General features: G+C 45.9%; 4 protein-coding genes, 1 long non-coding RNA gene and 1 pseudogene across 12 annotated transcripts; 4 read left to right on the top strand and 2 right to left on the bottom strand.

Annotated features, from left to right (window-relative positions):
• LOC111524795 overlaps positions 1–15,657 on the top strand; it is a 52,508-nt pseudogene extending 36,851 nt beyond the window's left edge.
• Positions 15,658–26,808: 11,151 nt separating this feature from the next.
• On the bottom strand, positions 26,809–53,235 carry STRA8 (stimulated by retinoic acid 8). The gene is made up of 9 exons (XM_023190100.2): positions 53,182–53,235; positions 44,551–44,748; positions 42,521–42,596; positions 41,966–42,050; positions 40,082–40,108; positions 38,710–38,995; positions 33,584–33,657; positions 30,252–30,363; positions 26,809–27,054 (listed from the first exon to the last, which is right to left on the bottom strand). The coding sequence occupies exons 2-9, from the start codon at positions 44,740–44,742 to the stop codon at positions 26,980–26,982; spliced, it is 927 nt and encodes a 308-aa protein (XP_023045868.2). The 5' UTR covers positions 44,743–44,748; positions 53,182–53,235; the 3' UTR covers positions 26,809–26,979.
• A 19,975-nt stretch (positions 53,236–73,210) lies between these two features.
• Positions 73,211–104,015, top strand: WDR91 (WD repeat domain 91). Its single transcript, XM_023190072.2, has 15 exons — positions 73,211–73,394; positions 75,024–75,203; positions 75,781–75,988; positions 77,893–77,975; positions 78,984–79,114; positions 80,631–80,796; positions 87,377–87,535; positions 89,184–89,377; positions 90,442–90,592; positions 91,846–91,940; positions 92,119–92,287; positions 96,165–96,273; positions 97,058–97,170; positions 98,465–98,662; positions 101,515–104,015. Exons 1-15 carry the CDS (start codon positions 73,272–73,274, stop codon positions 101,677–101,679), a joined length of 2,244 nt encoding a protein of 747 aa, XP_023045840.1. The 5' UTR covers positions 73,211–73,271; the 3' UTR covers positions 101,680–104,015.
• Positions 104,016–113,829: 9,814 nt separating this feature from the next.
• Positions 113,830–118,847, top strand: CYREN (cell cycle regulator of NHEJ). Of its 8 annotated transcripts, none has more exons than XM_023190082.3 (4): positions 113,830–113,973; positions 115,570–115,661; positions 116,811–116,886; positions 117,748–118,847. In XM_023190082.3, the coding sequence occupies exons 3-4, from the start codon at positions 116,839–116,841 to the stop codon at positions 118,030–118,032; spliced, it is 333 nt and encodes a 110-aa protein (XP_023045850.1). In that variant the 5' UTR covers positions 113,830–113,973; positions 115,570–115,661; positions 116,811–116,838; the 3' UTR covers positions 118,033–118,847. The 8 variants fall into 8 exon arrangements, with proteins under 8 accessions (XP_023045850.1, XP_023045847.1, XP_023045853.1 ...); XM_023190079.3 differs by having other exon boundaries at positions 115,570–115,844; XM_023190085.2 differs by lacking the exon at positions 113,830–113,973 and adding an exon at positions 114,300–114,392.
• On the bottom strand, positions 118,731–137,598 carry TMEM140 (transmembrane protein 140). The gene is made up of 2 exons (XM_023190078.3): positions 137,345–137,598; positions 118,731–120,214 (listed from the first exon to the last, which is right to left on the bottom strand). Exon 2 carries the CDS (start codon positions 120,188–120,190, stop codon positions 119,663–119,665), a length of 528 nt encoding a protein of 175 aa, XP_023045846.1. The 5' UTR covers positions 120,191–120,214; positions 137,345–137,598; the 3' UTR covers positions 118,731–119,662.
• On the top strand, positions 120,057–124,827 carry LOC111524782. Its single transcript, XR_002725869.3, has 2 exons — positions 120,057–120,774; positions 122,177–124,827. It is a non-coding gene; the product is annotated as an uncharacterized LOC111524782 (long non-coding RNA).
• Positions 137,599–142,241: the final 4,643 nt, after the last annotated feature.

Raw genomic sequence — 142,241 nt, 5'->3', positions numbered from 1 at the left:
TTGTCAGATATCACCACTTCCATGATTTTCATTTCATTGAGTATCATGCACATCTTCATCTAAGATAAAAGTTCAAGCAACAGACCATGTCCTAATGTGCCAGCATCACGTTAGGAATTGGCTTCATTCACAACGGTCCCTCCTCCTTGCCTATCCAGCTCAGCCAAGTGTACTCTGGGCCCAGTTTTATCAAGACAATAACATTAAATGTGTTCCAGTTTGGTAGAATCAACTCTGATGCCATCATCTCTCATCTAAGACTGAAGACATATCTAAAAATATTGCTAAGAAATAATTTTACTAGCAACTTATTTTAAAGATAAAGGGCAAAAGTAGCATCATTTGGTACAGCAGTATTTCTGGTGACTCCAGTTCCTTCTGCTACCATCTTTTTTTCCCCCACTGGGATCCCTAAGTCCATTCCCTTGCTCCTATTAAAGGAGGAGTATTGGATTCCTTCTCTGTTGTCCTTCAAATAGTGAGCAGCAAAAGTAACACTGTTAAACCTACTTCATGTGTCCTTCCCAAGATACTTTCAAATGACTTAATAAGTATATTGTAACTGGGTCCTCTCCACTGGGTAGGGTGCCTCTTGAAAATACCAGATTTTTCAATACAGCTGATAAATGCCTTCAGGGTTCCAACAAGTGAAATTAAATTAATTTATATTATTCCTACTTTAGGGAACACAATCAAATCCCTAGTCCTGGAAAGGTTTCCTTATCTCTCCATTTCTTAACCTATGCCCTAGACAATGGTCCACTGTTGACTTGCTCTCGTGCTCCTCCTACCCTGGAAAGCCAGGCCTCTGTGCCTTTGTCACCAACATTTTGTTGCTTGAAGCACACATTCCAATTTTTTCAAAATTGTGCTGCTTTGTAGAAGTAATATGAAATATGAAGAGGTCGTTTGATATTGTATTTCTTGGTCTGCTCTTGCCCTGTTCATACTTTGAAAAGTGATCCTTGAGCTGTTGATGTGTAAGTTGATATCATGTTGGTGGATGATCTGGGCTGCCAGTCTTTTTATAGTACTCTGGGTCAGATCTTTAGTTGCAGAATAGGCAAAGCTCAAACCAGAAACATTGTCAATACCAGTTTTTAAAAAGTCTTTAAATTTCCCTTGCTCTGTGATATGTCCAGGATAGGCAGCCTGCCAGCTCTGTGATGGGCCATAAACCCTCAAAGTGTATTTCCCCACCAAAGGCACAGGAGCCCATTGCTGTTAACAATCTGGATCATCCTGCGTGACACAAATGGCAACAGATGGAGGTGGGGATTATGTTGTTTGTGAGCATGTGTGTGCATGGCTTGTGGCCCAAGGTGTCATCTTGTGGACTCTAGTGACTACTTTCAAAGATATACTTCCCTCCTTTCTTTTTTTGAGATGGAGTCTTGTTCTGTCTCCCAGGCTGGAGTGCAGTGGCTCGATCTCGGCTCACTGCAATCTCTGCCTCCTGGGTTCACGCCATTCTTCTGCCTCAGCCTCCTGAGTAGCTGGGACTAGAGGCGCCCACCACCACGCCTGCCTAATTTTTTGTATTTTTTAGTAGAGACCGGGTTTCACCTTGTTAGCCAGGATGGTCTTGATCTCCTGACTGCGTGATCCACCCGCCTTGGCCTCCCAAAGTGCTGGGATTACAGGCCACTGCACCCAGCTACTTCCCTCCTCTTTTTAAGACTAAGGGGCATCAACATGAACAATCAGTCTCTAAAATTTAAACATGAAGTCCTGTCCCATGAAAGGGAAGAAATATAAATAGCGTTTTCTGTGATTCACTTGCCAGATCAATTAGTTTATTGACTGTGGCCCAGGAATCTATATAATTACGTGTGGTATAATTGCTGGTAGGATTTACATGTGCACAGTTACCACATCACACATACCTTGGTCCATTGGCCTGACTTAGACTTGCCGTACTTCTATCAGGGGTCTTCTGTTGGCTGGACAGAATGTTGCATTCTTCTAGTTCAATCTTTCCCAGTTAATTGAGTTCCACCTTCAGAAAGATGCCAACTAGTGCTTTTGAATTCAAAGATTTATACAATGGGGCCCAAGTCTCTGTTGCTGGATTTAGATTATACTGTGAGGTTATGGCTGCCCTAGGAGATGGGGACTAAATCACTTGCTTGTGGATCTTGTGTATCCTTCCTGGGTAATTGTTTTTCCTGAATATAACTGTTTCCCTGCAATCAATACATTTTGTTTATCAGGCTGGCCCTCATTTGAATGTCTTTCTGACATCCCTCAAGACACAACTGACATCTCTGATCTCAGACTTATTTGCTTATTCATTAGTGGTCTAATCCCAAACAGTGCCCAGTGGTGGACTGCTTGGTAATGGTCTTTCAAAGGGAGAGTGGTTGAGTAGCTGCCTTGGGCTACATCTGCACCAAAAGCCCCATGGCAGTGCTGGACACCTGTGTTTTGCAGGGTCAGTCCTCACTCAGCGTAGACTCCATCACCAACACTTCCCGTAGCTCAGGAGCACTACGCCTGTGAGAATGCAATAGACTAATCTGAGCCCTAACTTGTGAATTTCAGCTAGAACCTTCTGTTACTCTTCGCTACTTTCAACAACAGCCTTTTTGCATATGCCTGTACTCTGACATATAGTCCAAAAGTACACCCAGATGTAAGCAGACTCAATCACCCCATCAAATTTCTGTCCTTCTTTTTATCTCAGGGTGGACCTGGCTTTAACAAGGCATTTCAAGCTTTAAAGAACTGTTCCATGTAGCTCCAGACCAAGATATACTTAAGGCCTTTACTTGTCAAGCTGGTGGGACCTGGAGTTTTGCCAGGTCAGTTGTCCAATCCCACAGTGGTATGTGCTGCACTACCTTTTCCAAATCAGGAAGTTCTTCAGTGAAGTCTATTCATATCGTATCATCAATAGAATGAATCATAGCACACATGCGGCTTGTGAGTTTGTGGGGTTTCTTGTTTTTGTTGCTTTTTGCTATCCCCCGGGGAGCCTATACTTGGCTTTGGTAAATTCAAATTAAAACTGAGCATCTGCTCTGCTAGATTCCAGGGCAGGGTTTCCCTACACTCAGCCCCGCTGAGAACTACGATTCCTTATGTAAGAATCTGTTGCCTTCCTACTTCCCAAGAAATAAGATCTGACAAATGAATTCATCTTTACTCTTAGTTAAGCCCTTCTGCTGCTCAAATCCTTCCTGTGTTTTAATGCAATGTCTGCCTCTATCACTGCAATGGAACAACTAAAAATACTTCAGTATGGCCGAGTGTGTTGGCTCATGCCTGTAATCCCAGCACTTTGGGAGGCTAAGGCGGGCAGATCACCAGAGGTCAGGAGTTTGAGATCAGCCTGGCCAACATGATGAAACCCATCTACACTAAAATACAAAAATTAGCCAGGTGTGGTGGCACATAGCTACTTGGGAGTCCCAGCTACTCGGGAGTCCCAGCTACTCGGGAGGCTGAGATATAAGAATCACTTGAACCCGAGAGGCCAAGTTTTCAGTGAGCTGAGATTGTGCCATTGCACTCCAGCCTGGGCAACAGAGCAAGACTGTCCAAAAATGCAAAAACAAAAAACATCAGTGCATTTAGAAGCAGTTGCCTTGTGTTTTGAGGATAGTGGACAATAGTTATGGAGAAGAATGTTCCTGGGGCCTGAACAGTATCAGTAGTGAGAGTGGATGTTTAGGGATTTGGGTCATGCCCTGCCAGCACTGAGGACTAGATTCCAAGTGACAGAGCATTCTTATTTTCTTTAATACATTTGTTGTTTACTTTTGTGCTTGTGATATGTAGAGTCCTCTAAAGCAGGAATTTGCAAGATATGGCTCTTGGACCAAATCCTGGCTGTGACCTGTTTTTTTATTTTTATGGCCCATGAACTAAGAATGTTTTTAAAGGTTGTTTTACAAAAAGATCGTGCATCAGAAACTATATGTGGCCTATAAATTCTAAAATATTTACTATCTGGCCTTTTATGGAAAAAGTCTGCCAATTGTTGCTCTGAAACACAGGGCCCAGGTGTAAGGGAGCCATCTTCACCCACACTGCCCCCAAATGTCCAACACAGTAAGCCACAAACCTAGGGTCTTATCTGTGGTATTTTAGCTCCCTCTGCTGGGCCAATGTTTTTCACCAGTGCTGTAAACACGAGAAAGTTCTTGCTAATTTCAACTTCATGTTATTAATTGATGATTGATTGGTTTCATTTACCGAGTCAGCCTATTAGAAGGGAAGACAGATTCCCATGTTTCACTAAGTTATACTGATCCACACACATCTCAAGACTTGAAACCACTGACGGTCAGCTGACCAATTGTACAACACGATACTAGCCACAGATGAAAGTGTCAGCAATATGGAACCAATAGGAACATCATTACTCATTTGGGATACAAGAAGTAGTGGAGAGGGAAAAGTGAATGATGATTCTGTTTTGCGGGAACGGTGGTTGTACTAAAAGTGGAAAACCGTGGGCAGATACGGCAAATCCAGTTTTCAACACCTTAGACCAATTTAAACGTCATTCTCCAGTATCATGGTAGTTTGAGCTAATGTAGAACCCACAAATATTACCAACACCTGAAAATGCTGGATGAACTGTTATTAAATCCAGAATCAAGTTCAAAACCAAAGGGAAAACATTACTTTCTAGAAACAAAGATGGGAATTATAGCCAGGATCATGGGGCTTATGATGGTTGGGTAAAGAATCAGACCCAGATATACCACCAAAGGCTAGGAGCTTGGGTTGTAATGATCAACTGGGATCTGGAAGGGCACCCGCTTCAGTGAACGGGTGAAATAATAATCCCACCATCCCCGGGAATAAACAAGGAAAGTTTTATTCTTCCTAGAGATCAGTGGGAAGTGTTAGAATATGGAGTTGCATGAAAAATGAGGACTCCAACTCTACAACGTGTGAACACATATGGGTGTGGTGGAAAGATGTGCCAGCTCAGAAATTAAAGCTAAAACTGGTCCTGTCAATAAAATACCTGTGGTTCTCACAGAAGAAAATGTACAATTATTCTTTAGGGATATTTTGACATTCTAAAGCACATAAGATACGGGGGAAAAAACAATTCCGCTGAAGATGAGTTCACAGACATAAATTTTATCATTTCACACAAGGTAATAATGTATTATGAGAGAGAATCAGCAGAATCAAGAGCTAATAGAACAATTTAAAAGATGATATTAAATCAATATGTTTAAAATAATTAAAAAGGGTCAAGAAGCAATAGAAACCATAATCTAGAAGATAAAATGAAACAAGAACAAGGAAATTTGAACAGAGTACCGAACAGAAGTTTAGTAATAAAATCAAATAAAGTCACTGCAATTTAAAAATGCATTTAATGATTTAAACAGCATTTAGACACAGCTAAAGATATATTCATGAACTGAAAGATTATCTAAGGAAATAATCCAGAATGCAGCCCTGAGAGGTAAAAAGATGGGAAATGTGAAAAAGAGGATGGGAAATATGAAACGGAAGTTAAGAAATGTGAAGCCAGACTGAGAAGTCCAGCTTGTTTCTAGTAGGAATTCCTGAAGGTGATAATGAGAAAATGGAAAAGTGATAGTATTAGAAGAGATATAATGACTAATAACATTTTAGAACAGACGAAAAATATGAATATTCAGATTTAAAAAGCACATGTAGTCTCAAGTGTAATAAACAATTAAATCTACAATTAGATATATCATAATGAAACTGTAATACAAATACAAAGAGAAAAATTTTAAAAGTAGTAAGAAAGAAAAAAATACCTACAAAAGAATAGCAGTTGGACATTTAGCAGCCTTCTCACTACCAACAGTAAAGTCTGGAAGACAATGGAATATTTTCAAAATGCTAAGAGAAAATATTATCATCCTAGAATTCTATCCCACTGTAGAATCCCACATCAGGCAACACTGATAGCAAAATAAAGACATTTTCAGGTAAACAAAGACTAAGAGTTTATCAGTCACAGACCCTTATTGAAATAATTATTAAAAGCTAAACTTCAGGAAAAAGGAAATGGAATCTTGAATGAAAGAGTGGTGGAAAAGAAGCTATAAGTGAGCAGAGGAGCATACGGGTAGAAAACATAGGTGGATTAGTCAGCTTGGGGTGCCACAACAAAACACTATAGCTGAGTGCAGTGCCTGTATATGTCTATAGTCGCAGCTACTTCGTAGGCTAAAATTGGAAGATTGCTTGAGTCCAGGAGTTTGAGACCAGCCTGGGCAACATAGTGAGACCCTGCCTTTACAAAACAAAAACAAAAACCAACCATAGACTGGGTGGTTTGAACAACTGAAATTTATTTTTTCATAGTACTGGAGGCTGGAAGTCTGAGATCTGGATGCCAGCATGGTCAGCTTCTGAGGGGTGCTCCTTTCCTGGCTTGCAGATGGCCACCTTCTAGCTGTGTCCTCACAAAGACTTTCCTTGGTGCATGCAGAGAGAGAGAGGAGAGAAGAGACAGAAAAATCTCTGTATAAGGGTACTAAGCCCATCAAAGGGGCTTTTCCCTTATGTATTAGTTTGTTTTCATGCTGCCAATAAAGACATACACAAGACTGGGTAATTTATAAAGAAAAAGAAGTTTAATGGACTCACACAATTCCAGGTGGCTGGGGAAGCCTCAGAATCATGGCAGAAGGCAAAAGGCACATCTTACATGGCGGCAGACAAGACAGAATGAGAGCTAAGTGAAAAGGGAAACTGCTTATAAAATCATCAGATCTTGTGAGACTTATTTACTACCATGAGAACAGTATGGGGGAAACTACCCAATGATTCAGTTCTCCCACTGGGTCCCTACCACAACATGTGAGAATTATAGGAGCTAAAATTCAAGATGAGATTTGGGTGGGGACACAGTCAAACCATATCACCTTATGACCGCATTTAAACCTAGTTTCTTCCCAAAGCCTCCATCTTCAAACACCATCATATGAATTTTGAGGGAACATAAACATTTACTTCACAGTACTAGGTAAATCTAAATAAGCACTAATTGTAGGAAAATGGAATAAAAACAATAATGAGCAATGGCAGTAGAAACAAAACAAATATTTGACAACAACAGCAGAATGGTGGTAGAAGTTCAAGTTTTCTAAGGTCGTTGTACTATCTGATGGGAGACTGACATTTTATTTACCCGTGGACATTGTTAAGTGAAGAATTCACGTTAAAAAGTTGTGAGCAACTTCTAAAAGAATAAAATAACAAATCAAACATCCAAACAAGTAAAATAAAAAGGGGAAATAAAGCAAACTTAATCCACAGATAAGTTGGCAAATTGCAGCCCAGGAGCCAGATCTGGCCCATCACCTCCTTTAGAGCAGACAGCCCACGACTAAGCATGGTTTTACATTTTAAGTGGTTAAAAAAATCAAAAGAAGAACATTTCATGACACATCAGCATTATCTGAAATTCAAATGTCAGTGTCTATAAGCGAAGTTTTATTGGAACACAGCTACACTCATTTCTTCACATCTTGTCTGGAAAAGTGACAGCTCCCGTATGGGCATAAAGCCGAAAATATTCACTTTTTTGGTCCTTTACAGAAAAAGTTTGCATAGTCGGACATGGTGGCTTAGGCCTATAATCCCAACACTTTGGGAGGCTGAAGCAGGCAGATCATGAGGCCAGGAGCTCAAGACCACTCTGACCAACATAGTGAAACCCTGTCTGTACTAAAAATACAAAAAAATTAGCCAGGCGTGGTGGCACGCACCTGTAATCCCAGCTACTCAGGGGGCTGAGGCAGGAGAATCTCCTGAACCCAGTGAGGTGGAGGTTGCAGTGAGCTGAGATCGTGCCACTGCACTTCAGCATGGGCGATAGAGTGAGATTCCGTCAAAACAAAACAAAACAAAACACCCAAAAACCAAAAACATAAAGTTTGCCTACCTCTGCAATAGAAACTAGGAAAACAGAAAAATGCTGCAGCAAGATGTTCAATCACGACCAAGTGTGCTAGTGTTGGGAGTCATCAACATCATCATCATTGTGACTACAATCAAGAATTAATTTTGAAGCCTGTTTCCTGAAAAGCTTTGTTAAGCGAAAAAGTCCAACACACAGTTGGAAATACAGACTGGAGAGAGGAGTGAAATCAGAGCTGTCCTCTCAGTTCTTTTGGGGTCTAGCTTTGCCCCTGCACTGTCTAGGAACCACCTAGGGGTCACAATATTTCACCATGGGCTGCAGCATCCCGGACTGTTATGGTGACCTGGGCCGCGCTGAGGGGCTGCACATCCCGGACCGTTACAGTGGCCTGGGCTGCGCTGAAGCCCACAGTCCTGAACACTTCTCCCCTTAAGTTGCAAGGTGCTGTCATGGTCACTTCCTGTGTCCAGATGCTGGTGGGCTTCTCAGGCCTCATTAGCTTTCTCGTGGGTTTCATTGGCCCCTTGGCCATTGCTCCAACTATCTCCCAGGTGGCCCTGCCCCTCTTCGATTCCACAGGCAATAATGCCAGGATCCATTGGGGGATTTCTGCCATGTAAGTGCTCCCTGGGGAGGGAGTGCCATGTACATTCTCTTTGGTGGAGAATCACCCAGAAAGAATAATGGAGGTCCTGGATATTGGTAAACTCTTGTGGTTTACAAAGACTTTCATGAATTTTGTCAAACCTTAAAAAGCATCAAAGTTGTTATCTATAATTCATCATCACTGCTCATTATTATTATCCTATTTGTATTCACAATGAGGCGGAGGTTTCAGTGAGCCAAGATTGCACCACTGCACTCCAGCCTGGGCAACAAGAACAAAACTCCATCACAAAAAAAAAAAAAAAAAAGAAAAAGAAAAGAAAGGAAAACAGATTCACAGGTGTTGGGAAAAGCTGAGGGTTGGGAGAAGCTGAGGCAGGGCTTGCATGTCTGACATAATGTAAAAGACTCTTGGAACATGTCCAGGGTTCAGGGTCTAAAACCCCTTGTGGCCTTTGGAACACCAAGCTCTGTGCTAAAGGGTGGAAGGCTACCCTGACGCACCATAATCTAAGCCCAGGGCATAAAATCCCTCATGGCTTGGATAGAATCCAGGGCTCATGGCTCTGGAATGTGTCTAGACTCCCTGGCTCCTTGCTCTCCCAGGATCAATTGTATCTTGAGTTAAAAGAACCTGCTTTCCATTATCTCAAGTAGTAGAGCAAATGCTAAATGATCACAGCTGTAAATCATGTGCTTAATGCAACGTGCCCTTTTGACCTCCACATTCTCACCACCCGTTTCTCTGTTGGATTACCAATAAATAGCACGGGCTTCCAGAGCTCGGGTCCTTTGCAGCTTCCACAATCGCAATGGCCCCCTGGTCCCACTTTTCTCTCTCAGACTGTCTTTTCTCAGTCCTTTGACTCCACCAGACTTTGTTGCCCCCACGACTTGGTGTTGGGTCTGGTCACCCCAACAACAGGTTTGGGGAGAAGGCCATGGGCCTCTGTAAGAGGCTATGATTTTGTCTTCCACATCTGGCCTTCTTTGCCTGTGGCAATTCCACAGGCAGAAATTCAATACCGGCCTTGGCAGAGCTCTTCGGTGGCTTTCTGAAGTGTAGTGGGGAGTTTCATTACCTCTGACCCAGCCCCGTATCTGAGCTCCAACCCTGAATATTCACGTGTGTCCTGACCAGCCCTGTTTGATGTCCCAAAGGCACCTCACCCTCAGTGGCCTCTGTGAAGCTCAGCCCATGCCCTCATCCTGGGTTCTCCTGTGATCCTTGTCTTACTGGGCCCACCCAGTCACCCATGTTATCCATAGCTTCTTGCTGTCCCACACCCTCACCAGCGGGTTCTATTTTCTCAACACTCCCACTTCCTTCCTCTCCTCTTTTCTCCATTTCCAGGCCCATGGCTTCATCATGGCACTTGGATGCACAATGACCTCTTACATTCTCTGTTTCCAGGATCTTGCCCATGTCATTCTACCACATGGCTACCCAAAGATCTTTCTAGAACCTAGTTCTGATGAGATTAGTCTCTGCTTAAAATCTCTTCATGGCTCTCCATTTTTCACAGGAAAGCTCCATAAGATCAGCAGGAATTCTTCAGGATGAAACTTTCTAAGGTGACACAGAAACGATAGTGTCTAATCACATTGCTTTCCACATATCTCAGTGGACCTCTGCAGTTCCCAGCACAAGTCTTGTGAGCTTTGGAACAATAGAGACCCTCCCTACTGCCCACACTCCACCTTGCATTTTCTTTTTTCTTTTCTTCTTCTTCTTCTTCTTCTTTTTTTTTTTTTTTTTTTTTTTTTTGAGATGTTGCCCAGACTGGAGTGCAGTGGCGCAATCCTGGCTCGCTGCAACCTCCACCTCCCAGATTCAAGTGATTCTCCTGCCTCAGCCTCCTGAGTAGCTGGGATTACAGGCGTCTGCCACCAAGCCTGGATAATTTTTGTATTTTTAGTAGAGACCGGGTTTCACCATGTTGTCCAGGCTGGTCTTGAACTCCTGACCTCAGGTGATCCACCCACCTCGGCCTCCCAAAGTGCTGGGATTACAGGCGTGAGCCACCATGCCCCCCTTGCATTTTCATATAGCTCCATCAGTGGTTCTGATGTGCAGCCTGGTGGCATCGTGTCTTTCTAGCATCAGATCTGCCCACCTCTGTCCTCCTGCATGGCTCTGGCACACAGCTATAGGTGGTATCTGTGAGCAAATAGCTGAGCCAGCATCTACCCAAAAAGCAGATTCTATATTCTTGACACCATGGACTCTTTGATATTTGTCCAAGATTTCAAAGCCTTTGGCACAGGTGAGGGGAACGTTTCTCCACAGGAGGACCACTGAACCACACCAAAACATAGCTGGAAAGGAACAAATCAGTATAAAGCAGCAAATATTTTCTTTTCTGCTAAAGGGAGTGCATTTCATGCAGAACATAAAACTATATTCAATATACAGAACAAACATTTATTTGATGTATTATCTTTAAAATAAGGCCCTTAAAAGAGAGGAAAGAAAGATACATGGACACAGCAGTCTACAAATCAATTAGAAGGCTTAGATTAACCCTGAAAGAGGCACCGGTGCAAAGACCACTTTATTTATGGACTCACACCTCCCCCTCGTGGCCTTTTAAGGTATTGCTTTGTGTTGCATCTTTGCAACGATGAGCTCTGGCCACTTGGTTCTCCACGTGAGTCGGGGGACTTGAGGCCCAAGGCCAGAGATCTCCTGCCACTTCTCTGGGGTACCACGGCTCCCTGCCCAACAGTCAGTTCTGAGGCCATGATAAGTGGACTACATGATAAGTGGAATTGGTGGGTGACTGCAATCTTTATGAGACCATCAGCAGATCCAAAGGGCGGTGGTTGATCCTCACAAATTGTTTCCATAGTTAATTGTTAAGATTATAAACAAAACAAAATGTTCTTTTGATGTGGTAAGAATTTTTTTTCTTTTTTTAATTTGAGATGGAGTCTCACTTTTGTGCCGCATGGAGTGCGGCAGCGCTTTCTCGGCTCACTGCAACCTCTGCCTCCCAGGTTGACGCAATTCTCCCGCCTCAGCCTCCGAGTAATTTTTGTATTTTTGGTAGAGATGGGGTTTCACCGTGTTGGCCAGGCTGGTCTTGAACTCCTGAGCTCAGGCAATCTGCCTGCCTTGGCCTCCCAAAGTGCTGGGATTACAGGCGTGAGTCACCTTGCCCAGCTTAGAGTTCTTTTTTTTTTTTAATTTAATTGCCATAAAAGACATATAATATAAAATTTACCATCATAACCTTTTTAAAATGTACAGCTCAGTACTGTCAAGTATGTTCATGTTGTTGTACAACAGATCTCCAGAACTTTTTCATCTTACAAAATTGAAACTGTATTAGAATGTCTCTGCAGGGCTCCCCAACTCCTATGCTGCAGAGCGGTACTGGTCTGTGGCCTGTTAGAAACTGGACTGCACAGCAGAAGGTGAGCCATGGGTAAGTGAGCATGACCGCCTGAGCTCCACCTCCTGTCGGATCAGCAGCAGCATTTGATTCTCATAGGAGCGTGAACCCTTTTGTGAACTGCACATGCAAGGGGTCTAGGTCACACGCTCCTTATGAGAATCTAATGTCTGATGATCTGAGGTGGAACAGTTTCATCCTGAAACCATCCCCCACCCCAACCGGTCTGTAGAAAAATTGTCTTCCCTCCAAAAAGGTTGGGGACCACTGTTTTAAATGCTGGGAGTAGACACGAATGAGAAACAGATTCAAGAACTATCTAAATCATCTACTGTGGCCGGGCACTGTATGGCTTACACCTGTAATCCCAGCACTTTGGGAGGCTGAGGCAGGAGGATTGCTTGAGGCTGAGCTCAGTTCAAGACCAGCATGGGACCTTATCTCTACAATTTTTTTTTAATTAGCCAGGAATGGTGGCACATGCCTATAGTCCCAGCTACTCAGGAGGCTTAGGCAGGAGGATCACTTGAGCACTGGAGGTGGAGACTGCAGTGAGCCATGATCATGCCTCTGCACTCCAGCCTGGATGACAGAGTGAGACCTTGCCTTAAAAAAAAAAAAAAATCGTCCATTAACAATAGAGTCATGATAAGATTTTCAAACAAGAACATTTGCAAACAGCCCTGACTTTGGAGAATGATACCAAGTGCCTCAAAGTCAGGAGTCTTTTTTTTAAGACTTAAATTTTTTAGAGCCACTGCACTCCAGCCTGGGCAACAGAGTGGGACTCCATCTCAAAATAAATAAATAAATAATAATAATGAAACATTTTACAGAGGGAGCTTTAGAAATGTAAATCTCATTATGTCACTACCTTGCTTAAAACCCCTCTACCGAGGGTTTCTCTCATCTTTGGATCTTTTATTTTTAATACACATAACATAAAATTTACCATCTTAACCATGTCTGAGTGTACAGTTGGGAAGTGTTACGTACATGTACATTGTTATGCAACCATCATCACCATATATCTTGTAAACTCTTTTCATCTTGAAAAATGAAAACTCTGTCCCCATTAAACAACAACTTCCCATTTCTCCCTCCCCTGGCTTCTAGCAACCACCATTCTCCTTTTGGTGAATGTGACTACTCCGGGTACCTCATATGAGTAGAACCATAAAGGATTTGTCTTTCTGTGATGGGTTCATTTCACTTAGCATAATGTGTTCAAGGTTCATCCATGCTGTAATGTGTACCAGAATTTCCTTCTTTTTTCTAGGCTGAATAATACTCCACGGTAGGAATATGCCACGTTTTGCTTATGCCTTCCCTTTGGATTTTAGTCTGACTCCTTTCCATGGCCCCCAAGACCCTGCAGGACATCCCGTCTCCTCCCTCTCTCCCTGTGTCACTGAGCCCCAGGTACAATGATTTTCCTTTTGCTCTCAAACCACCCAAGCTCCTCCTACCACAGCGTCTGCATTTGCTGTTTCCTCTCTAGAATTCTCTTCTAACTTATCTTCATGTCCATGACTCCTTCTCTTCCTTTGGGTCTCAGCCAAGCTCTCACCTCCTGAGCAGACCTTTTCTGACCGCCCTCCAAAGAGCCTCCCATCCCAGCCACCCTCTGCCCTGTGACTTCATTGTGGAGGACCGATTGCTATCAGAAATTGTGTTCCTTCTTTATTAGCCTGCCTGTTTGCTAACTGTCTCTTCCGAAGATAATAGTAGCTCCGTTGACAAAGTCACAGGCAACATGGATATGGAATATATGTGGTGTAAATCAAGCACCCTGTCGGTGAACTCATAATGCTGTTTACAAAACCCGGGGGGCTGGGTGCAGTGGCTCATGCCTGTAATCGCAGCACTTTGGGAGGCTAAGGTGGGCTGATCACGTGAGACCAGGAGTTCAAGACCAGCCTGGCCAACATGGTGAAACCGCATCTCTACTAAAAATACAAAAATTTGCCAGGCATAGTGGCACGTGACTGTAATCCCAGGTACTCGGAAGGCTGAGGCATGAGTATCCCTTGAACCTGGGAAGTGGAGGTTGCAGTGAGCCAAGATGGCACCACTGCACTCCAGCCTGGGTGACAGATCAAGACTCTATCTCCAGAAAAGAAAAGAGAAACAAACAAAAAAAAACCTCAGGGTACTAATTACCAGGCTGGACACAGGAGAATTGGTGTTATGTAAGTGTGACTACCCTGTGGCCTTGGGCCCCTTACTCCCTCTCTTTGGGCTTTGATTTTCTCTTCTGTAAAATAAGAGGTTTGAACAAGGCACCCTCCAGGTTTCCTTCCTGCCTTGGCCCTCTAGGATATATTAAAGGTGTGCATATCAGGTGCTATGTGGCCACAGGAGTGTTGTAGTCAAGGTGCGGCTGTAGGAGGTAAAATGAGCGAGATTCCTATCTTTGGGGAATAGATCTGGTGGGGAAATAGAAACACGTGATCTGACTGGACAACAGCATGAGCCACCCACAGAGATGTAGCATCATACAAGAGAACTTTACACCTCTGTCCCTTGCAAAAAACCTCTGCCCTTTATTGAGCGCCGACTATACTCAGTGCTTACTATTGTTGTAAGCACTTCACCTACAGGATGTGACTTAGCTCTGTGAAGTAGGTGTTACTAATCCTCTGTGGCTCACATGGAGGCTGACATTCAGAGAGATTAGGTAACGTGCCCAAAGTCACAGAGCTAGTTAGAGGCGGAGCTGGGATCGGCTTTCAAACCTCCATTCTGAAGCGCTGGGCCACTCTCCCTTGGTGAGCGATCCCTCGCCTTGCTGTCCAGGCTTCCTAGGGGAGAAGCATCAGAGCCAGGGCTTGAAGACATGAGAGCAGCAGAGTGGTGAGGTGAGAGCACAGGCTGGGTGCCCAGCTCACACCTTCATCCTTTCCCAAGCCCCATTTGGGAGCAGAGGGAGTGGTGTGGGATGAGGTGATGCTGCTCCTGCAGTGGACAGAGGCCTCAGGGGCACCTGGCCTGGCTGGTGCTCCTCACGCTCTGTCCCTGGCTGCTGCTGGTGGGGAGCCGGGCAGTGATTGTCACCGTGGGCTGTGTGCTGCTCCTGATGGGCGCGTTTGGGGAGATCGGGGCTGCGTTTGCCACCACCCCACCCCCGTGATCAGAGGCATGTCCCTGGTCGTATTTGGGGTCATCACCGCTGTGGGGATCTCCAATCTGCAGGTGAAGTGAGCGAGGTGCTCTTGGGACGCCAGCAGCAGCGCCTCTCCTGAGAGGAGCCAGTGGGATTGAGATGGATGGGATGAGGCTGGGGCAGAGGAGGAGGAGAAGGGAGTCCTGGGTCCCAGAAACCACATTGGCCCCTAAATGGAGCAAAGAAACAGCCAGAAGCATCCAGACCTCTGCAAACCAGCGGCGAAGGTGCTGACCGCCCTGCCTGCCTCTGGGTCCTGTCTCCCGCAGTACGTGGACATGAACTCTTCCAGGAACCTCTGTGCCTTTGGCTTCTCCATCTACTGTGGGCTCACTATTCCCAACTGGGTGAGCAAGCACCCCGAGATGCTCTAGACAGGCGACGGTTCCCTGCCCTCTGGACTGTCTCTGCTCCAGGGGCAGAGCCCGCATGGCCCCCGGGCCCCATGGATGTGTCGCTTTGTCTCCACTCCAGGGATTCTCCAGCCGCACCAGGTCGCTCAGGTGCTGCTGACCATGGGCATGTTCGTCGGTGGATTTCTGGGTTTTCTCCTGGACAACGCCATCCCCGGTAGAACTCGCCTCGTCCCTGAGGTCGGGGCAGAGTAGGGCAGGCCTGAGGTAGGGCAGGGGTAAACATGGGGCCGCTGGCTCTAAGGCGACGGGACCAGTTCTCTTCTTCTATAAAGAGGCAGAGGGTCCTGCTGGCCTCTCCATCCCCTCCCTCTCTGGGCCCGCCCCACCAGGCTGGTGTTTGGGAGCAGTGAGGGGTACCCCCACTCCTCCTGCCCCTCTATATCCCTGACGCTCCAGCCTCATCCAGCTCAGGGAACCGTGGCCCAGTGTTGTCTACCCAAGCAGGAGGAAAGCTGAATACATAGCCAGCAGTCCTCTGTGGTGTCACCACACACTGCTGTCCCCTGCTCTGTCCACACATGCCTCCTAGCCCCACCTTCCCACTGCTCTTCAGCCTCCCTTTCAGGAGTTGTGGGGTGGGGACTGAAGAGCCCTTCTAGGTAGGAAAGCGGGTACCGGGCCAAGGACCTAAGTCCAGGTGTAGCAGGACTGGACCTGGCCTGCTCAGACCCCAGACTACTTGTCTACCAGAGTAGACTGCAGGCTGCTGGGAAGTTGAGCTCACCGCTGCTTTGGGCTTCTCCAGAATCTTCCATTGTTTCTCTAGGGGACTTAATCTGGATTTCTTTTTCTTTTTTTTTTTTGTTCTTTTTTTTTTTTTTTTTTTTGGAGACAGGGTCTCACTCTGTCACCCAGGCTGGAGTGCAGTGATATGATCACAGCTCACTGCAGCCTTAGCCTACTGGGCTCACTGACTAATTTTTGATGGACTCTGGGTCCTACTAGCAAGAAAAAATAGCCATGCCCTCCTTCAACACCTCCTCTCCCACCAAGAACTCTCTCCTTGCTTGGCCAAACCCTCTCCTCGGGGGGAAAGATGGGGAGACACGTTGCTGTAGGGATGGGGGAAGGGGGAACATCTGTGATTATTCCAGGAGCCCCTTCTAGCAGGGGCTCCTCTGCCCTCCATACTGGCCACCCATCACTGCTTGGCACTGGGTAGGGGGAGTCAGTCCCTGTAACCTACTTTCCAAGGCTTGGTGATTTTCCGTCTCCCATCAGAATGGGCGGGAAGGGTTTGTGTGCTCAGAGAGGGCCAAGTGTGTGTATTCTTGTGTGTTAGCAGTGGGGGCCCTAAGTGGGTCTAAAAGCTACGCATCCCTGCTCTCAGGGAGGGAACACATCAGGAGTGCCGACCCCATGGAGATGGGTGTGTATGGGGAGGCAGGGCTGTGAAGGGCACAGATGCTCTTACCATGGTCTCAGACTTCTTCCTTTCCCTCCCAGAGCTCCTTCAATAAAACCTTCAAGCAGCCTTTCATGCCACAGGTTTCTTTTAATCTTGAGTGACCTTGGAAATGGGAGGGGTCACCAGGTGGGGAGGAGGGGCTTATGACCTGGCTTTGGGATATAGCTATGGAAGCATTTCTCCAGGTGGGAAAGTCAATTGGTGGGATTTCTTAAGGGAGGCGTCCTGAGACTGTGAGCCAGAACTGGGAACGTGCAGTGAGATCCACCTGACCGCAGATTCCCTTCAGTTCTGCAGTGTGGTGGTAACAGGAGCTAATGGGGAGGAATTGACAGGGAAGAGGGAGATGACTTCAGCGTGTGCAGTTTCAAGCACACACATGCAGGGATGTTTATTCCGACCCTCTGTGTTGGGTGATGGGTTCAGAGTGGCCAACCCTGAAGACCAGTCCTGGGGTGCATTGGACCAATGCCCTGATGTCCCCACCACTGAATGTCAGGCACCTCAGTGAGAAGGGCAGACGTTCCCTGTCTCCTGGGACAATTCTAGTTGCCGTCCCTCCAGAGACAGGGGACCCAGGAGGAAGGAGGAGTGTCACTGAGCATGCAGAATTTCAGTCTTTAAGGGGATGGGGAAGTGAAGTAGGGGAAGGAGTGTAATACAGCTGAATTCTAGAATCCAATGGACCAGAGTGATAATAATACTTCTAAGAACAATCCTGAATGATGCCCATTGAGTGAATTTGCCCAGCCAGTCCTGATCCTGGAATATTACAGGAGTAGTCGTGCCTATGTGCTTGGGAGTTGAGTGAGAAGTAAATAAAGGGAAACAGGAGCATGACAGATAATATCCCCAAAGTTGATCCAGGCCAACAATACCTTTAAAAGCTTCTGACTCACAGATGAATCCTAAAGGGAAGGGAGGATCTTGCAGGTCCTTGAAGCCTGGCATCCCTGTGACCTGGCAGGCTCTTGTAGAGTGCTGTGCCTGTGGCACCCCCAGCTCTGCCCCATCAGGAGATGGTCACAGCCTCTAAATTCTCTGCTAAGCCACACATGAGATCTCTGTGTAATTAGTCAGGGTCCTTTTGGCTGCAAATGAGAAAAGTTTAACTAAAAAAATGGGAAGTGGGTGGGATTTATTGGTTCTTGCAGCGGGGAAGGAAGGAAACTGGGAGAGCTAGAAGAACCAGGGCCTAAAGGATGAGAACCCAGGCTTCTCTCTGTGTCTCTCTCCACCTCCCTTTGCTGCTTCTCCTTGCCTGCTGACCTCATCCCTTTCCTGCTGCAGCTGAGGATGATGCCCTCCTAGCCTTCCACTGTCATTGCAAAGGCAGAAGAAAATCACAGCCTTTCACTGGCTCTACCAGAAACATCCCAGGGAGGACAATGGTAGGTCAGAGTATCCTATGCAAAGAAGTTTTGTAAGTGCTGGGCTTGAAGACTTTATCTTTCCTGTCCCTGTCATCATTTCCTATGGCTGCTGTAACAAATGACCACAAACTGCGTGTCTTGAAAGAATACAAATGTATACATTCCTGGAAGAAATGCAGCTCAGAGGTCTAAAGTGAGTCTTACAGGGACAACACCAAGGTGTGGGCAGGGCTGCTTCCTCCTGGAGGTTCCAGGGGACAATCCATTTTCCAGCCTTTTCCAGTGTCTAGAGTCTAGAAGGGGCCTGCATTCCTTGGCTTGTGGTCCCTTCCCCATTTTAAAAGCACAATATTCCCACCTCTGCTTCCCTTGTCCCATCTTCTGTTTCCTTTGACCTGTGTCCCTCCCTTTTATAAGGACACTTTGATTACATTTAGAACCCATGCAGTTAATTTAGGATAATCACCCCATTTCAAGATCCTTAATGTAGTTATTAATACATCTGCAAAAGTCCCTTGGCCATAGAAGGGACTTTTGCCATAGAAGGTGACGTTCACGGGTTTTGGTGTTTAGGACATAAATATCTCTGGGGGCCATTATTCAGCCTACTGCAGTCCTTAATTAAAAATCTTATACAGGGCCAGATGCTGTGGCTCACACCTGTAATCTCAGGACTTTGGGAGGCCATGGCAGGAGAATTGCTTGAGCTCACGAGTTGGAGAGCAGCCCTGCCAACCTAGCAAGACCTCATCTCTACAAAGAATACAAAAATTGGCCGGGCATAGTGGTGTGTACTTGTACTCCCAGCTACTCAGGACACTGAGGCAGGAGGATCACTTGAGCCTGGGAGGTCCAGGCTGCAGTGAGCCATGGTCACACCACTGCACTCCAGCCTGGGTGACAGAGCAAGACCTTGCTCAAAAAAAAAAAAAAATCCTATACAGTAGCCTCCCCTTATCCTTGGTTTCTCATTCCCTGGTTTAAGTTACCTGCAGTCAACTGAGATCCAAAAATATTAAATAGAAAATGCCAGAAATAAATAATATGTAAGTTTTAAATTGAGTGGCCTGATGAAATCTCTCACTACCCTGCTCTTTCCCACCCAAGGCTTGAATCATTCCTTGGTCTAGCTTCTCTACATTGTGGAGGATACCCGCCCCCCTTAGTAGCTGTCTTGGTGATCAGATTGACTATCGAGGCATTGCAGTGCTTGTCCTCAGGTAACCCTTACTTAAAAATATTATGATATTGTTATAATTGTTGCATTTTATTATTAGGTATTTTGTTATTAGGGATGCCTAATTCATAAACTTTGTCATAGGTATGTATGTACAGGAAAAAACATAGTCCATATAGGGGTTTGGTACGATCCTTGATCTCCGGCATCTGCTAGGGGTCTTGGAATGTAGTTCCCAAGGATAAGGGGGAACTACTGTATTGGTTACAGCCTTAGTCTGTTTGGGCTGCTATAACAAAATACAGTAAAAACTGAGTGGCTTATAAACAACAGAAATGTATTTCTTATGGTTCTGAGGCTGTGAAGTCCAAGATCAAGGAAGACACTGAGAGATCTGGTGAGAGTCTGCTTCTTCACAGATTGGCACCTTCTCATTGTAACCTCACAAGGTGAGGGAGAGGGGGATCTCTCTGGGGCCTTGATTGTAAGGCCAGTAATTCCATTCACGTGGACTCTGCCCATGACCTAATCACCTCTCAAAGACCCCCACCTCCTAATACCGTCACAGTTAGGATTTTAACATACAAAATTTTGGGTGGACACAAATATTCAGATCATAGCATTTCCTTTATAGTATGGCAACTCTTCCTTAAGAAAACAAGGCTGAAGATTTTCTGCTCTTTGGGAAATTGATGGGCATAGAGATCGAAGCCTGGTTACATGGTCACTTTCACACTTTTATTCATTTATTTATTTTTTTAATAGAGAAATGGGGTCTTGCTATGTTGCCCAGGCTGGTCTCCAACTCCTGGGTTCAAGCTGCCCTCCTTCCCCTCCTAAAGTATTGGGATTACAGGCGTGAACCACCGTGCTCAGCCTTCAGAAAAAAATTTTTTTTTTTTAATTTTAGCTTCACACTTTTAAACACACTGCCCAGAGTCCACAGTATTCTTGCTTTTATGGAAGATTAGTTGATGAAAAGTCATGTATTTTTTTTTTTCACTGCTTGCTAGTGAAGTTTCTAAACAAATTCTGCTCTTTTGAAGCAGTTTTTCTTCCCTAATATATTTTATGTTGATTATATAATGTATCCAATTTGTTCCTAGGAGACATTTTGCAGTCTTATCCCATGGAAAAATTGACAATTATTTTTATGTAATCTGTGATAAGCCATTCCTCTACACATTTTTTCTTTTTGTTATCTAGTTAGATAACATACTTATGTGAAATGTAACCTTTGCAAAACTCTACTGGAAGCTGATTAACAAAACTAGTACTTTACTTCAGGATAGTGAAGAATGGGGAAGAACTTTAATTCCAGATCCTACAGGACATCTCTACTGTGCTTTTCCTTTGAACCTCACACCACTGGATTTTCTACCTATGCACCTGTTTGTTGTTGGCATCTACAGACGACCCTCCTTCTCTGAGGATGTTAGTGTGTTGGTCACAGTTCTTGTCTCCAGAATTACTGTCTTCATAATTGAGGGCTTCATCTCCACAGAGCTCATCCTTCCCACACCTTGGCCTCTAGTTCCTTGAGCTCCATGATCTGGCCCTTTTGATAGCGGCAGGAGGCAAATTCCTAGACAGACAGGGGCAGGTCCCTGGGGAAGCCCGACCTTCAAACCAAAGACAGTTTAAAGCCTGAAAACTGGGCCTTCAGTTCCAGGTAGAGTCTATGAGCCAGAGTGAGAACTTCCTTGTTTAAGCCTGAAAACTGGGCTGCCAGTTCTAGGTAGAGTCCACAACCTGGAGTGAGAACTTCCTTGTTACTTTTTTTTTTTTTGAGACAGAGTCTTGCTCTGTCGTCCAGGCTGGAGTGCAGTGGCGTGATCTCGGCTCACTGCAATCTCCACCTCCTGGAGTCAAGCGATTCTCCCCTCAGCCTCCCAAGTAGCTGGAACTACAGGTGCATGCCACCATGCCCAGCTAATTTTTGTATTTTTAGTAGAGACAGGGTTTCACTATGTTGACCAGGTTGGTCTCAAACTCCTGACCTCAGGTGATCCGCCTGCCTCAGCCTCCCAAAGTGCTGGGATTACAGGCATGAGCCACCATGCCTAGCCCCTCCTTACCTTTTAGTCAATCAAATGGTGCTTTTCCAAGGCCCATCTATACACCAATCAGCACACATTCCCCCATTCTGAGCGCATTCTGAGCCCAGATTCAGCCGTGCATTGGGACTACCTGCTTTTAGGTAGGGGCTACCACTTTTGGTCCTCTCTCCTGCAAGAGCTGTGCTGTCACTCCATAAAACTCTTCTCTGCCTTGCTCACTCTCTGGTTGTCCACATAAACCTATTTTTCTTGGACACGGAACAAGAACCCAGAGCCCACCAGAGGACTGGTGTGAAAGGAGCTGTAGCACTATATCCATCCCACCTCCACTGGTACTGGGCGGCTGCCCCACGTGACAGGAAGTGGTGGTGCGGCCAGGCCGGCAGCCCAGGAGCCATGGGCTGGAGTGGGGCACTGGGACTGAGTGAGCTGTAACATGAACAAGCTGAAACACGTTCCTGGCCGGCCTGCCGAGCTGTGGGCAGTGACATGCTCATCTGCCAGACTACAAGAGAAGAGCTGTGACCCTTCTGGGGGCCCATACCTTGGGGGTCCGCAAGCCAGAGCTGTGACCTGCTATACACCCTCTTGGGGTGCCACCGTTGCCGGCGTCTTTGTTTTCAGGCACCATGGTGTTCCCCTCGCTGGGTGCCCAAGGTGGAAGCCATTTGCGGCGTGCCTGGTCCAGCCACAGCCTCACATGGTTCCGGCCCCTGGAGCTACCCACCCCTCCGCAGCAGCTGGCACACCTGGCTCTGTGGTGTGGCTGGACCCCGTGCTTGCTCACACACCTCCCACTACTCCGCACCTGGCTCACTCATGGCGGGCACAGGATCTAGGCCAGTAGTGCAAGCTGAGGACAGCCTGCCGGGCTGAGTAGGCAGAGCCAGCCCAGCAGTTGCCAGCAAAACTTGGTCAGAGGCACCACTGGTCACAGAATTTTCTGGCTGGTGAAGTGGCACTGAAAGAATCCTATGTGACTTTGCTCATCTCAGTTATTCATTCTGTGGCCACATCTCAGACCAACCTTTGGGGTTCCCAGCAGCTGTGCCTGCAATCCTCAGTTTCAAGCAGTTGTCTGACCACCACCTCCTAGTTTTCCAGCTCACTACTTCTAGTCCCCCAAGTCCAATAACTCTTTAATCAGCCGGGATCTAAATCTACCATCCTTCCACCTTCCTCTGGTCCCCTCTTTCCTCCTTGAGCAGCCTCAACGCCACAGTCAGTCATAATAACCACCTTCTCGCATTTGTAATGCCCTTGTTCTGCTCTCTTCTTTACACTCCTGGCGAAAACTTAACACTGAGGAGAAATAATTCTTCACTCCGCACTTGCACTCGTGCAACTGAACATCTCTGGGGAAAACACACACACTTGAACTCTGTGGTTGTAGATTCAGACCCTGAACTTTACGTGGCCCTCCGTGCTGCCTGGCAGGCAAGAAACCTTCCCCAAGCACACTGCTCTTCTAAAACTCTCTCCACCTCTGCCTTTATTTTTTTTAATTTTTTAACTTTTTTTTTGAGACTGAGCCTCACTGTCACTCAGGTTGGAGTGTAGTAGTGCGATTACAGATCACTGCAGCCTTGACCTCTGGGCTCAAGGGATCCTCCTGCCTCAGCCTCCTATGTAGCTGGGGCTACAGGCACGTGCCATCATACTCGGCTAATTTTTTAAAATACTTTGTGGAGACAGAGTCTCATCATGTTGCCCAGGCTGGTCTTGAACTGCTGGGCTCAAGCAATCGTCCGGCCTTGGCTTCCCAAAGTGCTAGGATTACAGACATGAGCCACCATACCCAGCCTCAGCTTCTTATTTCAGAGAAATCTGTAAAGTAATCAGATGAGAAACTGTGCAAACACCTGCATGTCTCCACTCCCAGCTTTGGTGCCCCTGCCCTTGGCTCTCCCTCCTGTTGGGTGAATGAGCTGCCTGGCTCCTCCCTGAAGCTGGTTCCTCCCCCTTGTACTCCAGAGCTCGTTCCCTGATTCCTACTCAAGGGTTTCACTGCGGCAACTCTCCTGTCTTGCATCAAGTTTTCTCTTTCTTTCAGTAACGCATGTCAGCATATATGCCTGCTGTTATTTCTGCTATCTTAAAAAAAGACTTTTTTCTTAAAAAAAGATTTTTGTGAGTGTGTAGCATGGTAGGCTTAAAGTAACAGGGTCCTGCCCATCTAACATGCTGTAATAAATGTGCTAGGAGTTGAGGACCTGCGCTTAGCTGCTCCAGGAGTCCTGGATGCCTCTCACACCAGTCAAGAGTAGGCCCATCCTCCTTCCTGCTGCTTCTCTACCCACCAAAGTCCTTCAAATCCTGTCTGATTCTGCCGTTTGTTCCTTTTCCTTCGGTTGACAGCTCCAGGACTTCAGAATGTTCCCTATGTTCTCACCAAACAGCTGCCAGGCAGCCAGGCTCGCTTTTCCAAGTGGGCTTTCCTGTACTTTATGTTCATATCATGCTGTCCCCAGGCAGCCAAAGCAGGATGAACAGCAGGAGAAGAGCGCCAGGCCCTCTCCTGGAACAGCCTCTCGGTCTTCCCTCAGCTGTCCTTTTTTTTTTGTCGGAACACGTGGTTTCAGAGCTTCAGGGACAAGGCAGCTTTGAGAGAAACATATGCAAGAAGGGACAGATTTCTGACATTTCCATAAAAGCACAAAGGCTTGTTTTGTTCAGAATCAAGGTTGGAGAAGTAGCTGGTGGGTAAGAAGTAATTGACGAGATGGGCATGGGGTAATTAGCTTGATTCATAGCATGAGGTGGAACTGACTTACCCAAACTAGATGTCAGCTCAGCCCAGCCACCACCCGCCCACACCATCTGTGCTCAATAAGCATTTATCTGTTGGAGCTTTTTCTGCACATTCCAAGGTCGCTGTCAGAATCTGAATCTCCCGTTCTGACGATGCAGTGCCTAGAGCCAAGGCCTCGCAGCTTCCCTCCTTCACCGCCAATCTTGCTTCTTCCCGCCTCCACTTGACCTCTGTGGTCCCCCTCCCAGCCACCACCTAGAGGTGATGCACGTGGCCGGCAGAGTGAACTCCATTCCTACATCCTAATTCTTTAGCGGCAGAGCTTTTTTGTGACCTTATCCTTAAAACAACAAAATTGCTCTGCATTCATTAACTTACTGGGGATAAAAAGACAGAGTTAGAGGTGAGGCGATCTGAGATTCTTCTATTAAATGGTTTGGGGCTTCAGTTACATCATTATTTCTTCATCTGTCAAATGGCAGTAATAACAGAGGCCCAAGCTCCATAGGGAGCTGTTATAACAACAACATAAAAATCCCCAAGGGCTACCTGTGATGTTGGTTTCATGTGTCAAGCTGGCCAAGCTATAGTATCCAGTTATCTAATCAGGCACTTCTTTAGGGGGTGTTGTGAAGGCATTTTATAGATGTGGTTTAACATCAACAACCAGTTCACTTTAAATTAAGAAGACTGCCCTTGGTGATGTGATTGGAGCTCGCCATCAATTAGCTGAAGGCTGTGAGAACAGAGCTGAGGTTTCTGGGAGGAGAAATTGTTTCAAGACCACAGTGCCAACTCCAGCCTGAGTTTCCAGCCTCCTTGGAAGTCCTGTAGATTTCAGACGTACAGTTCCCACAAACAGATAAACCAATTTCTTAAAATAAACCTCTGTGTCTCTATATCCTATTGGTGCTGTTTTTCTGCAGAACTCTGACTGCTACAGTGCTGACTGATAGATGTAGGAAGGTACCTTCCTGATACAGTCCTTGGTAGGGAGGAAGGGAGATCGAGAACCACGTGAAGATAGTTTTATGCAATAAATCCATCCCAGGCTATGCCAATACCCAAGGCTGCAGGAGAGAAGCAGAGGGCTGTTGGGCTCACAACCCAGCACAAGGTTTTGGGGGACACCTCCACATCCTGCTGAGGTCCTCTCTGACTAGGGGCTTCTGGCAGGTACGAATCAAGGAATGAAGTTGCAGCCTCGGACTAAATAGGATCAGGGTGGAGCTTGGTACAAAGAGGGAGGGGCTGGCTAGCACTGGCACACATTGCTTGAGGACCTATTATGTGCAAGGCCCCTCTGTAAAGCTGCATTTCTTCTTTCCCACACAACTGGCTTGGTGAGCCACTGGGGGTGGCCAGCCCCGGCTCCTGCAATCCTCTCTTTCCAGCAGGATTTCAGGCTGCCCCTGAGCACAAAGGCCCTTCCTGCCCAACTCCTGGAGAGCCTCCATCTGCCCACTCAGTGCGGTGATTTGTAAGTTGTAAAGGGCTGGCGAAGCTCCTATCCCTGCGCACCCCTGAGGGAGGTCCTTGAGTGTGGGCTCATGCATCTCAGGACCGCTTTGGAGTCACACAGGACTGGGTCTGGGTCCTAAGTCTTAGCCTGCTTTTCAGGCTCTTGCTAGGAGATAACACAGGCCAAGCCTTTGGGAGGGCTTCAGTGGAGGGGAGGGGCTGTTATGATGCCTTGAAAACTGTAAAGCGCCATGCAAGCCCATTCTCCCGGCACACCCTGAATTAGTCGGGGTTCTCCAGAGAAACAGAACCAAAAGATGTGCATGTATGTAGATACAGAGAGAGAGGTGAAATAGTTATTTTAAGGAAGGGACCCATGCAGTTGTGGAGGTACAAGTCTCAAATCTGCAACGCCGGCAAGCAGGCTGGGAAGAGCCGCAGTTCAAGTCCAAAGTCGGACTGCTGGCAGGATTCCCTCTTTCTCCCGGGACGTCAGTCTCTTTTGATTTGGGCCTTCAACCAATAGGAAGCATTCTGAGGATCATCTGCTTTACTGGAAGTCTCCTGACTTACATGTTAATTTCATTAACATTACCTTCACAGAAACATCTAAAATAATGTTTGGCCAAATTCCTGGGTACCACAGACTAGCCAGGTTGACACATAAAATTCACCCTCACCCCCAGTGTCCAAGCCCAGGGAAATGTATGCATCCTTTGCCCGGAAGCCTCACCAGAAAGACCTCAGAACCCGGGACCTCACTGTAGCTCCTGTTCAGCTGACTTTATTACCAGGTGCAGCAGATGAATCTGGTTCCACCCAGCTGTCCTGCAGCACAGGGTTGAGGTCAGCACTTCCCCTGGCTCTCAGAGGGTGCAGGATAAGCAGATGGGCTCTGGAACACTCTAGAACACATCAGGGCAATGCCCTGTGCCCAGGACATGCTGAAAGTACCTGGGATTATGTCACCTCCAAGGACAGATCCTGCCTGTCCTCCTTGAAAGGCCCGTGGCCTGGGCCCCAGCTGTACTTTGTACCTCCTTAATAGGAGCACAATAGCAGCAGGCCAGCCCTTTGTGCCAAATAGCCCTAAAAGACCAACATGAGGCAATGCTTCTCTTATACTTTATAATAATCAGAAACTAAAATCATCAAAATTCTTCTGGAACAACCCACTCCAAAGAGTCCTGGAGGCCAAGGCAGGTGCAACCTTAGCTGCCCGCATTCAACCTTGGGAACTGCCCACCTCATTGAGTCCCTCCCCTCCCAGCCCCTCTTCTGCATTACAAATCTTCATCATCAAAGGTCTCTGTGCACTGCAACATGATCATCTCGTCGTCAACAGGAAAGGATTCTTCCTGCAAGACACATAGTGGAAGAGGTTCACTTTTTATCTGTGGGTCTCAGGCCCCAGGCAGATAGGAAGGCTCCTGCATCTCTGGTGTGTCCAGCCCCCAGACTCTATCCTATGTCTCTTCAGCTGCATTTTCACCTCCAGCTTGGGCCAGGAAGCAAAGGCTCTAAAGGGGGAAGGTCCCATTTCAATTTCACTCAACTCAGCACTCTATGACCTCCAGAAAGGACAGAGCAGAACTGGCTTCTTTTTTATCCTGGGGATTTCCAGGGCCCCACAAGAGAGACAGAGGACCTCATAAGGCTTTATCCAAATGCTTACCAATAGAAGGTGGTACACTGCGCCACAGCGCTCCCACCAATGGAACACCATGCAGCTCGTTTCCAACAATAATGAGATAGTGCTCTATCTGTGGGATACGCTATTTACAAAGGGCAAAGTGCAAAGCAATGTGTATCGTAGGCTACTACTATTTGTGTTTGAAAGAATATATAATATCTGTAGAATATCTTTGGATGAGTGTACAAGAAACTGGTCACTGCAGTTGCCTCTGGGGGAGGGTATGGGGTAGGAAGCAAGGAAGAGAGAGAGAGAGACTAAGTAAGTGTCCATTGTATATCTTTTGGTAACTTGTAAATTTTATGCCATGTACATGAGTTACCTATTAGGATTTTTTTTTTTTTTTTTTTAAGCAGCAGTACTGTGGCTGGTCATGGTGGCTCAATCCCTGTAATCCCAGCACTTTGGGAGGCCAAGGCAGGAGGATCACCTGAGGTTAAGAGTTTGAGACCAGCCTGGCCAATGTGGCGAAATCCTGTCTCTGCTAAAAATACAAAATAATTAGTTGGGCGTGGTGGTGTGCACCTGTAATCCCAGCTACTCGGGAGGCCATGGCACAAGAATCTCTTGAACCTGGGAGGCAGAGGTTGCAGTGAGCCAAGATCACACCATGATTGCATGCCAGCCTGAGTAAAAAAAAAGCAGCAGCAGTGTTTGCTTAGCAAGGGTTTCTCAGTCCCTAAAGGGACACTGTAAACAGTGATCCCAGCCAACCCCTCAGGACTCTCCATGACTTCTTCCTCTAAAAATACGTTCCTGAGGTTTTGCTCCTTCTATCTCTCTCCATCCCAGCAGAAAATGATGCCTGTAACTTGTCGGCCCTGCAGTTCGGGGTTGATCCCCGTGGACCCAGGTGGCATCTCTGACCGCAGTCAACCATCTAATGAATGTGGGACCTGGTCCCAAGGGTGACATTCTGATAGTGGGGACAACCTCCACAAACGGAGCCTCTCCTGCCCTACAGAAGCAGTTCCCATTCACCATGCTCTCCTGATAGGGGCAGGGAAATAGGGATCCAGAGTTTCAGGGAGGTACGACCACAGCCTCCAGGCAAATCATGTGGGCCCCTTGTTCAGTGGGAAGACAATGGCAGAGGTTGAGAGGAGAATGAAACTTTTCTGTTTACACCAGAGTCTATCAAAGCCTGAGTCCTCCTGCCCCAGAGCCACTTGGACAGCTCATTCAAAATGCAGATTTCTGGGCCCCGCTCTTGCAACACTGAGGCATCGGGAATCTAGGAGTGCTGAAGTTTGGCATCTTTGCTTTGTTTTGTTGTTGTTGTTGTTTTGAGAGAGTCTCACTCTGTTGCCCAGGCTGGAGTACAGTAGCGTGATCTCAGGTCACTGTAACCTCTGCCTTGTAGGCTAAACGATCCTCCAAACTCAGCCTCCTGAGTAGCTGGGACTACAGGCATGCACCACCACACCGAGCTAATTTTTGTATTTTTTGTAGTGATGAGGTTTCGTCACATTGTCCAGACTGGTCTTGAAATCCTGAACTCAAGTGATCTGCCCACCTCAGCCTCCCACAGTGCTGGGATTCCAGGTGTGAGCCACCACGCCCAGCCACACCTTTGCTTTGTATGGACGCTAGAATCCCTGTTTGTTATCTTTTCTGCCACATGTGGAGAAGGAGGGAAAGCAAAGATTGTCCTTTTGTCTATTCTCAAAGTCTTGATAAAATGGGCTAATTTAACTGTATCTGAGAGAAAGAGGGGACAACGGGTCCAGGGGACAGTCACCCAAGGATTGGTGGGAAGGGGAGAGCAGACTGCAGGGGAGGGCTCCATGTGAGGATTTGCCGTGGTCCCAGCAGAGGGAAATGAAGACTGAGTTGGAAAAGGGCAAGTTATACCTTAGTCTATTGAACAAGGGTCCTGACTATTTTTAAACAAACATTTGCTATTATTATAACTTACCTTTTAAATAAGCAGTTGTATTATTGCTAAATTAGTGAAGAAAAATCCATGGCTATGAATCTGAAAGGACCTGTCCCCTTGGTGGCTCAGGCATAATCCCCCTTCCCTGACAAAAGCTTCCAGGAATGGCCCTCCTAACCAAGAGTCCCGCTACTCATAGCACTAAGTGGAACAATTTGGAAGCAGACATTACTATCCTTCAAAAGCTGGCAGCAAATATTACTGAAGATGATGAAAATTGTAGAAGGTGATGCAATAGCTCAGTGTTTTGGGAAGGTGTCAAGGGTTCACACAACATTTATGAATGCCTGTTGAGAGTCAGGCCCCTGGGATAGGGTTCCTGCTTCAAAGGGCTCCAGTCCAGGTCTGCCTTAGAACAGTTGTTCCCAACCTCTATGGAACCAGGGACCAGTTTCATGGAAGACAATTTTTCCACAGACCTGGGAGGCGAGGGTAGTTTCAGGATGGAACCGTTCCACCTCATATCATCAGGCATTAGTTAGATTCTCATAAGGAGAGAGCAACCTAGACCCCTTGCATGAGCAGTTCATAATAGGGTCTGCACTCCTATGAGAATCTAATGCCACCGCTGATCTGACAGGAGGCAGAGCTCAGGTGGTCAGGCTTACCCTCTGCTGTGCATCTCTGTTCCTAGCAGGCCATGGATCTGTACTGGTCTGTGGTCTAGGGATTTGGGACCCCTGCCTTAGAGGACACCTCTCTGTCTTTCCTGTTTCCCTGGCTATCTTCCATTCATTCTACAGGATGCATCAGGCTGAAGGTGACCATCCATGGAGCAAGCTAGAGAGAATGAAGGAGTGTCCCTGCCCAGTGGCCCTTTATGGTATGATTGGGGTGAGGTCTGGTGAGGGCTGCCCTTAAGAGCCCTTTTTGCTATTTAAGCGAGGTGGCTGGAGGTACCATGGCCCTCTACTCTGTCTTACCTGCTTTACTTGAGTGTTTGCACAGCTAAGGCCTTTAAAAAAGTCGATGATCTGCATATAGAGCTGAAACTTCTCCTCTGGGTTTTCTGGGTTGCAGCTGGCAAGCATTGAACTGACAATAGAAAGGAAGAAGAGACAACAAATATTCAGGATCCTGATCTTTCAACTCTGCTGCCCCCTCCCCTGAAAGATTTGGGTTACAGTGTGAACCAAGCACTTGTAAATCCTCAGACAGCCCAGACCTCTCCTTGAAAGGTCTGTGTTACCTCTGCTCACATATCATGTCTGGAATCCCCTGGAAAATCGAGACTGTGGCGAGACTGACTCCTGTGCCCTAATTTAGTGTTCTGAGCTGTGGCTGCTGGAACAAGGGAACAAGAGTTCCTGTATCCCTCAGTCAATCTTCTGCAGAATGCCCCCACGGTTCTGGTTGCTGAGGCAGCTCCAGAGCACACTGCATGTCTTGAGTTCAGTTCGCTGAGTTGCCACTGCTCAGCAGGTCTAACGTGGAACTCAAGCCCTGGTGCAGAAACGAGGCCTGTTGTGCAGGTTCTTTTCCTCCTGCCTGTCTGGGACAAGGGGAGAAGCCCTGTGTGACTCAGGCTTATGTCACCATAAGCAGCACAATTTGGAAGCAGACATTAAAATCCTTCAAAAGCTAACGGCAACTGTTATTGCGGGGCCTCAGAAGATGATGAGATAGCTCAGCCTTTAGGAAAGGTGGCAGGGGCTCACGCAACATTTAGGAATGCCCGCTAAGAGGCAGGCCCTGCAATGTGGACCCTGCTTCAAAGGGCTCCTTGGAGCACAGAGGCTGTGTATCTGCAGGACAGCTGGCACTCACTCATTGTGAGTCAGTAGGCAGCCCTCACTTCCTCCCAGGATGAGGCTCCGCAGTCAGCTGAGGAACCCTCTGGCAGCAACCCCAGAGTTTTCTAGGGTAAGTGGAATATTTTTAATAGATTGTTTTTCTGTTCCATCAGCAGTGCAGGGAGTTCTGAATATTGCTTGGCGAGGACAGGCTGGCAGCTTCTCGATGGCTGTCTTTGCAGCCCAAGCTCAGCACAGAAACAGGAATGTCTCTTCCAGCCAATTGCAGCAAAATGAAACTCAACTCACAGGTGAGAAGCGCTTGAGTCACTCTGTAAGGTCGATTTGGAGAGGACAAAGCCCTCCTCTGACAACCCCACTTCTCCCCAAGTCCATCTAGGCCTGGATGGAACAGGGAGAATGGAGGGAAAATGCTGATGTGTGGCCTGCCTGAAGCTCTGCCGAAAGGCCAGCTGGGTTACAGGGGACAGCTGTGGCCCCACAGCCTCACAGGCACCCATAGGCCAGGCTCCCCTTGAGAGGACAATGGAGATATTCATTGGGATCACAAGGATATGTCACTGTCACTCCCAAAGCAGAAAAATGAAGCATCCAGGATTCTTTTTAGCCATGACAACAGCACAGGTATCTGAAGAACCTGTGCCTTTAGGCCCTAAGACCACAGGTTTTTCAAGCAAAGCAGCAAGGGAATTTCAGTCCTAAATGATTTCTCGCTCAGAAAACACTCCTTCGGGACATGGTTAGTCGAGCTGCTTCTTGTTTTAAAATCTTTTCACATCCTATTTTGTGTCTTCCCACTTCATGGGGTCAGCTATCCTTTTCTCCTCTCCTTCCATATCCATTTCCATCAGCACCATGGAAAGCAGCAACCTGCTTTTGCAGAACTCAGACAGTCCCCTAAACTCAGGGCCCAGGCCTGTTTGCATGTTGGCCCTTATTCTCTATGCCCCAGAGCCCCCTCCCGCCTTCTCCTTCCAGGTCAGCTGGGAGAACTTGCCCACAAGCTGCCCTGGGTGCTACAGACTGATTGTTCTTCCAAAATTCATATGCTGAAGCCTAACCCCCAAGGTGATGGTGTTAGGAGGTGGGGGACTCTGGGAGATCATAGATTAGGGCATGAAGGTGGGCCCCTCATGATGGGATTAGTGCCCTTATAAAACAGGCCCCAGAGCCAGGCATTGTGGCTCACACCTGTAATCCTAGCATTCTGGGAGCCGAGGTGGGTGGATCATCTGAGGTCAGGGGTTCGAGACCAGCCTGGTCAACACGGCAAAACCCTGTCTCTGCTAAAAATACAAAAATTAGCCAAGCATAGTGGCATGCACCTGTAATCCCAGCTGCTGGGGACGCTGAGGCAGGAGAATCACTTAAACCTGGGAGGTGGAGGTTGCAGTGAGCCAAGATCGCACCACTGCACTCCAACCTGGGTGACAGAGTGAGACTCTGTCTTAAAAAAAAAAAAAATTAATAAAAAGAAATAGGTTCCAGAGAGATTTCTTGCCCCTTCACCATGTGAAGTTTTATCCGGAAGGTGCCCTCTGTGAAAAAACGAGGCTCTGACTCTGCTAACACCTTGATCATAGACTCCCCAGCCTCCAGAACCGTGAGAAATACATTTCTTTTGTTTATAAGCCATCCAGTCTATGGCATTTAGTATATAATGGACTTAAGGCAGGGATATAGCAGCCCTCAGCAGAGGTTAGCAGGACTAACACACACTGGGAATAGGGTGCAAAGTGAACAGATGACTTTTCACAACCTACAGCTGATAACCTGGTGTGTCCCAGCCCTGCACCAGGATAGAAGAATTTTCTACTCTAAAGACACCACAGATAATGTCATCCCCAGGTTTATGACACAATCCTAGAACCAGCTCACTTCCAATCACAGAAAAAAAGTGGATCCCCAAGAATGCCCACTGAATTAGGCTCCGGATCTGGTTGGGCTCTGTGTCCCCACCCAAATCTCCTGTCGAATTATAATCCCCACATGTTGAAGGAGGGGCCTGGTGGGGGTGGTGATTGAATCATGAGGGTGGATGTGCCCCTTGCTGTTCTCATGACAGGTCTCACAAGATCTGGTTGTTTGAAAAGTGTGTAGCACTTCCCCCTTCACACTCTCTCCTGTTGCCACGTGAGGATTTACAGGTTTCCCCTTTGCCTTCCACCATGATTGTAAGTTTCCTGAGGCCTCCCCAGGCAGGCCTCTTTTATAGCTTGTGGAAGGTGAGTCACTTAAACCTCTTTTCTTTATAAATTACCCAGTCTCGGGTAGTTCTTTGTAGCAGTGTGAGAATGGACTAATACAACCCCCATCTAGGGGCTGCAGAGGAGAGGCTCCTGAACACCCCAGCAGGGGTGTGTGCATGCACACACACACACCCCTCTCTCTCTGACTTACCACATTCGTGCACATGCAAACTCACACAAACACACCTGCACACACACAATCTCACATCCGCCCACACACGGGCACATGCTATCTCATACCCTCTTCCTCACCTGGAGCTAGATGTACTTGGAACCTCACTTTTGTCCAGGAAGTTTGCCACATCAAAGGCATCCTCAAAAAGGATCTGAAAGAAAGCACAACACTTCATGTGTGGGAAATAACTTGACAATTTCACGCTTGCTCTGGGCTGCCGGGGAGCGATGAGTGGAAAGGCTCTGTCTTTACACCACACCCCAGAGGGCATGCATGTCAGAGTGGGGGCCCACACCCAGGGGCTCTGCTTGGTGTTCTTCCTAGGGGGTGAATGCTAGACTCTAGAGTGCCCAGGACAAACTGCCAAGCCTGGAGGTGGCTGTGAGGGACAGGAAGAAATGGGGATTGTAACTCCTCTTGCCAAAGAAGGTGGGAGCTCAGGTGTGAGATGCAATTACCAAAGCCTCAGTTTACCACTGAGAAAAAGCTCTTCAAAACCTCCAAGGTGGACAGATTATTGGAGCCCAGGGTCCTCAGTCTAGCAGTCTCATGCCAGGGCAGCTGAATCCAGAGGGTCAGGAAGGCTCTGGGTTAGGCTGCAGGCAGGCCAACTCTCAGGCCTGCCCCTTGCTAGCTGTGTGACCTGGGACAAGTTACCTCATCTCACAAATCCTCCTCTATAAAATGGGAGTCACATCAGTGTCTACTCACAGGGCTATTCCAATAATTAAGTAAGATAATGTATGTGAAGTATCTGGTTACATTTGAACATTACCTACTTTATAACAGATATACCTGACACACAATTGAACATTACCTGCTTTATAAGAGACACATATGTTCATTGTGGAAATTTTGGAAAATAGAAACAGATCAAGAAAATAAGAATTACTGAGAAACAATTCCACCCAGATGTTCATTGTTGACACATTGATCTAATTCTCTCCAGTCACTTCCCCCAGGTCTATAATATATATTTCCAATTTGGAATCTTGCTATTTAGACAGTTTTTCATCCTGCTTCCCCCAATGTGTTAGAGAATATTAAATATGTTACAGAAATATGATTTACACTTATTTGACTGCCAGATTTAGCAAATACAAATACGGGATGCTTAGTTACATTTTGAATTTCTGATAAAGAATGAATAATTTTTAGTATAAGAATGCTCCAAATTGTGCATGGGGCGTTTTTGTATTAAAAATTTAACTGAACCTTTGGGAGGCCAAGACAGGCGGATCACGAGGTCAGGAGATAGAGACCATCCTGGCTAACACAGTGAAACCCCGTTTCTACTAAAAAAAATACAAAAAACTAGCCAGGCACGGTGGCGGGCGCCTGTAGTCCCAGCTACTCGGGAGGCAGAGGCAGGAGAATGGCGTAAACCCGGGAGGCAGAGCTTGCAGCGAGCCGAGATCCGGCCACTGCACTCCAGCCTGGGCGACAGAGCGAGACTCCGTCTCAAAAAAAAAAAAAAAAAATTTAACTGGGCATGCTTTACTTTAACTGGCATCCCCTTTACACTGGCAGGTTCTACCAGGGTCTCTCCTCTCCTCTCCCCTCCCTGCAACACACAGCTCTTTCAAGAGGATTGATGTTTGCCCTTTCTTTCAATTTGCTTCCTGGAAGTGAATCCCTTGGGACTCTGGCCCCTCTCTTAGTTTTCCAAACATTTTCTCTAGTCCTTCTACGTGATATCTCTGTGGTCATTTCGAAGAAGATCTGGAAAAGGGCCACAGAAAGACCTGTGATCCAGTGTCCATCAGCTCTGAAGCCCATCAGCTCCATGTTGCTCCCTGGCAGGCCTGAAACAGGGACCGAGAACTGAAATTCCTGTCCTTAAGCAATCAGCCCACCAGAGTTGCAGGCCACACATTGTGCTCACCTGTGCAAATCTCCCTCACAAGCCAGCCTGAGAGGGGACCCCACACCAGCCTCCACAGCCTTTCCAGAGTGCCACTACACTCACAGGGCAGCTCCTCTCTGAACTGAAATGGAGCAGTCCAGGGCCGCCCGGGCCCATCTGACCCCGCTGCTGTCCTCTAACACAACAGTTGTGCAGCAGAACCTCTCCAGGTGGACTAGGGGCTGCAGTGGTGTCACTGCACAGCAGGAGTAACTGTGGCTTTGTCCCTGCCTCGGGCATGGGAGTTCTCTGTTCTGCCTACCTTATCGCCCAGCCCTGGCCTGGCCTAAACCTGGGCACAGCAGTGCAGGCAGAGCCCTGCTTCTGGCCACAGCTGAGGGAATCTGCTGCCAGCTTCCCTTCATACCCAAAAAACCTCAGCCCATAGGCCTCCCTGAAAAACCCAGAAAAGCTGTTTCCATGATTTGGAGACATTAGATTCTGGTTGTTTTCTCTTTGGATGTGTTGGCATGCTGGCACAGTCAAGTTTGACAGAATGGCTCAGGCATTTGGTAGATACTGTCACGCATCACTTACTGATGGGGATAAGTTCTGAGAAATGTGTCCTTAGGCAACTTTGTCATGTGAACATCACAGAGTGTACTTATGCAAACCTAGATTGCATGTATATATATATATATATACACACATATAAATATATATATATACACACACATATAAATATATATATATATATATATATATATATTTTTTTTTTTTTTTTTGAGATGGTGCTTTACTCTTGTCACCCAGGCTGGAGTGCAATGGTGCGATCTCGGCTCACTGCAACCTCCACCTCCCAGGTTCAAGTGATTCTCCTGCCTCAGCCTCCTAAGTAGCTGGGATTACAGGTGCTCGCTACCATGCCCAGCTAATTTTTGTATTTTTAGTAAAGATGGTGTTTCACCATATTGGCCAGGCTGGTCTCGAACTCCTGACCTCAGATGATCCACCCACCTCGGCCTCCCAAAGTGCTGGAATTACAGACTAGAGTCACCGCACCCAGCCCATATATATATATTTCATATGGAAAACCAAAAATCCAAGTTCCATTACTGAAGATCGATTATTTCCCCTACTTGATCTGCAATGCCAATATCAAGTGCCGTATATCAGGTTTCCATATGTGCTCCATTATCATCTTATGGGACCACCATTGTATATGTGGTCTGTTGTTGCCCAAAACATCTTTACGTAGCCCATGACTGTCTTTTCCTTTCATCTTCTTCATGTGAGACTCCAGGGCTTGGCACTTTGGGGGTGTAAACACATCTGTTTGGCTGCCCTTTCATACATGCCTTGGGTACCAGGTTCTAATCATCTGGCTCTCTTGAGCCATCACGGAACAGAATACATCATGGTGGACCCAACATCAGAGGAAAACCAGATCAGAAGCCACAGTCTGGTGGACCCATGCTTGGGGGTTGGGGAAAGGACCAAGGCAGTAGCTGGTAGGCCACTGAACATCTGCACCGGCGTTCCCTCCAATAGGATCCACTGCACCAGCCACCAGGGAAGCTTGTTAAAAACGCAGATCCTGAGGCCCCACCCTCAGCGGCTCTGATTCAGTGGGTCTGGGATAGCAGCCTGGCACCTGACTTTTTTTTTTTTCTTTTTTGAGATAGAGTCTTGCTCTGTTGCCCAGGCTGGAGTGCAGTGACACGATCATAGCTCACTGCAGCCTTGACCTCCTGGGCTCAAAGGATCCTCCTGCCTCAGCCTCCTGAATAGCTAGGACTACAGGTGTACACCACCACACCTCTCTACTTTTTAAAATTTTTGGTAGAGACACAGTCTCACTGTGTTGCCCAGGCTGGTCTCAAACTCCTGGGCTCAAGCAATGCTCCCACCTTGCTCGGCCTCCCTAAGTGCTGGGATTACAGGCGTGAGCCACCGCGCCTGGCCAGGCACCCTACGTTTAAAAAAATTCCACAGATGATTCAGCTGAGAAGCATCAGGGGAGATAATGGAGGGTTGACCATCAACAGGTGACCAAAGGGCAGAGTGGTGTGAAAAAATGTGTAATGAGAGAGAGAAACAGTCACTGAAGTGGGAGCTGGGTGTTCTGGGCAAGTCACCCTGCTGGCTAGGCCTGCAAACTGGAAGGACAGGAATGGGGGTGACATCTGTCCATCTCCAGGTTTGGGCCTGATAGCTGAGGAACTTTCTAAAAAATGGAGGCATTCCAGGGCTGTAACCCCAGGGTTAGAGTCAATCGGAGGCTCTCTGGCCCTAAGACTCCACAGAGAGACACTGGGAAACTAGCATGTCGTCTCCTCAAAGGCGCCCTGACTGAGGAGCATTTGGAAAGTCAGGACAAGGGGGTGGCATGTATCAGGTGGAAGCCATGGATGCTAAATGTCCACGAAGCACAGGGCATGTGCAGAGTGCGAATCGTCTGCCCCACTAGAGGAGCGAGCGCAGCCTGGGCTGTGTGGTAGAGCAGTGTTCTGAGGCCATCCTCATTCTAGAAGAGCAGCTGTGGGCCCACTTTTATCTCCGTGCTGGGCGACCTCAAATGCCACCTGATGTTCTGCTTTGCAGACTCTGGCCACGGCCATTCTGACTAGCGTACTGAACGCTGAGAAATGCATTTACAGTGGCAATTGTGGTGACCTCCCCTTCGCAGAGCGCTCCCAGTGCTCTTTAGGGTGGGAACTGACCGCCGTTCAAGGGCTGGACCTGATTGGTCCAAGTGTGATCCACTCTATGGCCAGTCATTGGCTCAGCAGGTTGGCAATTTGGCCAGTTCCGGCCAATGAGAGGGGAGGAGCGGTTCTGGAAAACTTCTGCCTTGACCCTTAAGAAAGAGCTTTCATAGGAAATCTTTGTCTTACCTGCTGTAAAGTAGGAAGAATGACCGTTCGATTGCTCTAGCTGCCATTCCACAGCCACAGGGCCGGGGGAGGTGGGGAGGGGAGGGAAAGATAAACCAGGCAGAGCCAAAGGAGGCCAGAATCCACGCGGACATGGTGAGCTCCTCTGCCTCCTCGGACCTCCCCGGTGTGAGGAATGCATTTCTTCATGGTTTAATAATCCAGGCCGTAGCAGCCCAAAGAATCCTAACTGAGACAACCTCCCAAGCCTTGTCTTCTGCCATCCCCAGGGAAAGGCCAGGAAACAGCAGAAAAAGAAATACTGTTCCGTGGCCCCAAGGATAAGAAAATTGGAAACCTACCTTGGGAGCCAGAAGGCAAACTGCACCTCCGACCTGCTAAATGCAAAGCCCTGGTGTTCCCGGGCGAGGACGAGGGTGGTCGCTGCTCCCCATCCACGCCACCAGGCAGGCCTGCTCACCTCCTCGGGCGTGGAGACCAGCGAGCAGCTGGCCCCCTGGCTGTCCACGCCGCTGTCCTTCACGCTGCCCTCGGCACAGGCCGGCTCTCGGCAGGCCTCCGCCAGGCTCGCAGGGCCGCGGTGCTTCTGCGCCCAGGCCTGCCGGAGGTTGGCCTTCCTCTCCTCCGAGAGGTTCTGCCACAGGTGGGAGATGGCCGCAGAGACGATAGGCAGCGCCGCCTCCTGCGGAGTAATGATCCCGCTGCTGGTGAGAAGGTCCATCGTCTGTTTGTAAAACTTGAGATACCTGGAATGGAAGCGGCGTCGTCTCGCACCCTTGAAGCTCCCTCTCGAAGCGTCTCCCCGGGATTCGGTTCATGGCGTGGACCCCAGCACACAGGCCCCGCCATGGCGCCACGGCTCACCAGGGGCTTAGACTTCTCTGACTCTGCACGCCCATGGCCCTTGGAGAGCAGAGCCTTCTTGGGGGCCATGAAGGACACAGACTTGAGTTTTGGGGCCCCTCCCCGAGTTCTCCCAGTCCCTGCCCCATGAAGCCCTCAGTGTTAGAGAGAAGCAGGTAAGAGGCGTAGGTGCCTCGGCTCTCATCCTAAGGGAATATTCTTTAAAATTCCGAGCCCATGAATGTGTGGGCATGATAGGACTCCAGCTTTATCCTGCAGCCCGAAAGTCAGGCTCGGCTGTGGAGACAGCCTCCTGCTATTGAGCCAACTCCTCTGGAAGCCAACGTGGCTGCTGAGGGGCCTTGAGTCTGTGGAGGAGGCAGTGGCAAGGTACGTCTGAGCCAGCCATTCCTATCTTTCCTACTATAAGACCAGTGCGGACTTGTGGGAGGGGTGTGTTTTGGGGGAAAGGGGGGTTAGCCCCCATAATCACCATCAGCTGTGCCCCCCACAAGGCACCCCAAATAAACACCCAGTCTAAGTAAAAACACTGTATGAGTGTATGTGCTATGCTAATGTAGCTTCGAGACTATTTCTCAGCCTCTCTGTCAGTCCTGTCCCTGAGCCCCTCCCATATGAAAATCCTGGAGAGTTCCTGATTCAGGGCCTAGTATGAACCGTTCATGCCAGCTAGGGTACACAGCTGCAGCATACTCCAGCCAGAACCTCTGTCCCCTTCCCCCTGGGAGGGAGCTCCATGGGTGCGCAAAGCCACCCCACCCAGCTGTTCACACCGTTCAAATTCCATGAGGTCAGGCGACAAAGTGCCTGGGGAGCATAAGAGCACTTTTTTCTCCTCTTCTTCCTCCTCCTCTTCCTCCTCCTCCTCTTCCTCCTCCTCCTCCTCTTCCTCCTCCTCTTCTTCTTGATCTTCCTCTTCCCCGTCTTCCCCCTCCTCAGCATCCTTCCTGACTGCCTCAATTGGGCACCAAGGGGAGGAACCATTCTGAGAAAAACTGTTTGACAGCAGGCTGGGAAAGAAAACAAACAAGACAACTATAGACTAATATCCCTCATGAATATGGACAAGACATTCTTAGCAACTTTAGCAAGTATACATGTATATGTATGTGTGTGTAGGTGTACACATCACGGCCAAATGGATTTTTCCTAGGAATGCAAGATAACTGGTTCAACATTTGAAAATCAATCAATGCAATTCAGCATATCAACAGACCACAGAAGAAAAACCTCAATAGATGCAGAAAAGGCATCTGACAAAATCAACATCCATGAATGATAACAACTCTCAGCAAACTAGAAAAAAAAGGGAGTTTTGTTAACCTGATAAAGGGTATCTCAAAAAAAACCTACCACTAACATCATGCTTAATGGCAAAAGACAGTTTCCCCTCTCAATCAGGAATAAGGTGAGGCTGTCCACTCTTACTACTTCTATTCAAAATTGTTCCAGAGGTTCTAGCCAGTCCAATAAGGCAAGCAAAAGAAATTAAAGGAATATAGATTGGAGCAGAAGAAACAAATCTATCTTTATTTGCACACAGTGTGATTATCTGTGTAGAAAAATCTCAAATAATCTACAAACATGTCATTAGAACCAAGAAGGGAATTGAGCAAGGTTGCAGAAGACAATGTCAGAATATAAAAATCAATAATATTGTTACATAGTAGCAATGAATAATTGGAAATTGAAATTTTAAAAAGCATCATTTACAATAGCATGAAAAAATGACATACTTAGGTTTAAACCAAAAGCTCAATCCATTAAAAAAAGGATAAATTGGACTCATCAAAATCTGCAAATTCTGCTCTTCAAAAGACACCTTGAAGAGAATGAAACAGTAGGATACAATTTAGAAAAGTCATGACCCGCACCCAGGATCTCTTTATGCTTGTAGGAATAATCCCCAAGGTACCATGTTGAGTTAAAAAAGCAAGCTCGGCTGGGCACGGTGGCTCACGCCTCCCAACACTTTGGGAGGCCAAGGCGGGTAGACACCTTCAGGTCAGGAGTTTGAGACCAGCTTGGCCAATGTGGTGAAACCCCGTCTCTCCTAAAAATACAAAAACTAGCCAGGTATGGTGGCGGGTGCCTGTAATCCCAGCTACTCAGGAGCCTGAGGCAGGAGAATCTCATGAACCCGGGAGGCAGAGATGGCAGTGAACTGAGATCATGCCACTGCAGTCTAGCCTGGCTGATAGAGTGAGACTCCATCTCAAAAAACAAAACAAAATAAAAACAAAAACAAAAAACAAAAAACCATGAGATTATAAAAGTACATTTCTCAGATCAGTTTCTCCTTCAAATGATGAATGTGACATATTAATAATGTTCCCCTTTCAGCATTTGTGACACCTTTTCTTAGGTTCTCAGGAGGCCTGGAATATAGACTGAGATTTGCATTTTCCTGATTGTCATATGTAGCCTCCAAGAAAGCCATTAGTTGTGGCTTTAAAAAATACATATAGAAAAAGCTACAATATAATATAAACACTATGGTCTAATTTCTCTAAAGAGTAATGTGCAACTTTTTAAAAAACTTGATGGATTTTCTTGAAAATTAACATTGATTTTCTTTGAGTTCTGAAGTAATATATATTTTTGGGCTTTTGTGTATTTTCTGCATCTTCTATGATAAGCATGGATCATTTTTATAATTGGGAAAGAATTGAATGCATGTTACTAGAATAAAAGAGAAAGGAATGGTCTCCAGCATATGGCTGTTTTGAATGGTGAGCAGCAGCCCTGATAGTTCTGCAGGCCGGAGGGGAAGGGTGAGTTGCTACCAGACAGTACTGATGGCTGTGAGGACACAGAAGGTCCCCAGGTTCCTGGGGTTTGCAGTGTCTTACCTGTCATTTTCAGAATACATGCTGGCATATTCTTTCTTGACCTCCTCTAAGCTGCCTGCATGCCCATCCTCCAGGTTGAAGGATGCTATTGGGGAGTTGAAGGCCAGGAACACAAAGAGAAAAGTCAGGCCTCTGTTGGAGTCTGTCCCACCCTTCTGGCCCAGGTGGGCCATGGGTGGGACCCCGAACCCTCCAGGGTCAGCATTAGGGAGACCAGAGCCCAGTTTCTCCTTCTAGGTGTGAGGGGAGAGCCTTAGACAAGCAACAGCCCACTTTTCCTCTGGCCTCTGAAGATGAGATCAGGTGCCTTCAGCAGCACTCCAGTAGGGAACTCATCAAAGTCTCATGTCCTGGTGACTCTGGCCGGTCTTGCTGGACTGCAGGCTCACTAAGGACAGGGACCCTCAACATTGGCCCAAGCACAGTTCCTGGCACACAGTAGGCCCTCAATAAACATTGGTTGATTCATTGTAACCCAAATTCTGTTTTCAACAGAAAAACAGAACCAGTTTTCTCCAGGGAGGGAGATGGGGTTGGCAAGTAGGGATCCATTACCTTTCAGCTTCAACAAATTATCCAGGGTTTGCTCCAGTTCTGGAATATGACTCTTTGCCTTATTCAGAACCTGCCACTGAGGATAGACAGACAATGCTGAAAGCCAACCTCTCACTGCAGAGACTGGTTTTGTGGACCAAGGACTCCCTTCCCAGGACTGAGGCCACGCTCCCTCAGATGCAAAGTCACATCCCTTAACTTTGTCAGTGAAAAGAATAGGAAGTTTGTTCTGATGCACAGGAGGCACTAAGTTTTGTTTATAGCCTAGAAATGGGTTCTCACCAAAATGCCAAAGGATTTGGAAAGAGTTGAGCTTTGTTCAGCAAATTGCTAGTGCTGTAGAAAGGCAAATGACTACAGAGGCGGCTTGAAGGTGGAATAAGGAGTGATGAAAGAGGCGCAGTCTGCATGAACGTCAACTCCAGGCTTGCACAAAGCAGAGCTAGACTTCAGCTCAGTTGTAACATTGTGCAAAGGGCTAGTTAATATTAAATGTCCTATTCTCCCACTATTTTTATTTGCTAACTGCATACTCTCCAGATGATCTAAAAACTTATCAAATGCTGTCAACCCAAACTCTAAATTTCCCTCTTTCCCTTTTTCCCTCCCTCCCTCCCTCCCTTCTTCCCTTCTTCCTTCCTTCCCTCTTCCTCCGTTTTTTTCTCCCTCCATCCCTTCCTTCCTCCCTCCCTTCCTTCCTTTTTCTTTCCCTCCTCCTCTCTCTTCCTTCCTTCTTCCCTCCTTCCTTCCTGTATGTAACATTATTAAAGTTGAAATGGTAACAGCAAGATCACTCAAAAATGAGCAATGCTAAATGTTGTTTGTTAGGCTGACCACCTATATCTGTCAGGGGCTGCATGCATCCCTTGGGCATGTACAAGGGCAAAACTGTGTGCTAAGTCCCAGGGATACAGAGTATGTAAGACAGTCCCCGCTTTCAGGGTGCTGACCTCTGACAGGGAAGACAAGCATGGAAACAACCCCTCATAACACAAGATAGAATTAAGTAGGTACTAACAGGTGGTAGAAGCAAAGGGCTGTGGAAATGTACAAGGAGGAGGGAATAGTCCAACTGGAGGGGTCCAGAAGATTCCATGGAGCAGGGCAGCTGAGCAGAGTGAGCCAAGCTCAGCTTTGAATTGTGCACAGAATCCCAAAGGTAGAGCTAATTGCATGAGCAGAGACACAGAGGCCATGAGAGGCAGGCCTGGCTCAGGGAACTGCTGCAGTGAGATGTGACCAGAGTGTGGGGTGGGCATGGGTGGGACCCCAAAGCAGCTGGGGGCAGAGCAGCCTGGGATTTCACATTCTAGATTCCAAGGATTCTGGTGGGTGCCTAAAAAGGAGACTTGAGGGGGGTTGGAGTCACAGCGCTCTGCCAGCCCGAAGAGAAGGTGATGCAGCTGCACGATGCACGATGCAGCTGCATGATGACACAGTCAGTTGCAAGCTCCCTGAGCACTCCTGTGTGTTTTGCTCTCCCCAGTCCCAGAGTTCATGTCCATGCTGGTGGGTCAGCAAGGACTTGGAACTCGGGGCTGACTGATTTCCAGCATCTAGGGCTTGTTCGTAGGGTGGAAAGATGATTCTCCAGCTGCTATGGTCTGAATGTTTGTGTCCCCCCAAAATTTAGTATGTTGAGAACCAATCCCCGATATGATGCTATTAAGAGGTGGGGGCTTTTGGAAGGTGATTAAGCTGATTGGTGCCCTTATAAAAGAGTCCTGAGGGAACCTGTTTGTCTTTCCCCCGTGTGAGGACACAGCAAGACAGCCCTGTCTATGAATCAGACAGCATGCCCTCACCAGACACCCACTCTGATGGCACCTTTATCTTGGACTTCACAGGCTCCAGAACCAGGAGCAATAAACTTCTGTTGTTTATAAATTACACTGTCTAGGGCATTTGTCGCTACCCCAGCCGTAGTGGCAGCTCCAGGCCAGTCCCTGCCTTGCAGCACAGTCCCTCCACACGTGAAAACGTCTCCTCCCCTGTGGAAATGTCCCCTCTCCTCCTCCAGGTCCCCATACCTTTGAGGCTGTGAGATCAGACTGAGAGTACACTGTCCTCCTGAGGTTGTTGAAGAGCGCTGCCAGGGTGGCTCGGTGGCGGGCCTGGGACAGGCGTCTCCGGGCCACCCGATGCTCAAGCTCCTGCAGCTGTGCTGGCAGCTGGGGTGTCGCTCTGTCATGGGGGTTGCTGCTTTCTTCAGGGGTTGCCATTATAAGCTGTAATGTACTATTATGCTTTTTTTGCCCTAGATAATAAAAATACAATATTAAAGGAAAAGGAAGGCAAATTGAGGCAGGCAGAAAGGAGGTACCCTTCCCAAGTAAAGGCCCCAAATTCATTCCCTCATGAATTCAGTTATTGGCAAGATTTACAGGGAGAGAAATTTGAGAAGTTTACAAAAGCCCTTTGAAGGTGATGTTGATCAATTGCTAATTAAGAAAAGTAGATGGAGAGTATACACGGTCAACACAAATTCTGTTATTGAAACTCAACTCCTAAAATTGCAAACCACCCATATAGGACTTAACAGTTGAGGGGCCCTGGGACTTACCTCGAAAGGTTCCAACACATTGCAGGTACTCACCAGACACTTGTTAATTTCAGGGGTTAATTTTAAGCATGGCCAAGGAAAGCAGCCATACCCTGAGATCTCAGGCTTTACTTTAGTCTGTTCAAAGCCAAACAAGTACTTGTCCCCACTGTGAGGTCTTTTTCTACCTTAAGAATGCCACCTCTTTGATGTGGGTAGTAGTTACACAGGTGTATACATATGAAAATAATCCCTCAAGGAGTACACTTTAGACTTGTGAATTTTTCTGTGATATACCTCAAGGAAAAAAAAAAGAAAACAAGAAAATTCACTTTACCACCTGTGCAAGCAAGAAGTCACCCCATGACAGAGAAGTGAAAGCCATTTTGCCTTATCTTGCCTCTAGTGGGTTCTGGAGGTGAGCTTTGTCACATCTGAGCTTACAATCGCCTCTCCTAGGGAAGAGCGTGACATCTGTCACGCTCTTCCCTAGGAGAGGCGATTCTGGGACTCACATGTAATTGTTTTAATAAGATACAGGGGCCAGGGCCTTTTACCTGAGCCATAGACCCTTCCATCAGGCCTCACCCCACCACTCAGAGAGCTACTCCCCACTAGCCTGCCTGCTGTTTGAACAGGGAGGCTGCGACTTCGTCCCTTCTGTACCCTCAGTGCATAACACAGAGCCTGACCCCATTAGGTCCTCAGTGCTGGAGTTTCTGATGAATTACAGTGAGAGGTTTCCATTAGGTCCACTCCCCGCTGAGCTCAGTCCTGCTGTACAGAGACAATGCATGACCTCCGCCAAGGATTTGTTAATTTTGAGGTATGTTAGGGTCATATGTGGAGACTGTTGAAAATATACATGCCCAGGCCCTGTGTCGAAAACATTGGATCTGAACCCAGAGTGCAGCTCCCCTGGTGATTCTTAGATTTTCACAATTTGAGAGCCACTATTAACTCTTGATTTGTGTGTCAAGCACCACCACAGCTGGCAGCAGCTGGAAACAGAATCTTCATTAAGGGATTATGGGGAAGGGAGACGGAAGACACCTTTCCCACTATGTTTTAGTACGGAAAATAGGCCAATGAGATGGTAAACCCAATCAGGCACGGTGGGATGTTAAAACACTTTTTAGGTCAGAAAGCAACTTCTCATCAATAATCTGGTCTTCCCCAGCGTATCAACTTTTCCTTGTTTTGCTTCTTGGAACAGGGCAGGAAGATCGGAACAGTGATGCTGTGGTTGCCCACGCTGGTCCCTGCATGTCTCTGTCACATCTGTTACCAGGAGTTACACTGTGGTATCTTCCAAGGGAAAACAGCATGAATCTGCAGAGGCCCCTCAAGCCCAGCTCCAGCGTTATGTTAGATTAGAGCCTATGCCTTTATGGTCTTCAATTTCCAGACACCAACTAATCTTTAATAGGAAGCAAAGTGAAACTGTGAAGATTTTGAACTGCCCAGGGAAAATGAGAACTTTTTGAACAGAAGAATGTAGGGTTTTTTTGTTTTTTTTTGTTTTTACTTGTTTAAATTAAGGACCAACAAATGTGCCTGGACACCAGGGGATTTAGGCTAACATACATAAAAAGGGAAGCAGGTGGGAAGCATTGTTCTAGATGAATAGAGGTATAAAAATAACAGGGTCCTCCCAGGACCTCAAGTTCTCTAACAGTCTCAGGATACTAACACCAAAGGCCTCTGGGCTTGTAGGGAGTCTGGAGTTCTCCCAATGCCAGTGCGGGGTGTCCTCCCTTCTGCCCAAACAAGCTCAGCCTGAAATTCCTAGATGGCTGCGCGGACAGTTTCAGCCCTGGACAAGGGTGCAGTCCTCTGTCTCCCCGATAGAGGGCAGATTTCCCACCAGTCGCCTCCAAGGGCCTCCGGGGCTGCTCGCCCCTAGGGGACAGCCCCAGAGCATGCTGGCCAAGCTGTCTGGAGCCGTGGCCTCCATCTTGCCTGCCCCTAGGCGCCCCCTGGTCAGGAGCTGGGGGAAATTTCCCCCCCCCCCCCCCGCCCCACCCCGGCTCAGGGATGGGGCACACAGCAGGAAGAATGGGAGATGACCCTCCTACTCTGCTTTAAGGGCAGAATCAAGCCCTGGAGATGTTACTCTTAATTAGACCTTGAGTGATTTTCAGTGTCTTCTCTCTAGAGCCTGCCTTCTGCTCACAAGGCATTCTTTCCAAGTTATTTTGATTGACTTAGAATTTTTTCTTCTCTGTGGCCCTGACAGGGTCTTAGGTAGATCTTTGTTGGACAGAGGTTTTTTTTTTTTCTTTTGAGACGGAGTCTCGCTCTGTCGCCCGGGGTTGGAGTGCAGTGGCGTGGATCTCGGCTCACTGCAACCTCCGCCTCCCGGGTTCAGTTCAAGCGATTCTCCTACCTCAGCCTCCTGAGTAGCTGGGATTACAGGCGCCCGCCACCACGCCTGGCTAATTTTTGTATTTTTAGTAGAGAAGGGGTTTCACCATGTTGGTCAGACTGGCCTCGAACTCCTGACCTCGTGATCCGCCCGCCTCAGCCTCCCAAAGTGCAGGGATTACAGGCGTGAGCCACCGTGCCTGGAAGACAGAGCTCTTTTTATCTAATAATACACTTGGGTCTGTCCCGTCAGCACCTGTGACTTGTGTGAAGGGCTGGCTGGCCTGGAACAAGTGCCTCGGAAGTTACTGTCTAGGATGGGGAGAGGAGGGCAGGACCCTCCACCTCATTCCAAGATTAGCGGTTTGACTGGGAAGGGGCAATGAAACATACTGTGAAAGGGGGAGCTAACTATTGTAAAAATGAGATCAAGAAGTGATCTGTTATTTCAAAACAAAACTCTGCTCTCCTAAAAGCCCTCTGCAGTTCAAAGTATGTCAAAGAAACTGCTCTCAGCAGTGTAAGGAATTATAGCAGTGTAGAGAAAAATACTCTGGAACTCTCCTCCCTAGGGCCTGGAACTGCATTTTAATAGCCTTGAAAACTCAGAATCTCCCAATTGCCCCTTTGGTTTGCTCCTCTGCTCACCAATCTTTATTCCATGACCCAGTGCCCCTCCTTCCATCTATAACACCATCTCTGTCTGCCCTGGTCTGCAGTTTCTATGGATCTAGAGCCAACTTGCCCTTCAATTCCCGGTTTAAGTCCCAATTCCTTTAATGAGTTTCCCAGTCCCAGGCCACACTGGTTTCTAAGTCAATCATGTTCTGGCAACAACTCAGAAAAATCTTTGGTCAGGACCTGTGTGTCAAGCATCAGTTGTGTCCCTCCCAGGAAGTGGTACCATGCATAGACATAGATGATTAACTCAAGCTTCCCTTTCTTGGCTGCCTCTTCTAAACTAAAACCACTGAGAATTCTATTGCCTGGACTACTAAGACAAAAATCTCCCAAACATGGGGATGGGCAGAGACACTGGGTTGAATGAGCTAAAGGAAAATGAAGATTAAGAGAAAAGCTCGGTGGATGGAGGGGAAATAACATCTCAGTTCCACCCTAACCCAAAAGACCTCTCTGCATCCCCTTGAGAAGCCTTCAAAATCTCTTTCAAGGTGATGTTGGTCAGTTGCTAATTAAGAAAGGTAGTGAAGATTATACAGGGTGAAGAAGCTGGATATCCTATTCAGACTTGGAAAACTGGTCATGCTTGGAGAAGTGAATGTGAATGTTTGGGCACCTAAAATGAGTGAGAATTGAGGGAACTCACTACGGAGATAGTAGTTTGAAGGAAGCTAATCTTAAGGATGATGCAGAGACACAGTCAAAGATGGGATGAGCTGGTAAAGGGAAAGGCAAGTTGGGTTATGAATTGGCTTGAGACCTGGGGGTCATAACCATAGCTTCAGGCTAACCCACCTTGTGACCTTGTGAGTTTGGATAAGGCAAGAAATCTCTCTAGTACACACACACACACACACACACACACACACACACACACATATATATATATATATAGATGGGGTCTCACTATGTTGCCCGGGCTGGTCTTGAATGCCTGGGCTCAAGTGAATCTCCTGCCTCAGCCTTCTAAAGTGTTGGCCTTACAAACATGAGCCACCACCTCTGGCCTCTAGTTCTTAATTTTTTTTTCTTGTTGTTTTCCTCTTTCAAGATAGGGTCTCGCTCCATTGCCCAGACTGGAGTGCAGTAGCAAGCTCATAGCTCATTGCAGCCTCGAACTCCTAGGCTCAAGTGATCCTCCCACTTCATCCTCCTGAGTAGCTGGGACTACAGATGTGCACCACTGGGCCTGGCTAAATTTTTCTGTAGAGACAGGGTCTCACTATGTTGCCCAGGTTGGGCTCAAGTGATCCTCCCAGTTTGGCTTCCCAGAGTGCTGGGATTACAAGCATGAGCCACCATGTCCGGCCTTAATTTATTTATCTACATAAAAGGTAAAAATTCTTTAACTAGATTATAGTCTGAACATTTTTGTTTTTAAAAGGTCATTGCCAGCCGGGCGCAGTGGCTCATGCTTGTAATCCCAGCACATTGGGGGCCAAGGCAGGCAAATCACCTGAGGTAAGGAGTTCGAGACCAGCCTGGCCAACATGGTGAAACCCCATCTCTTACTAAAAATAGAAAAATTAGCTGGCATGGTGGCAGGCACCTGTAATCCCAGTTACTCAGGAGGCTGAGACAAGAGAATCACTTGAACCCAGGAAGTGGAGGTTGCAGTGAGCTGAGATCATGCCACTGTACTCCAACCTGGGTGACAAGAGCAAAACTCCGTCTCAAAAAAAAAAAAAAAAAAAGTCATGATCATGATTCTATGAGTATCTGGAGCAATAATAAAAGAAGAAAGCCACTCAAAACCAATAGAAGTGGGGTATGGATCACAGAGCAGTATGAGAACCTTCGTCTTAAGGAATTTTGGAGATTGCTTATGTTTATGAACAACTGTTTACTGAACACTTTCTCTGTGCAAAGCCCATTTATTCTGCAGGAAACTGGAGCCCAAAATAATATTAGGCATTTCAAAATGGCTATAGCTCTAACATATTTTCCCCTTTTAAAAACTTATTGCTGCCCAGATGCGGTGGCTCTTGCCTGTAATCCTAGCACTTTGGGAGGTTGAAGCAGGAGGATCACTTGAGTTCAGGAGTTTAAGACCAGCCTGGCAACGTGGCCAAACCTCATTTCTACAAAAAATACAAAATACAAAAATTATCCAGGCGTCATGTGCCTGTAGTCCCAGTCACCCAGGAGGCTGAGTTGGGAGGATTACTTGAGCCTGGGAAGCAGAGGTTGCAGTGAGCTGAGATCGTGCTACTACTGCACTCCAGCCTGGGTGACAGAGTGAGATTCTGTCTAAAAGCAAACAAGTGAACAAACAAAACCAAAACTTATTGCTGTGTTCAACCTTGTTCATGAGATCTCAGCTTGCCAAACATAACCTTTCAGTCTAACAAAGTTAGAAGGCAGCTTCATTGATATCTTCTTCTAAAAGGGCATTTTGTGAGGATTAACACTGTCACATGACATATTTTTATTAATTGTCATCTATAAAGCAGAGCATACTTTCATTACCACATATTTTCCTATTAAAACGCTATTTAATATCCACTCAGAGCTGACATTTAAAAAACTCCCTAAACTTTTAAAAAATGCCCTCACCTTCTCCAAGTTTCAAAGAAATGTTCATTTTTAAGCATCAGTCCACAAAATATTTGAGTGTGATCCATTCTCATTAGCAAGCCCCAGACAATACACTCGATAATGTACTGCGGCCCACAGGCAGCTTCATTTGATTCTCTATCTATATCAAATTATGTAAAAATAATCCAGAATTGGCTGGGTACGGTGGCTTATACCTGTAATCCCAGCACTTTGGGAAGCTGAGGTGGACGGATCACCTGAGTCAGGAGTTCGAGACCAGCCCAGCCAACATGGTGAAACCCCTGTCTCTACTAAAAATACAAAGATTAGCCGGGCGTAGTGGCCCACACCTGTAGTTCCAGCTACTCGGGAGGCTGAGGCGGGAGAATCACTTGAACCCGGGAGGCGGAGGCTGTGGTGTGCTGAGATCGCACCATTGCACTCCATCCTGGGTGACAAGAGCGAAACTCCGTCTCAAAATAATAATAATAATAATCATCATCATCATCATCCAGAATCACTCTCAAAAATATAGGTAGCCACGAAGACGGATACAAAGGCTCCTGTGAACCTCGCGCTAAAAGTTCACGTTTGGCTCCACTGCATCGAATTCATTCGCGTTTACACAAACACTCATATGCCCAAGGGCACCTTTCTGGAGAGGAGCGTTCAAAGGATACTTACTCGCCAACGGTGCACGCGACGTCCCCACACCAAGGACAGCAGTCACCCGGCTTCGTGTGCCGGAGTGGGGATCGCAGCTCCTGCCTGGGTCAGAAAACAGACCTGGCACCTCGTTACAGGGGTGGAGACCAATCGCGGCTCTGTCCCCGGCCGCCACAGCCAATGGAGATGCGCGGTGACGGGCCAATAGGCGTGTGGGCAGTGGAAGAAAGTGTTACAAGTTGTTCGAAGGTGAAAGAAAAAGGACTGAGAAGAGGGAGGGGCGGGGCTGACTCTCACCTCGCAGGGTCGCGAGGGGTCAGGGAGGGGACTCCCGCGTCAGTCATCAGCTCGGGGGCGTCACACAGCCTTCATGTGCCGTCGGAGGACTAAGTAGATGCCCTCCAGCTGGTTCCACTCACCTGGCATTGAGCCCCAGTTTTCTCATTCCTCAAATGGGGCAATCCCACCAGCTTACAGGGTTGTCCTGAGGGTTAGGGAAAACCCCTTAGATAAGGGAATCAAAATACCAGGCTCGCTGTCTCAAGCGAAAACATGAGAAAACGGCATGAAGGAAATAGACTCATAAAAAGGAGAGAGGAGAATAACATTTAAAATAAGGCAGGAAGAAATAGAGGATGCGGAGAAAACGGGGTGCAGAGAAGGGACCTTTAATAGCTCAGATTAAAATATAAAGAATAAGAGAGAAAAGGGGTTCACTCTGGGCAGTAGGAAGTAGGTATTCTTTCAGTTTGGAAAAAAAAATTCATTTTTCCTCCCCAAATATAGATGTACTCTCGTTTAGGCTTCTTTTTGCTTGTATCCTTATATCCTGAAATATTTCGTGATGCTCATGATCCCACTATATCTGGTTGACACTAGTGGGGGTACCAGCGAGTCTCTGCACATTTGGTAGCAGATGCAGGACCAAGCCCCTCGAAGTGCCTGGCTCAGGGCCGGTGCACGGTGCAAGAAGCATGGCTCCCCCCAGGCGCCCCCTTGCTGCCATCTGATGGGTGAGCTCCTTCACTCCTGAGGCAGGGGTGAAACAGGGGTCACACGCTTAGCAGGCGTAGCAGGGGATTCTGGATTAGAATCCACCTCGCAGGGAATGAGAGGGCTATCAACAAGCCCCTACGGACAGTACGCAATAGGGAACCGGGCAGGCTTAGATACTCAGGAAGTTTGACGTCAGTGAGATGGTGTCCCACACATAAAGAAATTGTCACATAAAAACATAAAAACCTTCCAGTAAGGGTCAGTTCTCATCCTCACTTTCTAGCATTTTTTTTTTTTTAAGACAGGTTCTCGTTCTGTCACCCAGGTTGGAGTGCACTGCAGCCTCACTGCAGCCTCGAATTCCCAGGCTCAAGCGATTTTCCTGCATCAGCCTCCCTAGTAGCTGGGACTGCAGGCCTGCACCACCACGCCATGCTAATTTTTAATTTTTTGTAGAGACAGGCATTTCTAGGAAAATTTAAAATGTTGATTTCACTCCAAAATTCTGCTTGGGTTGGCTGCCACCCTTCTGCCTCTCACGCAGCCCTTGATCTAGGGTCACTGCGGGCTTTAAGGTGCTTGTCACTGCCCCACTCCACCCCCACTCCCTGACTTCTCTCTCTTGGGCCTGCCCACCACCAGCACTACCTGCAGTGCTGCTGGGGACTTAGGAGTTTGTGAAGCTCTATCTTGGGGAGCCTTATCCTTGCACCAAGATGACACAGAGTGGTTTGGAAACCGACCTCTGACCTGCCACAACCTTTCATGTAGTCACCCCACCTCCCACCCCAACCACTGCCACACACACAAGCAGATGTGCACCCAGAAAAAATGTAGTCCTGGGGGGAAAGTTACTAAGAAGCTTACATACCTGCCGCAGCCTGATTTCTTGATTGAGAATGAGGATCTTGTCCACTTCAATCTTCCCCACAGCTGCAAGGCAGAAGGCTCTGCCCATGAACACTGGGGGCCTCCTGCTGGCCTCTCACTAGCTCTGGAAACGATGAGTTATCCCTGGTAACACCCACACACACCATCACCCTCTAACCTTGACCCTTTCCTCCCAGTAGCAAAACTTTTGCCTTAAAGTACACCCCCTCCCCACCACAGGAACATAGATCCTGTCCAGAAATGCCCTCTGCCTTTAATAACATAGATCCTTCTCTGAAATACTCCCCCAGCAACATAGATCCTGCCCTGAAATTCCTCCTGCACAGTGGCATAGATCCTGTCTATGGATCTACATCTATGGAAAGACTTTCCTTTTCTCCCATTTGGAGTACATGCCCTCCTTGCAGATCCAGCTCAACACCCAGGAAGCCTTCCAAGATCCCTGCATTCACACCAACTCGGGATGGCCATCCCTTTTTGTGCCCCTCGGGCCTAACTTTCTGGTTGGAAGAATAGCCCTCTGAATTTGTTCTCCTTGTTAGTGTCTATCTATTTCATGAAATAAAAGGCAGGGACCTCGGGCTGTGTTATCTTTTTATCCTCCAAACAAAATGAGAGTGATGGATCCTACACTGAGACTTTACTGTGCTCAGAATCCTCATGGACAACCCTGTGAAGAGTCTTCTCCCCAGACTCAGAGAGGGCCAGGGACTTGCTCAAGATCTTCTCTCCAGTCCTGTGCACTCCATGCCCCCTTGGGGGGGCATTTAGACCCTTAAATATCAACTATCTTAGACGAGAGAGAAATATGCAAAGATTTTGTAACTTTTAGAACAAAAAACCCTCGGTTTTGAGCTGAGGTCTTCAGACAGTGGCTCCCAGGGAAGAAGGAAAAAGGCAGAGACACAACAGAGGGGTGCACTCTCTGACTGCAGGCAGGGACTCCCAGCACTTCTGCCAAGATGAACCTGAGACACAATCCTAGATAGGCTTTTGCTCACCGTGTCCTTTGCGTGGGACTAGACATTGGCTTCCAAGGGACCCTGTGGATACAGTAAACTCCTTTATGGGGAGCATTGCTGGGTCAGTATGGCTGGGCACTTCCTGTTATAGGAGGGCAGATGTATGATCCCATGAAGACATGTCCCAGGATGACAGTCCCCACCCTCCCTAGACCTCCATAGTGAAAATTCCCAAAGACTCATACTCTCATCACAACTCAGCAGCAACTTCCAAGGGACTGCTTTTGGAGTTTCTATTTTAAGGGTTTAATGTACAAGTGGAAGTGCTTCAAAATGTAGAAAGATCTGTAGAAATACTGATAAAGAAGGTTGAAACTTGCGAATAAAAGTATGTTCTTAGTGTTAGCTGCTCAGTGGTTCGACAGGGAACTTCTGCTACAGGGAGTCACAATTTATTTCACTATAAAGATTAAAGCCTGCTTTCATTCACTCAGTTAATAGACCTAACCTATTGTGCTTGAGATTCACTGAGAAAATACATGGGCCTCTTAATGTTTCACCATCAAAATGGGCAAACTATTGCTGTGAAAGTTAGATTGTTTCTTTTGTGGATAAAATTGATTGTAGATCCTCAAATGTGCTCAATTTAGATGGCACTTTAAGCTAGAGATACTAAGTCAATAAGTATTTCAGTGCACTATAGTCATCTATTTCATTATATTTTTTTCTAATTCATGCTGGAATTTATTTTGTTTCCTTTTAGGGAATGACCTTTACAGTTTTTATACCACTCAGTTTAGTTATTTTTCAGAAGGACAGATGATTTGCATGTGTGATGAGATTCACTTCTTTCTTGATTATGTAAGAATATTGGGCCATCCTAATGTTGGGCTACTTTGGGATGAAAGAGAGAGTTTAGTTTCTTGGGTGGGGTGGTGTGTGGAGTAGGAACGAGTCCTTGGAACCAGAGGGTTTAATAGTTCAAGGATGTAGGATCAGGAACATGGAAACTACATGGTCTGATGTTGAGGCAGCTCCTTAGCAACTCCAAGAGCCTACTGGGGCAGTCTTGGCCACCGCATGGGCAGTCAAATGGGGTTGAGAAATGAGGCTTGCTTGCTTCATGTCTGAGAGACGGATCCATTAGGTTTCCTTTTCACCTGTTCCAAACTAATATCTTGGTTTCCAGCATAGACTATGGCAGGGTTTGAATAACCACCACAGCTGCAAGACAGGTGAAGGTCACCCTTCTTAGCAAATGTTAGAGTAGATCAGTCACCGTGAGTGTCGAGGGCACGGGGGACTTCATGTATTTTCTCAGAGGGTAAGAGAGGGTAAGCGGCCCAAGCACAGCTAAAGATTTTCATGAGAGGGCAGTGGTTGCCCCAGGCCTCAGCCCACGTTGATGGCTATCCAAGAGGGACAGTCTTATTTAATTCCACTGTGCATTGTACCTTGGGTCCAGTGGCTCCACTTCATTATAAATAGAGGAGTCATGGGGATCGCCCCTTTTCACCTCCATATTATTTTCTCTTCTGTCTCCTACCATCAGGACTGATGCGGATTCTCTCAGTTGTGGTCCATGGGAGCTTGGGCTCTCTTTCTTCACCACAACATTCCAGGTGGTAGATGAGAAATAAACAGACCAACTTCACATAGCCTGACTCGGGAGTTGGGGTGAGGTCAAGGGTTCTCTCTTTTGATGGAGGGGGCCATTTAACTGGTTAAGAGGATGAAGACAGCTTTATAAACCCTGGCCACTCCCCTTGAAAGTGAGGGATTGAAAAAATTGCAAATGGTTAAGAAGATGCAAAATGGAGATGTGTCCTTTGAAACAGACAGATAATGATGGTAAATATAGATCTTGAAGCAGAGAGACAGGATGAGGAGAGAGATGGCTGCCTGAGAGAAGGATATCATGACCTCCGTGGCCAGAGAGCACTTACACTTTCTCTACTTTTTTCTTTTTGGAACATTGATGTAGCTGCTTGATATGGTTTGACTCTGTGTCCCCACCTAAATCTCATGTTGAATTGTAATCCTCAGTATTGGGGGAGGGACCTGGTAGGAGGTGATTGGATCATGGGGGTGGACTTCGCCCTTGCTGTTCTCATGACAGTGAGTTCTCATGAGATCTGGTTGTTTGAAAAGTGTGTAGCACTTTCTCCTCCTCCTCCTCCTCCTCCTCCTCCTCCTTCTTCTCTCTCTCTTTCTCTCCTGCTGCCATGTGAAGATGTTCTTGCTTCCCCTTCACCCTTCTGCCATGATTTAAATTTCCTGAGGCCTCCCCAGCTGTGCCTCCTGTGCAACCTGTGGAACTGTGAGTCAATTAAACCTCTTTTCTTTGTAAATTACCCAATCTCAAGTAGCTCTTTTAAGCAGTGTGAGAATGGACTAATAACACTGCTCTTAATGGAAAAAGCAGTATGCATACATGGTTATAAAAAAGTTCAAGCAGAATAAGATAGTGCACTGTAACTTTTAAGTCCTGGTGATAGTTTTATGTATCAATTGGCTAAGCTATGGTACTCCGTAATTCATCAAACACTGATCTAGGTGTTGCTGTGAAGGTAATTTGTAGTTGTGATTAATGTCTATTATCAGGTGATTTAAACTAAAGTGGGTTACCCTAGATAGTCTGGGTAGGCTCCATCTAATTGGTTGAAATGCCTTAAAAGCAGAGCGGAGAAAAAAGAAATTTGGCCTGTGGACTGCAGCATCAGCTCCTGTCTGAGAGTTTTCAGCTTACCCCTCCTGATCACCCTCCCTGTGGATTTCAGACTTGCCTAGTGAATGCTCCCTCAATCATGTAAGCCAATTTCTTATAACAAATCTCTCTCTCTCCTACTGGCTCTGTTGCTCTGGTGGAATCCTTAATGATCAAGGATCCTTTCTACTCCAGTCTTCCTGTCACCACAGAGGCAACCACTCTTTTTTCTTTTTCTTTCTCTTTCTTCTTCTTCTTTTTTTTTTTTTGAGACAGAATCTTGCTCTGTAGCCCAGGCTGGAGCACAGTGGTACGATCTCGGCTCACTGCAACCTCCACCTCCTGAGTTCAAGCGGTTCTCCTGTCTCAGCCTCCTGAGCAGCTGGGATTACAGGTGCACACCACCACGCCTGGCTAATTTTTGTATTTTTAGTAGACACAGGGTTTTGCCATGTTGACCAGGCTGGTCTCGAACTCCTGACCTCAGGCGGTCCACCCGCCTCAGCCTACCAAAGTGCTGGGATTACAGGCATGAGCCACTGCACCCTGCTAGTGGCAACCACATTTAACTATTTAGAAATAGTCTATACCCATGCAAATGAATATATGTTTATGTGCCTCATTACTTTTACTCAAATGGCACACTGAATACTTACTGTTCTTCACCTTGCATTTTCACCTAATAATATATCTTCTTTTTAATGACTTTTTATTTTGGAATAATTTCAAATTAGGAAAAAAAAAGTGCAAAAATATTAGAGTGCCTATATACCCTTTACCCAGCTTTCCCTAATATCACTTATCTAACTATGATATAATTATCGTAATCAAGAAATTAACATTGGTGCAATATTATTAACTAAACAGACCTTATTAGAATTTTGTCAATCCATCAGTTTATCTTACAGAGCATTCTTACAGATCTGTCTGTAAATCTACCAAATATTTTACCTACCTATATGTACCAGTATTTCATATTGCAAAAATTGAAAATGCTAAATCAAAGGGTAGATGCATTGTAAATATTGGTAGAAACTGTACAATTACTCCTGAAAGAAGCTGTACCAATTCATACTACCACCCTCAGCATACATCGTAACTACTTAACCATACCCTCATCAGTACTGTGTATTGTCATGATTTTAGGACTGGTCCATCTGATAGGTGAAAGATGCTACAACATTTCAATAACAGCTTTATTGAGAAAGAATTGACACCATAAAATTCACCCTTTTAAACTGTACAATTCAGTGACTGTTAGTATGCTCATGGAGTTTTGCAACTATCATCACTGTCTAATTTTAGAACATTTTCATCACACCAAAAAGAGAGCCCACTCCCATTAGCAGTCCCTCCCCATCCCTGCCCTGCCATTGCCCTACCATTCAGTCATTTGTAGCCTCTAGTCTACTTTATGTTTCTGTGGCTATGCCTATTCTGGGCATTTCATAAAAATGGGATCATACAAGTAAAAGAGACTATACAATCTGGCCTCTTGAGTCTGGCTTCTTTGCTTAGCATAAGGTTTTCAAGGTTCCATGTTGTAGCATGTATCAGTGCCTCATTTTTTCAGTGTGTGTGTGGCCAAATAACGGTTCTTTGTATGGATTTTGTTTATCCATTCTTGGATTATTTCTACTTTTTGGCTATTCTAAATAATGTTTCTACGATTATTCATGTGCACATTTTTGTGAGGATATGTTTTCAATTTTCTTGGTTGTACACATATAAATGGAATTGTTGGGTCACTTGGAAACTTTATGTTTAATTGTTTAAGGAACCACCAAACTGTTTTCCAAAGCAGCTGATCATTTCACCTTCCTACCAGCAATGTACAAGGATTCCAATTTCTCCACATTAATGCTGACACTTGTTACTGTCCTGTTTATTATAACCATTGTAGTGTGCTTAAAGTGGTATCTCATTGTGGTTTGGGTTTGCATTTGTCTAATGATGAATGATGTTGAGCATCTTTTCATGTGCATGTTGGCCATTTGTACCTTCCTTGGAGAAATATTTATTTAAATCCTTTGTTCATTTTTAAATTGGTTTGTCATTGAAAATCAATAAAATTGTTGTGTTAAAAGTTCTTTATATATTCTGAATACAAGTCACTTATTAGTTATAAAATTTGCAAATATTTTCTTCCTTTCTGTGGGTTGTTTTTTCACTTTATTGATGGTGACCTTTGAGGCACAAAAATTTTTAATTTTGATGAAGTCTAATTTATCTATTTTTTTCTTATGTTGTTCATGCTTTTGGTATAATATCTAATATGCTGTGGCCTAACTCAAGGTCAGAAAGATTTATTTCTGTATTTACTTCTATATTTTTTGTTGAAAAGTTTTATAATTTTAGCTCTTATATTTATTTCTACAATCTATTTTGAGTTAATTTTTGTATATGGTGTGAGCTAGGGTCCAACTTTATTCTTTTGCATGTGGATATCCAGTTGTTCCAGTGCCACTTGTTGAAGAGACAATTCTTTCTCCATTAAACGGTCTTGGCACCTGTGTCTGAAATCAACTGGTCATAGATTAATATATTTATTTCTGAATCCTCAATTCAATTTCATGGTCCTGTGCATCTACCCACAATGTTTGTACCAAAATGTTTTGATTACTGTAGCTTTGTAGTAAGTTTTGATATTGGTATGTGTGAGTCCTGCAACTTTGTTCTTTTTCAGGATTATTTTGGCATTTGGAGTCCCCACAATCACACATGAATTTGAAGACTGGGTTCTTCATTACTGAAAAAAGGCATTGGAAATTGTTAGGGATTGTCTTGAGTCTTTTGGCCAATTTGTACAGTATTGCCATCTTAACAACAGGAAGTCTCCTGGTCTATGAACCTGGGCTATCCTATTTATTTAGGCCTTCTTTAATTTCTTTCAGCAATGTTGCATAGTTTTCAAAGTACATATCATTCTCTTGGCTAAATTCATTCTTAGGTATTTTATTCTTTTAAATACTTTTGTAAATGGAGTTCTTTTTCATATTGTTTATTACTGGTATATAGAAACACAACTGATGTTTGCATGGTGATCTTACACTTTGCAACTCTACTGAATTCATTATTAACTCTAGTAGTTTATTTTGTGGATTCTTTCATATTTTCTATATATAGGATCATATCATCTGTGAATAGAGATAATTTTACTTCTTTCTTTCCAATTTGGATGCTTCATTTCCTTTTCTTGCCTAATTGCTCCAGCTAGAATTTATAGCACAATGTTCAATAACAGCCATAAAATTAGGCATTCTTGTTTTGTTCCTGATCTTAAGAAAGTTTTCAGTCTTTAATTATTGAATATGTTAACTGTGGGTTTTCCACAAGGGTTCTTTATTATGTAGAAGGTAATCTTTTCTATTCCTAGTATTATTTAGTGTTTTTATCATGAGAGTGTGTTGGATTTTGTCAAATTTTTTTTCTGCCTCAATTGAGAATTCTTTTCATAAATTGAAGATTTTTTTGGTTCTATTAATATGGTGTCTTACGTTGATTGATTTTCTTACGTTGAACCACTCTTGAATTCCTGGGATAAATCCCAATTGGTCACAGTGTATAACCCTTATAATATGCTGTTGGATTCAGTTTGATAGTACTTTGTTGAGGACTTTTTCATTCTATGTTCATCATGGGATTTTGATCTATAGTTTTCTTTCTTTGTGTTTTCTTTGTCTGGATTTTGTATCAGGCTAATTCTGGCCTCATATAATTATCTAGAAAGCTGTAGCTCTTCCATTTTGTGGAAGAGTTTGAGAAGGATTGATTTAAATTCTTTTTTTTTTGAGAAGGAGTCTCACTCTGTTGCCTAGGCTGGAATGCAGTGGCCCGATCTCGGCTCACTGCACACTCCACCTCCTGGATTCACGCCATTCTCCTGACTCAGCCTCCCGAGTAGCTGGGACTACAGGCACCCACCACCACGCCTGGCTAATGTGTTGTATTTTTTAGAAGATACGGGGTTTCACCGTGTTAGCCAGGATGGTTTCAATCTCCTGACCTCATGATCCACCCGCCTCGGCCTCCCGAAGTGTTGGGATTACTGGTGTGAGCCACACGCCTGGCTGATTTTAATTCTTTTTAAAATATTTAGTAGAATTCATTAGTGAAGCCATCTGGTCCTGGCTTCGATTGTGGATTCAATCTCTTTACTTATTATAGGTCTATTCAAAGTTTTTATTTCTTCTTCAATCACTTTTGGTAATTTGTGTTTTTAGGAATTTATTCATATCATTGTGATTATCTAAGTTGTCAGTATACAATTGTTTATAGTATCTCTTATAATCCTTTTTCTATAGGGTTGGTAGAAATGCCCCCACTTTCTAATTTTAGTTGTTTACCTCTCTCCATTTTATAATCAGTCTACCTAAGATTTGTCAATTTTGTTGATCTTTTTTAAAAAAAAAACACCTTTTGGTTTTATTGGTTTTCTCTATTGTTTTTCTATTATCTATTTCATTTATCTCTGTTCTAATCTTTATTATTTCCTTCCTTCTAGTTTTGCGTTTAGTTTGCTCTTGCTTTTCTAGTTCCTTAAAGTGTGAAGTTAGGTTACTAATTTTAGATCTTTCTTCTTTTTCAGTATAGTTGTTTATAGCTATAAATTTTCCTCTGTGCATTGCTTTCTCTGTATCCCATAAGTTTTGGTATGTTGCCTTTGTATTTGCATTCATCTGAAAGTTTTTTTTTTGTTTTTTTTTTTTTTTTCTGTTGAGACGGAGTCTCGCTCTGTCGCCCAGGCTGGAGTGCAGTGGCCGGATCTCAGCTCACTGCAAGCTCCGCCTCCCAGGTTTACGCCATTCTCCTGCCTCAGCCTCCCAAGTAGCTGGGACTACAGGCGCCCGCCACCTCGCCCGGCTAGTTTTTTTGTATTTTTCTTTTTTAGTAGAGACGGGGTTTCACCGTGTTAGCCAGGATGGTCTCGATCTCCTGACCTCGTGATCTGCCCGTCTCAGCCTCCCAAAGTGCTGGGATTACAGGCTTGAGCCACCGCGCCCGGCCTGAAAGTTTTTTTGTAAGTTTGCTTGTAATTTACTTTTTGACTTATTGGTTGTTTATCAATGTTTTGTTTAATTTCCACATATTCTGTGAATTTACCAGTTTTCCTTCTGTTACTGATTTCTAGCTTTATTCCTTTGTGATTAGAGAAGAAATACTTTGTATGATTTTAGTTCTCTTAAAATTTATTGGAACTTGTTTTGTGGCCTAATACGTGATCTATCCTGGTTAATGTTCCATCTGCACTTGAGAAGAATGTATATTCTGCTGCCACTGGGTGGAGTGTTCTATAGAAATACATTAAGCCTAGTTGGTTTATATAATGTTCTGCTCTTCAATTTTCTATGTTTATCTTTTGGCTTTTTGTTCTGTGTATTATTAAATTATACAGTTCTTGAATTGCCAGTTTCTCCATTCTATTTGGTCAGTTTTTGCCTGATATATTTTTGATGCATGTGTGCTTATAATTGTTATATCTTCCTTATGGGTTGACCTTTTTATCATTGTAAAACGTCCTTTTTTTTTCCTCTAATAACAATTTTGGGGCTTTTTGTGTGTGTGTGTGTTGTTAGTATGTATAGCCACTACACCTCTACTTTGGTTAATGTTTGTATGGTATATTTCTCCGCAACCTTTTATCTTCAACTCCTTTATGTCTGAATGTAAAGCATGTCTCTTGTAGACAGCATATAGTTGGATCATGTTTGTTAAAGTTATTCATTTTACTGATCTTTGCCTTTTGTTTGGAATCCTGAGTTTATTTCCATTTAACACTATTACTGAGAAAGTATGATTTACATGTGTGATTTGAGTATCTTGTTTACGTTTGTTTTATGCCTTTTTTGTTTCTTTATGTCTCCATTACTGCTTTCTTGTGTGTTAAATATACATTTTGTATTATACCATTATAATTCCTTTGTTTCCTTTATCAAATATTTTAAAATTATTTTTAACTTGTTTTTCTGGGGATTACAATTAACATCTTAACTTAAAACACTCTACTTTGCAATAATATTAACTTAGTTTAAATAGTATGTAAAAACTTTGTTCCAATATAGGTCTGTTCTTTGCCACCCCTTTTTGCTACTAGTGTCATAAAAATTACATATTTATACATTATGAGCCCATTACATAGGTCAATAATTATTGGTTTATGCAATAAGCTGATTTTAATAATAAGAAAAGAGTTACAAACTACATTTTTACTGTCTTTTGTATTTACCTATGTAATTACCTTTACTAGCGCTTATTTCTTTGTGTGAATTCAAATTATTGTCTAGTGCCCTTTCTTTTCAGTTTAAAGGACTTTCTTTGGTATTTCTTATAGGGCAGGTCTACCAGCAACAAATCCTCTCAATTTTTGTTTATATGGAAATACATTTTTCCTTTATCTTGGGAGTATAGTTTTGCTGGATATAGAATTGTTAGTTCACAGCCTTTAACTTTCAGTCTTTGATTATGTCATCTTACTGCCTTCTGAACTCCATTATTTCTGCTGATAAGTTCATTGTTAATCTTACTGAGGCTCCTTTCTATATGATAAGTTCTTTTCTCTTGCTGCTTTTAAGATTTCCACTTCATCTTTGGCTTTCAACAGTTTAATTATGCTGTTTTTAGGTCTAGATCTCTTTGAGTTAATCCTCTTTGGAGTTTGTTGAATTCTTTTGTGTTCAGACTAATGTTTTTCATCAAATTTGAGAAGTTTATGGCCATTATTTCTTCACATATACTTCCTGTTGCATTCTTTCCTTTATTTTGGAAGTAGAGTTTGGCTGGATATAGAATTCTTAGTTGACAGCCTTTAACTTTCCTTTTGGGATTACCATTATGCACATGTTGCTGTGCTTGATGATGTCTCACAAGTCTCTGAGGCTCTATACCTTCTTTTTAATTATGTTTTCTTTCTTTCCCTCAAACTACATATTCTTAGTTGACTTATTTTCACGTTCACTACTGTTTCTCCTGCTAGTTCTAATCTGCTGGTTCATCTTTCTGATGAATGTTTCACTTTAGTTATTGCATTTTTCAACTACAGATTTTCCATTTGATTCTTTTTTAAAAAAAGAATATTTCTATCTCTTTGTTGATATTCTCTGTTTGATAAGCCATCATTATTATACTTTATTTTAATTCTTTAGATGTGCTTTCCTTTAGTCCTTTGAACATAATAGCTAATTTAAAGTCATTGTGTCTTAAGTCCAACACCTGTGCTTCCTCAAACACTATTTCTATGGACAGCTTGTTTTCCTGCATACAGACCATATTTCCTTTCTCTTTGTGATAATTTTCTGTTGTTAAAAATGGATTTGTTTTTTTGAGATGGAGTCTCGCTACATTGCCCAGGCTGGAGCGCAATGGTGCAATCTTGGCTCACTGCAACCACCACCTCCTGGGTTCAAGTGATTCTCCTGCCTCAGCCTCCCCAGTAGTTGGGATTACAGGCATATGCCACCACACCCAGCTAATTTTTGTATTTTTCTTAGAGACAGGGTTTCACTACGTTGGCCAGGCTGGTCTCAAACTCCTGACTCCAAGTGATCCACCCGCCTCAGCCTCCCAAAGCACTGGGATTACAGGCAGGAGCCACTGCACCTGGCCAAAAATGGATATTTTATATAATATAATGTGACACCTCTGAAAATCAGATTCTGCCCCTTCCTTGGGGTTTATTGTTGCTTTTTGTTTGCTTACTGATATGGTTTGTCTGTATCCCCACCCAAATCTCATCTTTAATTGTAGCTCCAATAATTCTCATGCGTCATGGGAGGGACTTGGTGGGAGGTAATTGAATCATGGGGTCGGGTTTTTCCCATGCTGTTATTATGATAATGAATAAGTCTCACGAGATCTGATGGTTTCATAAAGGGGAGTTACCCTTCACAAGCTCTCTCTTGTCTGCTGCCATGTAAGATTGGACTTTGCTCCTCATTTGCCTTCAGCCATGATTGTGAGGCCTCTCCAGCCATGTGGAATTGTGAGTCAATTGAACTTCTTTCATTTATTCATTACCCAGTCTCTGGTATGTCTTTATTAGCAGGGTGAGAACAGATTAATACACTTACTATTATTCTAGTGACTTCCCTGGACTAACTTTGTAAAATCTTTTTTTTTTTTCCTTTGAGACGGACTCTTGCTCTGTTGCCCAGGCTGGAGTGCAGTGGCGCAATCTTGGCTCGCTGCAAGCTCCACCTCCCAGGTTCACGCCATTCTCCTGCCTCAGCCTCCTGAGTAACTGGGACTACAGGCGCCTACCACTGCACCTGGCTAATTTTTTATATTTTTAGAAGAGATGGGGTTTCACCGCATTAGCCAGGAGTCTTGATCTCCTGACCTCGTGATCCACCTGCCTCGGCCTCCCAATGTAAAATCTTTATTCTTTGTCATGTATAGCCATAGACACCTAAGCTTGGTTAACTTAGCGGTCATCTAGTGATTGGACAGAGACGTCCCTAAATACCTTGAACCAATAAGCCTCCCAGCCTTTGCCAAGGCAACCACTTGTGTAGGGCATGACTTCAACACTCTTTCACTTTACAATTCTGCCCCAGTCTTCACTTGTCACTTGCACAGAGCCTCAAAGTCAGCCAGAGGTAGGAGAAAAGAGCCTTCTTAGTTATTGTCTGGGCATGCACACATGTGTGTGGCCTTCTAAATCCCATGGAATATTTTGGAGCTTTATGAATGTCCAGATGTCCCCTATGGAGATCTAGTTTCACTTTTCTTTTTCCGGTTTTTAGCCAGTCTCTTGTAAGCCTCCACTGATAGCACTGCCTCAGGCAGCTGTGATGTTAAACAATTGCTAATGATTACCTCTGACAAATTCTCTAGCCATAGAATGTTCCTACAGACCAACCTTAGGCCAAATAAAGACAAGCCCTGAGAATGGAGCTTTTAAAGGAGCTGCCACAAAGATCAAATAGTGATAATTATCTGAAGATGAGGCTTTTGGGAATTCCAATCCCATTTTATTTCCTTTTGGGAATTCTTGGATGCTGTTTTTCATAGCTACTGTTGCCGTAAGTTTCTTGGTTTTCAAGGCTATTGCAGAGCTACAGAGAGGGAGATGGGAATAGGGTACATTAAAATGACAAAAGTGTGCCATTCTTACCAAGATGCAGCTGAATAAATAATCCTCAGATTGTTGCATGCCTTTGATTAATTTTGGGAGTTTTGTAAAAGTTGATTTTGAGCATTTTTGACAGCATTCTTATCACTTTAATGGAGGTATTTGCTATACTAGAAGTGCATTCTCATCCTCATTTGTTGCTTTAATTTTGAATTTAAAGTCTTATTGGAAGGAGAGATACTGACTCAGATATTTCCTCAAACAAAAACAAAACAACAGAAGGCTAGGCAAATGGTCCAAGATGATGAATTGAGAAGGTTTGGACTGTGAATCCTAGCTGTACCTTTGAACTACTTGGGGAGCTTTTTAAAAAGAGATCCTGATTTAATTGATTTAGAGTAGGGCCTCTATAACAGTATTTTAAAAGCTCCCTTGGCCAGGTGCCATGGCACATGCCTGCAATCCTAGCACTTTGGGAGGCTGAGGTGGAAGGAGTTCAAGACCAGTATGGGCAACATGGTGAGACCCTGTCTCTACAAAAAATTAAAAAATAGCTGGGTTTAGTGGCACGCACTTGTGGTTTCAGCTACTCAGGAGACTGAGAGTGTGGGTCGCTTGAGCCAGGAGGTTAAGGCTGCAGTGGGCTGTGTTTGTACCACTGCACTCTAGCCTTGGTAACAAATAAAGACCCTGTTTAAAAACACCCAGCAACCATAAAAACAAAATAACAACAAGGAAAGACAAAATAAAAGCTTTCTAGTGATCTTAATATGCTACCAGAGGGAAAACCACTGGTCTAGAGTGAGTTTCAAGACAGAAGTTGACTTTTTGAGTCAGGGATGCAGTATGATGATATGAACCTGGACAGTAATGTTTGTCAAAGCGTGTGCTATAGGCTCATTCCCTCCAAGTCACCCAGATTGGCAATTCCCAAATCATATGTCTTGAAGGACCAAGTTTTCAAAAATTATTTTTTATTTCTAATCTATATGGACTGAAACTTTTATAAAATGCAACAAAAATGAATTATCAGAAAAACAGAATAAAAAGTGATGCACAAAATATGTCCAAATATTTTATTATTACATCCAACAGACATATGATTATTGTGTAAAATAAATATAAATATGTCTGCTTAAGCTCAGTGGACCTTGGTGTGGACTAGCAACTAAGTATGTGAACCAGTACAGAGACCAGGTAAACTTGACTTTGGGTTCTTTGCTGAAGAGGCCCATCTTAGGGAGGCATTTCTCCTGTACTGGCAAAGCCAGCCAAAGGAAGGGACCCACAGATAAGGCTCAAAAGGGAGCCCTTCTTTATCCTGTTGGGCTGGCAACAAGGCAACTGTGGATGTGTGTGTCTTGCAAGCACACATCAATCTGAGGTGGATACTGGGAATTTTGAGGATGGACAGCTAGCTTATATGCCATCTGCACAGGAAAGTGGAATCCACCAGATGTGGTCATTGACTCAGATCCTGATACAAGGAGACATAGAAGGTTTCCCTAAGAGAAGTGCTGGGTGACCCCCTCACAGACAGTGGAAAATGATATGAAGAGAAGCCCTGAGGAGGATGACAATGATGTGTTGGAAGAGGGAGAATTCATACTAGCATGCACCATGACACAGAACACACAGGTACTGCAGAAGGCAGAAATGGTTTTGGTTTTTAGGAAATGTGGCAACAGAGTTGGAGTTTTCCCATGCTGTGCTCCAGTTGATGTTTGTGAAGACCATGTTACTTTTTAACCTAGGAGACTTGAATCATTTCAGCAGTGAAAGTGAATGATTTTACAGGCCCGTAAACCTGCAAATTCCTACCACTGACCATCTAGCAGTAATATGAGTGGTTTGATACCCTGAGCAAATGGAGACTTTGCTGGGGTGGAAGGTGGTAGGGTAGGCAAGTGGCAGGTTCTCACACTAATTTGAGCTGCTTCTTAAGGAGATATGATAATAGTCTGAGACCTGAGAGAAAGTGGTTCATTTTCTCTCTTTAGAATTCATTATCTCTAAGTAGACAGACCAAAGTTCCCAGAAGGTTCTTGGTAGCAGCATGAGGCCGAGGACTGTAAGGGTGAAAGAAGCTCAGGGTCCTTCTGGCCCAAAGTCTTTAATTTGCACATGATTGCTGGGAGTCAGAGAAATTACACAACTTGGTAACCAGAGTTCAGCTGTGGGGTCCTATATTTGGTTCCAAAAATTTAATTGTAGAAGTGCAGGATTGGAAATTCTTAGTTTCACAGCAATTTATGCCCTTCCCATGTGCCCATCCCTCTTCATGGCCTTCACTAATCTATTTTCCATCTCTACATTTTGGCTTTTCAAAAATGTTCTATACATGGAGTCATGCTGTTGAAGGACATCTGGGTTGTTTCCAGTTTTGGCTATCATGAATAAACCTTTGTGTACAGGTTTTTATGTAAAAATCTAAGTTTTCATTTCTCTGGGACAAATACCTGAGTGTCATTACTAGGTTGTATGGTATTTGCATGCTTAATCTTGTAAGAAACTGCCAAATTGGTTTCTAGAGTGTGAATCATAATTTTGAACACATTGTAGCATAACTATTTCTCCAAATAATTAAATTTTCTTAAAAAACAAAAATTTTAACAACTGCATAATATTACATGGGATAGATGTAGCATAATGTATAAGATTTCCTCTAATGTTGAACATGTTGGTTGTTTGAGATTTCTTTCTCCTTGTAGAAATCAGTAAAAGACTCCTGCATGTGGAACTAGTGTGAACAGACCTGCTGGCACTGGTTCCTGTAGTCCCCAGGAGTGACTAAGTTCTGAAAGGCTGATTTGTGCTGACCTCATTGCACAGGGGCCTGAGGAAGATATCATGATGTCACTTTGTAAATCTCTGAATGAGACATATAACTGCCACACAGGGACTATTCATGGTAGCACTGGCATAAATGATATCCTTTCCACCTATGTTGGAAGACTACTGTGATCAAAAACTACCTTTTAGTTTACCAGGAGGAAGACACTGGAATGCTATGTTTCCATGTAGTCAAGTGCTGGAGGACACAAATGGTCTTGTTGTGAGCTTTGTACCAGGAAAAGGGGAGGGGGATGCCTCTCGGGCCCAATTTTGGGATGGTCTAGTGCCACCTTCTCATCTTAGGGATGGCCTTGCCATAGGTCAGAACATAAAATGAGTGCCGGCTGTGTTGCACATGAGCATGGGCCCTGCCCATGGCACTCTCTGGTTTCTGTGTGGCTGTGTTAAAACCAACTGACATAATATTTATTTTGGAAGTGAATGCCCGCAACCAAAGCCGGTGTGCCTAGTATCTTTTCTCTCTCCACTGATTTTACATCCTTGTATTCTAAACCATCTTAGGTTGATTTTGTAGTTTAACTCTCAGCGGAAAGTACAACTTCTTCATTCCCAAGATCTTGGAGGGTATCTCACTATAGCCTCTAAATACTTATACCTTTCACTATTGTAAATAACTTCCATTATTAAAGATAAGTTGCACTCTTATAAAAAAATTCTGCATAAATCTTATTTTTAATGTTTACATTAATTTATTTTCTTTTTTAAAAAATTAGAGAAGGGGTCTCCCTATGTTGCTCAGGCTTGTCATAACTTCTGGCCTCAAGTGATTTTCCCAACTGGGCCTCCCAAAGCGCTAGGATTACAGATGTGAGCCACTGTGCCCAGCCTTTTTTTTTTTTTTTTCCAGTTTATTTTTAAAATTATTTCTTTAAGAGAAATTAAAGAAATTAAGTGGGATCATTGGGCTAAAGAGTAGAAACATTTTGGAAGTTTTGATAATTTATAAATTGACTCCTAGAAAAGTAGCTCCTTCTGAAGCTTAATGACAATGCCCCTTTCATTTTATGTTCACCAACAGTGGACAATAAATTTTAAAAATTACTAACTTGAGAAGTGAAAAAGGGTATCTGGTTTAACTTGTGTGTTACTGATTTTCAGTGAGTGAAACAACATATACACAGGCTACCTCCTACAACAAGCATGAGGGCTATCAATAGGAAACCTGTGAATTACTGGATGGATCATGGTGGGCCATTTCCAGTTTTCAGAGGTGCTTATGACTTTTTATGGAACTGACTACAGTCAGAAAAGATTTATCTATCAAAGGCTATGGCGATGGATGCTCTCTACTGAGCATGTAACTTGGTACTATCTATGAACCAGACAGTGGGCATCTACCAGACAATGAATCTGCTAGTGCCTTGATTTTGGACTTTCCACCCTCCAGAACTATGAGAAATAAGTTTCTGTTGCTTATAAGCCACCCAGTTCATGGCATTTCTAAAAAAAAAAAAAAAAAAAAAAAAATTGCAGCCCAAAAAGACTAAGACACTGACATTTGAGCAAACACGTGAAGGAGGAAAGGCAGCTATCCACATGGGTATTTTGGAGAAGACATTCCGGTAGAACAGAGGGCTTGTGCTTAAGCTCTGAGGAGCTGCCTTTCATTGATCAGAAAACTAATCTTAGCTGGTTTTACAGGCTCTGGTCTGGGAGGTGTCAGGGTAGATGGAGGTGGGGGAGGTGAGATCTATGGTTGCAGACTTCAGGTGCCCTTAGGGAAATCTAATTCACAATTTTCCTGTAGGTGGAAGCTTTGGTGGTTGCAACTCATCCAAATTTTCCAAGTTCGCTTTGATGATCTGAGATCTCAAAGTAGAAGTTGGTCTCCCAGTAGTCACAGTGGTGACTCTCCTTTCCTGCCCTCGAGGCAAGGTTAGCTGCCTGGATGGTACACTTGTGGAGACAGGTAGGGCAAACAAAGAGGACAGAACAAGGTCTGTCTTGTCCTGCTGTTGCTTGCTCTGTGCTATCTTTTTGGCTTTCTCTAGTGCAGATCACAGCCCTTTTGGAGCTGAATTTCCATAGAGTAGGATTGGAGGGTCTGAGCAGAGGGGCAGCAATGATTCTGAGTTGTATTTTGATAAACACGAAAAGTCACATCATTCGAGGGAAGGAGAAGGGAACACTCACTGCATTTTACCAATAGGCCATTCACTGTGCTAAGCGTTTTACATACACTGTCTTTTTTTTTTGAGACGGAGTCTCGCTCTGTCGCCCAGGCTGGAGTGCAGTGGCGCAATCTCAGCTCACTGCAAGCTCCGCCTCCTGGTTTTACGCCATTCTCCTGCCTCAGCCTCCAGAGTAGCTGGGACTACAGGCGCCCGCCACCTCGCCCGGCTAGTTTTTTGTATTTTTTAGTAGAGACGGGGTTTCACCGTGTTAGCCAGGATGGTCTCCATCTTCTGACCTCGTGATCCGCCCGTCTCGGCCTCCCAAAGTGCTGGGATTACAGGCTTGAGCCACCGCGCCCGGCCTACACTGTCTTATTAAATCTTCATTACTACTGTGCAAGGTGGGTGTTAATGTCACCTTTTTTTTTATTTTGAGACAGGGTCTTGCTTTGTTGCCCAGGCTGGAGTGCAGTGGCGCGATCTCGGCTCACTGCAAGCTCTGCCTCCCGAGTTCATGCCATTCTCCTGCCTCAGCCTCCTGAGCAGCTGGGACTACAGGCACCCGCTACCAAGCCCAGCTAATTTTTTGTATTTTTAGTAAGAGACGGGGTTTCATCGTGTTAGCCAGGATGGTCTCGATTTCCTGACCTCATGATCCACCCGCCTTGGCCTCCCAAAGTGCTGGGATTACAGGCGTGAGCCACCACGCCTGGCCTATTATCACCATTTTGCAGATGAAGAAAGCAAGGCTCAAAGATATTGGCTATTTTCCTACTTACAAAAATACGTACACCTTGTAAAAACTTCAACAGTAAAAACAATGTTAAAAACAAGAAGTCCTTCATAGTCTCACCTCTCAGATAAAACCACTCCAATTGTCCCTTGGTATCTGCAGGGGTTTGGTTTTAGGACCCTCCCTAGAAGACCAAAATCCATGGATGCCCTGATGTAAAAAGGCCTAGCATTTTCATCTAACCTATACACCTCCTCCTGTATACTTTAAATAATCTCTACATTGCTTATAATACTGAATACATTGTACATGTTACCTAAATTGTTGTTAAGCTATATTTAATTTGTGTTTTTAAAAATGGTATTTTTTTTAAAACTGAGATGGTGTGCTGCTCTGTCACCCAGGCTGGAGTGCAGTGATGCAATCTCAGCTCACTGCAGCCTTGACCTCCTGGGCTCAAGCAATCCTCCTGCCTCAGGCTCCCAAGTAGCTGGGAGCACAGGCAGCACCACCAAGCCCGGCTATTTTTTTTTTTTTTTTTTTTTTTTGAGACAGAGTTTCGCTCTTGTTGCCCAGGCTGGTGTGCAATGGTGCGATTTTGGCTCGCTGCAACCTCCGCCTTCTGGGCTCAAGCGATTCTCCTGCTTCAGCCTCCTGAGTAGTTGGGATTACCGGCATGCTCCACCACGCCGGGATAATCTCGTATTTTTAGTAGAGACAGGGTTCCTCCATGTTGGTCAGGCTGGTCTCGAACTCCCGACCTCAGGTGATCCGCCCGCCTCGGCCTCCCAAAGTGCTGGGATTATAGGCGTGAGCCACTGCGCCCCGCATTTTTTTGTTTGTTTGCTTGTTTTTAGTGACGTGGTTTCGCCATGTTGTCCAGGTTGGTCTCCTGCGGCCAAGAGATCCGCCCACCCCGGCCTCCCAAAATGTTAGAATTACAGGTGTGAGCCACTGCGCCCGGCTATTTTTTATTTTTAAAACTTTGGAAAAAATATTTTCAGTCCTCGTTGACTGAATCCGCGAATGCGGAACCACAGTATGCAGAGGTCCGACTGCATAGGAACTTGGTGTATAATTCTCCTGAATTTTAAAAATATACACACATACATACCTTTTTTTTTTTTTTTCACAAGAAACCAGGACTACAGCGTACATACATTCCTATGAAATTTGCCTATCCTAGCAGTGCATCTTGGTTATCTTGCTGTGTAGCCAATTCGTTTTACTAATGAAAGCAGGGCTTTGGGGGAGTTAGCGCTCCCTGAGGATACGCGTGGTTGTGGCTTCACGCAGGTCACTCTGCTCTAAGGGCTCCAGCTTCCTCCCTAAGCCGCCGCCAGCGCCGCCAGGACCTCCCCTCGCCACCCCTCGGGCGGGGTGATGATGACCCGAGCGGCCAGACCGGGTGGGACTGGCTCAGGGGCGGGGCCTCGAGCGAGTCGGGGGCGGGGCGCCAGCAGAGGGGCGGGGCCTCAGGCTGGGGCGCCCGGTGCGTGCGGACTGGTAGGCCTGTCCCGGCGTGACGTGCTCGGTGCCCGCGCCCGGCCCCGCCCCATCGCTCCCAGGCCCCGCCCCTCCGTCGCTCCGTCCCTTGCCGCTCCACCCCTAAAGACAGTGGCGCTGCGATGGCGGAGGCCGTGGAGCGCACTGACGAGCTGGTCCGGGAGTACCTGCTCTTCCGCGGGTTCACGCACACACTGCGGCAGCTGGACGCCGAGATCAAGGCGGACAAGGAGAAGGGGTTCCGGGTGAGGGCCGGCGGGAGCGGCGCGGGCAGAGGCGGCCCGAGGGAACCGGGAAGCGGGCTTTCCCCCAGCACTGCCTCCGGGGCGGGATCGGCGCTGTCACTCGCGTCGAGGCGCGGGAGACCTCAGCGCGTCCGACCCCAGCTTGACGGATGAGGAACTGAGGCCCTCAGACGGACGGGACCTGCCTGAAGCCGCCCCCCGAGTTAGGAGCATCGCCGAGGCTGAAGCCTCGATGCCCCGGCTTCTGGTCCAGGGTTCTGTCTCCACTCCAGCCTCTTTGGCCAGGATGGCGATGAGGTTTTAGGAGCCAAGGTTAGGTAGATGGTTGCGTTTTGGCAACAGATATTCGTGTTGGCTTCCAATGGCAGTGGAAGCAAAGAAGTCTGCAGTTCAAAACGTTAGCTGTGTTCAAGTACCTGCGGTGTTTGTTTAAAATGGCCTCGTCAGGGACTCCTTGGCAATTTTGCTTCTGTAGTTGTGGAAGACCTCATGGCACATTAGAGAAACCCAAACTTCCCCTACTCTAAAATGATTTTGCATTGCGAGGTTCTTGGAATGTATATGGGTGTGAGTTGTATGTTTGTATGTACTGACTTCAATGAGACGCAGTGAGCTAACAGCAAGAGCACTGGAGGGGAGTTAGGAGATCTGGTTTCCTGCCTGGACAAAGTTAGTGGCTACTTAGTGGCAAAAGCAAATCATTTCACCCCTCTGGGCCTCAGTGGCCTGATCTACAAGCTAGGGGTGTTGGATTGGTATTGATATCTAAACCCTTTTCCAGATTCTGTACTCTGCTGTAATTGCTCCTCCCAAGGAGGTGACTTCCTTGGCTGACACTCTGAGCAGCTACCACGGCTTCGGTGGAACTCTGATGACTTGAAGGAGCCAGTCTGTGTACCTCCTTATGATCCTTGGTATCTAGGAATTGTGGAGATTCTCTCATACTCTCTTCTCTCCACCCCACCCCCTTTTTAAAAAATGTGAGGTAACTGAGACTACAGTTAAGCAACAATGCCGTTTTTTTTTTTTTTGAGACAGAGTCTCACTCTGTCACTTGTCACTTAGGCTGGAGTGCAGTGGCACGATCTTGGCTTACTGCAATATCTGCCTCCTGGGTTCAAGCGATTCTCCTGCCTCAGCCTCCTGAATAGCTGGGATTACAGGTACGCGCCACAACACCTGGCTAATTTTTGTATTTTTAGTAGAGTCGGAGTTTCACCATGTTGGCAAGGTTGGTCTTGAACTCCTGACCTCAGGTGATCCACCCGCCTCGGCCTCCCAAAATGCTGGGATTACAGGTGTGAGCCACAGTGCCTGGCCTGGCACTGCCAAATTGATCAAGTAAGTCAGAGGCAGATCCAAGATCTCGAGCCAGATCTCTTACGTTCTGGCCCAGAGCCCTTTTACACCTGGAATTTCCGTGCTTGCTAGAGGGTCAAACCACTTCTCTAACATCAGAAAACTACTGAAAAACCATTGCATTAGTATGTTTTGAAAATGTTATAGATTGCTAACTTACAAATTTTTTTTTATACCCAGAAGCCATGACAAGAGGAAAAAACTTTATTCCATGCAGGGGAGAATTCCCTTCTGTCCCTTACCATCTTCTCCATCCATGTTTCTCACCAGGTGGATAAGATTGTGGACCAGCTGCAGCAGTTAATGCAGGTGTATGACTTGGCTGCCCTTCGGGATTATTGGAGCTACTTGGAGCGTCGACTCTTCAGCCGCTTGGAGGATATATACAGACCCACCATCCACAAGCTGAAAACCAGCCTGTTTCGCTTTTATCTTGTCTACACGATCCAGGTACCTGTTGATTCAGGGTTTCTGTTTCCCTTAGTGGAAGGAGCTCTTTGATCCTGAAATAGATTTTCTTCCAGTTCCTAGAGAGGACTCTGTATGTGACTATGGGAAAGAGTGCAGCAGTTACAGTGCAATTATTTTTGGCTGTTTTCCTTCTTTTTTTTCCTTGTCGTCATCTGTAGATCATCTGACTTGTCTTCCCCATTCCTATTTCCTTTTTTATTCTAAGCATGTAAGCTTAAAACAAAGGTGGTATTTTAAAGAATGTGAGTAGCTGGGTTAAAGTTTGAGTAATAAAGATGATAGCTGACCTGGAGGAATGAGTTACTTAGTTATTTGAACATCAGCTAGGGATTAATTTTTAGGATGGGATTTATCATTAGAACTTCAGTTTAAACCAGCTTTGAAATGACAAGTTCCTTGAGAAAAGAGTGATGATTTCCTTTATATTATGGAATTTTATTTTGCCTCTTACCTGGCAGGCTGATAGCCAAAGGTTTTCTGTTGTACAGTGATGAAGAGTCTTACCTCTGGATTTCCGTCTCTTCTCCCTCCTTGCTACCTCCTTGTGTCTTGGCAGACAAACAGAAATGATAAGGCTCAGGAGTTCTTTGCAAAGCAGGCCACAGAACTCCAGAACCAGGCTGAGTGGAAGGATTGGTTTGTCCTGCCCTTCCTGCCATCTCCGGACACCAACCCCACCTTTGCTACTTACTTTTCTCGACAGTGGGCCGACACCTTCATTGTGTCCCTGCACAACTTCCTGAGCGTCCTGTTTCAGTGCATGCATATCCTTTCAGTCGTCTGGGGCTGAGGACCCAGCCTGAGGCCCCTAGACCTCGGGATCAATAGCCCGCTGCTCTCCATACAGGCATTTCTTCTACAAAAATGCCCGGGGACCATTTTCATGGGTCATATGAGGGGACTGGACAAATTGTGGTTGTTTTTGTCAGTAAGCCAGGGAATCATGAATCTTAGTTCTGACACTGTGCTGCTGAAGTATTAGCTGACGTGTGGGCAGGGACAATGGCAGCAGTGGAGTGCTAGCACCTACTTTGTCAGCAGGCACTGGGGTTGGAAGGCAGCTGCTGCTTGGAGAAACAGGGCAGCCTTGAGAGTACCCTCTCTGTGCATGAAACGTGTTCCAAGGGATATACCTTTGCTGGGATTAGGTACAGATGAGAAGACTTCTTGGGGTGGAACTTTTGCCTGCGTTAGTGTTTGAGTTACTGTCTCTAATGGTAACTTCAGTGTTCCTCAAGTTGCCAGAAAACACAGTAGCTTTAAGAATATATATGCGGGCCGGGCGTGGTGGCTCAAGCCTGTAATCCCAGCACTTTGGGAGGCTGAGATGGGCGGATCACGAAGTCAGGAGATCGAGACCATCCTGGCTAAGACGGTGAAACCCCATCTCTACTAAAGAATACAAAAAGCTAGCCGGGCGAGGTGGTGGGCACCTGTAGTCCCAGCTACTTGGGAGGCTGAGGCAGGAGAATGGCGTAAACCCGGGAGGTGGAGCTTGCAGTGAGCTGAGATCCGGCCATTGCACTCCAGCCTGGGCGACAGAGCGAGACTCCGTCTCAAAAAAAAAAAAAAAAGAATATATATGCGGATATTTGCGAGGGGGAATGAATGAGAATGCAGGTAAATAATTTATGGCCTACCAAATGTACAAGCCAGAGCTCCCGAGGCCATCGTTTATACTCTCTAGGCTGGAAATTTAGAGGAGAAGGGAGTCTGGCTTGAATGGGGCTGGCTGGCCGAGGCACTGGGGCTGGCTGGCGAGGCACTGATAAATTTGGGTGTTTAGAGGCCCACCCATGGGTGGGCATTTTGGCCTCTGGGAGGAACACTTTGTGGTGGAGGTGGGAAGGGCACCTTTCCTGCCTTCACCCTTTCTGTGCCGCAGACGAGTGTGAATTCCACCCTTGCCAGAGCTGCCTTGTTTCCTCCCCCTTGCTCCCTCTCTTCATCCTGAGGGCTCTCCAGTTAGCCTCGTGGGCCCTCCAGTGAAATCGAAACTGTCACTCAGAGTCTTTTCAGTGGTCCTCAAACTAGGTTACACACATATGGGCTCCAGTCCTCTTTCCAGTTCTGAGGCCCTGTCTGCTCTGTGCTCCTCCTAACTGAGGCTGCCTGAGGCAGTGGAGAAGGACCAGTTTCCCAAGCTAGATTGTGGTTGTTCCTGGGGCGGCCATGCAATCTGCAGAAAGCTTTCTCTTCTCAGTCCAAACCTTTGCCAGGGAGAGGCTCAATCTGGGAGGTGAAGCCAAGTGACTGGTCTTTTCTGCCTCATTGGCTGTATTCTTGTGGAGCCACTGGCCTCCAGGGCTGCTTTTAGTGGAACGTACTGACCTCCCTAAAGCTCAGACTGGCTGTGAAGCCCACTGGATGCTGTTTGCTGCTGGTATTTGAGAGAAAATGCTTAGGTTTGGATTTATGTCCCCTTTGTGGGCTGGCCAGGCAGATGGTCATGTGTCTGTGAGTCTGTCTGAATGAAATGAGGCCAGACCTAGAGAAAGTCTTGGAGACAAGGGAGCGACTATTTCATTAAGCCCATAAGAGCCCACGGCACCGCTCCTGTACTCTGTTCTCTCTGTCCCTGTATCTCATGTGTTTTACTGATGTGTCAAGGGTTTGGGAAGGAGTTTTAAACATTTCACGGGCTGGCTTATTCTTTAACTTTGTGCACCAGTCCCTGTGATCCTGAACTTTGATGCGGAGTGTCAGAGGACTAACCAGATTCAAGAAGAAAATGAAGTTCTGCGTCAGAAGGTTTGTTCTGAATAGGCTTGCTCCTGGGGAAGTACTTCTGCTTTTTGTGTGTAAAATTAGGTAGTGGCAGTGGAAGACTATATTAATCAGCTTTTCACTGCCACTACCTAATTTCTCAGATGGAAATGAATTACCAGAAAGTCAGTATTGGGAATTTGGAGAGTAACAGTCTCTCAAAACCCGAGGTGAGATTCATATTTTAAGTCAGATATATAGCATGAACAATATAGTAACAGTAATTAACTTTTAAGGAGAAAAAGACTATATGCATCCATGCCACCTTATAACTAACCTGTTTTCGTATGTCTGTTTCATCTTTCCACATATAGCTATATATGTGTATGTGTATATAAACATGTAAACTATACGTATGTGTATATATGTAAACTATATATATACACACACACACATATATATAGTTTACAACCCAGATATAATTTAGTTGTTCCTACTCAGCTGTATGCTTCTCTAGTTTGATAAAACAGTAGAGCCAGGGGACCCACATTTGCCTGTACATTTTGCCTGAGGAACATTTCTCTTTCATGAAATTAAGATCTCTGTAGGTGATATTGTTAGGAAAAGGAAGATTATAGGCTGTTCAGGTTATGGGGTTTAAGATTCTTGGGTTTTGAGGTGTGTGTATATGTAATTTTCTTCAGGCAAAAGGTTAAAAACGCTGTAATTCATTAAATTTTTTTTTCCATTCCAAAGAGCAAGCAGGATGGGTGGAGTTATTTTTCTCAGTGAATCTAGGAGGAAGCAAGTCAAATGATTAATAAGAAAATGGGTTTTGGATTTCTAATGGGTTTTGGTTTTCTCACCTCATTGTTGTTCAGTGACAGCAGTCACTTTTCCCAGTCTGCGGTGAGCAGAGTGAGATGGGCCCCTTGATGCTGAGGCGGGTGGCACTCAGACCAGTGGGCTTGGATGCAATGTGTCTAGATGTCTTCCTCCACAGAGGGAAGGTTAGGTGAGATCATTGGCTAATTCAGCCCCACCCCTGTGTAGCTTTTTGCATTGCAAGCTGAAATCCACCGACTAAAGAAAGAGGAGCAACAGCCGGAAGAGGAAGAGGCCTTGGTCCAACACAAATTGCCTCCTTATGTCTCCAACATGGACCGCCTGGGGGACTCGGAACTGTGAGTGTGTGTGAGGGCCCTCTCCTTTTCTTTGCCCTCTGTGCTCTCAGCCCCACCGTTCCCTCTGATCTTGCCTTGCCTGTAGCCATCTGTGCCTGCAGCCTTCTGTGCCTGCTGAAGGAGAATTGCGGAAGAGCCTCCTGGTACACACTGCTCTTGCTTGAGAGCTTTATTTTTATTTTTAGAGATGGAGTCTCGCTCTGTCACCCAGGCTAGAGTGCTGTGGCACAATATTGGCTCAGAGCAACCTCTGCCTCCTGGGTTCGAGTGACTCTCCTGCCTCACCTCCCAAGCAGCTGGGATTACAAGCGCATGCCGCCATGCCTGGCTAATTTTTGTTGTACTTTTGGTAGAGATGGGATTTCATCATATTGGCCAGGCTCGTCTCAAACTCCTGACCTCAAGTGATCCACCTGCCTTGGCCTCCCAAAGTGCTGGGATTACAGGCATGAGCCACCACGTCCACCTTGCTTCAGAGCTTTATGAGTAAGGTCGCCATGGCCTCAAAAGTCCTCTAGAGTTCTGAGGCTCCAAGCCTGTGGCTCTGCCTAGAGCTGGGGAACTGCACAGCTCTGCCAACTCTACATCCAGATATGTGTAGCCTGGATAAATAAAAACAACCACTATGGTAAAGTCTTGGGAAGATTTTGTGCGTTGGAAGGAGCATCTCATGTATGGAAAGATTGATAACCACAGGTTGGATGCATTCCTCAGTAGAAGCATGCACCTCTCTGATGGTTTAAAGAGGAAGGCAGATTAGAGAGAGGTATTTGACCTTCAGAAACAGCCAGTTAAAGCAGAAGCCCCAGCTGGTGATAATAATAGTAGTGGTTGAAGAAACAGAGGTACACACAGGTGAGGAAGATAGTGATTGGTGAGTCACGATGCAAACCCAGGCAGCCGGATTCCAGATCTCCACATAACCAAGTACTGCACCAGATGACATAGCTGTGGTGGTGGAGCCAGTGCTTTCAGATGGAAATAAAATGTGAGCCAAATATGTAATTTAACTTTTTTAGTAGCTATGTTAAAAAAAAAATAAATAAAACAAGATGAAGTTACTTTTAGTGATATATTTTATTTGGCCTAGTATATTCAAAACATCATTTCAATATGTAATGGATATAAACAAAATGTTAATGAGCTATGTTATACTTCTTTTCATGCCGAGTCTTTGAATTCCAGTGTGAATTTTACATCTCTAGCACATCTTGATTTGAACTAACCACTTTTCATGTGCTCAATAGCACACGTGACCAGTGGCTATCGGACAAGACAGCTCTGAGTTTACTGTGACCCTCAAAGAAGAGCCGCAGACTTCACCCTTGTAACAGATAAGCTGCTGGCTCCCTTTGTACAAAAAATGATACCAAGGATAATACCACCTTAAAGCCCAGCCTCCTGGACCTGACCCAGGCCCGGTCACTTAACATCATCCATAGCCCGGGAGGTCTATGTTCGTGGTTTTCCACATCCCATTTCAGCCCTCTGACCCTGTGGTGTGTTTGCTGACCAGTGCCATGGTGTGCAGCCAAAGGAATGCCTCCCTCTCCCAGTCACCTCGCGTGGGCTTCCTGTCCTCACTGCTGCCTCAGAGTAAGAAGAGCCCCTCAAGGTTGTCGCCTGCCCAGGGCCCTCCTCAAGCTCAGAGCTCGGCCAAGAAAGAGTCCTTTGGTGGTCAGGTAAGCACAAGTCCTGCCTCTCTAACTGTGGCCAAGAAGCCCCTGACGGCTGCCTGTGCTTCCAGACCTCCTGGTCAAGTGTAGACTTATTTGCCCTCCCTTTAGGACTGGTTTCTTGGGCATGTTGATGAGATTCTAAATTGACATCTCATTACCTTTCTTCCCCCTTCCCTGCCTTTCCTCTCAAGAAAGTGATGGTTCTGCAGGATGAGAATCTAGGTAAGACTGTAGCGGAGGGACTGGGAGGAGAAGGAGGAAAAGCCACCGAATGCGTTCTGGCTCCCCGCTCCATCTTTACCTGTGGCTAGACTGCAGGCACTGTGGTGGTTGAGATGCTAGGTAGATGCTTGTGCACTGATTAAGGCAGTGCCAGACCTCACACCCCGGTCTCCTGACCCAAGGGGTTGCCTTCCCCTGCCTGCATTCCTGTGTCAGTTCTCTGAAGTCTGTGATGCTTCCTGGGTGAAGTAGTAGATCTGATGACAGGAAGCAGGCTTGGAAGAATCTCCCCTCTTTTCTTATAAATTTCCTATGAACTCATGAGGGCTTATGACTATGTTTTGGTGCCTCAAGTGTGGGTTCAGGCAATTAGAATTTTGAATTTTTGGTGATATAAAAATAGTGTTTGGCTAAAGAGTAAATCAAGAATTACCTCTGAATGCATGCATTTTGCCTACAAGTTGAAAATTGTAAATTCTTTGAAAATTCTGCAAAGGATTTTCACTATTTCTTATCTTTATGGAAAACTGCAAGTGGATTTTTTTTTTTTTTATGTCAGCTTATGTCCAAAACAGCCAAGTGTCCTACTGACTAGTTTAACTAGCAGACATTGTCAGAATTCATTGCTTTCAGAAATGCCTGCAGACTGTTTATTGCTTGCATAGGGACACTTTCTCTTTGAGTGCATTATTAGTTACAGTCATAGTCTGTGGTTTCTTCTCTTACCAGCCTCAGCGTGAGACCAGTTGCAAGTGGCACAGCAGTTTGGGGCTGCTTGCTATACCCAGGGAGGTAGGGGTCTGCCTCAGGCTGCCATTGGAATACAGCACTTGGGCTGGGTATTGTTGAGCTGGAGACACTGAGCAGGACACTGGATCAGAAAGAGCATGGGCTTTGGGGCCAGACAACTTTACTTTTAGCTCCTCGTTTGTCAGATTGCTTAAACTCACCCCAGTTTGCTTGGGATGATAATATAGTATTTACTTCCCAGGGAAGGATGAATTGAGCGGCTAGAAGAAGAGTGCTTGGCAGAGGGTCAGCACTCAGTAAATGTTGGTAGTAGAAGTTGTATTCCTGCAGGCCCTGGCCCATGTGGGTACCTGAGTTAGTTCTGAGACCTAAAGTGCCATTAATGCAAAAAAACTATAATCTTAGCAGCCATGAGGGTTCAGGCAGTTAAAACTCAATCATGGTTACTCCTGTGAATATTTTTCTGAAATTCAAATCTTAAAGTTAGAATTTCAGTTCTGTGGAATGTGGCCGAGTAAGTTGTACTGCTTGCTTTCTGGATCTCTCACTGTACAACATTTTATAAGTTTAATAAGTGACATGTGGAATGTTGAGTCCTTTGAAATGAGCTTGAAATTATGAAATTCAATTTCATTAACTTGAAAGAAAACATAGAGACAGCTTCTGTGGGAGTAAGCTGTGGCCATACTGTATGTGGTTAGGAACTGTGTGTCACATGGTGAGGTTGAAATGAGATTGGAAATTACTTGTGCAGTTTACAGCTAAGCAATGGGGATAAGAATGTGTGATTTGCAGTAAAACATGCCTTACCTTTCCTCTAAAATATAATGGAACAAAGATTGGGTCACTGTGTGGTATGTTAACAGAGCAGTTTCTAGTTCTTCAGTGAAGACGAAAGATATCTCGAATCTAAAAAACCCAATAGTCAGGTCACTTGTTTTTTATTAGTGGTAGATGATTTAGATGCAGCATTAATGTTTCACTTCTAAAAATAACTAGTAGATTTGAGGTTCAAGAAAATCACAGAATTTTAGAGTTAGAGGGAAGCTCAAAGGTCATCTGGCCCACCTTCTGCTGAGTATAGGAGTACACTGTCCGGACTGATTGCCTCCTAAGATGCATGCTCACTGCTTGTCCAAGCAGGAACATATGCATGTTAGAAAGCTATCACAAGAAACTTCTTTATGACTTTTCCTCACGGATCTTAGCTTAGCCCTCTGGAGCTACATAGAATAATAAGGCTTATTGTATAGAATGATTCTTCCTATCTTTTCCATGCTAAGCGCTCTTGTTCATCCTCCCTTCAACTCCTACCTCAACTGTTTGTCCCTATGGCATGATTTCCCCTCACATCCTGGGCCCCCTGCTCTGGGGGGACATTCTAATGTTTCAATCCCACTATTACAATTAATGCCCAAATTTGAGTGTACGATTCCAGATGTTCTCTCACAGATACTAAATGCAGGGCATGGAAGGATCACTTCCTGCCATTTTGATAATATACTGCTTTGAACTCAGTATACAATGGCATTGGTTTTTAAATAAGCCACATTGCTTTATTAGTGTATATTAAGCATGTCGTCTTTTTTCCTTGCTACTACCACACCAGAGCCCTTCTTTCTTTTTTACTGTTAAAGAATAAGCACACACAAAAAATAGGCTGTATTTTATTGTTAAATTAGCAATATGTTAAAATGATTAGACTTTCCTATCTTAAATATAATTTATAGAGAGCATTGTAAATTTTGCTCACATCAGCATTTTATCTGCTTGTAATTGGTTGCTGTACCCGTTGTCATTATTACTGAACCCGTTGTCATTATTACTGAAACATTCATAGCATTATTCTTGTAAAATAGATGGCAAAATAGATGCAAAATAGATTGCTTTTATATTGAAAGCCTGACAAATACTCTCCAGGCTTTCAATATGAGTCTGGAGGCATTTTTTTTTTTTTTTTGTGGAAATAACTGCAAAACTACACTTCCCAAGCCCTTCTAGCATCTCTAATTACAAGAGCCAGGGACAGCACATCCATAGCAGGCTTGCCTGGGCTGCTGCTTGGCTCACATAGCCTGTAGTTTGTACTCCATCCTTCCCGCCAGCGATAATTCTGCTCCTTTTACACCCACTTGGTGAGCCGTGGAAATTACCTCATTATAGAGATAACCTTTAACCGGCTGTAATGTAAGGCAAGCAAAGCATCCACAAACTTCTGTGTTTGTGACTCTTATTAGTGTCAAATTACCTCCCAGTTACTGAGAAGTAAGTGGTCACAACCACTGCCCTGAAGGTTTTTCCCAAGGATCTTGACAGGAAGGGGAAAGCCTGTCTTTCATTCTGGGATTTCTGTGTTATGAGGGCCTGTTTTCTGGGTAACTTTGTTTAGCTTCAGGTGAGACCAAATTACTGGAACTTGTTTCCTGCTCCGTCTGCATGGCTGCCATCCTAGTAAGCTCTGTGAGGCTCTGGAATCCCTCCTGACCTACTCAGTCCACCGGAAATTAATGGGTATCAACTTATGTCTGTCTCCAGAGTGAGAAGGTCAAATGATAAGACAGAGGTTACTGTGTCTCTCTTGAACTGCAGGAGTCAGGTAGATTATGACAGAATATACTTTAGACTATTGGGATGTTCTATTATTTGAAGCCAGCAGTTAAAGACTATTATGAGGGTTGCACTTAAAATGAAATAAAACTTTTAATTAACAGTTATTTCATCTGTCCATCAGTCCATCCATTTGTCTATTTAGGCAGTCATGAATGAGTGCCCAGCTTATGCGGGTGTGGTGCTGGGTGCTAAGGTTGCAAAGATGTGTAAGGTAGAGTCGCAGTAGAAGAAGCTTCCAGAAGGGTGCGAGCTTCTCTGTGTGCAAGTGTCATTGTCCAGAGAGTACACAGTTCTGCTGACATCTTTCATTCTCTCCAGCTCTTTACCCATACGCAAGTGCTTGGCCATAATTGTATGGATTTGTTTGAAGGTAATGACTTACATCGCATTGTGACTTTACCCCTTTTTCCTTTGTTTTGTCTTGCTTTTTTTTTTTTCTTAGCTTTTTATTTCTGAAAAATTAACAGTTGCCAGTAAACCTTCACTTGTTATGTACATTTGTGGCTAGACACAAATTGGCCTTCACCTACTTATTAAAAAGTTTTGTGGACAACCACATTCACCAGCTTTTAATATATTACTATCTTTTACTCTTCTTCTTCAGTGACTAACATAGATTTAAGGAGAAAGGAGAACCTCCCCTCTTCTTTAAGCAAAATCTGATAGGTCATGCTTAGGTCCATCACTCTCTTGGCATAAACTGCCCTATCACTGTAAAGGCAGTTCTTCTCTGTACCAGACGCCTTCCTTGCTATCTTGACTTGTGAAGGAAGTATTACCTTTGTACTTCTCAGTGTTTTATTGTTTGCTCTTGCTGGGGAAGTGTTACAAGTGGCTTTCAAATGAGCGAGAGGAATTCGAAACCACCTCCTTCCATCAATATTCACCAATTGAATTGAGCACTCTTTACTGTTGGTGAAAAAGGAAAAGACACCATTTATCCAGTGGAGGGGCTGAATAAGGCAGGAGGGGGCCCATAAAGTGCCTGTCTCCCTCTGTAACAGTTCCCACCTTTGTTTCCAAGGCAGAGTCCCCCTGTGACCCACGTACAGCGTGGCATACATGTAGCAGCGCAAAATGTGGCAGTGGCACCTTCTGGACTGTGATGCTCGGTGTTTGCATTTTCAGTGATTTGTTCTTATGGGGGTTTCAGAGCCTTGTCTTGAAGCAGGACACGACGCAACTGCCTACCACCTCCCCAGACCTTAGCCTGACAGCCAACTCCAACAGGCCACCTCCCCACTCCATCTCTCTGAAACTCTCTGAGGAGTGGACATGACCTCTCCGTGGCTTTTGTCCTCCCAGGACCCATACACAATTGTTATTGACACAGTTCTTTTTTTTTTTTTTTGAGACGGAGTCTCGCTCTGTCACCCAGGCTGGAGTGCAGTGGCCGGATCTCAGCTCACTGCAAGCTCCGCCTCCCGGGTTCACACCATTCTCCTGCCTCAGCCTCTCGAGTAGCTGGGACTACAGGCGCCGCCACCTCGCCCGGCTAGTTTTTTGTATTCTTTAGTAGAGACGGGGTTTCACCGTCTTAGCCAGGATGGTCTCGATCTCCTGACCTCGTGATCCGCCCGTCTTGGCCTCCCAAAGTGCTGGGATTACAGGCTTGAGCCACCGCGCCCGGCTGACACAGTTCTAATACTTGGAATTAAATGTGTTTGTGGCTGATTGAGACAGATTTACCATCCTTTCTTTGTTCACGGAAGTACTTGAAGTTTATAAACAGGCCCAAAATAGCAAATACCCTGCAGATTAGCCATGGTTTGGTTCCAGGTAAGCTAATAGTCCTTTAAAATTTTCTTTCTTAACTGTTCACATGGCTGCAGGATTCCAAGGACTCCATGATAATCATTTTAAATTGTTTACTGTTGACATAAAAAATAACAAGTAGAAGCATTGGAAAGCAGTAGGTAGACTTTGATTGAGTTTCTTCTCTTCACTTAGGGCTTGTGTAGAAATGGTTTCTCAAGAAGACTGGTCTCAAACCTGAGTGGCTGTTTGCATTCATATCTCTTGGCTAAAAGTGTAAAAAATGAGGGTGAGGGTGTTTGAACATCACAATTTGTGGGTATAAACCTGGAAAAAGAGAGCCCTGCCCAACAGTCTGGAAAGGTGCGGGGTGGCAACTCCTTTTAAGAGTTTCTAGATTAAGAATAGAGACTTCTTCTCTCTATATGCGTGGGGTGGGGATGATCAAATTCATTCCCTCTTGTTATAACTTAGTTGACCCTATCACTCTTGTTATGAAAAGGAGCCAGAAGATACCAGTTTATTTCCTGTCCAATTTATCTTTCTTTAATGTTCCTTGGGTTTTCAACAATTTCTGTTAAGAATTTCTGGTTTTCTACTAATCATTTTTAAACATCTCAGTATTTGTTAATATTAGCTGCTTTAGTCCACACTTGGCCCAAAACAAGAGAGGGTACTGTGTTCCATTTCCCTCCAGAGGCGATTGCTTGTTGCATAAATAATTTTTAGATTGCCCAAAAATATTGTTGCTTGTAAATGTGTATAACACCAAGCATAGGCCCCGGCCTTCCTTAGTCATCACTTAGTAAGTGCTGGCTCTTCCCCTTCAACTAGACTAAATTGTTCCGATTAGATCAAGATGACATCTCCCTCCAGATGAGAGATACTGCAGGATGAGGATTGCAGGTGACCTGTCCTCTTAACAGGTAGAGGACAGAAAGGAGGAGGTCATAGCAGGGGCTGACTATGACCTTACCTACCTAGCTAAACCAACACCATTTTAACCACCTGCCCCCAACCCACCGTGCCCCCACCCCACCGCCCCCCTGTCCTGCCCACTGCCTCCTCCACCGCCCCGTGTCCCCTCCTGCCCACTGCCTCCCCGCCCCCCGCCCGCCCAGGGCTGACCTTACCTGGGAGCTGTAGGGTAGAGGAGCCGCTCCCTGGTTCTTGCTGCTTTCCTGGCATGCTTATCATGGCCTGGGCAGATGGGAAGAGACTTCACAGCCAGCTTCTTTTCCTCTAGGGCACCAAGGGAAAGGACCCGATGTCAGGAGCCAAGGATGGGAAGAGCCTCCTCAGCGGGCTGGCCACTGGGGAGTCCGGCTGGTCACAGCACCGGCAGCGGCGCCTGCAGGACCACGGCAAGGAGAGGAAGGAGCTTTTCTCCACAACCACTTCCCAGGTATGGGGTTGTCCTGAACACTCCTGGGGACACTCATGCAGCTACTGAGCAGCAATGTGGAGGCCTCCTCTTCTCTCTCCTCTGAGTCTGCTGCTGTGCAGAGTATGCTTTTGCCTAATTGGTTTTAATGGCTTGTATTTTGGTTATTTGGGTTCATCATCTGCCTGGCTCTTCTGTGGTCCATTTCTCCCATGCTGCATTTCCCTAAGTAGGGGCCAGAAAATGCAGGCCTCTGGAAGTGCTCCCAGAAGCTGACTTCTGTGATTAAGCTGGCTTGGGAACCTTCGCGTACTCATCCTTCCCTTAGGTTAATTGTGCTTAGCAGCCTGTCCTGGGCTCCTGGAGACCTGGTTCTCTCGGTTCACCCAGTCACTCAGACTTGCTTGGTCACAGGATTCCTTTCTCCTGTGCTGCCTGAGGCCCAGCTGCCTGCATTGCTGCACTGAGGGCCATGTGCCCATACAGTGGGAGGCTGTGGCCCAGGCCCTTCTGTGCTGAGCCCGGGGCTCTGGGGACTCCCCTCATTGGCCAGTGTGGGCCATGGCCTGCTCTTTGTGGCATTACAGCTCCTTCTGTTTCTGCCAGATACTCCTGATCGATGGCAAAGTCTAAGGTATTTACTGGTTCTCTTGCTCAAGTCACCTTCTTGACCATTTATCTCATAATTGAGGCTATTTGCCTGTTTTAAAGGCATTTCCTCATTAACAGCCCGCTACTGTGGTGACAACGGAACCTTAAGACTCAGATTATAAGTTCTGGCATTTCAGGATTCAAGATGCACTTGGGGGCCAGCCACAGCCCCGTAAGGTCTGAAGTTCCTCTGTTACTATTTTTTATTGTTGAACTCCTCCTCCGGCCTCTCTGAGGAAGCACTTGCAGGAGCATCTGGAGCCCTGGGCTGATAGAGAGTGCCCTGGCCGATGCCCCCAGCCTGGATTGTGTCTAGGTGAGCACCAGATGGTAGCCAACACCTGCTGCCCCAGGGACGCAGAGACGGGGCAGCCTTGAACCCCCAAGTGGCCCTTGGGTCTCTGTCTTTCTTACTGGCCAGTTGTGTCTGTTTCTTAGTTTCTCAGTGCCCACCTCCCAGGAGGGCTGGTGGGCCTAGGGGTGCGCTGGAAAGGGGCCGGGCTTACCTGTCACCCACCCAGCTTCACATCCAGTTTCTCCCCCTTGCCAGCCGTATGACTTTGGGCAAGAGATTTGGCTTCTCTTTCAGTCTTTTAGTTTCCACAGCTGTAAAATGGGGAAAATAATAGCATCTTTGTTCAAGGAGGACTAAATGAGAGAAATCTGTAAAATGCTCAGTGCGGTGTGTGGCCTGCACCACGCATCCTCCCCCTGGCCTGTTGTCACAGCAGATGTGTGTCCTGGGTCCCATCAACTGTGTCACAGAGAGGCCACAGCCCCCTTTCCTTCAGCAGGGCCTGTGTGGAGCGAAGTCTCTAGGAAGGGGCTGTCGGGGGGCAGGCCCTGCACCCTCCTGGGGTGAGCTAAGCACTACCCTCGCAGGTCAGAGCTCTCCTCTCCACTCTAATTACCGAGAGCTCCGCAAAATGCTGCGGCCTAGGCCTAGTCCCCCTGTGGTGTATGCCCTGGTGTGGGGGACCCTTTCCTGGCTGACTTGTCCCCGCCCTGCTTGTGACAGTGTGCAGAGAAGAAACCAGAAGCCAGTGGCCCAGAGGCTGAGCCATGCCCAGAGCTCCACACGGAGCCAGTGGAGCCACTGACTCGGGCGTCCTCGGCAGGCCCTGAGGGTGGAGGAGTCCGCCCCGAGCAGCCCTTTATTGTGCTGGGACAGGAGGAGTACGGGGAACACCACTCGTCCATCATGCACTGCAGGTGGGTTGGGCCTGGGGCCAAGGAAACCCTGGGAAGCTCAGATTTTCAGACAGCACACGTGGAGGTGTGGCCAGCAGGAGATGGCAGAGAATGGGGGCTTGGACGAGGGCCACAGTCATGGCTGAAGAGTCATGGGAGTTGCTTGGAGCTGCCAGTGGACTGGTCAGCCCATCTGCCCTTTGATCTTTTTTTTGTTTGTTTTGAGACAGAGTCTTGCTCTGTCGCCTAGTCTGGAGTGCAATGGCACGATCTTGGCTCACTGCAACCTTGCCCTCCCAGGCTCAAGTGATTCTTGTGCCTCAGCCTCCCAAGTAGCTAGGACTACAGACGCCTGCCACCACACCCATCTAATTTTTATATTTGTAGTAGAGACAGGGTTTCACCATGTTGGCCAGCCTGGTCTTGAACTTCCCGACTTCAAGTGATCTGCCCATCTCAGCCTCCCAAAATGCTGGGATTACAGGCGTGAGCCACCACACCCGGCCTCTCTGCCCTTTCTAATTGTGTTTTTCTCAGTTTTAGGAAAATTTACCCTACTTTAGCCCCCCAAACTCACTCAATTTTAATTTGCTTTATGTTGGTACTTTTAGGTAAATACCTGATTTGTAATTTACCGTTTGTAAGTTTTTACTTAAGCACAGTAAAAACCTTTCAAGAACAAACCCTAGTGGGGCATAATTTTCAGCTGGTAGGTGGGTTTCTTGTTTTGACAGCCCTGACAGCTCTTGGGGCCCTTGGGCTGTTCTGGAATGTGAGTCTGGAGGCTCTAAATCTCCAGAGACTGCAAGTGGCCCCAGGGCAGGGCCCTGCAACTCTTGCTCACCGCTCTTTGCCCAGAGTTGACCAAAAGCTCCACACATAGTTGGCACTTAATAAGTATTTCTTAGACAAAGAAATGAATGAATATTTCTGGAAATAGTCTATACCAGTCCTTTGAATGTAGACCTCTAGGGATTGTTTTTTAAAAACAGTAAGGAAGTCAGGAAAGCGATCATCTTGGCATTAGCGGAAGAGGATGGGGACGGAGAAGCCAGCTGACAGGCCGCCCTTTTCTCTCACCTCAGAGTGGATTGCTCTGGGAGGAGAGTCGCCAGCTTAGACGTAGACGGGGTCATCAAAGTGTGGTCCTTCAACCCCATCATGCAGACCAAAGCGTCCTCCATTTCCAAATCGCCGCTGCTGTCTTTGGAATGGGCCACCAAACGGGACAGACTGGTGAGTAATGGTGGCCGGTGGGCCCTGCTTTGCTGGCTCAGTGGAGGATTCCCCAGGGTTCTCCACTGGCTGAGTCAGGACAGCCAAGCCAGTTCTCCTCCCTTCTTTCGATTATTGGGGATTCAGGGACACACGTCCAGGACTGGCCAGAAGGCTCCTGTTGTGGGAAGGCAGTGAGGTTACCAAATTGACAGATAGAAATGAGCTGCAGGGGGCCTGGAACACACGGCTTCTTCCTGTCTGTGGTGGTCTGCCCTGGCGACCACCTGCCAGACTGCTGTCCCCGCATCTGTCTGTGTTTCCAGCTGCAGTTTCAGTGGGCGCCCTCCCGTGCCAGGCCCCATGGGAAGTGGCTTCCGCTGGTGAGGGGCTGGTGTTCTGTTTCGTGGTCCCCATGGGTGTTATTGTCCCCAGGAATAGTACAGTGTTCTTCCTTCCGGATTTTGTATTTGAGATAGGGCTTGTAGTTAAGGAGGTAAGATTGACTTGCTGTTTTTTCTTTTACTTCATTTGTGGGGATCATACCACATAGCCCAAGATGCAAACCCTGTTTTTCTATAATTTTTGGCAGCTGAAGGGATTATCCTCATGGATGAGGACCTCAGGGCTTGCCCTGTGCCAGTGCCAGTTTGTCAAGTGAATGCCAAGGTCACACTCTACCTAATATTCCTGGGAGACACCCTCAGACCTGGGCTGCTTCTGGCACTTTCCTCTGGCACTATTATTATCTTTGAAGCTTTTCACCAAATCAGTCAGCAGTTCCTGAATGCAAGGATAGCCCCTTTTATTTTTTTCTGGAGGTCTTTATAGACCCAGAGCCAGAGCTGTCCCCTGAAAAGGCAAATGGGAGTCACCCAGGCCCTGTGGCAGCCGGAGCCAGTATGCTGGGAGGGGTGCTGGGCAGACCAAGAGTGGGAAGGAAGGGTTCCAACAGCTGGTGTTTCAAACTGAAGAAAGGGAGCATCAGTGGGCCTCATTTACCAGCCGGAACATTTCCAGATGTGTCCAAGGTGACACGTCTCTCCCATTCCACAGATACTTTTTGTGGTTTTGCTCAGAAGTTCAAGGTCAGCTCTCATGTCTTTAATTTTAAAATGAGGCTCATTGTAGTCAGATTTCCCCCGAACTGCCTGGATGCATAGAGGAGGGGCCTCACCCCCGCAGCCTGCCCAGCCTCTCCCCTTCTGGAGATCCTCCCTGACTCAGCCTCACTCCATGCTGTCCTTCCCACCTCACGCCCGTTGTCGTTCCAGCTCTTGCTGGGCAGTGGTGTGGGGACGGTGCGTCTCTATGACACAGAAGCCAAGAAGAATCTCTGTGAAATCAATATCAACGACGACATGCCCAGGTGAGCTGGAACCCACCCCCCACCATCAAGGCCACAGGCTGCCAAGTGTGGTCCGTGGGGCTAGGCCTTTCCCGAGCCTTGTGCCCCATCTCCTGTGCAGGATCCAGCCTCAGGACCAAAGTGCACCCTCCCTCTGTGGGCAGGGGGAGGGTCTGACCCAGGCCCATGTGTGTTGCAGAATCCTGTCTCTTGCGTGCAGCCCCAACGGGGCCTCTTTCGTCTGTTCGGCTGCAGCTCTGAGCCTCACTTCCCAGGTGGACTTCTCAGCACCAGACATCGGCAGCAAGGGCATGAACCAGGTTCCTGGCAGGCTGCTGCTGTGGGACACAAAAACCATGAAACAGCAGGTACGGGCCTGCCCTATGGCTCTCTCTGGAGCCAGGCACACTCTCTGCATTCCCTTGGGTTTCTGAAGAGCCTCTTCCCTCTTTTTGCTTTGGTCTCCTCAGATTTTTAATAAAGTTTTAAGTGTTGAAAAGTAGTGTACTCCAACTGGGCAGATTGTTAGTGACATGTCATTCAGAATTGTGCCACAAACTTAGGAGTCACACAGAACCTACCAGAGGGCCCCTGTGGTTGACTTTTTAGGAGAGGACTCGTGTCTCCCTCTGACATCCTGTTAACTTAGAATTGTATGAGAATTATAGCAGCAGCAGCCAGCAGTAGCAAGGACACATGCAGATTCATAAGAAGCGAGGTGACCAGACAGCCTGTGAACTTGCTCCCAGGGGACCTGGGCCCCACCTTGGAGCCGAGGACCCCTTCCTTCAAGACAGTAATAGATGCTGCCACTGCCACCCTGAGCCCCAGAGAGGCTGAATGATGCTAAGCTCACCTTCCAAGGCAGTGCTACTTCTTATTAAACTGATTTGTTTCACTGCTCACAAGTCATGTGGCCTTTATGTTGAACACATTGTTTCCTAATGCTGCTGGAAACTCAAGGCTCCTACTTTCAGTTGGTTCCTGTTCCAGATGTTCAGCTTGTTCTGTTCTGCATCTGCCTGTAGAAGTGCTCTGTGTTCCCTTTGGGTCTCTCAGACCTCTCAGGCCTGTCAGGGTCACACCCGAATTCTTGACCTCCACCCCTTGCCACATGCACCCCTCCCCTCATAATTTTCCTTACTTTGGCAAATGTGCCTCATCTAGAAATTTGGGATCTTGGCCGGGCACAGTTGCTCATGCCTGTAATCCCAGCACTTTGGGAAGCTGAGGCAGGTGGATTGCTTGAGGCCAGAAGTTCAAGTCCAGCCTGGGCAATGTAGTGAGCCCTTGTCTCTACAAAAAATTTAAAAATTAACTGGGTGTGGTGGTGCTCACTTACTTGGTAGGCTGAGGCAGGAGGATTGCTTGAGCCTGGGAGGTGGAGGCTGCAGTGAGCTGATGTGGTGCCACTGCATTCCAGCCTGGGTGACAGAGTGAGACCCTGTCTCAAGAAAAACAAAACAAAAAACAAAAATTGGGGTTCTTCTCAGACCTGTCCTTTTCCCTCTGCTCACACAGTCAGTCCACAAGCAAATGCTGCCAGTGTGTTTCCAGTCTGACCACTTCTCTGCATTTCCAGGGACATGCTCTAGACCTATCTCTTGTGCCCCTCTGCCCACTGTCCTCTCCACCGGTTTAATTCACTTCCTCTTAGTTCGTAGCATCTTGTATTTTCCTCCAAAGCTCTCATTACAATTTGTAATTATGTGTTTACTTGTGATTGTCAAGGTTTTAATTAAACATTGAATACATACAAAAGCATATTGAAATCATAGGGGCATAGTATAATGAGAAGAAAAGCAGTACAGTGAGCACCCGTAGACCCATCGCAGTTTACAGAGAGCATCACCAATACTTTTTTTTTTTTTTTTTTTTTTTTTTGAGACACCAATACTTTTTAGCTCTTGTGTAGCCCTTCCCAATCTTGGTCTTTTTCCATTCCAGAGAGAACCTGTCTTGAATTTTGTCATACTGTTGCCTTACTTTTTTTTTTTTTTTTTGAGACGGAGTCTTGCTCTGTCACCCAGGCTGGAGTGCAGTAGCACAATCTCGGCTCACCACAACCTCCACCTCCTGAGTGCAAGCAATTCTTCTGCCTCAACCTCCCAAGTAGCTGGGATTACAGGTGCCCAACACCACATCCAGCTAATTTTTTGTATTTTTAGTATAAATGGATTTCACCATGTTGGCCAGTCTCGAACTCCTGACCTCAGGTGATCCACCCACCTCAGCCTCCCAAAGTGCTAGGATTACAGGCATGAGCCACTGTGCTCGACCTGCCTTACATTTTAAAAATTACTTTACCATGTTATTACATATCCCTAAACAACCAAATTTTTGTTTTGTGGGTTTTCTGACTCCATATAAATGGAACCACAGTATATGTGTTTTTCTAGAATAGCTTCTTGTATTCCAGGCTGAACACTGCTTCCCTAACCTTGTGACTTGCCTCATCCTCTGGCTGCCTTTGCTGAGACCAGGACATTACCTCTCCATGTAATTGGCATTCCTTTGTTGTCTTTTCTCTGGCTGCTTTTAAAATCTTCTTCTCTGGCTCTCTGGGTATGGATTTTCTGGTTTTTAAGTTTTAAAATTTATTTTTTTTAAAGTTCTGCTTGGGATTTGTTTTCTGAATCAGAGGATTTATGTCTTTGTTCAATTCTGGAAAATTCTCAGTCATCATTTTTTCTAGTATTGCGGTTCTCTGGTCATCTCTTGCCTTCTGGACCTCCCATTCCATATGTGTTAGAACTTGCCTCTTCCTCTTTTTTGTTTCACTTGGCGGCATTCTTGGTAAGAGTTTCTTCAGATCTATCAGTTTGCTAATCTCTCCGTTACTATACTATACCTAGTTTTCTGTTTCATCTATTTATGAGGATGGTAATTTAAGTTATTGTATTTCTCATTTTTAGAAGCTCAGCTTCATTTTTTAAAACCTGTTTTGTTGTGTTTATAGTCTCTCATTTTTACCCATATTTTCAATTCCTTATTTTATTTTGTTGAACAATTGAATGTACTTGTATGTTGTGCGTTATAAATCTAATGTCTAAAGTTTGTGGGTCTAATTCTGCTCTGTTTCTGTGGGTGCTGGCTCCTTTTGCCTTATTTTCCTGTTTCTTATGAATTGTGATCATGGTGTTTCTTGGGCTAGTATCTCTGAGAGTATTTTGAGGTTTGGGTTGGAGGTGCATTTCTTTGGATTTGCATTAGTTTTTGCCAGGTTCCTCCCATGTCAGGGCTAGTTTGTGGTTATGAATTTGCAGGGAGGTAAGTTTTCTTGTTATCCCTTTCTGTGAAGTAGGTTTATTTCTAGTTCATTCCTGCACTAAAGGTATAGCTCTTTGGAGTCCCAGCTCTGTATGACGGTTTCTTTTTTCTTTTATTTTTTCTTTTTTTTTTTTATTATACTTGAAGTTCTAGGGTACATGTGCACAACGTGCAGGTTTGTTACATACGTGCGGTTTCTTATCGCCTGACCTTGGGCAGGTCACACATTGTTGTCTCCAGGCTCCTGAGCTTTCCATAGGAAGCAGAATGGGAACTTGAGTCACCTGGATCTGATTAATGCCCCATAACGAAAGGCAGCTTTGGAGTGCGCTAGTTCTCTGCATTCTTGCTTTCTCTTAGTTTTGGCCCTAGAGGATTCTTTTATTTGCTAGCTCAGTACTCTGTGTGTATTTTAGATAACATTCTATCTTGCATTTTTAATTTCAGGAGGATTATTTAGGGTTCCCAGGGTTCCATATTGTTGGAAATGATAATGTTCATTCATTACGTAATTAATAGACCTTATGTTCTATGAGGTGGTTTTGTTTGCTACTATATTTCTAAGTGTTTCTGTGGGGAGCCATAGGGCAGGTTTATTAGTGTTGTCTGTCATCAAAGGTGGTTGATGAAGTCTTATTTTCTGAGAGCAATAAGACTTTTCAATGAGAGTTTGCTTGGAATGCATTCTGGTGAAGCGTAGGCTGCTAAGATAATGTATTATTTATTTTATAATGGAGCAAGCATGGATTATTATCTATCTATGGAAACCAGAATAGGCACAGAGACCTTGTTCTCAAAAGAGCACAGAAGGTCACTGGCACAGCACTTTGGCAAAGGCTCAGATCTACATTTCCAGATTACATAAGGGAGGAGCTGGTGGAAAACCCAGTCTGGGGCACCTGTCTGCACTGGAATAAGCAGCATGCCTGGGCTGAGTGAAGATCTGCTACCGGCATTTTTGTTTTGTTTCAATAGCTCCAGTTCTCCCTGGATCCAGAACCCATTGCTATCAACTGTACAGCCTTCAATCACAACGGGAACCTGCTGGTCACAGGGGCAGCTGATGGCGTCATCCGGCTGTTTGGTATGCAAGTATGCTCATAGCAATCCTTGATATCTCCTTAGATGTCCCAGGCATTTTTTTTTTTTTTTTGCCAATGTTGGATTTTTTTTGCCAGCTGGGCCAGAGGCTTTTGCAAAACCCTGACTTCAGATGCATGTACTAGAGCTTAACTTTGGTCAGCGTTTTCAAAACACCCACCATAATAGACGTGGGAGGGGGTGGAGCTCAGTGGTCCTTGAGTCTTGAGTTGTTCCATCTGAGTCCTTGTCACCCATGTGAAATACAGGAGGGCACACAAGAGTACTGCCGTCCTACCCACTTGCTGTGGGTAGTTCATTCTCAAAAGCATCAGAACAGTGCTTCTTAACCAGAGGCATACATCAGAATCACCTGGCATGCTGTGTATAAATCCTCAGGTTGGGTTCTGTCCCCGGGAGACATCCCCAGAGCCTGGGCTGGGGAAAGGCAACTGTATCTTTAGGGGATTCCCAGGGCGCCCATGGGGAAGTTACAGAGGGCAGTTTCTTGGGTGTCTTGCTAGACTTAGGGCTCTCCAGATGAGCTTCCCCCAGGGAGTCCTGAGCCTTGCTTCTGACCTGGTGAAAGAAGCCGCCTCTGAGGCTCAGAAGCAGCCTGACATCTTGGGCAGGGGCAGCTTTATGGTGCTCGCTGGGTCCTGGGTGCCTGCCCTTGGCCTCAGAACAGCTGTCAGCCTGAATAGAGGGTGAGGGGGCCTCCTGCTGCAGGCAGATGCCTTCTTCAGAGCCCCGGCCAGGATGTGAGTGACGGTGTCTCATTGCCTCAGACATGCAGCAGCACGAGTGCGCGATGAGCTGGAGGGCCCACTACGGGGAGGTCTACTCTGTGGAGTTCAGCTATGATGAGAACACTGTGTACAGCATCGGCGAGGACGGGAAGGTAGGCAGCCACAGGATTCAGATAAGAGAGCGCTGGGATGACATGTGGGCCGGCTGCAGGTTGTGGTCATACCTGTTATTAGCTCTGCCACCTGGGGCCTCTTTTTGTACCTTTGTTATCTGTAGAATGGGGATAAACTAGTAATTCGTCTTACAATCTTTGTGAGGTTTTAGTGAGTTCAGCGGGAGTTGGCTATCCTTATGAAAGGAAATATCAAAAATGACTCATCTTAGCATAGATGGATCTGTGGGGTCTGGATTTAGGGCTGAGTTTGCTTTGATGGGCTTGGTAATGAGTGGTCCCAGGACCACTCATGGATGTGTAGAGTTTGTTGAGTGGCTAGGGACAGCTTCTTAGATGCCTACAGACCCCAGCAGAGCCCAGAGATGTAAGAAGGAAGCCACAAAAAAAGGAAAAGTAAATGCCCCTAGTAGATTCCCTCTGTGGAGGGTTAGGAACCAGGAATAGTGACCACATCAGACGGGGAGCTGGCAGGGGCAGAGGTGGGAGAAGGACGCCATTTCCATGTGTGCGTGCCTGGACCTTTTGGATTGGACGCTGTCTTTTTATCTCTTGAAAGGAGTAACTACAAAATAAATTCTTCATTTGAAAAGTTTGGGAAGGGACTTTGACATTAAAGCTCGACTTCCTTCTTATGTGGGATGCTCAGTGAAGAGGTGGTCACAGCCAAGTAACCTGTCCATGGGGTAGGCTAAGGGATGATGTCTGCTGTGGTAAGGAGCTGAGTTTATAATGGCATCGCCCAGTGTTCCATTGATTGTATGCCTGAAACACTGGAAATATATGTGGAATGTGTCCTCTGTACCTTGTTCCTAGGACAGAAAAATCTAGTTGGGTTCTAACTCTGATGATGATGATGATGATGATAATAATAATAATAATAATAATAATAATAATAGGTCACTTGAAGCATTCCTCCTGCTTGAGAGACCAGGAATCCAGGCAAAGCCACTTGCTGTCCCTTTTCCTTTCCTAGGGTCAGGCCAGAGGGAAAGAGAAGGGTTGGACTTTGATGTGAGGTTGCTGCCTCTTTTTCTAGATTTTCTTCCCTAAAAAATGCTTAAGTCATGTTGGCCAGAGATAGGACTTGTAGACCTGTCACCTGCTTTTCTGCCTCTGGCACTTGAAAGGCTCTTCAAGGATGTCAGCATTGTGGCTGGGGGAGGTGGGCCGCCCTCTCCAGCCTCTGCTCTGGGGTGGGTTCTTGCTCTTCCTTGAGGCCTGCATTGGCCAGCTCTGCTAGGAGCACCCTGCTTGTGCCCTGTGACTGCAGTTCATCCAGTGGAACATCCACAAGAGTGGCCTCAAGGTATCCGAGTACAGCCTGCCTTCAGACGCCACGGGCCCCTTTGTGCTATCTGGATACAGCGGCTATAAGCAGGTTCAAGTTCCCAGGGGCCGACTCTTCGCTTTTGACTCAGAGGGCAATTACATGCTGACATGTTCTGCCACAGGCGGCATCATCTACAAGGTAACTGGTGGTTGGGGATGGGAGGTGGTGGTATCGTGGTGGGCAGAGATTCCTCCCTGGAGGTCTGGGCCGTGTCTGCTGAGCGTGGCCCTCTGTCCCTGAGCTGCATGGCTGTGGAGATGCCTTTGACAAAGGATAGGCAGCGCCTAGAGCGGGGGTGTCCAATCCTTTGCCTTCCCCGGGCCATGTTGGAAGAAGAAGAATTGTCTTGGGCCAATTCTTAACACTTCTTCTTAGTGTTAGTGGGCTAACACTAGTGATAGCTGTTGAGCTAAAAAAAAAAAATTGCAAAAAAAATCTCATAATGTACTTACAACACAAATTTGTGTTGGGCCTCATTCAAAGCCGTCCTGGGCTGCATGTGGCCCGCAGGCTGCAGGGTGGACAAGCTTGGCCTAGAGCCTCCTTGCTGCAGGCCTGGCCAGGGCTGCTTTGCAGCTCAGGTGGGTAGAAAAGATGGGACCGGGGCATGAGACCCCCATTCTCTCTGCTCATCTTTGACCAGATTCTGCCCTTTCTCTGCCTTCTTTCCTTCGGAATAGCCTGTTATAGAAATCGCTCAGGAGTAGGGAGAAGAGTTGGGGAGTGTCGGGATGGAGGAACATGCCCCCAACCAGGTCCCAACTAGGTTGTTTACTTTAGTACTCTAATCTGGTATAGATTTATTAATTTATTGAATGTCCCGTCAGTTAAGTATATTCCAGTTCAGGTTTTAAAAAAAAGTTTACAATTTTTAATTTTTGTGGGTACATCCATAGGTATATATATTTATGGGGAACATGAGATGTTTTGATTCAGATATGCAATGTGAAATAAGCACATCATGGAGAATGGGGCATTCATCCCCTCAAGCATTTATCCATTGCCTTGCAAACAATTCAATCACACTCTTGATTTTAAAATATACAGTTATTATTGACTATGGTCACCCTGTTGTGCTATCAAATAGTAGGTCTTATTCAGGTCTTATTCATTCTTTTTATTTTATTTTAATTTTTTACCCATCCAGTCCATGTTAGAGACAGAAATTTGAGGGCATGATTTGTCAAGCCATAGTATAAGTTGTCCACATTGTTTTTTGCCCCTCCCTTTACACGTTTGTTTTAGCTCTTAAGTCAGAGCTTATTTCATGTATTTTTAAGTGTCTTCTATTTTACTGGTGTCACCTAGACTAATGATGGGGATTTGTGTCATAGCCTAAGCTTCTGTGTCTGGTGTCGAGTGGGTCCATTCTCAGCCTGTGTGATACTTTTCAGTTATTTGCCCACTGGTGGTGTTTGTGTAGGATCAGAGTCCTTCAAGGTGGGATATTCTCAGCAGCTCTTGCTGCCACAGCTCATTGACCTGTCAAGGGCATGTGTTTTGGATGGCAATTTTGTGCTGGGCATTGGACCAGGCACTGTGGAGTGTATGAAGAACATCCAGAATATGATCTCTGCTCTCTTGGGGTGCACACTCAGAAAGAGACACAGTACCAACAAAGGACAGCAATGTGGAGTTGAGTAGCTCAGGGAGAAGAAAGCTGTCTCAGTGGGGACTGAGTCCTTGCGGGAGGTGGGAGGCTGTGGATTGGAGGCCTTGGAACCAGGAGGAGAGGATGAAGAGGAGTTGTTGGGTAGATGGAGAAGAAAGCAGGTCTTGGGGCCCCACATGGGCAGAGGTGAGCAAGAGCTCACAGTGAGGCAAGGGGCACTGCCCGTGCTGAGGTGGGAAGTGGGAGCCTCCTAGACTGTAATCTGAAGTGTGCACCGCAGGACCTGCGCTTGCCGTGGGCTAGGCTCCTCTTTTCTGTGGAGCATGATTCTGTCAGTTGCCCTTGCCCTTTCCTTCAAAATTAGCTCCATCATTTCTCATAATAGATATTTCCCAATGGAGACACTAAAACGCCTTCCGTTTACAAGCCTGATCTTATTTTATTCTCCAGAGGTTTGTTTTTGTGGCATTTTTGGGGGGCTGTTCAGTACTTTGCTCTCTGTGTGGATATATGTGTGTATGTATTTTATTTTTAGTCATGCAGCCTTTGTCATTTGATCTGATCAGTTCATATGATTGGCAGTCGGACTTGCTGTATGACCAATTAGTTGGTTGAAAGATTTTCCTCTGTAGAATTCTTTGAATGTGAATAATGCGATCTAATTATTTAAGGAATATATTGAACTTCAGGTCCCACTTTTATAATCTATAAACAATGTAATTTATGGTTTCTGTAAATGTTTTCTCCATGATGGCTGAAGACTGCGTTGCCTGCCGCTCACAGTTGCTATACATAGTGGTACTGACAGGAATTCAGTTCGCTCCTAGCTTCCCCTTCCCCGCTAGTGCCCTATCGCACAGGATCGCTGGCTAGCTAGTGCCGGGGTTCAGAGAGCCATGTTTCTGCACTAACTGAAGGCTCCCCTGTGCCAGCACTGTTCTGGGTGTGGCAGGCTGGCCCCCCACAGGAGAGAGCTGCCTGAGGCCCTGCTGCCCTGCAGGCTTGCATTCCCCAATATGGGAGTGAACCTTCAACCAAAAAGCAGATTCATGATGACATGTCAGGTGGTGAGAAGTGATGCTGTAGTGAGAATAACCAGTGTGCGTGCAAGCAGCACCAGCCCACAGCAAGTTCAAGGCAGCTGAGAAAATGCCTTATTTTAAGGAGCTGCTCAGGGACTTGTTTTCCACTTCAGATGGACCAGCTGTACTTGGGAAAGTGAAAGCATCTCCTGGTTCAAGAAGTTAAACAGACTTTCTAGAAAGGTGGGCATGTGTGCCTGGCCCCAAGCACATCCTCAGGTGGGCCACTGAAAGTGGATCAAGTATGTGTAAGTGGTGTTTGCTGACACCTCCTCCTGTTTCTTGTCCTCTTGCAGCTGGGTGGCGATGAGAAGGTTCTGGAGAGCTGCTTGAGCCTGGGTGGCCACCGAGCCCCTGTGGTCACCGTGGACTGGAGCACTGCCATGGACTGTGGGACCTGCCTCACTGCCTCCATGGATGGGAAGATCAAGCTGACCACCCTCCTGGCCCATAAAGCCTGATGACCTGCCCCAAGGGCCGCCCGAGGAAGCAGTATTATCTGGGGTAGGGGAGGAGATATAGGACAGGAAAACCAGGTGCTCCACTCCGTCTCCCTGCCAGTGCAGTGACTCTGCAGGGAAAGACTGGCAAGGAGGGTCAGGCACTTCCACCTTCGGTGACTGGAATGGAACCCACGTGGAGTAGGTGGCATATGCTTCCCAGAGACTGGTATCATGGCTGTGCCAGAAGCACATTGTGAGACTATGGAGGAAAGCTCTGGAAGAAGGAGAAACATTGCAGTGGCTACTGTGTTGGCTCAGAAGAAACTGACAGTATTTTGTGTATATACGCCCATTTTTCTTTTTCTTTTTTTAAAAAAGAGAATGCTCTTATGGTCCCCTGGTGTCTCTTTCTAGGATGTCTGTCACTTTGCTTCAGTGACAGCCCTCCCACCCAACCTGGCTCTGCTGGCCCGGAGCTGAACCTCTCCAGGCTCTCCTGTTGCTTTGCCATGGAGCCAGGTCAGCTCTCTGTCTGTTCTGCTGCGTAACAAGGTTTGGCAGTTCCTGTTTCTCTGGGCTTAAGTCAAGGCCACAGAGTTCTTTTTCTTCCCTGAAAACTGGCAGCTTTTGTTACAGAAGATTCTCAGGATGAAGGCAGGGGCTGAGGCCTCTGCCACTGGCTTCCCCTTTCCATCCAGTGGCTGCTGTTTCCCAAGACGGGCTAAGCATTCCTTATCTGAAATGCTTGGGACAGGAGAGTTACAGATTTAGGATTTTTTCAGACTTTGGGATATTTGCATATATACATAATGAGGTGTCTTGGTAGGTCTCATGTCTGAACATGAAATTCATTCATGTTTTAGATATACCTTATACATGTAGCCTGACGATAACTCTATACAGTATTTTAAATAATTTTGTACATGAAACAAAGTATTGATTGTGGTCAGGTGTGGTATTTTCTACTTGTGGTGTCATGTTGGTGCTCAAAGTTTTGGGGCGGGGCATGATGGCTCACGTCTGTAATCCCAGCACTCTGGGAGGCCAAGGTGGGTGGATGACTTAAGGTCAGGAGTTCGAGACCAGCCTGGCCAACATGGTGAAACCCCATCTCTACTAAAAATACCAAAATCAGCTAGGCATGGTGGCAGGTGCCTGTAATCCCAGCTACTCCGGAGGCTGGGGCAGGAGAATCACTTGAGCCCAGGAGGCGGAAGTTACAGTGAGCCAAGATCACGCCATTGATCTCCAGCCTGGGCGACAGAGGGAGAACACAACTGAAAAAAAAAAAAAAGTTTTGGATTATGGAGCATTTTGGATTTTGGATCTTTGGGTTAAGGACGCTTAACCTGTACCTCTTTCATTTGGTGGCTCCTCTCCTTCCTCCAACTGAACATCTTTGTGGAAAGGTGACAGCTGCCTGCCCCTGTCTGCTGGCGAATGGTGAGAAGGTCAGAGCAAGGGGGCCAAGTTGCTGGTGGGCACCTGGGGTTAAGGCCAGCCCAACTGTGGCTGAGCCCATCTATAGCTGAGCTGAGCGTCAACCAGCTGTGTCCACACCCTGCCTGAGGCCTGCCCAGGGTGGGACCTTGAAGATGCAGATCCTCCCACGAGGTGAGGAGGAACAAGAGACTCACTCCCCTTTTCCCTCTTGCCTTTCACAGCTGAGGCAGAGCTTATGGAGGAGTCACTATGGGAGTGATGGTCCTGGGCTTTGGTCTCCAGTGCTTAGCAGGGGTGACCTTATCACTGAGCTGGGAAAGGCGGCTGCCACTAGTCATTTTAAGTCTCTGAGCTCCAGCCCAGTTCTGGGGGCACAGGTCTGGAGTAGGGATACTCCTAGTTACCTACTTGTGGAAAAGCACAAAGAAACTTGTACCAAAGCTTTGGCTCTGTTCTAGGAGTTGAGGGAAAAGTAGGGAGATATTTAAGTGGCTTGATTATGAGAAAACACCAGAGACAGTAGTAAATAGTTATTTACTGATTTTTACCCATTTCTACCCTGGTAATCCTCCCTGCAAATGAAGAAAACCAAGACTTCTTCATTTACTAGTTTTCCCCATCTTCTGTATTGAAGCAGTGATCTTACTTATCTCACCCAGTGACTCTGTAGGACATTTAAAAAGTGGTCATGGGTTTCATTGGAGTGACCATGTATTAATGTTTCCTCTCTTCATCTCAAAGTTTCTGTCTTACTACCTTTTCTCTCCCCTTAATACCATCTCTACAGCTTGCTGAGATGCTTTAAGGATCACAGAGGCACAAAGAAGATTTGAACCTTGCACTCCTCCCATCCCACCTCTTCTCCCTCCTGGGTGAGCGCTCGTCCTCAAATAAAGCATGTTGGAACTTCAGCTTATCTCTCCTTCCACAGAAGAACCCAAGCAAGACTCTTCCATTGTCTTGGTTGAGGGTGGCATAGAAGAAAACCTCTTTACCGGTCCCAGCCTCAGTTCCCAGCCCAGGTGTTGACCCTCAGCTCTGGGGAGGGCTGCACAGAGAGTCTTGCGGGTACACTTCCCCACTTCCTCCTTCTCTTAAGATACCTCCCGGTATTTGCCTCTTCTGCTCCATGGCCTCAGGCCTTGGCTGTGTTCTGGGAGTTGAGGGACGCATTTGAATGGGGAGGGCCTCACAGCCAGTCCCCATTCAAATGCTTTAGAGGTTCAACGTAATCTTTTGAAGTATGTATCCATTGTGGAATACAGACAATGTAGAATGATTAAATCTAGCTAACTGACATGTGCATTACCTCACATGATAAATAACATTTTAGTTGTCAATTAAAAAAAAAATCCCCCAAGCCTCCAAATGCTTTGGGTGCTGACTCCAATCTGTGCAAATCACACAGTTCAGATTCCTGACCCCTGCTTGGGGCGGGAAGCATCTCTCCTTTCAAATAGCTCATTTCAGCTGGCTATGGAAAGAGATTTTAAGGAGAGAAATGTGCAGGGGGTTCTTCTGTTAAAGAAAAACTTAGTCAATGATACTCATTAAAGCACAGTAAAGACTACCATCTCGGTAGGTATAGGGACCACTGCAATGGGGTCTTCATGGGGGAGAGAGATTGGGCTCAATTCCGAATACGGCGTGCACAGTGGGAATTCACAGCCAAGGAGCAGGGTGGGGGTCTGTGAATAGAAAATTACTAAGTGGAGCCATCAGGGTAAGAGATTCTGGTGAAACTGACCTAACAGGACTCTTGCTGAAGACAGGCTAGGGCGATAGACCACTCGGGGATGGTGGAGGGTGAGGAGCCTGATAAGGCTTGGAGGGTGATCAGATACCAAGGGGAAAGGGGTTTTTGCTAAGACTGGATTTTACAAGGAAGCGCGCAGACTGGCCTTGCAGAAGACTCAGAAGCCTGACCGAAGCTTGGACAAGTAAAGCCTCTTTGTCAGTTCCAATTGCCAAGGATATTTTTTTCTATAAGTGACAAGGCAGAATAGCCAAGTATTTTCTGTTCCTTTATTCACAAGGAAAAGATGCTTCTCCACCCCAGCCCGTGAGACCTGGGCTTGTCCTGGCTCACAGCGGGTGACGGCGGGGACCCTGGAGGTCAGTGACCCTAACCCCTCAAGGCAGCGGTGGCAGGGGAAGCAGGTCCTGCCTGAGACTGCCCTCCTGAGGAGCTACGTGGACCCCAATGTGGTAGTTCGGTTTGTGACCTGAAGGCACTGAGGCTGCCCCCTTCAGCCTTGCTATCTAGACACTGTCCCATGCGGCCAGGGGCTGAGGGAAGAGATCCAGCTGTGTGGGTGTCGCTGCTGGGGAGGAGCCGCAGGTGCCGTGCAGGGAGGGAGTGCGGTGTCCGAGTTCACTGCGCCTGGGTGTGGCCAGCACCCATTCTAGTTGCTGATTTTTTTGTGAGCCACGTTTCAGATTGCTGTCCTGAGTTCCCATTTTAGGGCCAGATCTCGTCAGATCATCCTTTCAACCTGAAAATGCTGCTGGGGAAGGCCTCACTGGCCACTGCTTGCACGGGCGTTTCCAGTCTGGGCTCCGGCATCCTTTGGGCTGTGTGAAGCCAGGAGTGTGGTTTTCAACTAAAACTCAGCACTGATGCCACGTGACCGTGGCGGAGCCCAGCATCCAGCAGGACATGTGGGCAGAGGGGACCCCCAGGGCCACATTAGCAAGGCCTCCTGTCTTGAAATGTTGCGAAAATTAAGGGACAAGAGAGACTTAAGAATGGGATGCAGGAAAGTTTTTATTTTCAGGTGTACATCAGCTCAGTGGAATTGCAGCCAGATGTTTCATAGGTTATTATTTCAAGAACAGCCTGTAACCTTATGATATGGTTGAGCATATAAATTGGGGTGCAGTATCCCCATGACCTATTTTGTGCTTAGGTAGCTGGCCCATAGTATTTAATGATTTTTTCAGAAGGTCATTCATTATTTTCCTAGTCTCCTATGTCTATGTCTTTTTTGATATTTGTATTTATTTTTGAGATCATGCTCCTTTTAGTTCCTTTATTCTCATTACAGACTGGATATCCTAAGAGTTCCCCTTCCTTCAGAGGAATTAGAAAGAAGGATGGCTTGATTGTCCTACTTCCTTTTGCTTCTATGCCACCTCTTGTCTGATGTCCTTTACACTGAATAACGGCCACCTTGTCTGGGGCCCACACAGCATCTAAGAGTTGTAAGATTTCTTCTTTAATTTCTTTCCCTCCAGCAGTTAAGAGTCCCCTTTCTTTGTAAACGGCTCCATGGGCATGTAATGTAGCAAAGGCATACTTTGAGTCAGTATAGATGTTAACTGTCTTTCCTTTGGCTACTAATAGTGCTTTAGTTAGAGCTATTAATTCTCCTTTTTGTGCGGAGGTCCCGGTAGGGAGGGCCTGTGCCTCTGAATTTAGAGTCACCACTGCAAACCTGGCTCGGCAGACCCCTTCTGATATAAACTTGCTTCCATCTGTGAAATATTCAATGTCTGGGTCCTTAAAGGGTTGGTCTCTTAAGTCTTTCTGGCTTGAGAACACCTCATCTACTACATCTACACAATAGTGTTGGGGAAACCAGTCTTGTAATTTGGGCATTTCTACAGGCAACAGGGTAGCCAGGTTGAGTATTCGTGGTTTTTAAAGTTATGTGTGGATTTCCACATAAGAGCCCTTGATATCTTAACATTCTTGGATTAGATAGCCAGTGATATCCTCTTTGCTCCATTAAGGTGATCACTGTGTGTGGCACCCGTATTATTAGCTTTTGTACTACAGTCAGCTTCCCAGCATTTTCTGCCAGCATGGCAGTGGCAGCTAACGCTTTTAAGCAGGGGGGCCATCCCAGGGCCACAAGGTCTAACCGCTTTGACAAATAGGCTACTGGTCGATACCATGATCCTACTGTTTGAACTAAAACTCCTGTAGTCATTCCTTTTCTTTCATGGACATAGAGAAAGAAAGGCTTAGTCAGGTCTGGCAATCCCAGGGCTCAAGCTTGGCTTAAGGCCTTTTTGATCTCATTAAAGGCCTTCTCCTGCTCATTACCCCAAAGGAGGGACTCTTTTTCTCCCCCACTTTGTGGCTTCATACAATGGCTTTGCCATGAGTGAAAAGTTTGGCATCCAAGTACAGCAAAAGCCTGCTGCCCCTAAAAACTCCCTTACTTGTCGCCGGGTGACAGGAGTGGGGAGTGCACATATGGCTTCCTTCTGCCCACTGCCGAGTTCGCACTGCCCTTGGGCTACTAGGAAAACCTAAATATCTTACTCTTTTTGCACAGACCTGAGCTTTTTCCTGAGATACTTTGTAACTTGCCTTCCATAGAAGGTGAAGGAGATCTTTGGTGCCCTGGAAGCAATCTTCCTTGATAGGTGCCACGAACAAACAAACGATCATCAATGTATTGTAACATACACACTTGTCATTTGGTGGGACAAAAGCCTTAAGGTCTGATGCTAGTGCCTGCTTCAAAGAGAGTGGGGTTGTTTTTGAACCCTTGTGGGAGCCTGGTCCAGGTGAATTGTATTCCTCCCCAGTGGAATGCAAAAATAGGCTGACTTATTAGAGCTAGCCTGAGGCAGAAAAAGGCATCTTTTAAGTACAAACTGGTAAACCAGGCAGCATGAGCAGGAATGTGGCTCATCAGTGTATATGGGTTGGGCACCACCACATGTAAGGTAACAGTAACTTTATTTATGGCCTGTAGGTCTTGCACACGCCAGAACCCACCAGACGGTTTTTGCACTGATTAAGAGTAGAGTATTCCAGGGTGACTTGCATTTCTTTATGATCACATGCTCTAGTAGCCGATTTATGTGCTTGGTCATTCCTCACACTGCCTCTATAGACACCTGGTACTGGGGAATACGTACTGGAGTTGCACCTGGAACTAACTCTACTACCACTGGTGCCTGGTTTATGACCAATCCTGGAGGATTGTCTTCTGCCCACACCTCAGGTATTTCAGTGACTAGTTTGTCAAATATTCTGTCCATAAATTCAGACAGCCTGTATGTCTCTTTTATGTATAGCCTCCATTCCTCAGTCTCGGGGAGGGTAAGAGTTAACATCATAACTTTCGGTCAGCTTAGATCCAGAGTCATGTTTCCTTCCGGCCTGAAAGAAATTTGTGCTTGTAGTTTCTGAAGCAAGTCTCTCCTTAACAGGGGCACCGGACAATTTGGCAGATATAAGAACTCATGTTGGACTTCTTGTCCTCCAATGACACACCTTCTGGATTGACAGGCCTTTTCTCTGATACTCTGGTTGCCCCAACTATAGTAGCATAGGTTTTAGATAGCAGCCCAACGGGCTGTGTCACTACCAAGTGTTCAGCACCTGCATCTACCATAAAATCCATCTGTTGGCCTCCCACTTTCATCGAGACCAGGGGCTCCTGGACGTCTACAGAGATGGAGCCTGGTCTTTCTCAGTCCTTATATTCCTCAACTCCTGCTAAGCTGACCAGATCGGCATCCAGCTTTAGAACAACGGCTATAGCGGCTGCAGGCCTTGGGCAGGCGTCAGGTCCCTAGCTGCTGCTTTCTTCCTTTTTTTCTCTTTCTGGACATTCATCCTTCCAATGCCCTTTCTGTTTGCATTCTTGCACATTGATGCCTCTCAAGCCTCGGCCGGCCTTCAAACCCTGGCCTAGCTTGTCCTCTACTGTGACCACAACCATGTCTGCGTCCTTTCACAAAACCAGTCTCTCTTTGAACTAGAGCAGCAGCCAACAAATCAACCTTTTCCTTGGCCTTGCGCTTTGCCTCTTTCTCGGCTTCCTCCTCTGGATTAACAAATACCTTAGTAGCTACTTCAATAAGCTGGGTAATATTCATAGCCTCAAAACCTTCCAACTTCTGATGCTTCCATCTAATGTCACCTTGTGCCTGGCCCACAAATGCCACATTAACCATGCATTGATTCCCTACAGCCTCCGGATCAAATGGTGTATAAAGCTGGTATGCTTCAGAGTCTTTCATAAAATTCACTGGGACTCTCATCAGCCTTTCGGCATACCTCTGAGACCGCTCCCAAATTCATTGCCTTTTTCCCTCCGGCCTTTATTCCATTAAGAGGTGCCTCCCGATACCTCTGCAGGTTTTGCAATTCTTCTGCCTGGTTTGGATCCCAATTTGGATCTGCTTCTGGGAACCTCCTCTGTGCATACTGCTTAACAGGTGCATTGCTTTCTAACCACTGTAAGGTTGCCTGAGTAATTCTCCTGGCGTTCTTCTGTATTGAACAATATTAAAAGTAGCTGCTGACATTCAGGCCAGGTAGGGTTATGAGTCAGAAAGATGGACTGCATGAAGTCTATGAGAGCCTGGGGCTTCTCAGTACAGGAGGGTGTAAGCTGTTTCTAGTTTAGGAGGTCAGTGGTGGAGAAAGGCTGGTAAACGAAAAGGCGTTGCCCTCCTTGTACATTATTCTGTTTATCATGATAAATTTGGCTTTGTGTCTCCCAGAGAAACATCTGCAAGGCTCGGGTGCGGCGGGGTGCTTCTTTAGTCTTTATAGGTAGGGGCTCTGACTCTTCCCTGTGGGGTGACGCCTGAGGCTCACTCTCCTCTGAGCTTGATTCCTCAGGGGCCGTTTGTGCGGGCCTGCGGGACAGGTTTTTCCTGTTTTCCTTGCGGCTTTTCCTTTCCTTCCACTGTCCCTTTGGGTTCTAGTGGCAGGATCTCGGCTCACTATAAGTTCTGCCTCCCGGGTTCACCCCATTCTCCTGCCTCAGCCTCCTGAATAGCTTGGACTACAAGCACCTGCCACTGTACCTGGCTAATTGTTTGTATTTTTAGTAGAGACAGGGTTTCACCGTGGTCTCGATTTCCTAACCTCGTGACCTGCCCACCTCGGCCTCCCTTTAGGTTCTTTTACTGCCTCAGATCTGGCACAAACTACCAGGGTCTTACAGTAAGTCTCAGAATAGGCTTGTAGCCACTTGGGGTGAGTTTGAAGGATGCTCAGCCAGGAGTCAATGTATGGGAACTGGTTCGGGTACCCAGGCTATTCTCTGGCTCTGGTTATTATCCTAAACACAGTCAATTATCTCCCTGTCTATCGTCCCTTCGGCGGGTCACCCAATATTAAAAAAAGTCCAATCTATTTCACAGAGAGTTCTCAATCTCAGAGGGGTTAATTTAACTCCATAATCTCCATTAAAACTTTTCTTGAAATTTTCCCAACATACAATCCAATGGAGTAGGCTTTGATGCTTTTCCTCCCATTTTGCCCCTTGCGACATGCTTTCACTCTCACTTTCATTCCTGGACTGACCAGACTGGGTCCTATTATGGGAGGGGGAGGTTCGGGCACTGCTTAGCTAGGACAGTACCTTATTCCCACTAGAGCCTGCTGCAGCTGTAGGGCAGCTCCTGTTTGCCGGATACGGTGTCCTAGGTCTGGCTCGTCCCACACTGGGAACACACAGTCTGCGCTAAGAGATCTGTGTCTCCCCACGTCACGCCTTGCGTTGGCCTGTGTAAGACTGTCTCTTTCACACACTTTCATACCCCTCCCCCGTTCCCAGTTGCTGACCTTTAGTTATAGTGGCGAAGCCCCTCTTGGCATGTTCAGTTTCCTTTCACCTCCCCCATTTCCAGTTGCTGTCCTTTACTTAAAGCGGCGAGCACCTCTTGCCACTTTGGTTCCCTTTCCTGACCAATCTGCGAGCCTCTCTCACGTCCTGCGTCAGTTAGGTTGTGAGTTTCATCCGAATCAACGGGTCTCTCCCATTGTCTCCAGACCCTCTGGGTCAGACTAGTTTTAGTCCTCACCCCCTGGGAGGTGATCAGGCTCCCCTTTCGTCCTTATGGGATAGGTCCTGCCTTAGGGCCCAAACCCTACCATAGTTCAGATGGCTGCTCCTGTCACTGTCCAGCAGTCCCTTTTTACTGGTTCTGTTGTGCTGTCGGGAAGGGCACTGGGGCCGGGGAGAGCAGATCCCCTTCCAGGCCGAAAGTCAGCGCCAAGGGTCCCAGGTCTCCCCTGCCTCACAGCCTCAGTCCCACAGGCAAAAGAGACAGAAATCTGCTGTCTCCAGTCCCAGATTTCGGCACCAGAAATGTTGCGGAAATGAAGGGACAGGAGAAACCAAAGAATGGGATGCAGTGAAGTTTTTATTTTTAGGTGTATACCAGTTCATTGGAATTGCATCCAGAAAGCATGAGCATAGAACAAAGAAAACAAATGCCTTTTAAGCATTTTGAGGCGGGAATTACATGAAGCAGGAAGCTTACAGAAGCGAGAACAAAGGCCATTAATTATCTTGTGATACTTTTGCAACATATCTTACATCTCTGGGAAAACTTGGTTTGCAACTTACTCTTATCTGTCTTGTTGAGAGGTGACAATGTGCTAGCAGCCCTGGCTCTCGGCGCCTCCTTGGCCTCGGCGTCCACTCTGGTGGTGCTTGAGGAGCCCTTCAGCTTGCCAGGGTACTGTGGGAGTCCCTCTCTGGGCTGGCCCAGGCTGAAGCTGGCTCCCTCTGCTTGCAGGGAGGTGTGGAGAGAGAGGCGCGGGTGGGAACTGGGGCTGTGCGCGGTGCTTATGGGACAGCATGAGTTCCAGGCGGGCTTGAGCTAGGCGGGTCCTGCACTTGGAGCAGCCGGCCAGCACCCCCAGCCACGGGCAGTGAGGGGCTTAGCAGCTGGGCCAGCAGCTGCAGAGGGTGTGCCAGGTCCCCCAGCACTGCTGGCCCACCCACACTGTGCTCAAATTATGGCTGGGCCTCAGCTGCCTCCCTGTGGGGCAGGGCTAGGGACCTGCAGCCTGCCATGCCCAACCCCCCCTCCACCGTGGTGGGCTCCCGTGTGGCCCGAGCCTCCCCAATGGGCACTGCCCCCTGTTCCCCGGCGCCCAGTTCCATAGACTGCCCAAGGGCTGAGGAATGCAGGCGCAGCACGGAACTGGTGGGCAGCTCTGCCTGCTGCCCTGGTGAGGGATCCACTAGGTGAAGCCAGCTGGGTTCCTGGGTCTAGTGGGGACTTGCAGAACCTTTATGTCTAGCTAAGGGATTGCAAATACACCAATCAGCACTCTGTGTCTAGCTCAAGGTTTGTAAATACACCAATGAGTACTCTGTATCTAGCTAATCTAGTGGGGACTTAGTGAACTTTTCTGTCTAGTACTCTGTGTTTAGCTAAAGGATTGTAAATGCACCAATCAGCACTCCGTGTCTAGCTCTGGGACTGTAAATGCACCAATCAGCACTCTGTCAAAATGGACCAATCAGCTATCTGTAAAATGGACCAATCAGCAGAGTGTGGGTGGGGTCAGATAAGGGAATAAAAGCAGGCTGCCCAGCCAGCAGTAGCAACCTGCTCAGCTCCCCTCCCATGCTGTGGTGGCTTTGTTCCTTCACTCTTTACAATAAATCTTGCTGCTGCTCACTTTTTGGGTCCACGCTGCCTTCATGAGCTGTAACACTCACTGCGAAGGTCTGCACCTTCTCTCTTGAAGCCAGCGAGACCATGAACCCACCAGGAGGAACAAATAACTCCAGACACGCTGTCTTTAAGAGCTGTAACACTCACCGTGAAGGTGTGCAGCTTCACTCTTGAAACCAGCGAGACCACGAACCCACCCGAAGGAAGAAACTCCAAACATCAGAAGGAGCAAACTCTGGACTCACCATCGTTTAAGAACTGTAAAAGTCCTTACACTCACCATGAGGGTCCGTGGCTTCATTCTTGAAGTCAGTCAGACCAAAAACCCACCAATTACCGACACACTGTGACCTTGTAGCTGTGCAGAGAGAAAAGAAAACACAAACTTAACAGAGCCACAAATATTTGGAGGGCAGATACAGTTAATGTTTCTTGGGACTGGCAGTTAATATCCTTTAGCTGCAGGAGGGCTGAAATTCTTTTTAGCTTTGGTTAATAGAGCAGTTCATTCTATGAGCTATTGTTATTTCTCTTACTATAATTTTACTATTAGTACTTACAAGGGAGGAGACCCCCCCCCCCATATTGTCTTATGCCCAATTTCTGCCTCCAAGGAAAGAAAAAGTAAAAACTAAAAGGCAGAAATGAAATCCACAAGCAGACAGCCTGGGGCCACACCCATGGCCTGGTAGTTAAAGATCCACCCCGACCTAATCGGTTATGTTATCTATAGATTACAGACATTGTATAGCAATGCACTGTGAAAATCCCTATCCTGTTTTGTTCCAGTCTAATCACCGGTGCATTCTGCCCCCAGTCACGTACCCACTGCTTGCTCAATCAATCAGGATCCTCTCAGACAGACCCCCTTAGAGTTGCGAGCCCTTAAAAGGGACAGGAATTGCTTGGCTCTTGAGACAGGAGTCTTACCGATGCCCCTGGCTGAATAAACCCCTCCCTTCTTTAACTCAGTGTCTGAGTTTTGTCTGCAGCTAGTCCTGCTACACTTACGCTACTATTCTATTATCTTCTTAATTTTCCACTTCATTAGCATAACAGAGGTGGGGCTCCCATACTTTTCCAGTATGTTAGGGCTGCCTGGCCCATCAGGGATCCTTGACCTGGTATCCGAGGGAATTCCGGGAGGCCTTTCCAAAACACTCCCATTCCCTTCCGCTAACTTCAGGGGCCAGGAATAGACACTTTCAGTTTCCTCAGGCCTGCTGTGCTGCCTCGCTGGCGTTCGCAGCGCCCAGGAAACCGTGTGCCAGCAGGGGCACAGGCGCAGCCAGCATGGGGCGCCCGCGGACCTCCCAGTGAGCCAGCTGCCGGGAGCCGGAAGTGTCCCGGGTGCTAGGACTTCCAGGGGGCCGGGAGCCGGGCAGGACCGGAAGTGTAAGGGGCGGGAGCGCGCCGGGCCGGAAGAGGCCACCGGCCAGAGGAGGTCGGGGAGTTCCGGTGCCAGGAAAGAAGGTAGGGATTTAAGTTCTGGGTGGGGCGCGGGTCCCACAACCGCCCGGAATTTGCCTCCTGGCTCCGCTCTGGAAGCTAAGAAGGGGCACAAGAAGTGGAGAGAGGGAATGGGGGGGGGGCGGGGGGAGGAGCGCGCTGTCGCTCGGGTGGGAAGGAGCCGGTGCAGCCCTGACCCGCTTGCGGCAGGGTCAGCGAGGCCCCTGCGGTGCTTCGCCCCCGCCTTCCCCTCCGCAGTCACCGGCCCTCTGGGCCTCCCATAGGTCCAGCGGCGGGTACCGGCCCCCAGAGCGAGGGCGGGCTGTGAACTGGCAGCACATCGTGTTTCCGCGGGGGCCCCGTTCCGCTTACGCAGTGAGCGGCTGGCATGGGACTGAGGTCGGTCCGCGAGCGCGGTGCTCCGGAGACCCGGCTTCTGGAAGGTGCTGCAGCCTGCCCTTGGGGCCCAGAAGCAGAGTAGGGAGGCGCGGGATCTGGAGTCTGCAGGACCTGGCTGCGAATCCAACCAGCTGATTTCAAACTTTTCTGTGATCTTCTGCAAGTTAACTCAGTCTCAGTTCCTCGTTTGCGAAATGTACTTAATATGCACCCCAGGGTGAACTAAATTTGTCCACATAGACTGCAGCAGTGCACTTGGGAGGCGTCTTAGGGTGTAGGAATCACTAACGTCAGTGAGTTTTGACAGAAATGAGGGTGCATTGGCAAAGGTGTGCCCCGTGGCCATACAGGTTAGGAGGAGGGCCTGCTAATATTTTTTCTTAAATTGTAAACAGCCATCTGAATGAGCAATATATTATCACATTGTGATTCAGAGAGGACTATCGCTGACTACTTTTTTCTGGTCATGCCTCTGCTTCAGGAGCTTGTGGCTTGATTCCCAAGTGGAAGGTAGAGACCTAGGCCCTCTGAGTCACAACTCCATCTCTCTGGGTGAGGACTGAGCTCCAGGACTGCAGAGTGGAGGCAGAACAATTGGGATAGGAAGAAGAGAGGCCAGACTAGATCAGAGTCTAGCGTGGGCTTCAGAGTCTACAGACTGGCACAGTTATGCTTCCTGGCCCCTATTGCTGGTTCAAGTCTGACCAGTCAGAAATATCTTTAGCTTAAGGGTGGGGTGTTGGCCAATGAGACTTCATTGTGAAATAAAATGCCCTCAGTTTCATGTAGCTGAGCCACCACAGAGGAGTGGAGAAATCGAGTTGACCAGATGAGGGAGAGGCCATTAAGAGGTATTTTAGGGATTGGATGGGTTGGGCACCCCAAGGACTGGCATTGGAGGTGGTAATGAGAAGGAACATTAGGGGCCTCCGCCTCTTTCCTTCCTTTCCTCCTGTGCTGAGTCAGTCAGCACAGAGGCTGCAGGCGGTATGTCTGATTGGCTCTGGCTGCGTGTGGGGGCACCGCTTTGCGGAGGTCAGAGGGCTCTCTCCCGAGCCGCTCTTATGCCCACAATCACATCTGCCTGATGTCTGTGAATGGCCGTCTGAGTCTCCTGGGCCCTGCTCACCTTTTGGTCACCTCTGGCCTACCCTGCACCTACCGGTAACTGCTTGATGACTGGAGGTATTGGAATTCACTGAACTTTATTGTTCTTTGTAGGAATCAAAGATCAACCCGCACTGAGGACAAATGGACCTGTAATTCCGGGTGTGACGAGAGAACGGGATTTACCTTCCTGAATTAAAAAGCAGGTCATTAAGCTTGGGCCCTGACTTTTCTTTGTGAGAAGGCACAGAGATGGAAACCTTACAATCCGAGACTAAAAAGAGGGTCCTTCCTTCATGGCTGACAGCCCAGGTGGCTACAAAGAATGTGGCACCAGCGAAGGCCCCCAAGAGGATGAGAATGGCTGCAGTGCCGGTGGCAGCAGCAAGGTGCGACACCCCTGGTTAGATGACTCCTGCGACTCTGGCGAGTGGAGCAGGGACCTCCACAACCTGGGTCAGGTCTTCCAGCGTAGGCAGAACAACAAGATGGGCGAGTGTTTCAGTCTGATCATCTCTTGAGCTTTTAGGAGGTGGAGGGGCTGTGGGCAGGAGGCAAAACGGGTTAAACTTCGAGGACAGGCACCCGCTTCTGCCTCTGGGTGAGTGCTCTGCCGTCAGCACACACAGAGTGGGTTTTCCATGTCAGCCAATCTCTGATGCCAGTTGTCCAAAATGCCAGTCTCGTCCTTTACGACAAACATGGTAACATCAGATGGGTGAGATCAGTGGTAGGGTCTGTTCTCCTGAGTGGTGCCTGCTCCTCCTGTGGACAGCCCTTTAGGGATGGACAGATGAGCAGCAGCTGCGGGGCCAGCAAGAGATCAGGAACTGGGGAGTGAGTGAGTTGAATGATGGTAATTGCGTGGGGTGGGGTGAGTCTCCAGGCTGCAGCATCAAGTGGGCGGGGCCCCAGCACTCGGTGTTCCCCTCTCTGGCTCCTCCTCTAAGGTTTCCTGACTGACAGCCTTCCCTTGTGACTGCTGCCGCCTTTCCCTAAGTCTGGTCCTGCTTTCAGGTTCCTCTCAGTGCAGCCTCGGCCTGAGGTCCCCTTCCTCTTGCATCCACGCGTGTGTTTCAGAGGCGGCAGCCCTTCCCTACTTCCAGATCCTTGTAGGGCAGTTGGTGGAGTGTCGGAGGCACCCCGGTGTTGCCTCCATGAAGCCCTGTGCCAGTCACTGGGCTGCAAGGCTAAGGAAATTGTGTCCGTGTCAGAGAAAGCTCCTCACCTCAGAGGTGTTGGTGCCTCCTGCGTGGTGGGAAGGTGGTGGGAAGAGGCCCTCTTGCTCCTGTTTTCTTTGTCCTTGTGAGACCTGAGAGTCTGTGTCATCTGTGCCTTGCATGTCTTTGTTTCAGACTCCCTGCGACGAGGACTGTGTACTGCATGAATGAGGCCGAGATAGTCGATGTTGCTCTGGGAATCCTGATTGAGGTAAAGTCAGCCAAGCCTCTTACTCATGACCAGAAACTCCGCATGAGCAGAAGCTAGACTAGGCGCTTGGTCACCGTCAGTAAGAGCTGCGCCCTCTGTGGTAGGCTGCCTCTTCTTTCTCCTGCCACTTGCCTTGCTCTTGTCTGGGCCATGCTCCCCAGGCCTCTCCCCATGTGGTTGTGCGCTCGCGGGGTGAGTCTTTAGGGCTAGATGCCTGGGAGGGCGTGCGTGTGTTAGGGAGAGCGTGACTGCGTGCTAGTGTGTATGTGGATGGGACGTGAAGCCTTTACCTGTTTGTGTTCTTGGAAAGGTTCCCAGTTGGGTAGGTGACTTCTTAACCATTGCCCCTCTCCTGAGCAGAGGCTGCTGAGCTTTCTGGCTTCCTGCAGTAATAATTGCAGTGCCTCAGAGTTGCACAGCATTCTGCAGTTTACCCAGTGCCTTGAAAGCATATGTGATGTCATTTGGGCCTTGCAGTAACCCTGTGGTGTGGGGCTTTTCCTAGTGCTAAGGCATGGGCCCACACACAGGTTTTGTATCCTGGGCTCCTTCCATTCTGTCACTGGCCCTTCTAGACATGTTTCTTCCATTTCTTTTTCCTTTCCCCTCAGCTAATCCTCATGCCTCTGCTTGCTTCTCTCCCAAGTGGGTCCTGGTTTCTTCCAGAGCTGTGAAGAGGGGGTACGGAGAGGAGTGGGGTGAAGAGAGGGTAGGTGCTCAGGATATGGGTGCATTGCCCGGCCTGATCACACTGGCTTTGTAGTTGCTTCTGGATATATCCTGCATGCGTTACTGACAGACAGACCAGCATGTTAGGGAAATGAAACGTATGTTGAGCCTGCCGTTTCCTGTACTCCGCAGAGCCGCAAACAGGAAAAGGCCTGCGAGCAGCCGGCCCTGGCGGGTGCTGATAACCCAGAGCTCTCCCCTCCCTGCTCCTTGTCGCCTCACACAAGTTCTGGGAGCAGCAGTGAGGAAGAGGACAGTGGGAAAGAGGCACTGGCTGCAGGCCTCAGTCCTTCCCAGAGGCCGGGGGATTCCAACTCTGCCTGCAGCAGGAGTCCCAAGGAGGAGAAGGAGGAGGAGGAGGAGGAGGAGGAGGAAGAGGATGTGTTGAAATACGTCCGGGAGATCTTTTTCAGCTAGGGCATTAACTGTGCACTCAACTTTCTGCTGAGAGCAGCTGGAGGACAGCTGAGCTTCCACTGGCGCTGCTGGGCCACCCGCCTGTGGGAATGGGGCTCTCTGTGCTCCTACCTTCGTGCCTTCTTGGGCCTGGCGGATTCACGTCAGGTCAGAAGTCCCAGGACGCTCCAGGCCTTGGGGCTGCCATTCTGAGTGTGCGGAAGGCAGGACTCAAAACAAGATCCCATTCGAATCCCGCTGGATGTACTGAATCCTCTCCCAGCTCTGAGGCTCTGGAATCCCAACTGTCTGTATTAGTCAGTCACCAGGTTCCAGGGAAAATGATGTCATTTGGTGGTCCAACTTACTGGAACCAAAGAGACAGAACTTTTCAAAGAAAAGGATCACTGCCAGGTGCACTGGAATTGCTAGTTTAGTCCACATGATCTCTCCTGGAGGAAGCCTGTTTAAAAAATAGTTTCCATCAATCAATGAGCTCCCACCTCTCCAGCCAGCCTAGAAAGCAAACAAGCTGCCCACAGTTCTCTGCCGTGTCTGGGAGGTTGAGGCCACAGTGTTTGGACTGGTAAGCCAGACAGGCCTCCTCCCCCAAGCTGCTACCTTGCTTTCACCTGTACCTTGGTCCCTGGGCAGCTAGTTATAAAGCAAGAGGGACAGGAGCCCAAAAGAGACACTAAGGACAAGAGATCACACCAGAGTACATGTTTCTGCCTTTGTTTTCAATGTGGTTTTGGTCAGGAATAGATGAGTGAATCATTTGCCATACGGGTTTTCCAATACACAGGTGCTGGAAAATACACACAACTCCCCAGTGCTTAAGTTGTACTAATGTCTTTCCCAGTTCCGGGTTGAGAAGTGGAGGGTGGCAGCGTTTGTATGTGTGCAACCGTCCAGTCCTGATCACACCGAGGATTTGGTGTCCTCGAGGGTCTCATCATGGGAGCGATTTGCTAGCTGATGCCTCTGCCCTGACTGGCTTCAAGTCCAGGGAAGCTTTGAAACAACCAAGGCTTGTCTTTGTGCTCCATGTGTCCTGTCTTTGTTGAGTCACTCAGAGATCACTCCTGGACCTCTGGGGTCGGAATCCCAGTGACGGCTTATGGCGGCCCACTCACCATCGTAGGCTGAGCAGAAGCTCCTTAACCAGGCCCCCAGAGGCACTGAGGTGCTTGCTCTTTTAATATCCTCATTTGTTTCCATAAGTCTTTGCTAGGTTTCAGTTTGGCATTTGGTGAATCAGCCTGGAAATCTGACCTCATGACAGGAATCACCCCCTTTCCACCCTCCTGAAGCTAGAGGAAGATTTGCTCAGACCCATTAATTAAAGCAGGAATTGGTATGACAATGAGCTGCATGGTTTTAGGGAGTCCTTGGGAGCCTTGGAAGTCATGAAGGACAGACAATCCTATACTGAGAAGCCTCAGGTGCCCTGGCTGCCCTTGCTGCCCCTTGGCCTCTTTAACACGCGGGCCCCACCTCCTCTGCAGTAGGTTCCATCTCCTGGAGCTGGAGATCAGTGTTAGCTATAAAATGAGATGGCTGAGCAGATGTGCCACCTCCGACCATGGTTGGAACTGAACCCTTGCAATCACATAAGCCTTTAGCAGCTCTCAAGCTCGCTGTAAGCCCTCTAAGCCCTTAGAGGGAACATAACCATGGCCATAAGCAAGAGGATGAGTAAGGCCTGGGCGCTGCCCAGAGCTAGAAACCCAGGCCCCAGGAGGGAGAGCCTGACCCACTTCCACACATAGGAGAGGAAGAGGCCCAGGCCGCCAGCCAGCAGCACGGAGGACATAGCCAGGAAGCCCACCGCTAGCTGCCACAATCTGTCATTACCATTGCACCAGGCTAGGAGGAGAGCCTGGAAGGAAAAGAGGGTGAGGACCAGGGCCCCGTACACACCAAGCCTGGCCAGGGCCAGGCCAACCGGAGGCACCCCCAGGGCCTCCAGCTCAGGGAACTGGTGACACTGTAGGGTGCCGGCATCCTCATTCCACAGGCAGAAGTTGTAGAAGCCTATTCTCAGGTTGGGCAGGTCAGTGAGGTTCCCAGACTTCCAGAAGAGAGCGTAGAACATCAGGCAGATGACCACAACTGTGAGGACAATGACGCTCACGAACAGCAGCTGGTCGCCCCACCGAGGCCTTGGCCTGGCCATCTCTCCTGCCCTCTGCGGGGGGACCTGTGGGGAGGTCACAGCAGTCAGTCTATCTCTGCCTCGCTTGCCCCGTGTCCTCACAAGCTCATGTTCTCCCTTTGGCATTTCTTATAAACCCGTGGCAAGCTTCCCTCCTACCCCGCCCTCCACCAAGGACCAGAAATCTGAGGTAACCTTGTGCCAGGAACTATTTGCTAATAAGTCATTAGTTGCCCTCTGATTTGAGGTCTGGAGGAAAAGTCTCTCCCAAGCACCTTTGAAAGTGTGAAACATCTTCAACTGAGTGAAGTGCTCTTTAGCCAAAGACTTTGCTTCAGTCCAAATACAACAAACCATTGGAAACAGTGAGGGGATTTCTCAGATCTTTTTGGAAGGTGGGTTTTGACTGAGGTGAAGGGCAAGGCCCACCCTTAATGGGGACCTGAAGGTGGAGGAAGCTATTGGTTTTCACCACAGCTGCCGAGACAACCACCTGGGGAGCTGTAAGAACTACCCATTGCTGGGCCACAGATCAATCACAGCCCAACTTCCGTGCTTAGGGCTGGGCACTGGTGTGTTTCTGAAGCTCTGCAGCTCATTCGAAGGTGAGCCTGGGTCAAGGACCACTGACACACCCACTCTGATTTTACCTAGGGTGCTCTGGGAACTCATTAGTGGGTCAAGACAAGATGTCACCTGGTGATGAAATCCCATCATATACTCATTACTTTAAAAACTAACACAATTTTTTTCCTGACAATGGTAGTATATGTTAATTATAGAAAACTTAGAAGTTTTTGTTTGTTTGTTTGTTTTTGAGGTGGAGTCTCGCTCTGTCACCCAGGCTGGAGTGCAGTGGTGTGATCTTGGCTCACTGCAACCTCTGCCTCCCGGGGTCAAGCGAGTCTCCTGCCTTAGCCTCCCGAGTAGCTGGGACTACAGGCACCCACCACTATGCCTGGCTAATTTTTGTATTTTTGGTAGAGATGGGTTTCACCATGTTGACCAGGCTGGTCTTGAACTCCTGACCTCAAATGATCCACCCACCTTGGCCTCCCAAAGTGCTGGGATTACAGGCATGAGCCACTGTGCCTGGCCAGAAGATATTTTTAAAATAGTAATAAAAAAGATAACCTTTTATCCCACCATACACATAAAACCACTGTTAATAGTCTACCAATGTTTTCTTCCTGTGCTGATGTATTTTTACATAATCATGGTGTTGAACATAATGTTTTTCTCTAGATTTAGTAAACATTTTTCAAAGCTGTTAAATGTTTTTCAAAAACACGATCAATGGCTATGTAATAGTTCATGTGGAATCATCCATTACACTATTATTAGACAAATTGTTTCCACTTTTCACCATTATAAGTGGTCAGTGAAGATGCTGTGTGAATCGTGTTTGGAATCTGATTTTTCTCAGGTGATCTACCTGTAAGTGCAATAATTGGATCAAGGGTAGAAATATCTTTTAGTGATCTTACTAAATACTGCCTAACTGGCCTACAGAAAACTTGCTAATCATAGTCCCTCTAGTTGTATATAAAAGTGCCGACTTTGTTATACTCTTTTAAAAAATTCTTTTCACTCCTTTTTAAATCAGAAGGGCTTTGTCCCGTTGGCCTCTGAAACAGTGATCTGCACACTGTACCTTTACATATGTGTATTTTTCAATATGGGATAAGGTTTGGCTGATATGGTTTGGCTGTGTCCCTGTCCAGATCTCATCTTGAATTGTAGCTCCCATAATCCCCACATCCTGGGAGGGATCCAGTGGGAGGTAATTGGATCATGGGGATGGGTCTCCCCCATATTGTACTCATGGTAGTAAGTCTCATGATATCTGATGGTTTTATAAAGGGCAGTTCCCCTACACATGTTCTCTTGCCTGCTGCCATGTAAGATGTGCTTTTGCTCTTCCTTTGCCTTCCGTCATGATTGTGAGGCCTCCCCAGCCATGTGGAAATGTGAGTCCATTAAATCTTTTTCTTTACAAATTACCAGGTATCTCTTCATAGCAGTATGAAAATGGACTAATACAACAGCATTCACACCGAGAAGTGACTAGGAACACAGAGCTTCAAGCTTTGTGAGGCACGAGGTACTGGGGCCATGATACCAAGGGGCCTCCTGGAAGCCCTGGCAAGGAGTCCCAGGTGGTGTTCAGCAGCAAAATGAGTTGTGGCCCTGGAAAGGGACCTGAAAACTACACAGCCCTGATGATCAGCTTCTGAGGAGACTCCTCTGGGGGAAAAGCCCCCTCCTTTTTCCCAGAGCTGACTGGAAGGTCTGTCCCATTCGTCCCATTCCACACACTGCATTTGTTACAGGAAGGGACCAAGTCGGGGAAAAAACATGAAACAGGCTGAGAGAGAGGGCGGCTCCATTCAAAGGACCTATGCCAAAAATGAGAATAAAGATTGACCAGCGACTTCTTTGGTAGAGACCTGGGCACCCTGGCCAGTGAAGAGCTGGGGCCTGTGAGTACAGCAAAGGTGGGGTCCACACTGCCACCGCCTCCCCTCAGATGCCGCTGCTCTGGGCTCAGCAGCGCTGGGCAGTCTGCCCAGTCCTGCCCATGGCTTTTGCTCCAGAGGAGCCCAGTGGGGACAGTCAGAGTGGAGGAGTGAGGGGCTGTCCCAGCGGAAGCCCTGGCTGCTGCCTTGGGTGGCACTATTTCTCAAACTCTCTGGAGGCCCCAGAGGGCCAAGGGTCTGAAGACGGGTTTGAATGGAGTTGAGAGATTCTTGGAGCAATGATGCTTGTTACAGAAGGATTTACTGGGAACTGAAAAGGTGGCATTAGTCTGGGATGATAAGGAGTTTTAACCCTTTGAGTCCATGGTATGGGAAAAATTGCCATCGGAAACATATTTTGTATGGTTTTGCTTATTTAGTAAATGTTTGTAAAAGCCTATATCTGTGCTTTTAATGGGTTTGGGTATTTTAGGGTGTAGAATAGATTTCCAGAACTTCTCTGATTTATGACGTCATGCTGTGGAAAAGAAGGTTTGACTTCCTCCATTGTTCAGGACCAACTGGGAAGGGACTTGGGGATGCCTTTGTTTAAACACTCCCTCTCACTTTTCCCATTTGAATTCTGTTACACTGGGGTTCCCAAAAAAATTATTAAACATTTTGCTTTGAAAACAGAGCTCCCTTTTTAAAAATTAATGTGGCTTCTCAGGGGGAGATTGCATCAGCCACCTTGCGGCAGCTCCTATCAGGTGCCAGGAGCCTTTGTTTTGACTTCCTCATTTTCTCTGAACTGACTTTTAATGTAGAGCAAAACAAAACGAGCCAAGAAGCCCAGGACCAGGCATATGGAGAAGGTGGTGGCCCCCCAACCTTTTTATATTCAGTCTCAGCTCCTATGAGGCTCGCCACCATCTGGTGCGACTTGGAACTTGAACTTGGAATTCTCTAGTGAGGCCCAGCTTCCACTCTTGGCTTGTGCAGTCCAGCACCTGCTTAGCTGCTCAGGCTGTGTATGAATACATTCCCATCTGCCCATCCTCAGCCACCCCCCAGCTCCTAAATTCCTACCCTACTTTCCGCTTCTCTAAATCCGATCCATGCAGCATGAGCATTCCTGGGCTCCTTCAGCCCACACTCTGGTTTAGCTCTAAATTAGGATTTATTCTCCACTCCAGTGTCACATCTCTGAGGAACAATCTTCATCTGTTTTGTTATTCTGATACACAGTAGGCACTTTTTTTTTTTTTTTAAATGAGTGAATGAAAATGCTACATAGTCTCCCTGAGTTCTTTCATGTACAAATCTTGGTTGCACATTTTAGGACAGCAGAGCTGCTTGAGGGAGAGCTGTGTTTAATGTCACATGTATGTTCAGCACGGTGCTGGCGTGGCCAATCCATGCTTTCTATTGAACTATGGACAGACTTCAGGAACTTGTGCATGGTGAGGGTGGAGGTTAGTGCTCGCTTCTTTCCCTAAACTTTGTGCAGTGACAGCATATGGATCTTTGGTTGGAAACCCCAGGCCTACCCTGGTTTTTGTTTTTTTCTTTTCTTAAACAATCCTGATAATGACACTTCCACCACAATGAGCTTATAAATGCCCTTTAATGGTAAGCCAGTGTTTCCTTCAGAGAGCAGAGGGGAGACTGCTGAGTCACTGTGACCATTTTTAGATAAACTTTTTCCTGTTTATAATAAAATAACACATGCTGATTGCAGGAAACTGGAAAATACATGAAACTGCAGAGAAAAGACTAAAAGTCATCTATACTTCAGGTTGTAGAAATAACCACTCTGAACAGCACACTTCTTTTTACAGTATTGTTTTACACCGTTGGGATTACATAAAATATATGTTTGTATCCCACTTCGTGAACGTCATTCTACGTGAACTAGAAATGTTACCTAAACACTATTTTATGGGCTGCATATAGCTGTATCAAAGTTTATGGTTTATACATAGATGCTTTGTAACATTATTTTGTTATGTTATGAATGCTATGGTGAATACTTTTGTGAATCAACTTATGTTTCCACCAGCAGTTTCAGCGAGTGCCTGTCTCATCCCATCCTCCCCAGTATTGCATATTCTTGAGGCTTTTATTCTTTGATAATGACAAATGATGAATCAGTGATAGTTTTTCTTCATAATGAGTAAAATTTAACATTTTCAAGTGTTTATTGACCATTTGTATTTCTTCTTTTATGAAGTGCTGTCAGTTGTTTTGCTATTTTACAAATAATTTTGAGTTTCAGTTTTTGTTTGTTGGTTTGTATGAACCCTTTAAAAATAAAGGCTGTTAGCCTTTTGCCATCGTAGTTGTGACAGTAAAGTATAATCCTTTCCTGCACTAGGTCCTCTGGACCAAGATGCAGATTTAGACTCCAGGTCAGCATGTAATTTGACCACCGTCACTCGAGAGTCACAGCCTGAGCAGGGCCTTAGGAGGGAGATGATTTCTGCTTAAAGGCGACACAAATTCCTAGTTAGGGAAATAGAAGGAAAGTATTCTCAGGAGATTAAGGCAGCTTTTTTGTTTGTTTGTTTAAGCATCTCTAACATTTTCATACCAATAAGGGAGAATGGGATGGGGGCTGAAAGAGACACAAGTATTGTATCATTTAATTCTAAATTATGTATTTGTCAGGTTCTTATTGAAAGAGTGAAATTTTCAAAAGGATCAAGATAGCCATCTAAACGCAGGTAGTATGTGCCTCCACCATGGTGAGAAACCAGAATAGTAAGTGGATCCATTTTGAACAGATTGTCTAGGAGAGAATGCTAGGATAAACCATAAAAGATATGGGAAACATGAGAAGTTAGGAGAGGGTTTGAGGCAGCTTGCCCAGCTGGGAACTGACTGAGAGTCGGGAGAGGCTCCTGATGTGGGGAAACAGTAAGAGAGAACCCCCTAGGGCTCCCAAACAAACTTCTACAATCTTGGCCATGGAAGGAAACCTTGACCCCCTGGGCCAGGGCCTGGGCCCGACATTCAGAGCTGCCTAAACATTGCACAGAGGCATTGCTCCAGAAAGGAAGCCAATATAAAATCTCACATGCATCTGAACTTGGAGCAGCCTCAGCAGGGTGCCATTTTGAGAGCTTAGATACTGGGACTCGACAGACATGGCTCTTGCTCCCGAGCTGCTCCAAGGAGGGAGACAGGAGAGCAGGTGCTCCCATGCCCCCCTGGGAGGGTCTGCTGCCCTTCTGTGTGTTGCTATTGAGACAGACGTGAGTAGACACCTCTCCCCACAACTTTTCCGCACTGCTTGTCTGGGAGGGACACTATGATCCCAGGCCCAAAGTGGCATTTTGAGAATTTAATGCTGGGCTACATCCCCCTCCCAGCCTGAGTTTGGGCTGATGAGGCTGCAGCTGCCTCCTGGCTAAGAAAGGATAGGGAAATCAGGCCATCCTACACTTATCTAGGACAAGACCCACTGCCCTGCCGTGGGCTACTGTGAGACCAAGTTGTGCCTGGCCTGTGTGTTCCACAACTTGTTGCCAATCCTGCTTGCTTTTAAGGTGCTCCACCCTCTCTGGTCTCAGGCTCCATTTGCTATTTTGAGAGTTTAATTTTGGGCTGCACCTCTCCCTGGAACTGAGATTGGGCTGGTGCAGCTGTAGCTGCCACCCATCCAAGGATTAATAGGGAAATCAGGCTGTGCTATTGTGGGCGGCAAGCCACCCAGGTGCCGAGGCAGGAGACCGAGGGCACGAGCTGTTCCAGTATAATAAAATATATAAAATAAGAATAGTTATACTAGATACCGATAATAGATATGATTATATGTGAATATCATTAATCATTAGTTTGTAACAATTACTCTTTATTCCAGTATTATAATAATCCTCACTCTACAATCATAACCTAGGAAAAACCAGGCCATACAGAGATAGGAGCTGAGGGGACATAGTGAGAAGCGACCAGAAGACAGGAGTGCAAGCCTTCTGTTATTCCCAGACAGGGCCACCAGAGGGCTCCTTGGTCTAGCGGTAATGCCAGAGTCTGGGAAGATGCCCATTAACGAATGGACTGTGGTCTAGCGGTGGTGTCAGTGTCAAGGAAAAACATCCGCTACTTAGCAGACTGGGAAAGGGAGTCTTCCTTTTCCCGGGGGAGTTTAGAGAAGACTCTACTCCTCCACTTCTTGTGGAAGGCCTGACATCAGTCAGGCCTGCCCGTAGTTATCCGGAGGCCTAACCGTCTCCCTGTGCTGTGTTTCAGTGGTCACACTCCTAGTCCGCTTTCATGTTCCATCCTGTACACCTGGCTCTGTCTTCTAGATAGCAGTAGCAAAATTAGTGAAAGTACTAAAAACCTCCAATATGAAGAAATAGTGGCGTAGGCTGTGTCCTCTCTCGCTCTCTGTCTCTCCCCCACGGCTGCCAAACAGGGAACGTCCCCCTGTCCAGTGGACACGTGACTCACGTGACCTTGTCAATCATTGGAGATGACTCACATTCCTTACCCTGCCCCTTTGTCTTGTATCCAATAAACATCAGCATAGCCTGGCATTCAGGGCCACTACTGGTCTTGCATCTTTGTGGTAGTGGTTCCCTGGGCCCAACTGTCTTTTCTTTTATCTCTTTGTCTTGTGTCTTCATTTCTACAATCTCTCATCTCTGCACACAGGGAGAAAAAACCACTGACCCTATGGGGCTGGACCCTACACCTATGCACATCTAGGTCAATACCCACTGCTCTGCGACATGCTGCTGTTGAGACTGAAATGCGAGCAGACCTCCTTCCCCACAGCTTCTTGCCCATGCTGCCTGCCTGGAAGGAGCCCTGCCCTCTTTGTCACAGGCCCAAGGTGCCATTTTGAGAGTTTAATGCTGGATTGTACACCACTTCTTGATGAGTTCAACTTGATGTGGCTGCAGCTGGTGCCCAGCCAAGGAGGGACAAGGAATCCATGCTCTCCCACACATACCTAGGACAATACCCAGTGCCTGCTACGGGTTGCTATGAGACCGACTCAAGTAGACCACACTCCCTACAGTTTCTTGCCCATGCTGCTCACCTGAGAGGGGCCCCACCTTCTCTGGTCAGAGGCCCACAGCTGGCACCATTTTGAGAGTTTAATGCTGATTCACAATCAGTCTGAATGTGAGGCAATGTGGCTGCAGCTGCCACCCAGGTAGGAAAGGGACAGGGAAGACCAAGCTCTCCTAAGCACACTTAGAACAATGCCCACCACCCTGCCACAGGTGGCTGTGAGACTGGAGAGTAACTAACCCAACCCATCACAGCTTCCAGCAACACCAACATGGACTGCTTGGATCCCAGTTGGCTGCTTCAACACTGCTACAGCCATCACTCACATGACACCACCTGCTCAGGGGCTAGAGATCATGCCCACACACTAGGCTCACCACTCCCACTACTAGCTTCTAAGCAAGCCATGTGGAGGCCTAAGAATCAGACCTTCAGGACCCACTAACCACCAGAGCCAGCATAAGCTGCTGTGGGGACTAAAAATGGCACACTCACCCCACTGTTGCCACCACTGGGGCCCAAAGGCATCCAAGTTGGCATCCAAGTCCCCAGCTAAACTTCTGGGGACTTAGTCTCAGCTACTGTACTCTATCCCACTGAGGAGATCACAGAGACCACTGACCCTAGGTACTGCCGAAGAATTCAGAAAGATTACACTGCTGCAGGCATCCAAAATCAAAGTCAAAGTATCTTAATCAACAACATACATACATCCTCAGGAAAAAATTCCCCCTTATGAAAGCAATTTCAAAGAATTGGAACAAGCAACTGCTACATCAGATGCAAAGAAATCAATTAAAGGATACAGGAAACATGTAAAAGTGGAGAAATATGACACCATTATATTAGTCTATTTTCACACTGCTGATAAAGACATACTTGAGACTGGGAAGAAAAAGAGGTTTAATTGGACTTACAGTTCCACATGGCAAGGGAGGCCTCAGAAACCTGGCAGGAGGTGAAACACACTTCTTACATGGTGGCAGCAAGAGAAAATGAGGAGGAAGCAAAAGCGGAAACCCCGATGAACCCATAAGATCTCATGAGACTTATTCATTATCATGAGAACAGCATGGGAAAGACCAGCCCCCATGATTCAATTACCTGGGTCCCCTCTCACAACATGTGGGAATTATGGGAGCTACAATTCAAGTTGAGATTTGGGTGGGGACACAGTCAAACCATAACAATCATCAAAGGACCACAACAACTGTCCAGCAGCAGCAGATCGCAATCAAAGAGAATTCTTCAAAATGCCACATAAAGAATTCAAAATATTGATTTTAAAGAAGCTCAATGAGGTACAAGAGAAATCTGAAAACTAATACAAAGAAATTGGAAAATTAATCCAGGATATAAATGAGAAGTTTATCAAGGAGATAGACATCTTAAAAAAAACAAGCAGAAATTCTGGAACTAAAAAACTCATTGAAGGAAATACACCATATTCTCAAAAACTTTAATAGTAGACTACACCAAGCAGAAGAAAGAATCTCAGAACTCGAGGACAGGAATTTTGAACTAACACAGTCAGACAAAAATGAGGAAAAAAGGATAAAAAAAGAATGAATAAAGCCTTTGAGATTTCTGGGACTACAAGAAGTAACTGAACTTAAGAATTATTGGTATTTCCGAAGGGGAAGAGAGATTAGAAAGTTTGGAAAACATATTTAAAGAAATAGACATCCAGATACAGGAGGCCCAGTGATCCCCAGGAAAATACACTGCAAAAGGACCTCACTGTGGCATATTCAAAATGTCTGAAGTCAAGTGAAAGAAAGAATTTTAAAATCAGCAAAAGTGACTAGTCACCTATAAAGGAAATCCCAAATCCCATTAGACTAATTGAGGACTTTTCGGCAGAATCCTTACATGCCAGAAGATAAGGGGATGGCATTTTCAAAGTGCTAAAGAAAAAGAAACAAAAAAGCAAAGTGTCTGTCAACCAAGAATTTTGTATCCTGCCAGAATAAGCTTTATGAAAGGAGAAATAAAGTCCTTCCCATACAAGCAAATGCTGAGGAAATTTGTCACCACTATACTGGTACTACAGGAAATGCTCAAAAGGATCCTAAACATTGAAATGAATGGTGTTTTTAATTATTTTTGATGCAGGGTCTTGCTTTGTCACTCAACGTGGAATGCAGTAGTGCAATCATAGTTCACTGCAGCCTTGACCTCCTGGGCTCAAGCAGTCTTCCTGCCTCAGCCTTTTGAGTAGCTAGAACTACAGACACGTGTCACCATGCCCAGTTAATTTTTAATTTTTTTGTAGAGACAGGAACTTGCTATTTTGCACAGGTTGTTCTTGACCTCCTGACATCAATTAATCCCCCTGCCTGGCATCAATTAATCCCCCTGCCTAGCATCCCAAAGCACTGGGATTAAAGGCATGAACCACCATGCCCAGCCAAAAGGTTGATATTCACCATCACAAAAACATACAGAAATATAAAACTCATAGTTTGTATAAAACAATCATGCAAAGGAAGAGAAAGGACTCAAATGGCAACATGACAGAATTTCATCAAAACATAAAGTCAAAAAGGCAAAGACAAATGATTTATAAAACAACTTGAAAATAATGTAACAGAAACAAAGTCTCACAGATCCATATTAACCTTGAATGTAAATGGATTAAATGCTCCACTTAAAAGACACAGATTGGCAGAATGGATTAAAAAAACATGATCCAACTACATGTTGCTTACAAGAAACTAACCTTACCCATAAAGACATATAGACTGAAAACAAAGGGGTGCAGAAAGATATTCCATGTAATTAGAAACCAAAAGCAAGCAGGCATAGCTATACTTATGTCTGATAAAACAGATGACTTTAAATTAAAAGTAGTAAGAAAAAAAGATAAAGAAGGTCATTGTGTAACGATGTAGGGATAAATTCATCAAGAGGATATAACAGTCCTAAATATATATATACCCAACATTTAAGCACCCAGATTCACAAAACAAGTATCACTAAAGAAAGAGGTAGACAGCAATACGATAATTGTAGGGGACTTTAACACTCCACCCACAACACTTGACAGATCATTGGGACAGAAAATTAACAAAGAAACATTGCACTTAAATTGAACTTTAGACCAAATGGACTTATAAAACATTCTACCCAACAACTACAGAATATACATTATTTTTGTCAGCACATGCAACATTCTCCAAGATAGATCACACGTAAGGCCACAAAAGAAGTTTTAACAAACTTTTTAAAAATTGAAATTATATCAAGTATCTTCTCAGACCACAGTGGGATAAAACTAGAAATCAATACCAAGAGGAACTTTGGAAACTATATAGATACATGGAAATTAAACAGCATGCTCCTGAACAATTACTGGGTCAATGAAGAAATTAAGACAAATTAAAAACATCTTTGAAATGAATGCAAAACCACATAGTACTAAATCCTGCAGGTTACAGCAAAAGAAGTGCTTAGTGGGAAGTTTATAGCATTAAATGCCTAAATCGAAAAAGTAGAAAGATCATGAATTAACAACCTAACATTGGACTTCAAGGAATTAGAAAAGGAAGAAACCAAATCCAAAGTTAGCAGAAAAGAAATAGCAAAGATCAGAGCAGAAGTAAATGAAATAGAGACAAAAAATTTACAAAGGATCGATGAAACTAAAAGTTCATTTATTCTTTGGATCAATGAAACTAAAAGCTGATTATTTGAAAAGATAAACAAAATTGATAAACCACTAGCTAGACTAACCGAGAAGAGAGAAGATCCAAATAAACACAGCCAGAAGTGAAAAAGACATTACAACTGATATCATAGAAATACAAAAGATCATCAAGAACTATTATGAACAACTACATGCTCACAAACTAGAAAAACTAGAGGAAATGGATACATCACTGGAAACACAAAAACCCCCAAGAGTGAACCAGGAAGAAACAGAACTTATAAACAGACCAATAATGAGTAGTGAGATTGACTCAATAATAAACTCCCAAGAAAGTTTAAGACTAGATGTATTCACAGCCAAATTCTACCAAACATACAAAGAAAAACTAATATGAATAATCCTGAAACTATTACAAAAATCAAGGAGGAAGGAATTCTTCCTAACTCATTCTCTGAGGTCGAGGTCACCCGATACCAAAAACCAGACAAGGACACAACAGAAAATGAAAACACAGCCCAATATCCCTGATGAATGTAGATGCAAAAATCCTCAGCAAAATACTAGTAAATCCAATTCAACAGAACATCAAAAAGGTAATACACTATGATCAGATGGGATTTATTGCAGGGATGCAAGGATGGTTCAACATATGCAAATCAATAAATATGATACCCTGGGTTGCTGGATTGCATAGTAGTCCTATTTTCAGTTCTTTGGGAAATCTCCATACTGTTTTCCCTAAAAGTTGTACTAATTTGCATTCCCACCAACAATGTGTAAGCATTCCCTTTTCTCCACATCCTTGACAGTATCTGTTGTTTTTAGACTTTTTTTTTTTTTGGAGATGGAGTCTTGCTCTGTCACCTAGGCTGGAGTGCAGTGGCGTGATCTCAGCTCACTGCAACCTCTGCCTCCCAGGTTCAAGCGATTCTCCTGCCTCAGTCTCCTGAGTAGCTGGGACTATAGGCACGCGCTACCATGCCCAGCTAATTTTTGTATTTTTAGTAGAGATGGGGTTTCACCATGTTGGCCAGGATGGTCTCAATCTCCTGATCTCATGATCTGCCCGCCTTGGCTTCCCAAAGTGCTAAGATTACAGGCATGAGCCACCACGCCTGGCCTAGACTTTTTAATAATGGTCATTATGACTGGTGTAAGATGGTATCTCATTGTGGTTTTAATTTGCATTTCTCTGGTGATTAGTGATGTTGAGCATTTTTTCATATGTTTCTTGGCTACTTTCTTTGGAAATGTGTTCCTTTGGAAAATGTCTGTTTATTTCCTTTGCCCACTTTTTAATGGGGTGGTTTTTTCTTGTTGAGTTGTTTGTGTTCCTTGTAGATTCTGGATATTAGTCCTTGGTCAGATGCATAGTTTGGCAGCCCCTTCCCCACCAGGCACCACCAGCAGCAGTTGCTATCATGGCCCTGAGGACTGCCTCATGGAACTTACATGTTTTAATTTTGCTGCTGTTAAACATTACACACTTTGCAGATTTTGCAGAGTAGAATATTAAAAGAAAAAAACAGGTAAGCCATTGGGTTCCTAGGGCCTTTCTTTTCATAATGATTTCAGAAAGCCAAAGGGGACCAGGGAGGGAAGAACTTGCTTTGATAAGCCTCTTTGATCAGTGGAAGGTGTCTGAGAAGGAATCTAATTTTAGTGAGAACTTATTAATAATTAAAAACAGACCTCAAAATCTCTTGAGAATTTACTATATGCCAGGCTTTGTGCCAAGCACTTAACAGGCATTATCTTATTAATTTCTTATAACCGTGTGGGGTAGAGTTACTGTTTTCATCTTCATTTTCCAGAGAAGAAAACAGGCCTAGTGAGGGTCAATAACTTGCCCAAGTTTGCACAGCCAGTGAATGGTGGAGCCTGTCAGGCTGCATTGTTAATCACCATGAGGATCTACCTCTAACTGGGGGCCTGGCCCTTTACATGCATTTACTCATTTAATCTTCACAACACCCTTGTGTGGACATTATTGTCACTGTCCCCATTTGATGTAGTGAAGATAGTGTGGAATACTGGTTCTGAGCATGGACCTTGACGCTATGGCTTCTGGGTTCAAGACCCTGTTCTTCCATTCACCAGCTGTGTGACCTTAGTTACTTAACATCCTTCTGCCTAGATGTCTCATCTGTAAAATGGCTCTAATTATATAACTTATTTTGTAGATGTTACAGAAATTAAATGAAGTAATTTGTGCATGGCACTTAGAACATGACCTAGTAAGTATTATTTAAATTATTACTACCATAGAGAGAAAACTGAGGCTCAGAGAAGTTAAGCCCAGGCTACCAGCTTGACAGTGGTGAAATTCTAGGAAGACAAATAGTGCCAGGGTTCATTCCCAGAGATGAACTCTAGGAAGCTGGCCTCATTTATGTTTGGTTGTGATGACTCCAGGATGTAGCTGCCCTGTTGAGAGGTAGCACAGTGTGGTGGTAAGGAGCATGGGTTTTAGAGCCAGATGACCTGGGAGCATGTTGCTGTTCTGCCACTCACAAGTCATGTGACCCTGGCAAGTTACGTAGCCAGCCTGAGCCTCACATCCTCATCTGTGATGCGTCAGTTGTCACGTTCCTCATGGGCGGTTGTGAGACTGAATGAAGTTCACTCACATACAGAGGGCTTGGGGCCTGACACAAACTGGGTCGATGTGTCTGGTCTGGTCATGATGCTGAAGCAATAATAGCTCAGGGGGATAAACGGGATTTGGTGGAGAGTCAGGTAGAGATGGTTGGGTGTGTCACCTGAATGAAGAGAGGAGAACTGGGAAGGAAATGTTAGCAGAATAAAGCCGGGGCAACAGAACTTGCCAGGGCATAGAACAAGGGTGCAGGTTTACTTGTTGGAGGCCACCAGTCCTGGCTAAAATATTTCTGGTGGAACACATTGAAGATCATTGTGTTCATGGTTTGGGTGTGGCTGTCACAAAAATAAAAAGGGAAGAAGAAAGGGAAATGCGTCATTTTTCCTTTGACAGAAACATGAAGTCCAGGTTCTAATTTTTTTTCAAAACAGGGCTACTGCAGTGTTTTTCAACAGCGTATATAGGTGGTGGCAGCTCCTGGATTTCACAGTATTTTCTGTGGACAGCCATCCCAACCACCAAGTTTTTTATGAATGCTGTGATGTTTTGATTTTCTTAATTATTCTATGTAAATAAAACAGCTTTATCAGACGAAATAGGACTATACCATGAGACTGTAACATAAAGTCAGAAGCATGAGTCCAGGCACCCTGTTAACAAGCCACTGAGATAGCTGTTTAAATGATTCCATTAATATTAGTTAACTGGCTATTTGTGCAATTGTTTTGTTGACTATTAGCTCTCACTAGCAGATAATCCAAGTGGGAACAAAAGTTACAAAAAGTTTAGAGGGAGAAGAAGATCCTTAAAAATGAGAAAATGTCTACAAATGGCCCATCCTAATTTGTTTGTTTGCTTGAGACAGAGTCTCGCTCTGTCGCCCAGGGTAGAGTGCAGTGGCACCATCTTGGTTCACTGCAATCTCTGCCTTCCGGGTTCAAGCAATTCGCCTGCCTCAGCCTCCCGCCACCACGCCCAGCTAATCTCATTTGGTTTCTGTTGGCAGGACTCCATGGTCCAGTTTATGGGCAGCTAAGATTCACAAGATTCAGTGTTTGAGAATCAGTAGTACCAGAAACTAGTGATTGCCTTGCCTTTGGCTGTCAATGGTTAGTTTTCCTGCTCCAGCCCTCTCTTCTGCAATTACAAAGGCAATTTGCCATCCACTTCGACTGATGGGGTCAGCATTTCATCTTGTAACTTTATTAGTGAAACATTTTGGATGACTGCCTGAATCAGAGGCCCTGGGGAATCAGTGCCAGGACAAACCAGGTGCCTGCTCTCATTGAGCTTGTACTCTAGTTCGGAAGGCAAACACGAAACGTATTTTTTAAAAGATAATTATAATTTTTCAAAAGCTTTGGGAAGGAAATAAACAGGGTGAGTGAGGGAGAGAAACTGGCAGGAGGAAGTGATGACTAGATTATAACGTCGGGGAAAGCCTGTCTTCAGAACAGACATTTGTTTTGCATCCTGAAAGTGTTCTTCATTAACTAATGTTGAAGCAATTGATTAGCTAACTAGAAAAGAGAAATAAAACTATTTTAGGTCCTCATCTCACTCCACATACCCAAATAAATTTCACATGGATCCAAGAGTGAAAGGTAAAACCATAAAAAGAATCAAAGATCTGGAAAAAAGGATATATTTGATTTATGAGTGAAAAATAAAATTTGGAACTTAAGAGCAAATGGAAACTACAAAGAAAGAATTGCACAGGTTTAACTATTCTAAAATCTAGATTTCTATTCACCAAAACAACATAAATATAATTAGAAGTCAGTGAGCATATGGAAAATACCTGTCACAACTATGAAATGACTAATGTACTTAATGTTTAAAGTGTTTATGCAAACTGTGAAAAAAGATTAAACCTCATTAAAAATGGACAAATATGAAGAGATAATTCACAAATAATGCAAAGTAGTTAACTAACATGAAAAAAAAAATTCTGTAACTTTTTTAAAGATATGCCAAATAAAGTAACCTGAGTTTCCCTGTCAACACTGCAGGTAAAAACACTTGATGATACCAAAAGTCTACGGTAAAACTGGCATTCTCACACAGTGATGGTGGGTATGAACATCTGTACACACTTTCAGGGAGGCAGATTGGCAATACACATTAAAAACCCTAAAAACAGTCATATCTCTTTGGCCCACTTTTATAAATCTGTCCTAAGATAGCAATCAGAAATCCAGTCAATAATTTATACATAGGAATGTTCAGCACAGCATTACTTTTGGCACAAAATGGGAAGCGGCTTGAAAGTCCAATATTAGAAGTCAACTATGACGTATCAAGGATAAAATACTATGCATCTTTTAGAAAAAGCAGGTATAAAATCACTCTACATAGTGTGCCTACATCCATATAAAGAGGCATAAGAGAAAGAGACTAAAGAAGTATTTGAACATGTTAATGTTAGCTGTGGTAGCTCTGGGTAGTGACATTACAGGCAATTGTTCTTCTCTATTTGCATTAAAATATTTTTAGAATTATGGGCTACATTTATAAAAAAAAGAAATTTATAAAACAGACAATCAAAACAACCTTAGTAATTAGATAAAGCAGGGACTAAGCTGGAAATCAAGTTGAGAAAGGGGAATATGTGCAAGATTGAAAAAATATCTCATGGTCCGAGTGTCAGACCTGAGATTTTGGGGAAGGGGGTATGGGAAGTTAATATTGAAAAATGCTCTTCAGTTATCATGAGGGAAGAAAAGAAGGAAATATGTGTCTTTTCCCTCTTTCAAAGGAGGCAAAGAAGCATAGTGGAAGTTATTAGCGAAACTAAGCCCACATTAAAAAAAAAAATCTCTTAAAATATGCACCAAGAGAACTAAAATACCACCATGGATTTCCATTGGGGCATGAGAAGCAATCTGGTCTAATAACTAATACAAGATCTAAACATCTCTTAGGTCCTATTCTTTGAGGCAAGAACACAAGTTTTTCTGTTGATATTAATTTTCGGTGTGTATTTTAAAGTTTTATGATGTGTTCATAACTACCTTTGAATAGTGGTTTAGTTAGTGGTGGTCGGTGACCTGCTTTTGTTTGCCTGTTTCTGATGAACAGTGTGTCGCACCAGCCACAGCCATGTCCTTGTACACACTGTGTGCAAGACTCTGCTGTGCGTAGTCAGCCCTGCATCATTTCTAACCAGTTACACTGGCCTTACTTTAATCATCTTTGAGGCCAGAGCTACACATGTTGATGCTGCAGAGTGGAAGGAAGGAGAGCAGAGAGTAAAGGGGGTAGATTATGTAGATTATACAGACGTGAGGGAGGGAAGGTCAGAGATACTGAACAACCAGTGAATTCCCCTATGCGGATTGCCAGAACGTGAAATATCTGAGAAGAAAACAAAATTGTCTTACAAGGTAGTGGACGTCTGGGTAAGCTGTGATGCTTGCAGGATCAGTACTTACAGAAAGCAGGTGAAGAGCCCACAGGAACAATGAAAAGGAGAAGCAGGAAATTAGGGTTGGTTATTTGAATCTTCCTTCTCGCTGGCTTTCTAATGTCAGACTCCAGAAAGGAGGAGTGGAAGGGAAATGGCAGGAGGATGCAGTCTTGAGCTGGTGCCCTCTCGCATTCACAGTTGTGCCTAGTAAACAGCTCTCTGAACTTTGGTACATTTGTTCTGACTGATGTCACTATCAGCTGATTTCACTTTCGTTTCCTAACTTGCCAGTGACCCATGACTTTTCAGAAATGAGGTATGTAAACAACTTTTTATGACATCATGACATACTCTTTACTTACACTGTAGCTGGCAAACCAGCTGATTTAAAGAGCCAGGAAATGTCTTGATTATATCCCACAATAATTCCAGAAAGGGAAGTAGCTGAAGAACTCTCGAAGCTCCCAGTGATTTAAACTGCAAGATAAACACAACCCGGAATTTTATTCAGAAGAAACCCCTCAGGATCATCTGGTCCAAGCTCTCAGCCAATGTGGCAGTCAGGACCCAGGTCACCTCCTACTTATTCTCTTGGGAAGCAGCTATGCTGTCTGTCCCCCCATCACCTTTCAGAGATCAGTTTTGTAATGATGACTGGGCTTCTCTGGACACAAAATTTTGTGTCCTGAGCATTCTCACTAGGGTATTTAGGCCCATGTTGGAGCAGCCGGAACATCTATTTTATTTCAAAATAAGAGCAGAACAAAGCTTTTATTTTTGTAAGCATTAGGGCTCCTGGCCCGAGTTTAAAAATTGCTTCCATTGCTCACATGACCAACTGGAAATTTCAACTGTGGGTTAAACTTGGTTACATGAGTCCGCTACCTAGTGCTATTGCTGAATCCTTCAGTGGTTCTCTTCTGCTTCCCTGCCCTTCCTCCAAAGGAGGAGTTCTTTGAACTGCTACATTGCCCTCCCCCTGCCCCTGGTTCTTTTAAACTCAAACTCTAGAAAGAGGTGATGGGATCCAGGTGGAAAGAAGAACAGAGGCTTTGAGATCAGAGAGTTCTGCTACATACTAGCAAATTATTTAATCTCTTTGAGCATCAACGTCTTATCTGTAAAATGGAAACATTACCTACTTTTCATGGTTGCTCTGAGGACTGGAAATAATATAAGTGCTTAGTACAATACTGGGAACATAGTAGTGGTAGCTGTTATTATGAAAAATGGAATTTCTGTATGTTTAGCCTTTAGGACAGAAAATTAACTTTTAGATACCAATATAAAGTAGTTACTCTGAAAACTCAATACTGATGAGTGAAGTAATATAGAAGAGATAGAAACATATTTATATTTATGAAATTTATTTAAGGTTACCATGTACCTAGTTTTCAAAGAGTCAAATAGTTTTTCAAAACTTGTATGAAAATCGGCAGTCCCACACTCTCCCTTTCTTCTTCTTCAGAGGCAAGCACTTTCACTTGTGCTCATTCTTTAGGCATTTACCTCAGTTATCTAAATAACATGCTTGGATTGATACTTCTTGATTTTTCAGTTTGAGGCATAATCTACTGACTCCCAACCATAGAAGGTGAAGATTTAGCTTTCTTCTTCCCAACCACGTGTTCCAGAAATATGCTTCCTCTCTTCCTCCTCTATCCAAATTGGTTATAGTTTTGTTTAAATCAATATTCAGTGTTTACAATATTGTAATGTGCATAGGTATACTTTATTTTATTGTGCATCTCTTTGTGGATCCTGCATCTTTTACAAATTGAGGGTTTGTTGCGTCCCTGCATCGAGCAAGACTATTGGCACCATTTTTTCAATAGCCTTTGCTCACTTCATGTCCCTGTGTCACATTTTGGTAACTTTTGCAACATTTCAAACTTTTTCATTATTATTATATTGGTTATGGTGATCTTTGATGTTACTATTGTGATTGTTTTGGGGTGCCACGAATCGCACCCATATGACGGTGAACTTAATTGATAATTGTTTGTGTGTTCTGACTGCTCCACCAACCGGACATTCCTCCATGTCCCTCTCACGTTAGGTCTCCCTATTCCCGAGTCACAATAATATTGAAATTAGGCCACTTAATGTCCTTACAATGGCCTGTAAGTGTTTCAGTGAAAGGAAGCGTCACATGTCTTTCATTTAAAATTGAAAGCTAGAAATGATTAAGCTCAGTGAGGAAGGCCTTGTGAGAGCAAAGATAAGCCGAATGTTAGGTCTTACATTGTGAAGGCAAAGGCTCAGATGATCGTTAGCATTATTCAGCAACAAAGTATTTCTAAATTAAGCTATGCCCATTAGGTTTTTTTAGACATAACAGTATTACACACTAAATAGGCTACCTTATAGTATAAACATGACTTTTATATGCACTGGGAAAGCAGAAATTCGCATAATTTGCTTTACTGCAATACTTGCTTTATCGCAGTGGTCTGAAACAGAACCTGCAATATATCTCTGAGGTGTGCCTGTAAATACCATTTACAGCAGCTGAGCCATGTAGAAAAATTAAGATTACTTTTCCTATCCTGCATAACTTTTGATCTTCTCTGAAGATAATTGCCTTTTTAAAAAAGTTTGTTTGTTTGCTTGGTTTTCTATTACTTAGCACTAATCCAACCCTCAAATATTTATCAAATCTTCTATGAATAAATGTCTATGCATCAAGTATTCTATATCTTCCTGAGAAAGGCTTTTCAGGCCCTTCCAACCTGCCCCAGTCTGGGGCTTGACACCACACACAGCTGTTGTCCTGGATTCTCACATCAACACCATGCTGGGGATTCCCTTTACTTCTGTCCTAGGTTGGATCTCCTGCTTCCTGCATCAAAGACATTTCTCTTTCTCCATTTATTCAGTTCTGGGAGAGTAAATCTCCAGTAACTTCCTGAGAAATGGGTACACTGAAGAGAATTTTCTGAGAACTTACAAAACTGAAAATACCTTCATTCTAACTTGATCTATTCAAATGTGATCAAATTTAGACTGAAAATAAAATTTTAGGTTAAAAATAATTTTCCTTTATAATTTTGGAGGTTTCGTCCCATTATGTCTAGCTTTCTTGTTTTGTTGAGAAGTCTACATTTGTTCTGCTTCCTAGCTTCCAAAATGGTCTCCTCTCTTGTCATCCTTTCAGCTTTATGCCTTAAAAAATAAATTATTTTGGTGATTTTAGGAGGGAGCAAAATTGAATGTGTATCCAGTTTGCCATTTTAAACTGGAGATCTAAAATATTTCTCTATTCTTCTTCTTCTTCTTTTTTTTACTCTTTTGAGACAGGGTCTCTCTGTCACCTAGGCTGGAGTGCAGTGGTATGATCACAGCTCACTGAAACCTTGACCTCTTGTGCTCAGGTGATCTTCCCACCTCAGCCTCCTGAGTAGCTGGGACTACAGGTGCGTGTCACTATGCCTGGCTAATTTTTGTATTATCATTATTAATTTTTTTTTTAGAGATGGGGTTTTGCCATGTTGCCCAAGTTGGTCTAACACTCCTGGGCTCAAGGGAACCACCTGCCTCGGCCTCCCAGAGTGCTAGGATTACAGGCATGAGCCACTGCGTCTGGCCTCTTTCTTATTCTTTATCTTCCCTTTTTCTTTTGTTTTTACTCCAAGAGAGTTATTTCTTACTGTATCTTTCAGTGGTTCTCTGGCAACATAGCTGGTCTGTGGTTGAGCTTGATGCTTTTATCAAGCTACTCATTTCCTGTTAATTGCTTACCATCAAAATCTCCATTGTTTTTGGCAGCACTCTTAACCTTTAACTTCCCCACACTCTGTTCCAAACAAGTCAGTTTACTTAAGGACAGCTTCAGAGCTCTCTGTTCTTAAGGGATGCCTCTCCCCTGGGCAACATATTTGAGCAACTGCTCTGGACCCGGGGTTGGTGACAGTGGCTTGCTTCTTCTAGAGTGACCCATCTACTTTTTGAGCATGGTGCTGAGTGGGGTAGTAGCCTCTGGTCTTTTCACCTTCAACTTGACTCTCCTGGCATGGAACCTCCACCCTATGAAGTAGCTGGAGAAAAGGTGACCAGGAATCCAGTATTCCCAGCCCACTGCACCTTTGCCTTACGGTTGAGTGGAGGAAAGGAGTCCCTGACCTCTTGGCCTCATTAGCCTTAAATGTTGTCTCTGCTGCACAGAGGTAGGGAGATGAGAAACGCTGGCAGCCTTCTCCTCCTAGAGGAGATACCATAGCCCTTGACTGGGAGCTGGAGGGACTGTGATCCCAGTGTTCTTGGCCATATCCTCCCACAGTGGAGTTTCCCTTCTGCTGAACATGGGGGAAGGGAAGGAGTGGGTCACGGCTAAGTACCACAGACCCTCACTTTTCTTACAGGAATTTAGTAAATTTTCTGAATAAATGTCTTTATTTGATGTATGCCCTTAGGACAATTTTCAGAAACTTTAAATGGGTTTTTCTAAAAAATATTTCTACCAGGTTCCCCTCCCTGCCCCTCGCTGGGGAGTGGGTGAGAAGCTCCTCAGGGTGCTGTTTTAGAGCTGGATCTCTGCCCATTTTTTAAAAAAATTCTATATTAAACACTTCATTTCTTAGAGCCGTTTTAGGTTCACAGGAAAATTGAGAGGAAGGTTCAGAGATATCTCATGTAATTCCTACACATATCCACGGCAGTCTAGTTTTTTTCCTATGTTATCTTCTAGATTTATAGTATTGCATTTTACATTTAGGTCTGTGATCCATTTTGAGTTAATTTTTGTGAAGGCATTAAGGTCTCTGTCTGGATTTGTTTGTTTGTCTGTTTGTTTTTGCAGTATGTGGATATTCAGTTATTCCAGCACCATTTGTTGAAAGGGCTATCTTTGTTCCATTGTATTGCCTTTGCTCCTTTGTTAAAGATGAGTTGACTATATTTATGTGGATCTTTTTCTTGTCTCT

This window comes from Piliocolobus tephrosceles, chromosome 8 (assembly GCF_002776525.5).
Source record: "Piliocolobus tephrosceles isolate RC106 chromosome 8, ASM277652v3, whole genome shotgun sequence".
NCBI classification, from domain to species: Eukaryota; Metazoa; Chordata; class Mammalia; order Primates; family Cercopithecidae; genus Piliocolobus; species Piliocolobus tephrosceles.
This window is presented reverse-complemented; position numbering and strand designations above follow the sequence as displayed.

Bases quoted from the DNA above. Each gene is read 5' to 3' on its own strand.
- CYREN (XM_023190079.3), top strand. From the start codon at position 115,708: ATGGAAACCTTACAATCCGAGACTAAAAAGAGGGTCCTTCCTTCATGG. The intron at 115,845-116,810 runs GTGCGACACCCC...TCTTTGTTTCAG, and splicing joins GTGCCGGTGGCAGCAGCAAG to ACTCCCTGCGACGAGGACTG. The intron at 116,887-117,747 runs GTAAAGTCAGCC...TGTACTCCGCAG, and splicing joins CTCTGGGAATCCTGATTGAG to AGCCGCAAACAGGAAAAGGC.
- TMEM140 (XM_023190078.3), bottom strand. From the start codon at position 120,190: ATGGCCAGGCCAAGGCCTCGGTGGGGCGACCAGCTGCTGTTCGTGAGC.
- WDR91 (XM_023190072.2), top strand. From the start codon at position 73,272: ATGGCGGAGGCCGTGGAGCGCACTGACGAGCTGGTCCGGGAGTACCTG. The intron at 75,204-75,780 runs GTACCTGTTGAT...GTGTCTTGGCAG, and splicing joins ATCTTGTCTACACGATCCAG to ACAAACAGAAATGATAAGGC. The intron at 89,378-90,441 runs GTGGGTTGGGCC...CTCTCACCTCAG, and splicing joins TCGTCCATCATGCACTGCAG to AGTGGATTGCTCTGGGAGGA.
- STRA8 (XM_023190100.2), bottom strand. From the start codon at position 44,742: ATGGCAACCCCTGAAGAAAGCAGCAACCCCCATGACAGAGCGACACCC. The intron at 40,109-41,965 runs GTAAGACACTGC...GCTGTCAAACAG, and splicing joins ATGTATTCTGAAAATGACAG to TTTTTCTCAGAATGGTTCCT. The intron at 38,996-40,081 runs GTGCCCAATTGA...CTTCCATTCCAG, and splicing joins CAGAATGGTTCCTCCCCTTG to GTATCTCAAGTTTTACAAAC.